This window comes from Schistocerca serialis, chromosome 10 (assembly GCF_023864345.2).
Source record: "Schistocerca serialis cubense isolate TAMUIC-IGC-003099 chromosome 10, iqSchSeri2.2, whole genome shotgun sequence".
NCBI lineage: Eukaryota > Metazoa > Arthropoda > Insecta > Orthoptera > Acrididae > Schistocerca > Schistocerca serialis.
Window position 1 is genome coordinate 72,021,418 of NC_064647.1, and position 144,179 is coordinate 72,165,596.

At 41.2% G+C, this 144,179-nt stretch overlaps 1 protein-coding gene and 1 pseudogene across 1 annotated transcript; one reads left to right on the plus strand and one right to left on the minus strand.

Annotated features, from left to right (window-relative positions):
* Positions 1 to 27,670: 27,670 nt before the first annotated feature.
* On the minus strand, positions 27,671 to 99,412 carry LOC126425085 (speckle-type POZ protein-like). The gene is made up of 4 exons (XM_050087999.1): positions 99,354 to 99,412; positions 82,479 to 82,630; positions 58,061 to 58,637; positions 27,671 to 28,236 (listed from the first exon to the last, which is right to left on the minus strand). The coding sequence occupies exons 2-4, from the start codon at positions 82,564 to 82,566 to the stop codon at positions 28,104 to 28,106; spliced, it is 798 nt and encodes a 265-aa protein (XP_049943956.1). The 5' UTR covers positions 82,567 to 82,630; positions 99,354 to 99,412; the 3' UTR covers positions 27,671 to 28,103.
* A 27,358-nt stretch (positions 99,413 to 126,770) lies between these two features.
* Positions 126,771 to 126,888, plus strand: LOC126425552 (5S ribosomal RNA; annotated as a pseudogene).
* Positions 126,889 to 144,179: the final 17,291 nt, after the last annotated feature.

Below are 144,179 nucleotides of genomic sequence, written 5' to 3' on the forward strand. Positions count from 1 at the left end.
AGGTGTTTTGACTAAATCAACAGAAGAAATCTAATCCTTTACATAAAAGTGGAATTTACCATTACCTACGTCAATCTGTGTTTTGTATGTTCTAAACATGTCCGTGCCAATATGACAACTATAAGCTTGTAAATTATAAGGAAGTTGCACTTGTATGTAAAATGTTCAATTTGTAATGGAATAAGTGCGTGATGTGTCAACAATTTAGTCTTACTGCCTGTAGCAGTTTGCACCTTGCAATTTTGGACAGGGTATGTTGGAAATTTGCCTCTCTTCTTCAATTCACAGAAAAATGATTTTGACATTAGGTTTGTATATGAAACTGTATCTAAAATTAACTGTGTGTCAATATTAAATATTTTCAGCTTAATAATTGCTCGTACTTGTTTTCCCTGTATATTATTCATTATATCTAACTCATGCTGATATAGAGCGTCCTTGACGTTGCCTTGTTTGTCAAATCTTATGAAACAAGTTTGTAGTTTTCCTTTGCCCTAACTCTCACAGTAGTCAATAGCCTGGTGCTTAATAACAACCTGTTGGGGTTTCCCGATAGCTTTGTGTGACTTAATTCATTACCTCGAGTGCCAATTTTTGTTGTTGGCTGCTCATGATGTTTCTTTGTGAGTGATTGTGTTGTTATTTGTAGAAACTGCTGTGCCGTTACTTAGCTGTCCAAAAGTTGGCTGTTATACGGCATAAGGAATGTCGTTTCTGTTTGTATGAAGTGTATGGCCTAGTGATGGAGAATTGCAATTTGATCATGTATTGAAATTACTCCCGTTTTCAAAATTTCTTTTAAATCTTATGTATTTTCCATTCCTGTACTCGTTACTTCTGGGTATGTAACTGTACTGTTGTGTGTACCATCACTGCTGTGTGTTTAGATCATGTTCCATGGCCCGATTTCTGTAACTATGCAGTTGTGCCCGATTTTCTGTTGCACTATTCAGAACAGGTCTTTCTTGAAATATTAAGTCGACAGAATCAAGCACTGACAGAAAATATGGAGTGTCATGCTCTGGCATTGTGACTAATTTTTCTCTAATGTGCCATGGTAGACAACTTTTCAAAATTTTTAATATGTCTACCTGTGATATTGGGTTCATCCAGTAGTGTGTCTTGCTCAGGTATTGTTCAAAGTATTCATGTAGACTATCTTATTTGCCAATGAATGATGCGGGGTTGAAAACCTCGTGTGTCTGAGTCTGTCTTGTACTGCCTCAGACCAGTATTTGTCAAGGAAAGCTCATTCAAATTGTATGCAAGTGCTGCAACCTTTGGCTGTTTCAGTTTCCCATGAAGGTACATAACCTCGTGTATACCTCACAACAAATCTGATTTTCTGTGCTTCTGTCCAGTTGCATGGAAATACAGAAAAAAAGCACTGATAAATACTACCTGATTCTTTCTTTTACGTTTGGTAGTGAATGTAGGAAACTGTCTATGTCTCAGCAAACCTTCATCAGCAAAAATTGTTGATAGACATGTGTCATTTTCAGTCATATTTATGTTGTTGTAGTTACCTGTAATTCCAGTCAGTAATTGCTCAGGTGTTGGATTGTGCTTAGGTTTACATTTTGCACTATACAACTGTCACTGGTACCTGCTATAGGACTTAATTTGTGGATAAATACCAACACGTTGTGGTGTGCTCCGTATCCTGTGCCTTATTTACATGCATATTGCGAGATCTGATAATATTTTCTTCTAAAAGATTGCTGATCCTACTTTCCATGGCTTATAGGCCAATGGTTAATGTTTACCTTGCTCACTGTTTCATTTTATTTTTTCTGAATAGCTTGTTCTACTACATCTATGTATTACTTACAGTCGGTTACTAACTACTGTGTATAAGTCGGTTAATTGGTAGTAACATTTTGTATGATGTGATTCTTCTGTGATTAGTAAATATAACAAGTCTATTGTTAACATTTGATACCTAAGTGTTTATACATGATACAATTAATAGAGAGACTAGAATTCACTCATGTGTTTCATGTATAAAAATCTAGGTAATCATTGAAATGTGTCATTTGTTTTAGAATGAGAGTTTTATTTGTTAATTAATCAAATAATCATTTTAAACAATGCCGAGGATTGTTTGGGATTGTTAAGAAAGTATAACTAGTTACAGACATGTTGGCCATGTAGGTCAGCCTTGTTTTGGTTTTTGAGCAATGAGCATGTAGCTCCTCCTTTTGTATTGTAAGTATTGTAGGCTAGTGCAGTAATACTATGATTCTGTTTTGAAAGTATAATAAAAATGATTAAACTTAACACAAGATTAAACCAAATTAAATCTCCAGTAGTTAATTTACAGTGACTATCAAGATACTCAGGATGTCTACTGCTGCAGATAATGAGTAACTATGAACAACACCATTATTACGAGTAGTTGAGAATGTTATAAGCTAGAGGTTCACCGTCATAGTTTGTTTATTTTGTTTAACAAAATGGGTAACTTTTTTACTGTGTAACACAACTCATTTTGTGTTCCTTCGATATTTGTCTTCACATCTGAGATTTTCTTCATCTGTTGCTCTTATAGTCATGATGGTCATTAAAAGAATCTACCCTCTGTTTCAACTCCGTAATGTTATTGTTAACTTCAGAAAGTACTTCAAGCTTTGCTTGTTTTTCATATCAATCAATATTTCATCAATTTCAGTGTGAAAATTCTTGGCTAAATCATTGAACATCTGTGGGACTGTGACTCGCAAATACTTGTTTTTGTTCTTGTTTCATTGTATTTAGATCTTATGTAAGACTTTTGTTGCTGGTTTACTGTGTTCATGTCTTGTGTCAAATTATCAATTTCAGTATTTGGATCTTGTTCCATATCACTGAAATTGGTGCGCACATTATCTAATTTCATGTTTACGTTAGGTAGTAACTGTCATAGCAGTCCATCAGTTATACTACTGTGGGTACTGTCAGCTTTGTAACATGTTGTCCAGATTCATATTTGTATTGTTCTGTTTCATTCGTAAGCAGTATGCCACTCTGGGAGCTGTGTGACATTGTCTTGTCAATTATAAAAATTGTGTTGTCAAAGTTATTCTGCTGTGGAGTGTCGCTATCATTTGTCACACCTGGGACACACATCTCTGACCTACTTAAACATTTTGTGGTAGACATACATAACACCTGAACTTCAATTGTTCATTTGCACAATTCTATACCACCTCAGCCGATTGCATTTTCTCTATTGCTACCAACAATGGACATATGTTTTTCTATGAGATATGAATATACAAAAATAAAAATTTCACAAAAAATGGTAAAGTTTCATATGCTAATTATTGCACTTAATTGTAATTTACATGATGTCAAAGCCTGTTTTACATCTATTATGATATGCAAGCTATTGTGTCGCAGTTTTTTGTGTTTTACTGACAACGTGTATCACACTGGAAAATTCCAGGTAATTTTCCACAATAAAATTCAAGGAAGGGAATAATAATGAAAAGCTATGTATCTACATCAAAAGAGGCGCTACCAAGCCTAAGCATATAAGCAACTTGCAAAGCCATCGTATCTTTGCTGCGCCAAACAAAACAGCTTACTCTGGAAAATTTCACATTATCTGGGTCCAGTTCTTATTTCTCTCCAAAATTTTGTTCCTTTTTGCTTTACTTGTTCCTCATTGTGATTCATGTAAACAGAAAATACAGATAATTAGTTTTTGTGACTAATAACAATGTCATAGAGATCTCTTTCTATAACAATAGTTAACAAACCCTACCTACAACTGGTAGCCTGAAGTAGTGGCCTTATCTCACCAGTTTTATTATAACAATAATAGAAATGGAAAAAATTAATTGATAGCACAATTGCATTATTGTAAATGATCTGTGTGTACGAAATTGTGCTAGTCTTTCTTCACTTTACCTTGTGTCCCTTTTTTATATTTTCTTATTTATTTTTTTATTTTAATTATGTCATGTTCTGAACGCTCTTATACTTCTGTTTATCTTACAAAATAGGATCGTCGACTCCCTCTCACATTTCATTTCAATTGTAGATGCAGGCAACTGACTCCAAGGACCCCAGTGCCTCTCAAGATGAAGGAAATCCTCCCATCTTCACTCCACTTCACTTCAATAAAAATAATTAATGCTGTTATTAAGTCTTCTCTTATACAGAATCATATATAATACAAAGCACTCGCTTCACATCTTACTTCAAGCAACTCATTGAAACAATCCTGAGTATGAGAGAGTGAAACTAAGAAAGCACAAAGAATAGTGAATGATGTTTTTGTTCATTTGTCTGCTTCTTACTTACCACTCATAATTAATGGCTTTGCTGATGTACATAGTCAGTCCTTGCTTCTGTTATAATCACTGTTTCAGTTTTTTTGTTCTTTAATAAATTCTATCTTTACAACATCCTGGCTGTCTTTCACAGTGTACCTTCACATTGTTATCCTGACAAACTTTTGAAGGCACGAGCTCAACTCATTAAAGCTTAAGATCTCCAATGCAATCAGTCAAATGGTATAAGAACAAATAGAAGAGAAACAAAGATGTATTCATCTTTATAGTTGTTGTATTTACGTATGAATGAATAAAGTCAAAACTAGAAAATTATTCACAACACAGTAATATAAGACAACCAATCATGCAAACTGATCCTTTCCACAATCTGCTCTCTTCACACTGCAGTTTGCTGCACTGATACTGAAAGTGTTTCAGTTCTGCAGCAATGCTCCTGGAATAGACATATTAAGAACGATTGTCACTTTTTAAAGTTTCCATCTTTCTCTTGTTGCTACCTTTTGACTGAATGCCGGGTGTATATTTTTTATTACTCCAGTAACAAATTTGTTGCAACACAGAATAATTTTCAGAATATTTTCAATCATTTGATTGTCACACAAATTAGGCTGCTATAAATTTGATGACAAATTACACAATATCAATCCCTCAGTGCTTGTGTTTGGTTGTACTCCTGAAATATGGGCTTTTAAGATGAAAGATGAACAAGTTTGAAAAATTGATATAGCTGTAGCCTACATGACAACCTTAATGACAAATGGCCTTAGGTCAAGTAGGTCGCTTGTATCTCAGTACCTTATATGCTTAACAAACTCCTCATAATTCATGACTTTGTGAAAAACTAGACTATTCTAGCACACATTGCACTTCAGTCTTCTTGCAGCCACTGAGGTACATGATCAATGGTAGGTAGCTGCTAATACCATTAGTGTCAAAATCTGATACACAGGGAGAAGCAGAACAGTGAGAAATTAGTGTGTATCCCTTCTATGGTTATGAAACATAGGAATAATTTACTTTGATTGGTCTACCTATCACAGATTTCTTTAAGATCTTCAAAAATGCAGAAAATCAGTTGTTTCTGTGCTTAAAGTATTTACCTGGTTGATGCATGCCAATGTGATCCAGCCAATTGTCTGCTATCCAAATTGGTCTTCAGGAAGATCAGTGTGAAATTTTCCAGGAGAAGTGGATTTCACATACACAATATTTGTAATCTCAAGACTGGAACATGTAGGCAACTTCAGAGCAGAGAATGTTTCTTTTGTAAAGACTGGCACGCCTCTTGCCAACCCCTACCACTTATCAAGATGAGCCAAAAAGTATTTTTGAGGTAATGAGCTGCTCATCTGTATTTAACAACGCAAAATCAAGGATGGTATATTGACAATTTTATGAAAAGGATGTTGCTACTCACCTTATTGTAGAGGTGAGTGGTGCAGTTAGGAGGTTAGATTGGGAGCAGGGGAGGGGGCAGCAGAAAAGGAGAAGAAAGAAGACTGTGTGCACTTGTGGAAGAGTGCTGCTTAGTGCTGTAGTGGGAACAGGAAAGGGGATAGGAGGGTGAGGATATTCTATGGTGACATGACAATCAACAAGCTGTCTGTATGAATGATCACCAACAAACTATGGCCGAGAAACAGCTGGACCACCCAGTTGTGAGCATGCTGCCAACACAACCTCCTTCATTTCAAGGACTGCTTCGCAGTCTCTGCTAAGTGGATTCTACCCACCAATACCAGATTTTCTGAATTGCACAGGTGGGAACTCTTCCTGCAACATCTCCTGTGTCTTTGAAACCCTCATAGCCTCAACCTGGGTCAGTCACCTAAAATGTTAACATCTGTCTTTGTGAAAGTTCTTTTAGTATTCACTGCAGTAACACTTTTGTTTATGAAGTTCATGCTTGCTAATCATTTGATCAACGTGTAATCATCATCAGTTTCAGTTTCAAAAGACTCGATATTTATTGGTCACAGCAATAATGAGCCATCCACATTGGCTACGTTGTCTCCTATCACAAGGAGTGTGTCCTTACAGCTGCACCTAGCTTCTTGATTGCAATAGAACTGGATTCTGTCAGCAAAATGATTTACTCAGACAGACAAAGATACGAATGCTGCTTTCAGGAGCATTTCTTCTCTTGGCAGACGCAGTAGCTTATTTTCTTTCTTTATTTTTTTTTCATTGGATCCATGCACAACATACATTTTATGGAACAAGTCAAATTTGTGTTGCAAGAGTTGAAGTAGTATAATATGCTTAATAACTAGCATTTAGCAAATTGTGACTGTATACATCAGTATTTGAGTACCATACCATACCTTTTAATTACAATTTGCTTACAACATCCAAAAGTTCTTTCAAACTGTTTCTTGGTACCTATCTTTGCAACCTGTTATAAACATAATGTATTCAGACCTTAGTAGCACTTGCCTCCAAAATTTGACTGTTTCCCTTTTCATGAAGGCATTGGTGCATTAGCCAGGAATGTGCAGTTTTCGCCAAAAATATGATTTTAGTACCACTACATTGTTGGAAAATTGCTCCATCACACGGTGCTAGATTGAGACCTTCCCATGTAACCAATTCCGAGTAGCACAGGGAATGGAGTTTTTGACACTGGATCTTTGGGACAAGAACCAGACGTGTCAATAGCTTGCACTGTCACTGCAACAAACAGTAGCCATTATGGCATGTGAAATACATTCAAGGAGTTCACTGTGGAGGTGTTACACAAGATCTAGTTTTACACTTCTCATCTCCCTCAAAACTGCTGTATCAGATTAACACTAAGATGGCTGATAATGAGAAGTTTACTTATCCAAAATAAAGGGTATGTAAGTACCCCATTGCAAATAAACATGAAGTTTGCTGTAGTGCATGACAACCTGTCAATCATGATTTCATCATTCAGGAAGCCTCAGCTACATTGAAATGCCTGAGAAGGAAATTTAGGAAGTGCCTCTGCTAGTTAAATCTGACAAACAGAAACAGATCATGAGGCTGGACGAGATCTTGCCAGCATCAGACATGGATTATATGATGAGGTCATCTGTGACAGAACAGTTACAGATGCCACTTACAGTTTGTCAGAAAGAGAAGGTTAATGAACTTGTGTACCATACATACTTATGATACCATTAGGGTACCAATTCTTTTTAAGTCACATACTGCTCATAATATTCAGTAAGCTTTCAATTGCCAATAGTTGTTTGTTTTAGTTACTTTAATTTTTGAACATTAAAAAGAACTTTTTGGTGCAAAATTGATACTAGTCTGATTTCTTCAGTTCAATAAATATGATAATTCTTTGGTTATATGGTAGTCAATTATAATTGTGTTGGTAGTCTAAATAAGGTTGGATGATGACAACACCAGTTAATGAAGTTCTTCTATTGCAGGAATTAGTGTTTTACATGGAAGTATGAAAAATTTAACTTATATGGATATTACACCAATGCATTCATCTGTCTGTGCATTTGTAGCAGAAACAGCAAAAGTGAAAAAAATGGACCTAGTATTACAGTACCTAAAATGTGAGTTGTTGCAGAGGGTATGAACAGTGTTATACTAAACTATATGTTGTTAACAAATTGCCCTTAAATAACTTGCAATTTCTTCCTACATGGGGTTGAAAGTGATTTCCAACACCTGCTTGAGTTTATGCATGACATATGCACATCCATCAAAATACTTCTCAGGAACTCTTCTTCTACTCTATACAGGTTTTCTCAATTCACCTGCCAGTTTCTGTTTTTATAATGAACAGTGCATTGGATATGGCATAAATGTAGACATCAAGCTATGTTACAAACAAGTTTGCAATTTATAACCACAATCATTACTTCCATATCAGATTTGTTGGCTGTGCAACAATTTTTTCACCTTTCAAACTTATCTATACCTGGGTCTGAACTATAGATTGGTCTGTCATGACAACCAGGAGAAAGGAGAAATTATTGAGCTTGCACAGTACTATTACACACTGAACCCCACATGTAGTTTCTGATAACCAAATTAATTTGGCTCTGGCATTTCAATAAACAAAGCTGATTTAGAGGAACACAACACACTGATAATCTTAATGATTATTGATGCAAGTGACTAATCATCAGTTTATCACTACTACAAGAGCAAATTCAATGTGAATCCAGGCATTTGGTCCAATTAATAGCTTTTCACAAGGTCAGCAGTCAGTGACTTTCAGGAGTGGCTCTAAACTAACAGAGGCTGGTAACACCATTTCTGAAGGTTCTACAGAATAAGATAACCATAATACACAGATCACTTTATACAGAAACTCTCAAAAAGAATACTTCAACTGTTTCACTTTATTATTGCAGGTGGCAGAATGAAAGCACCAGCAGGTGATCCATCACATCTTTACAGTTAACGGCAGCATCCATGCAGTACTGTAAATACATATTCCATCATGTTATGCAAGTATTCACTTAGGCAGATGAAAAACCATTTACACAGTCTGAAATCTCATTAACTTTATGAATGTGCAAGAAATAGCTTTTCGATCAATGTTACTGGAGAATGGTGAAAGTTTTATGAATAAATTTAACAGCTGGTGAGGTGGTACTGAATCTAGTTGAGGAGGACAATTTATGGCATCATCTGACTAAAAGATGAGATCAATTTATAGAACAACATTGCAGTACAGTGAGTAGACCCGCAATGATGATGAACAATGTATTACAGTGTTCACAATACACTTTTTTATGGGACTTCAGTGGATACTGACACTTGTCAACAGCAGTGAAGCCACTAGATTGGATTGGATTAGATTAACTTTCATTCCAATTGATCCTTAGTGAGGAGGTCCTCCAGGATGTAGAACATGTCAGAAAAACAACAATACATGACAAATATTTGCAACTCAAACAAATAAGCTAATGTACCATTGCACAGGTCCCAAGTGGCATGGTCATTATTTTTTAATGAACGCTATATGAAAGAATCATTTTACAGATACTAATGCATTGAATTTAAAATAAAAAAGTTTTTTATTTATTTATAAGGTAATAAACATGTAATGCACCTACTAAATATTTATTTACAATGAACACATTACTGCACTGAACTGGTGCAGAAGTTAGATTGTACTTACACACACACACACACACACACACACACACACACACACACACACACACACACACACACACACTTATTTACAATGAACACATTACTGCACTGAAATTGTGCAGACACACACACGCACAAATCAGTTGGTTCTTCTGAGAAATTCATTAATGGAGTAGAAGGCGTTGGCCACCAAAAAATTCTTTAGGCTTGTCTTAAACTTAATTTCACTGGTTGTTAAGGTTTTTATGGCTGCTGGCAAGTTATTTAAAATGTGTGTTCCTGAATAATGCCCACCTTTTTGTACAAGACTAAGAGACTTTAAATCCTTGTCAAGATTATTGGTTGCTTGGTTTTGGGGAAGGAGACCAGACAGCGTGGTCATCGGTCTCATCGGATTAGGGAAGGATGGGGAAGGAAGTCGGCCATGCCCTTTCAGAGGAACCATCCTGGCATTTGCCTGGAGTGATTTATGGAAATCATAGAAAACCTAAATCAGGATGGCCGGACGCGGGATTGAACCGTCGTCCTCCCGAATGCGAGTCCAGTGTCTAACCACTGCGCCACCTCGCTCGGTTAAGATTATTCTTATTTCTAGTATTGATTCCATGAATTGAGCTGTTGGTTTGAAAAAGTTATATATTTTTAATGACAAATTTCATTAAGGAATAAATATATTGGGAAGCAGTAGTTAGTGTCCCTAGTTCCCTAAACAGGCTTCTGCAAGATGTTCTTGACTTCACACCACATATAACTCTTGCTGCACCATTTTGTGCCTGGAAAATGTTAGCTTGGCTTCATGAATTGCCCCAAAAAATAATCCCATATAACATTATGGAATGAAAGTAAACGTAGTATGCCAGCTTTTTCATTTATATATCCCCTATATCTGACACAATTCACATTGAAAATAGCGATTTGTTAAGACACTTCAGCATTTCCATGGTGTGCTCCTCTCAGTTGAATTTATTATGAAGCTGTAATCCCAAGAATTTAACACTGCCCTCTTCTTCTATCTGCTTGTCATCGTATGTTAGGCATATACTCGTGGGACACCCCTTACAAGTTCTGAACTACATGTAGTGTGTTTTTTCAAAGTTTAGTGACAAAAAATTGGCTAGGCACCAGTGATTAATGTCCAAAAATATTTTGTTAGCTGAACTTTCTAAGACTACACTTGATTTGCGATTTATTGCAATGTTTGTATCATTGGCAAACAAAATGAACTTGGCTTCTGGGAATGTTACTGATGAAAGGTCACTGATATACACAAGAAAAAGTAAGGGCCCTAAAATGGAAACTTGTGGGACCCCACATGTAATTAGTTCCCAGTTGGATGATGCCTGAGAGCTTGATACTTGTCTCTTTCCTAATAACACCCTTTGTTTTCTGCCAGAGATATAAGATTTGAACCATTTGTCACCATTTCCTGTTACACTATAATATTCTAATTTACTTAAAAGGATATTGTGATTTACACAGTCAAATGCCTTTGACAGATCACAAAATATACCAGTTGCCTGAAATTTTTTGTCTAATGAATTAAGCACATTTTCACTGTAAATGTAGATAGCCTTCTCAATATCAGAACCCTTTAGAATTCTGTACTGTGAATTTGACAGTATGTTATTTGAGATAAGCTGATTGTACATTACTTTTTCTAAAATTTTTGAGAATGCTCACAAAAGTGAAATTGGATGGAAATTTGATGCCATTTCTTTATCTCCCTTCTTAAACAGAGGCATATTTCAACCATTCAGAAAATATTCCACTGATAAATGACTGGTTACACAGATAGCTTGATATGTTACTGAACTCAAAATCACATTCTTTAATTAACTTTGTTGATATTTCATCATACCCACTAGATGTTTTTGATTTTAATGATTTTATGGTGGATATTATTTCTGCTGGGGTTTTTTTTTTTTCTTTGGTCATCAGTCTACTGACTGGTTTGATGTGGCCCGCCGCGAATTCCTTTCCTGTGCTAACCTCTTAATCTCAGAGTAGCACTTGCAACCTGCGTCCTCAATTATTTGCTTGACGTATTCCAATCTCTGTCTTCCTCTACAGTTTTTGCCCTCTACAGCTCCCTCTACTACCATGGAAGTCATTCCCTCATGTCTTAGCAGAAGTCCTATCATCCTGTCCCTTCTCCTTATCAGTGTTTTCCACATATTCCTTTCCTCTCCGATTCTGCATATAACCTCCTCATTCCTTACCTTATCAGTCCACCTAATTTTCAACATTCGTCTATAGCACCACATCTCAAATGCTTCGATTCTCTTCTGTTCCGGTTTTCCCACAGTCCATGTTTCACTACCATACAATGCTGTACTCCAGACGTACATCCTCAGAAATTTCTTCCTTAAATTAAGGCCAGTATTTGATATTAGTAGAATTCTCTTGGCCAGAAATGCCTTTTTTGCCATAGTGAGTCTGCTTTTGATGTCCTTCTTGCTCCATCCGTCATTGGTTATTTTACTGCCTAGGTAGCAGAAGTCCTTAACTTCATTGACTTCGTGACCGTCAATCCTCATGTTAAGTTTCTCGCTGTTCTCATTTATACTACTTCTCATTACCTTCGTCTTTCTCCGATTTACTCTCAAACCATACTGTGTACTCATTAGACTGTTCATTCCGTTCAGCAGATCATTTAATTCTTCTTCACTTTCACTCAGTATAGCAATGTCATCAGCGAATCATATCATTGATATCTTTTCACCTTGTATTTTAATTCCGCTCCTGAACCTTTCTTTTATTTCCATCATTGCTTGCTCGATGTACAGATTGAAGAGTAGGGGTGAAAGGCTACAGCCTTGTCTTACACCCTTCTTAATACGAGCACTTCGTTCCTGATCGTCCACTCTTATTATTCCCTGTTGGTTGTTGTACATATTGTATATGGCCCGTCTCTCCCTATAGCTTACCCCTGCTTTTTTCAAAATCTCGAACAGCTTGCACCATTTTATATTGTCGAACACTTTTTCCAGGTCGACAAATCCTATGAAAGTGTCTTGATTTTTCTTTAGCCTTGCTTCCATTATTAGCCGTAACATCAGAATTGCCTCTCTCGTCCCTTTACTTTTCCTGAAGCCAAACTGATCGTCACCTAGTGCATTCTCAATTTTCTTTTCCATTCTTCTGTATATTATTCTTGTAAGCAGCTTCAATGCATGAGCTGTTAAGCTGATTGTGCGATAATTCTCGCACTTGTCAGCTCTTGCCGTCTTCGGAATTGTGTGGATGATGCTTTTCCGAAAGTCAGGTGGTATATCGCCAGACTCATATATTCTACACACTAACGTGAATTATCGTTTTGTTGCAACTTCCCCCAATGATTTTAGAAATTCTGATGGAATGTTATCTATCCCTTCTGCCTTATTTGAGCGTAAGTCCTCCAAAGCTCTTTTAAATTCCGATTCTAATACTGGATCCCCTATCTCTTCTAAATCGACTCCTGTTTCTTCTTCTATCACATCAGACAAATCTTCACCCTCATAGAGGCTTTCAATGTATTCTTTCCACCAATGTATTCTCTCCTCTGCATTTAACAGTGGAATTCCCATTGCACTCTTAATGTTACCACCGTTGCTTTTAATGTCACCAAAGGTTGTTTTGACTTTCCTGTATGCTGAGTCTGTCCTTCCGACAGTCATATCTTTTTCGATGTCTTCACATTTTTCCTGCAGCCATTTCGTCTTAGCTTCCCTGCACTTCCTATTTATTTCATTCCTCAGCGACCCGTATTTCTGTATTCCTGATTTTCCCGGAACATGTTTGTACTTCCTCCTTTCATCAATCAACGGAAGTATTTCTTCTGTTACCCATGGTTTCTTCGCAGTACCTTCTTTGTACCTGTTTTCCTTCCCAACTTTTGTGATGGCCTTTTTTAGAGATGTCCATTCCTCTTCAACAATACTGCCTGCTGCGCTATTCCTTATTGCTGTATCTATAGCGTTAGAGAACTTCATACGTATCTCGTCATTCCTTAATACTTCCGTATCCCACTTATTTGCGTATTGATTCTTCCTGAATAATGTCTTGAACTTCAGCCTACTCTTCATCACTACTATATTGTGATCTGAGTCTATATCTGCTCCTGGGTATGCCTTACAATCCAGTATCTGATTTCGGAATCTCTGTCTGAGCATGATATAATCTAATTGAAATCTAGCCCGTATCTCCCGGCCTTTTCCAAGTATACCTCCTCCTCTTGTAATTCTTGAACAGGGTATTCGCTATTACTAGCTGAAACTTGTTACAGAACTCAATTTAGTCTTCCTCCGCCCTCTTTGACAAGGCCGTTGGTAGAATGAGGCTGACTTCTTATGCCGGAAGTCTTCGGCCGCCAATGCACATTATTTATCAAAATTTAGGCAGTGGTGGGGATCAAACCTGGGACCGAAGATGTTTTGATTATGAATCAAAGACGCTACACCTAGACCACGGGTAGTGTTAGTGCTGGGGTAGTGAGGGTCAAATTCACAAGAAAATACTCAGCCCAGTTAATAATGAAAATTAGCTACATATTTCAGTTTAGGCTTGTTAGTTATACATAACAGGATAAAGATACATAATAGGACAAAGACAATATAAAAAAATATATAAAAACAATGGAAAATTTGGTACTAACCATACGGGAACTGTCTGAATTGTCAAGGCAACAAGATCTCATTAATGCTAGCCATAAAATTTGTAGGTCTGCACAACCAAATGTACAAAGTGTAAACAGTATGACTGTAACTAGAAATTTGAATGAACTGATCACTCAAAAAGACACAAGTGAATTAAACGCAAGAAAAGAAAGTGTTAATAGTGCATCTATGGATAAAAATATGAACAAACTATCCACACAAGAATATACAAGTGGATTAAATGGAGAAAAACACAAGGTAAATATTCGTAAAGAAAAAAAGTAAACAACCACGTTATGCATAAGCAAGGATACAAGCAACGGAAATATAGTTTTGCAGACAGTGATGGGAGAGGAGTTACGGAAATTATGAGGAGAAATCACCAAGACCTTAATGTAACAGGCATCATCAAACCAGGCGCGCCATTACGCGAAATTCTGAAAAACAGCTGCATCGTAATAGGAGGCGCAAATGATGTTTACTGTAATGAAACTTAGTGTGCAATGAGAATCCTAAAGGAAACAATCAAAAGGATGCCTCGAGTGCATTTCTACATTGTTAGTATCCCCAGGAGACACGATCTGATGGAAAACTCGTGCGTAAACATCAAGATTGTTACAGCAAACAGGCTATTTGAGAAAATATGTAGCAGTTTCCAGAATACAGCTTTCATAGAGATAAACAGTGTTCACAGAGAGCACTTCACAAGACATGGTCTCCACTTGAACATAAAAGGGAAAAAGATTATTAGTGCCAAAATACTTAAATTTATTAATGAGTCATCTGTAATGGAAGTGTCCACAAGCCCAATTCCGCCAAAACAAGAGTTATCTGTAACAATGGAGAACCATCATTATCTGCAGTAGAGCTACAACAAACACCAGTAGCAACAACAAAGGCTCAGATATTCTCAGCAGCAGTGTCAGATAAACCAATAGCAGCAGAATCACCACAATCATCAGCAGAGCTGTCATTATCAGCAACAGCATCCAGAACAGCAGACCCCATAATACTAACACAAGGCAATGAAAATGCATGTTAGGGACACATACAAGGGTCATTAGCTGCAGCAGCTAACAAAGAAGGGCAGTCACTAAGTCGGGGAGCACAGGAGCTACCAGCAACAGAAACCACACAGAAAAGGTACCTGAGGCCTTGGAGAACAACAGCAGAAGCAGCTTCCAATCAAGACAGATGCCTGAGAACTAGGAGACCTGCTACACTAAGTGAGGATTTTTTATGGTACCGAGTAAGCAGAAAGAGAACATGGAAAAAGATGTAAGTAAAACTGTCCATCTTAAATACCTGTGTGACAATAGTGAGAGGAATATAAACACCAGATAAAGATACGATCCGGGTTTAATGACACAAACTGAAAAAAATCACTGCATGGTACCAGAAGCAAAGGGAGCAAGTGAAGTGCTTAGTATATTACAGGAAGGGGAACTATTACATTTAAAGCCAACTGTAGAATACTTCACCAAAATGTTCAATACATAAACATTAAAACAGAGGAACTAGAGGTAATATTACAGGAGTATAGGCCAAAAATTCTAGTAGTTACAGAACATGGGCTAAAAGAAAATCACATAGGAGTGTACAACTTGAAGAATTATGTGAAAGTAGCCAGTTTTTGCAGAACTTCCTATAAAGGTGGTGGGGTTGCCATTTTTTCTAACTATAAATCAACTAAAGCCATAAATATAACAAAATATGCTATAGAATTGAGCTTTGAAGCTACAGCACTGGAAATTAAGTTGCTGGGAATTTATGTTGTGTATTAGGTTTGTATCGATCACCAAATGATATAATTAAAACCTTCTTTGAACAGCTGGAAGATATAATCCAACACCTCTCAAAAACATATGCTTATTTGATCATTACAGGAGATCTGAACATAGACACGAGTAAAAATACAAAGACCCTACTGGACTTATTGTGCATATACAATCTAAAATGGTCTTACTCTGGACACTCTTAAGAAATGCATACATAAAATTGCATCACCTTCATCAACAGTTTTCAATTCTTATATGGAAGATGGTCTATTTCCAGATGAGTTGAAAATTGCCTGAGTTGTGCCTATTTTCAAAAAAGGAAACAGGAATTTAGTAGAAAACTTTCGACCCATTTCTGTTCTTCCAAAAATATCCAAAATCTTTGAGAAAGTAATATACATAAGAATCTGGAACTTCCTGGTATGCAGAAAAGTGATTTCTAAGGGGAAGTATGGGTTTGTCAAGGGATCATCCACCATTACAGCAGCATCCAACTTAATCGAAAGTGTCACTCAAGCAATAGATAATAAAGAACATGTATGTGGCATCTTTCCAGACTTACAAGAAGCATTTGACTGTGTTGATACGACCATATTGCTGGACAAACTGTGGAACTATGGCATTTGAGCACAGCCCATAATCTGATGAGGTCCTACTTGACAAATAGGAAGCAGTTTGTGTCTATTAGCACTACAGAGGGAACGTACAAATCAAACACCACTGACATAAATTTTGGTATTCCACAGGGGTCAATATTAGGACCACTTCTTTTTATTGTCTATGTAAATGATATTCAGAACATAACAAACCATGCAACAGCTATCTTATATGCAGATGATACACCATTAATATGCAGCAATCCAAGCTATTCACAGCTCGAAGTGGAATCCAATAATGCAGCAGGCTTAATTCTGCAGTATTTTAATGAAAACAAACTAAAATTAAACACAAATAAATCTGTCTATATTGAATTTGATCTTGGGAGGCAAAAAACTCATGAAAACCAAATCTTAATGGGTGACGAATACAGTAAAAAACAATACTCGACCAAATTTCTTGGCCTAACACTAGATGCAGAGTTAAACTGTTCTGATCATGTGAATGATATTTGCAAAAAGCTATGTACTGCCATTTATGTCCTAAGAAAACTGACACCTTTTTGTAACATCACCACTCTGAGGCAAATATATTTTGCACTATATGAATCCCATCAAAGTTATGGGATAGAAGTATGGAGATCCAGCAGTAAAGGTAATATGAAAAGTGTACTTACCTTACAAAAGAATGCACTTAGAATTATGGGAAAGAAATGTGCCAGGGAGTCCTGCAGAAATTTGTTTAAAGAATTTAAAATACTAACTGTTCATAACCTGTATGTGCTGAAGATAATCATTATGGCAGTAAACAGTAACAAAAGACTTAATAAAGAAATACATGATCACAACACTAGAGGTAGAGAGAGACCCCACATCATCTCTCATAGAACAACACTTTATGAGAAAAGCCCTCACTATGCAGCATAAAACTACTGAATTGCTTCCATCCTAATATCTCCAAATTGCCCATTACAAAACTAAAAATGAAATTAAAATTGTGGCTTCTAAACAATCCTGTATATTCAATAGATGAGTTTCTAGATTTAGTACACTCGTATGATTGAAGACCATCTATGTAAAAATATATATGTAATCCCAGATCTTAGACTGTGTTACAAACTGTAAATATTTGAATGTCAGATATGAATACTGTTTTACAAACTGTATATTTCTTAATCTAAGTATGGCAATAACAATTTTTTTATGTATAGTCCATATATGTAACTCTGTTCTCTCAACTAAATTTAGAAAAAGTTGTGTAGATAAAAGTGCCAGCCAATAATATGTAACCCTAGTAAGTAAGGCTCTGACTTATCCAGAAGACTGGAACAAAAAAAGCCTTTTTTTGTAATAAGTCGATGTTGGATCAAAATAAAATGAAATAAATAAATAAATAAGTAAATAAAAATAAAAATAGATAAACCAACCAGAGTAACAAAGCATAGTGAAACCATAATTGATCATCTAATAACAAATATCCCTACTTGCTATTGTGACACACATGTAATAAACTCCGCATTAGCAGACCATTTTGCAATCATGATAGACATAAATATAAAGACTAGTGATTCAGTGCAGAAGACAGAACTACCCACATAACATAAATCTGCTAAAAAAGATGTTAGAGGCAGAAAACTGGGAAACAATATATGCAGCTAAAGATGCAAACACCAAATGGAACCAGTTTTTTTCTTTATTAAATTATTATTATGATGTTACATGTCCTGTTAGTAAAAGGCTTGTCAAACAGCAACAAAAAAAGAAAAGCTGGGTGACTGGAGAAGTAATCCATGCCAGAAATAATCTGAGAGTGTATTACGACCTCTCCAAACAAAAACATACTGAGGCCTACAATACACTGTATAAAATAAAAAAGAAAGAGTACTGTAGTTTTATAAGAGAAACTAAAGCATCATTCATCAGGATGTCTGAAGATAAGGGAAATAACTACTCAAAAGGTTTATGATTGTTTGTTAATGAAGAGAGAGGAAAAGTAACAAATCGGGCAGAGGACATCTGCCCACTGATGAGTGGGAAAAGTAATGCAAACCCTCTAGAAGTAGCCAATACTTTTAACAGATATATTACTGTAGCAGACGAATTAATAAGTCAAAATAAAACAAATGCAGTAAGTAAATTGTTAAACCCCCCACATACAAATCATACTATGGTTTTCATTCCTACAACAGATACAGAAGTGTCAAATCTAATAAAACAACTTAAAATTAAACATTCATCTGGCTTGGACGGTGTCACATCACATCTTATAAAGGAATGCAGAGAATGTATATTAAAACCATTGACACACATGCTGAATGCTGCGATAGAAGATGGTATATTTCCAGATTCACCGAAAGTAAGTAAAGTGAAGCGAATATTTAAGAAAGGGAACAGGGATGAATTAGGAAATTACAGGCCAATATCATTGATCTCAACACTTGCTAAAATCTATGAAATGATAATAAATAATAGAATTGTTAGTTTTATAACAAAGGACAGTATACTGCATTCATCACAACATGGTTTCAGAGAAGGGAAGTCAACAAAAACAGCATCCACAGATACAATTGATCACATTCTTAATTTACTTGACAGGCAACAAAAGACTTGTGGGATTTTTATGGACCTATCTGAGGCATTTGATTGTGTGAACCACTCAAAATTAATTATGAAATTATATCAGTATGGAATTAGAGGAAAATGCTATGACATACTTAAATCATACATTACAAATAGGAAACAATGCACAGAAATCAGACATACTAGTGGGGGAAATATAACAAACTACAGATCAGAATTGCAAACAGTTAAACACGGTGTGCCGCAAGGGTCTGTGCCTGGACCAATACTATTTATACTCTACGTAAATGCCTTCCCTAGCTATATAAATCAGAAACTTATAATGTATGCTGATGACACATCAATCATTTGCACAGCTGACACAAAGGAGGAGCTTGAGAAGGAAGCACTCCTGACTATTGAAAATGCAAATAAATATTCAACACAAAACAACCTGTTTATGAATCAGTCTAAAACAATGAATGTAGTATTTCAGACCAAGCATAGTGAAAATTATAATATAAATGTTAATATAAATGGAAAGACTATTAAAGAAGTAACCAGCACAAATTTTCTAGGAACTATAATAGACACACATTTGGCATGGGGGGAGCACATAGATGCACTGTGTAAAAAGATAAACAAACAGATCTTCATCATGCATAAAACAGCTAAGACTGTGGATGATAAAGTCCTCAGATCAATGTATTATGGACTTGTCTTCCCACATTTGTCTTATTCAGTTCATATATGTGGAAGTGCACAAGCTAGCTACCTAAAAGGAATATTCACAATTCAGAAAAGGGCAGTGAGATGCATTGCAAAAATACCACCAAGACAGACCTGTAGGCAAGCTTTTGTACACTATAATATTATGACAGGATATTCACTGTACATATACCAAAGCATAATGGTGGTAAGGTCAAGTGATACACACCTCCTAAATAAAGATGTACACAAACATGGTACAAGAGGAAATCAAAATTACTACATGATAAACAAAAATCTAAAACTGTCTATGACTGCCCCAGAAGAAGCAGGCAAAAGGATTTTTAATAAACTCCCCAAAATCATTAAAAAAGAAACAGACCTAAAATATTTTAAAAATAATTTGAACCTATATCTCACAGAGAAATGTATATACAGTTTGAGTGAATACTAAGATTGTGTTTAAATATGTTATATCATTACTGAAATGTACCTTTAAAAATTATCATTTCTGTATGTTGTTTGGATTTGTGTGTACATATAATGTGAAACATGTAATACCTTTGTATGATTATGGACTATTTCTGTTTAATTATTTGGATTCATTTCTATATAATGAAATCAAGTTTGATGTTAATAGCCTATTCTATGACACACCCAATACTCTCAACTGGATTTTCAGCTGGAGTCCATGGGCGAAGAATAAATAAATAAATAAATAAATGAAGATGAAGATAAACAAGTACACAAATTATTTACCTTGTTAACACCACTTGGATTTCCACATCACCATAGACGTACCAAGAATGATACATTACTCTATATTTTACATGGCGAGTTCCCCAGTAGGTCTATGAACCATGATAAGCACACAAACAAGAAAATATGTGTTTTGCAGATACAAGAAAATACCATGTATCAGCAAAATGTGTCACCAAATATGAATAAGAAGGGACAAAATTAAATATTTATGTAAGAAACTTAGCAAATGTTATGGCTACATTGAAAATCAAATACAAAGTAACTGGCATTAACAAGCTTGGTGTCCCTCTACAGGAAACACTAAAACATGTGAGGCATGGATGAAAAGGATTCAATGATCATTAATGGCGGAGAAAAAGGTGTCTATAAAAATACAAACAACAATGCAAACAGGGTTCTAAAAGGAACTTCAGAAAGAATCCCACATGCAGCAAGTGTTTTTTCCTGTAAGCACTCCATAGAGTCATGGTCTAAATGAAGCCTGATATGTAAATAAAGACTAACAGTACAAACAGAAAGTTCAAGAAGATTTGTAGCTATGTTCTTTCCTGGAGCTACAAGCTCAGAAAAGGAGCATTTGATGGAACATGTCCTGAACAGGAATGATTTGAAAAACCATTCTGTGCAATGAAATGCCAGATAGTATAAGCTGTCCAAGAAAAGAAACACAGATCAGTCCCACTGTCAACAGTGAAAGAAACGGTAATCAATATCCCAATGACAACCATCACTGACTTAAGAAAATGAAGGAGGAACATCATCAGCCCTGCAGAAGAAGGCGTCACTGATCCCATCAGAAAACGCACTGTCAACCACAGAGCTCATGGCAGGAAATTGGGGAAGGAGGAGAAAGAACCAAGAAACACAAAAATCTAAATGACTAGGTTTTCTACACCAGCCTCAGGAGGGGTGGGGGTAACCAAAATATAGATAGAAATACAAATGTTCTACTGTTGAAGTCTTACACTACAGTATACAGTATGCATGGAGTGAAATAGATGAAACAGAAGCAGCAGTAGCAGCAGAACTAACATATTTCACAATTATAGTACATGAATATTGTTTTCTAACAAAACAGAACTATAAAAAGGTGGCTGATTTCTGTAGACATGAATAGAAGTGTGGAGGAGCTTGTAATGGTACTTGAATTACGTAACCATTATGGTACCTCATCTGAACCTCTCGATACCAGTAATATTCTACTGTATTTCTGTTAACTACTTAACATATTTCTGAGACAACATTCAGATTTGATTTCACTTTTGATACATCGATATGTCTATATTGCAATGATATTATTCTTGTGTGTATTCTTTCATTTGTCACTATGATCTTTGACATACTTGTAACTCTGATTTTCGGGCACGTAAGGCCAGTAATACACCATCAAATTTCTTTGTCAAAGATTTGATCAAAGATGTGATCAAATATTCCGTCAAATATATTTGACAAAGATCTTTGATGTAGCGCTAGAATGGGTATTACACTGTCATCAAATTTTACGTCAAAGTTCAAGATGGCTGACAACAACTTGTTAACCACAGCAGTTGCATGTACCACAATTGCATTGTGTGCACATGCAGAAAAGAAGTAGGGGAAAAAATGAACCATACATATGAGGTTGACAGTCTTAAATTCCTGGGATTACAACTTGATAATGAATTCAGTTGGGAGGAGCACACCATGGAACTGCAGAAACGTCTTAACAAATCTGTATTTGCAATTCGAGTGTTAGCGGACATAGGCAACATAAAAATGAAAAAGCTTGCATACCTTCATTCCATAATGTCATATGGTATAATATTGTGGGGTAAATCTTCAAGTCAAACAAAAGTTTTAAGTCCAAAAGCGTGTAATACATATTATTTGTGGAGTAAATTCACGGACGTCCTGCAGAAACCTCTTCAAAGAACTGGGTATCTAACTACTGCCTCTCAGTATATTTACTCCTTAATGAAATTGGCCCTAAATAATATATCTCTTTTTCCAACAAACAACTCAGTTCATACATACAATGCCAGGAACAAAAATGATCTGCACAAGGACTTAAAAGCACTTACTTTAGTTCAAAAAGGGGTCCACTCCTAAGGAACACTCATCTTCAATAATTTGCCAGCAAACATAAAAAATTTAATTACAAATAAAGATCAGTTTAAAAGGAGCCTAAAAGACTTACTAGTGGCCAACTCCTACTCCATTGACGAAATTTTTAATAGAAACAAATGATGTACTGTATTTATTCATACTATTAGTATTGTAATTTCAGCCTAAAAAAAAATTGACATGTTCCACATCTACAAGTATCTCCTCAGCACAGATCTATGGAATGTAAAACTAATCTAATCTGGGAGGAGCTGTGGGTTTTACAATGATACGATAAAAGCATTCAACAAAACTTCTTACGTGAGCTTACAGTGGAAGACGTCAAGTCGTACATCAATTACTTAAGAATGGATGAGCATACATTTCTGTATGTGCTCAGATAAGTGTATCCTCATATCACAAAGCACAATATTCACTTAAGAACTGCTACATCTTCAGAAGACAGGCTCACTGTAACACTCCGATTCCTTGCTACAGGAGAGAGTTATGTTAGGTTAGGTTAGATCAGGCCAGGTCTCATCTCCAATCTTCTTAATCTATTTTTGTATTCAGGGTGCCACACATTGTAAGGTGCCACATCAGCTTCATACATGTCTATTAATTTTGCAGTGAACAGAAGACAAGTGACTTCTTTGATCAAATCTACAGCGAGGCCCTAGATTTGATCAAATATTGGACGACATTTGACAAAGTTCCCATTACACCATCAAATATCTTTGCCAAAGATTTTTGACAAAGATATTTGACAAAGAAATTTGATAGTGTAATATCGGTCTAAGCGATTGTTAGTTAGTTGTTAACTTGTTAGAGAGTCGGACCTTGAAAAGATCAAGTGTTGGACGTCATGTTTGAAAGACGCATAACATAGTCAGCTTATAAAATATGAACTTCAACAGTGACTGTGAGGAAGATGTTTTCAAGTATGTTTTGTATTGTGAAGTGATGTTTTGTGTTTATGTGATATTGCAATTAAAAGGAAGTGTAACTTAATTTTGGAGTGCTGATTATTTTTTTACATCACCATTGTCCAGCAAAAGTGTAATCTTCAGGGATGGTTTGTGAAGCGCATCTAAATAACTTTTGAATATAGCAGAATAAAATCTAGGCCTTTTTGCATCCGAGCTTGGAATCATAACCACCTAGATTTTCAACGATTGAGCCATGATTTTACAATGAGACCAGCGTGGGAAACACAAAAATATGAGTGCCTAGTTTTTTGATTATTACATGAAATGAGTTCATTAACTGTGCTCTAATGACACCTGCCACATAATATGACTGTTGCTGCCCAAAAATGCAGTATTTAGCAGCATGAGCAACACCACAATCGTTATTAAATGCTGACCTTTGTTGTGGTAGGGTTGTTAGAAGCTGCAGCACATTAAAGGAGGAATTGCATTCCATGATCAGTGGACAAGTGAGAAGAAATGTAATTTGAATTAGCAGCAATACTGACAATGCTGAAAAGAGAAAAGTGTTTGACATCAGGGCTAGGGTTTCTGAAGGAGCTAGAACTGTTTTCACACAGGACTGTCACTGAATTCTCTTGCATAATGGCAGCAGGTGATCTAAATATGAACTCATTGAAAGACAACTGTTATACTGAAACAGCTCTACAAGGTGCAGTGAAATTACAGAGACACGTATCATGTAATTATCACTTTACCACTTTACAGCCGAGTTACAGGTCTTAAATAGAGCCACTGTAGATTGTCATGGGGTATTTACTGAAGTACCAGACAGGACAGAAAGGCCACACAACAGCTTTAATGAATTGCAACAAAGTCAGCAAGCCTAGGCAAACTACAAAGATTATTTAATAGGAAACAGAGGATGACAATCAGTTTGCAGAACATTGGCTTACAACATAAATCTTGCATGTCCAGTAGTAAGCAGAAATAAATATGGAAAGTAAAGCACACACTAGAACACAACACACATAATAAGGAAGAAGGAATAACTAAAAACTACAGTTAACACTTGTCAGATGAAACAGACAAGTAAACTGTGATACCTATAGGGACAAGAAGAGATCATCCAATAAAGTGTTCAAAGAAACCAAATTAAATCGGAACAAGATGGGTTCCACTAATATCACAGAGACTGTTTAGTCCCACAAAGAAGATGGGTTCCACTAATATCACAGAGACTGTTTAGTCCCACAAAGAAAGAGTAGACACAAGGAACAATGGGAACATAGCTATCAAGAAAAATGGGAAGAAAATTGTGGACACTCAGTAAACCAATAACATCTTAAACTAACATTATAACCAAAAGTAGCCATATGTAAAAGTCTACTGTCACAAAATGCACACAAAGTACTCTTCATAAGACAATGTTTACTCATTATCTGACTCAGTAAAAGTAAAACACAGTTTAAAGACAATCTACTGAGGGACTAAACAATATGTCTGATCAGCTATTTAAATGCTGTCTGCAGTGGCTTAGCAAAGCCTACAGCTCTTCTTATCTTACTGTGGAAGAAAGAATATTCACATTACGTTTAAGAGGACAATGTTAAATGATATTTGTACTCACAGATGGCAGTCAGGAAGATACAGGAAATTACAGACCAATAACTATTACACCGACATTATCTAACATAACAAAATGTAACTAAAGCCAATAGTTAATTTTATAGGAGAAATATGCCCAGCATGGGTTTAGGAATTTTAGATCTACCAGAACAACAACAGCTATCTGTTTAATTTTTGTAACTAAGGCACTAGGTTAACAGAAGTTTGTGGCATATTCCTTGACTATTCAGTGGCCATTGTGTGTGACACAACATATACTACTAGAGACTCTCCTTGACTGTGTACTAGGGAAAGGGGCTGGTATAAAATTATCCATGGAAAATGAAGATGTGTGGAAAGAAAAGTGAACAGCTCTATTACAAGTATCTGTTCAAATTTTTAATTTACTTAAACAGCAGGAATTCTTGGTCAGAATACAAATATTATTATGGAAAGGATACATTGGTACTCACTGTGAAGACAAACCATTGAGATCCAGATAGACATGATGGAAAGACTGACATATCAGCTTTCAGCCACATCCTTCTTCAGGAAAGACACACACTCAAGTCCCTATTCCACAATTTGCTAAACCATAGACCTGTGCACCAGCATCCCAAGCGTCCATATCTGTAACTACCGGCAGGTTCACAAAGACCCATTACACCATCCACGTGGGATATACCTGGCATGCATATGCAGTAAGCATTGGTAATGCATTAAACATGAACAGAGCTGGCTTATCTCTTTAAGTCATTCATTCTACTACATGAATCAAAGGTGGACTGTGTGACATATTGGAATGTCATCTGTTTGAATTATTCATAATAAAATGAATATCATTATTTATTAAGTAACTGTTATTCTCTTATATAGGTTACTACTGTTCTGAATTAAAGACTCAACAGTTAGTTTTATATTACGACACTCGGTTGCAGAGGCATACGTATTTATACAACATTTTTCACATGGAGTACCCATCTGCATTTGGATCTATTGCCCTGGTGGTGACAGTAAGTCTTTGGATTAGGGCAGAACAACGACAAAAATAAAAAGCCAGACGTCATCAAGTTCGATCCTGGCAGAAAAGAAGGGACAAAGGCAGGGGATTATATTCACTGCTTATGAAAGAACTGAGAGTCTAAGATCCGCACGAACTGTGGGACTTAGTGAGGGTAGACATGGTCTGTTTTGAGAAGCTGCTGTCTATAATAGAAGATGGAATTAGGAAGTGTGACAGTCATGAGGAAGGCTGTCTCACATTCATGAAGATAAGAAATAAATCATATGTTTATACATTTTGTGATTATACCAGACTAAATCTTGAAGAAAATACCGGTAAATGCTTGTTCCTTGTCATGTCCCGATAGAATATCCTTACCCTCCTATTCCCTTTCCTGTTCCCACTACAGCACTAAACAGCATTCTTTCACAAGTGCGCACAGTCCTCTTTCTTCTCCTTTCCTACTGCCCCCGCCCCTGCCCCACCCTGCCCTGCTCACCATCTAACCTCCTGACTGTACAGCTCATCTCTACCATAAGGCGAGTAGCAACATCCTTTTCATAAAATTGTCAATATACCGTCCTGGATTTTGCATTGTTAAATACAGATGAGTAGCTCATTACCTCAAAAACACTTTCTGGCTCATCTTGATAAATGGTAGGGGTTGGCAAGAGGCGTGTCAGTCTTTACAAAAGAAACATTATCTTCTCTGAAGTTGTCTAAATGTTCCAGTCTTGAGGTTACAAATATTGTGTATGTGAAATCCACTTCTCCTGGAAAATTTCACACTGATCTTCCTGTAGACCAATTTGGATAGAAGACAAATTGGCTGGGTCACATTGGCATGTATCAATCAGGCAAATACTTTAAGTGGAAAAAACTGATTTTGTACATTTTTGACGATCTTAAAGAAATCTGTGATAGGTAGACCAATCAAAGTAAATTATTTCTATGTTTCTTAACCATAGAAGGGATATACAGTTTTCTTATTGTTCTGCCTCTCCCTGTGGACATTAGTTGTGTTAACAGCTACTTACCATTGATCATGTACCTCAGTGGCTGCAAGAAGACTGAAGTGCAATGTGTGCTAGAATAGTCTAGTTTTTTACAAAGTCATGAATTATGAGGAGTTTGTTATGCTTATAAAGTACTCAGATAAAAGTGACCTACTTGACCAAAGGTCATTTGTCATTAAGGTTGTCATGTAGGCTATAGCTATACCACTTTTTCAAACTTGTTCACCTTTAATCTGAAAAGCCCATATTGCAGGAGTATAATCAAACACAAGCACTGAGGGATTGATATTGTGTAATTTGTCATCAAATGTTTAGCAGCCTAATTTGTGTGACAATCAAATGATTGAAAACATTCTGAAAATTATTCTATGTCACAACAAATTTGTTACTGGTGTAATAAAAAACACACACCAGGCATTCAGTCAAAAGGTAGCAAGAAGGGAAAGCTGCAAACTTTAAAAAAGTTATAATCCTTTTTAATATGCCTATTCCAGGAGCTTTGCTACAGAACTGAAACACTTTCAGTATCAGTGCAGCATACTGTGATGTGAAGAGAGCAGATTGTGGAAAGGATCACTTTGCATGATTGGTTGTCTTATAGTACTGTGTTGTGAATAATTTTCTAGTTTTGACTTTATTTATTCGTACTTAAATACAACAACTATAAATATGAATACATCTTTCTTTTTCTTCTGTTTGTTCCTATACCATTCGACTGATTGCAGTGAAACTCATAAGCTTTAATGAGTTGAGCTCATCCCTTCAAAAGTTTGTCAGGATAACAATGTGAAGGTACATTGTGAAAGACCACTGGGATGTGGTACAGTTAGAATTTATTAAAGAACAAAAAAATGAAACAGCAATTATGACAGAAGCCAGGACTGTCTATGTACGTCAGCAAAGCCATTAAATATGAGTGGTCAGTAAGGAGCAGAAAAATGATCAAAAAACATCATTCACTTTTCTTTGTACATTTTTTTGTTTCACTCTCTCATATGCAGGATTGCTTCAATGTGTTGCTCGAAGTAAGATGTGTGAGTGCTTTGTATTATATGTGATTCTGAATAGGAGAAGACTTATTAACAGCATTAACTATTTTTATTGAAGTGAAGTGGAGTGAAGCTGGGAGGATTTCCTTCACCTTGAAAGGCACTGGTGTCCTTGGAGTCAGCTGCCTGCATCTACAATTGAAATGAAATGTCAGAGGAATCCACAGTCCTATTTCATAAGATAAACAGAAGTATAAAAGCTTTCAGAAGATGACATAATTAAAATACAAAAAAAAAGAAGGGACGCAAGGTAAAGTGAAGGAAGACTAGCACAATTTTGTACTCGCAGATCATTTACTAATAATGCAATTGTACTATCCATTAATTTTTTTCCATTTCTATTATTGTTATAATAAAAGTGGTGAGATAAGTGCCACTACTTCAGGCTAAGTAGGGTTTGTTAACTATGTTTATAGAAAGAGATTTCTATGACATTGTTATTAGTCATAAAAACTAATCATCTGTATCTTCTGTTTACATGAATCAGAATGTGGAGCAAGTAAACCAAAAAGGAAGAAAATTTTGGAGAGAAATAAGAACTGGACCCAGTTTACATGAAATTTTTCAGAGTAAGCCGTTTTGTTCGGCACAGCAAAGATAGGATGGCTTTGCAACTTGCTTATATGCTTAGGCTTGGTAGCACCTCTTTTGATGTAGATATATAGCTTTTCCTTATTATTCCCTTCCTTGAATTTTACTATGGAAAATTTACCGGAATTTTCCAGTATGATACACATTGTCAGTAAAACATAAAGAATTGTGACGCAATAGTTTGCATATCATAATAGATGTAAAACAGGCTTTGACATCTTGTAAATTACAATTAAGTGTAATAATTATCATATGAAATTTTATCATTTTTTTGTGAAATTTTTATTTTTGCATATTCATACATGGCAGAAAAATTGTTGATAGCAATAAAGAAAACGCAATCAGCTGAAGTGGTATAGAACTGTGCAAACGAACAATTGAAGTTCAGGTTCCATGCATGTCTACTGCAAAAAGTACAAGTAGGTCACAGATGAGTGTCCCAGGTCTGAAAAATGATAGCGACACTCCACAGCAGAATAACCTTGATGACACAATCTTTACAGTTGACAAGACAATGTCACACAGCTCCCAGAGTGTCATACTGCTTACGAATGAAACAGAACAATACAAATATGAATCTGGACAACATGTTACAAAGCTGACGGTACCCACAGTAGTACAACTGATGGACTGCTATGACAGTCATTACCTAACATAAACATGAAATTAGATAACGTGCACGCCAATTTCAGTGACATGGAGCAAGATCCGAATACTGAAATTGATAATTTGACACAAGATATGAACACAGTAAACCAGCAGCAAAAGTGTTACATAAGATCTAAATACAATGAAACAAGACAAAAACAAGTATTTGTGAGTCACAATTCCACAGAAGTTCGACGATTTAGCCAAGATTTTTCACATTGAAATTGACAAAATATTGAATGATATGAAAAGCAAGCAAACCTTGAAGTACTTTCTGAAGTTAACAATAACATTATGGAGTTGAAAAAGAAGGTAGATTCTTTTAATGACCATCATGACTAGTAGAGCAACAGATAAAGAAAATTGCAGATGTGAAGACAAATATCAAAGCAACACAAAATGAGTTGTGTTAGACAGTAAAAAAGTTACCCATGTTGTTAATCAAAATAAACACTCTATGAAGGTGTACCTCTAGCTTATAACATTCTTAACTACTTGCAATAATGGGGTTGTTCATAGTTACTCATGATCTGCCGCATTATACGTCCTGAGTACATTGACAGTCACTGTAAATTAACTACTGGAGAGGTGATTTGGTTTAATCTTGTGTTAAGTTTCATCATTTTTATTATACTTTCAAAACAAAATCAAAGTATTACTGCATTAGCCTACAATACTTACAATACCAAAGGAGCAGCTACATGCACATTGCTCAAAAACCAAAACAAGGCTGACCTACATTGCCAATATGTCTGTAACTATTTGTACTTTCTTAACAATCCCAAACAATCCTCGGCATTATTTAAAATGATTATTTGATTAATTAACAAATAAAACTCTCATCCTAAAACAAATGACACATTTTAATGATTACCTAGATTCTTATATATTAAACACATGAGTGAATTCTAGTCTCTTTGTTAATTGTATCGCGTATAAACACTTAGGTATCAAATGTTAACAATACACTTGTTATGTTTACTAATTACCGAAGATTCATATGATGTAAAATGTTGCTACCAATTAACGGACTTCTACACATTAGTGTAATTAAGATTCTATAATTATTTTATTTGTAACTTTTTTCACAACTACGTATTTCCATACACCTCTATGTTGGAAATTACTGTTTATGGTTAAAATTTATGTGTTTAAATTAGTTTCAGTTAGACTGTTACTGTACAATTAGACTACTGTTAATGTACAATTGGACTATTTGTCCACGTCAGAAAGTGGAAGAGGGTGAGTTTGTGCAGAAAAGTAAAAGAGAATGTGACTTGAAAAGGAAAGAATCACACCAGCTCGGAGTCTTGGGTTCACCACCCGCAAATTGCAAAAAGAGCTTGCAACCTCCTGAGGAAAGACAATTCTTGTGATGTTATATAAGTGATGAAGGCTGTTTCTATAATTTCAGCTGCGGAACATTCCTGAGTCCAAATAATTTTTTGGACTTAGAATATACAAGTCTATAAGCATTTGGGTGTGGGTTTTCAACGATTTCAAATGGTCCTATATAAATATCAAGAGATTTCTTTATTTCTCTATTTAGTGCTTTAGATTTGGTGTAACTTTTTGTCAAAACTAGATCCTCAACTTTGAATTCAGTGTTTTTTATCTGTTTGTCATGCCATTTCTTTCTTTTTTCATTAAATCTTTCATTGTTCTTCTAATTATCTCCTCTCTTTCAGCTGCTGTTGTACTTTCACTAGCTGGAAACTCTAAAAGTTCTTTGATTTGGTAAGGAGGTTTTTGGTTAAACATGATCTCATAAGGAGAGTATCCTGTGGTAGTATGTTGTAGGCTATTCATAATGTCTTCAAATTCATTAACATAACATAACCAATTTGTGTGATCTTTCTGACAGCAAGTTCTACATAATCTATAAATTCTGCTCAAGTACCACTCAGCTGGGTTGCATTTAGGTCAATAGGATGATATTGAGATATGTCTGGTGTTATGTTCTTCTACAAATTCCTTCCAAAATTTTGAAGTAAATTGGCTCCCATTGTCAGATAAAATGGCCTTAGGTGTACCCATGTTAGTGAAGTAGTCCTTTACAAATGTAGAAGCTATTTTCTTACTAGTTGCTCTCTTTAAAGGATAAAATTTCACATATTTAGAAAACAAATCTACAATGACGAAAATATTCTGAAATCCCCTTTAGCTCTTGGAAGTTGATCATACAAATCTATCCCTATCGAATCCAACTATTTATGTGGTACCACATTTTGTAAAAGTCCCTTGTTGGTTTCGTTACTAACTTTTGTTCTTTGACATCTATCACAGTAGGCGAGTAAGGTCCTAACTATCCTGAACATATTATGAAAATATATACACTCTTGTACAAAAATTGCAATGTGCAACAGTGTTCGAAGCTTTTATGTGTGTACTTTATCAAAGTATTTATGTCAGAATCTGGCCAGCAAACTTTCCAGGCATCACTATCTGTGCTGTATCTATAAAACAGAATACCTTTGAAGACCTGATAATGCACTTGTACTTTTTTGTGACCTTTCTTCCCTAAATAACTTCTAACAAGCTTCCACTGATAATCACCATTTTGATATCTTCTCAATTGATTACGCATTTTTCTAATTTCACTTTCCTCTTTGACATCTTTAAAATACATTATTTTAAACTTTCCCTCCTGACTATTGTAGTGCCCCCAGAATCTTACGAAAGTCTGGAGACATTTGTGTTCCAGCCGTTTTGAACACGCATTATTTTAAAGCAGGGCATAAGGATGAGCATGGGATACTGCACCCATTTATTGTTTATGCAGGTGAATCTGGAAGGGAGATAATCCATCGGGGATGGCATGTGTTCAGCGCGACCTACCAAGAATAACTAAATACGGCCTGGAAGCTCCATAGCCGGCTGCAAAGAGTAATGTAGCTCTGTATTGTTGAAAAATAAATGGAGTGACTCGAGATAGTGACTGTTCATTAGACGTTGAACTGCTGTTGAGAGTACATGGACTGCACATGGATAGTCAGCCACGGTAAAAGTTTATGTATTAATTGTGTTCACAAATTTGTAATTAACTGATCTTGGGTGCCTGGTAATGTGTGGGCTTACATCACAAAGTTTCAACAAGTAAGTCCACAAAAACACTTAAGCTGTATAGAGAGAGCTTAACAATACACCTGGTCACTGCACTATTGTTTCCATTATCATTTCCATTCCCCACTGGCATTCTTGACAGGGCATCCGCGATGACATTTTCCTTACCTTTTAGAAGATGAACTGCGTATTTAAACTGCTGTAAGAACATTGACCACTTGGTAATTCTCCCTTGATACAATTTACACTCTTGTAAGTAAGTTAATGCTTTATGATTTGTATAAACTTTTAGTTCATGCCCAAACAAATAATTTTTAAATTTTTTGAATCCCCATACCATTGCCAAAAGTTCCTTTTCAGTTATCATGCAATTTCTTTCATGTTTCTGTGAGGTTCTGCTTGTAAATGCTATAGAATGATGTTCAATTTTCCCATTAATTTCTTTCTCTTGGGATAAATGTACTCCCAGTCGATAATCACAACTGTCTGTCATCAAACAAAATGGTAAAGATAAATCAGGTCTATGGAGCATTTCACCTTCTGCCAGTTCTTTCTTAATTCTGTCAAAAGCTATCTGGCATTCATCAGACCAATCCCACACTGCATTTTTTTCTTAACAGGTTGTTCAAGTATGGTGCATTAAGTGCCTGTGTTTTCACATATTTTTGATAAAAGTTTACTAATCCAAAATAAGACTTTAAATCTTTTTTATTTCTAGGTTTTGGGAATTTTGCGATGGTCTCAATCTTTTCTCCATCAGGCAAAATCCCTTTTTCATTTATGCAGTGGCTAAGAATTTTTCTAATTTCAAAGTCACTCCTCCCCCCACCTGTCTCATTTTCTCACCAGTTTCCTTTAAAATTTGAATATGTTCCTCCCAGGTCTTACTTGATACCAAAATGTCATACACATAAATGATTAACTTTTCTAAGAGTTCTTTACCCAAAACAAAGTCCAATCCCCTAATAAATTCCGCCACAGATACATTCAAACTAAATGGTACAACACAACATTGAAAACATTTCCCATTAAACAAAAATGCAGTGTATTTTCTAGAATCTCTTTCTAATTCAATCTGATGAAATCCAGAAGTCAAGTCAATGCTAGTCATATATTTTACATTTTCAAACTTATTCAGTGGTTCATCTAGGCTTTCAGGGTGGTCAGTTTCTCTCTCCAAATATTTATTCATGTGTCTAGAGTCAAGCACTAAACAAGTTCCCCCATCTTGTTCAGAAACTATCACTAATGGGTTATTGCAAGATCTACAACTTCTTTATATTATTTTCCACCTTTCAGTTTTCTGAAATTCTCTTTCTACCTCCTTTCTCTTAGAGATGGGGATAGCATACGGTTTTATGACCAACGGGTCATGAGCTTTCAATTTTAGTCTACTCTCCCTGGTTTTATATAAAATATGTCATTATAATCCCACAAAAAATTTTCAAGCTCTCTTCTGTTCTCTGCATTAACGCTTTTAGCTACTAGTTTACTGTAATAATTAACACTACCCTCATCTATCCCAAATTCTTCCCCTTCCTCACAATAACCATCACCATTAATCTCTTGCATCCCTCTAATCAGACTACTTAGACCATGATCTTCCATTACAATACTCATTTCACCATGAATTCCACTTTTTGGTTCTACAGATGTTGTTTTCATGTCAACCCAGATAAAATTTACTTTAGCCTTAACAATCCAGTTCATACCTAGTATCAAGTTTTCATTCAAATCATAAATTACTACACATCATTGTATAAATTGTAAATCATTAATCTTAAATTCAATTAAGACTTGTCTACTAAGCAACTTACTACTTTTTTGTGTTGCCCCTTTTATCCTTACCCCTGTTACTGGAAATTCTGTGAAATTTTTATTATTTTTGATCCTGTCTCTTAGCTTTCTCGATATTCATGTAATTGGGCTACCTGTACCCAGCAGACTGATTCCCATCCAATCATTAATCTGTACTACAATATATGGGCTTCCAAATTCTTTACTCATTTCATTGACCTCATTTTCAAATAACAAATCCTCTTCTATTTCCTGAAAATTTGCCCCTTTATTTCAGTCACTACATTTTATTACAAATTCTACACATTTACTAATCATATTACCACCTGGAGACTGTTCCATATTTTTCATGGCAATTTTATCATCTGAGTACATACTTTGACAAATTTCACTTAAGACCTTACACTTTTGATCACCATACTGACATTTGTTACTATAGTCATTGACTACACTTAGTACTCTATCACTAACTAGATCTTCTTTTCCATTTTCACAAACACATTCAGACAAATCATCACTAACATCAACTGGTAACATTAATATATCAGGCACTGTTCTACTGGTTAATAACTCATTACTCGAACACACATCTGAATTTGCAGAATCATTCAGCATCAAATCATCAACTTTAACTTCTACATATACCATCCCATCTAATTCTGTAAGTAACATATCATCATCTGGAACATTCTCATCAGAAAAATTATCATTACACTTAATATTATTTTCAACATCAAACACATTTCACTATTCACACACTTCTTCAACAACCTCAACACTGTGACTACTCTGGTCTACCACATCCTCATTTTCCTTTCTATTACCTACTGCAATTTCATCTGGAATTACTCTGTCATTATCATTTCCATTACCAAACACATGAACATCAGCTTCCACACATACAGCACATTTCACAGTCACTCAACATTGTCACTAAACCAAACTCATCAGATCTGTTCTCATCACTATCAGCAATTACTACTGCATTACTACTGTTAAAGAAATTTGTCAAAGTGTTTTCTTCTAATTCAGATATTTTACCTTTTTGTTCATCTTTGTTTTCAGATAAAAAATTTTCCCAAAATTCCCTATCAAATTTAATTCTATTCACTTCAGGTTGTATTCTGGGTACAAAATTTTGGTATGTCATATTTGTTCTGCCCTTTCCCCTTCTGAAATTACTGCAATGTGCCTGATTGTACTTCCCATGTCTATTTGCCCCATTTCGCCAGGCTCCGAAAGGGGCAGGTCTTAGTTTACCAGATCATTTCTTCTCTTTTCAAAATTGTTGCTATTGTTTCCCTGATTTTGGCCCCACTGCCTATTTCTTGGTTTGAAATTCCTATTCTCAGGTCTCTGCATATCATTCCTCTCTCCATTTCTTCTGTCATCATTTCTGAATCTGCTATTGAAATGATCATTGAAAGCTCTGTTATTGTTATTTCTGCCATCATCATGTCTGTCATTACGTCTGTCTTTTCTCTCCCATGCTAAATCCAATTTAGCTATATATCTAAGAAATTGTTCAGTTGTATTATCAGGTCTGTAGACATGACTCCACTGTACCCTGCTCAGCAATCTACATTTTAATGCCTCTATTTGGATAATTTCATCGAGTGGTTTATCATGATGTACTAAAGTTCTTACCTGTTGTTCACAAAAGGTTGTCATGTGTCCACTACCCGGTTTGAAATTTGGCCCTATCAAAAATTTTGACTTAATTTTTTTTTTTTAGTTTCTGACCAGAATTTGTTAATGAAAGCTCATTCTACTCCATTAAACGACATTTCTGGTTTGATTACTTGGTTCGCCCATGACAAAGCCTCCCCATGTAAAAACTCTTTAAAAAATTTAATTTTCAAATTATCGCTTATTTTATCATTGAAATTGTCTTATATCAGGTACATGAAATCAACTGGATTTATATTGCACTCTCCTGCAAATGTTTTTATGTTAACATTGTTCCACAATGGACTGTAGCTACAGAAAGATTTCACGATAACGGAATCTTCGATTTCTTGAAATTTAGATTTGAAGTTCGAAATTTTCCCTACATCTTTTAACTCTGCGAAATTCTCATTTTCAATTTTGGTGAAATTTTGGTCAGTTTCTGTGAACTTCTTTACAAAATCTTTGTTGAGCTTTTCCAATTTTAACACTTCTACAGTAGCAACTTTTTCGAAATTTTCCATGGAATCTAACCTGTCTTCGAATTTTTGGTGTTCCTGTTTTAAGGTACAACATTTTTCTCTTCTATAGTCGATACATTTTTGGTATTCTCATCTACTTTTTCCCAACATCTGTCAACTCTCTTTTGTCTTGCGAATCTGGGTTCCATACTTGCCTAATTTTCTATCTATCGAATCAAACTTTTGATCAAGAGTGATTCTATGCTCGTCAATTGACCATTTTTGTTCATCAAAAGATTTTGCAATTGCCTTTTTCTGTTCTTCGATTGATCTTTTTTTTCTTCCATTAGTTGAACTAACCTATCCAAGGCTGATACATTAGGTTCTAATCCACGAAAGGGTGAACATCCACTGCCATGATCCAGGGCTGGTACAAGCCCAAGTGCTGCCCCCGTGCTAGCTGCTAAATTGCCACCCCCCCTTCCCCCCTCCCCACTATTTTTTTTTTTTTTTTACAAAACGTTTTGTGGGATTTTATTTAAAGAAATCTGTAGGAAATGTCAGCAATCAATAACAATTTTTGTATTTACTTTTCAGATCTACCTGGCCAGTCTTAAAGCTTTCAGTACATGCTTACATATAAACCGTCATATTGACAATTATGTTCAGCATGACGGTATAGATGCACTCAAGAGTATCTTTAAGTATTCTTAAATGGACATAATTAATCAAGAATAATCTAATTTGAAATGAAGCATTCTGTATCCACTTACAATTTCTTTACAAAACACAGAGAACATTCCAAATCATTTGACAACATCCTAAAACATTTGAGAAAAATCCAAAATATTCATAAATAACATTTGAGGATGGAAATTCTGTTTGTTTGTCACCAGTTAAATACACTGAAATGTGGTGCTACAGAAGAATATTGAAGATTAGATGGCTAGAGCACATAACTAATGAGCAGGTATGGAACAGAATTGGGGAGAAGGGAAATTTGTGGTACAACCTGTCCAAAAGAAGGTATTGGTTGGTAGGGGACATTCTCTGAGTCAATGGATCTCCAATTTGGTACTGTAAGAAAGGGTGTGAGTTGAAAGTCGTAGAGGGAGATGAAGAGATTGTTACAGTTAGCAGACTGAGGGATGTAGGTTGCACTAGTTACCTAGAGATGAAGAAGCTTGTGCAAGGTAGAGTAGCATGGAGAGCTGCATCAAACCAATTTTTGCACTGAAGTCAACAGCAACAACAACATCCATTCTCACTCGTACCTCTTCCTTACAACAGCCCTATCCTCCTCTCCCCTCCCTGTCTGCTGCATTTCCCATGCCCTCCCTTGAGGAACCACTTCCCCTCCCCTACTGAAGAAGTGGACCCATTCTTTGATACCTGCCAGTGATTGCACTCCCCCCCCCCCCCCTCCCTGTGGCCCCTCTCCACAGTGTCTCTTGGGCTGGAAACCAACTACTGTACCTCAGCCAAGAGACACACCTTCTGTCTGTGCATACTCCGAGATTTCTTGCTCTCTTTCGGTTCTGGATCTTTCAGAAGCCTGTACTCCCTCCTTGCCCTACCCTCCTCCACCTCAGAAAGAGAAGAAAGAGAGACGTAAGTCCCAGGACAAACACCCCCCTCCCCCTCCTGGTGCCCCCAGAATAGCAGTCTCCCTCTTTGAAACCTGAGTTTGATGACTTGCGACAAATTTGTTATTAAAAACTGCTGTAATAAAAAATACACACCAGGCATGCAGTTCAAAGGTAGCAAGGAGACAAAGGTGGAAACTTTAAAAAACAGTGACAATCCTTTTTAATATGCCTCTTCTTGGAGCATTGCTTCAGAACAGACTACTTTAGTATCAGTGCCGTAAACATTGATGTGAAGAGAGCAGATTGTGTGAAGAATCAGTTTGCATGGTTAGTTGTCTTGTATTACAGTGCTGTGAGTAATTTTCTATTTTTGACATTATTCAATCAGAAATATAACATCTCTAAAAATGAGTATCTGTTTGTCTTCTAATTGTTTTCATACTATTCAACTGATTACAATGAAGCTGTAATGAATTGTGCTCAGCCTGTGAGGATAACAACAACCAGCCACCCACAGAGATAGGAGCGAAGAGCAGGTGATACAGAAGCTTAGCTCGGGACAATTTTGAGCAATTTCACTCAAATTTGGTATATTTATGACTCATGATGTGTATAAAAATACTGTCAAGGTAACATACCTGAATCACCCTTAGGAAAGGCATTGGGAGTGTGAAGATGTGACATAAAAAAATTGATAGTTATCAGTTACACATTAACTAGCAGAAAGAGCCACTGCGAGCTGCTACTGTAAATTATACTCATAAAAAACGATGGTAGGTGAGAAGTATTATCTCTGGAAAAAGCCTCTGTGCTTCTTCTAAGATTATCTGTCTGCTGTTAGTATCTACTGATTCAAGCTAACCATCTCTGTAATATCATGCACAGCCAGCACTTGCTTCAAGAGGTCAAATGTTTAGCATTGTGAATAGAAACACACAAAAGTAGAAATGATGACACTGTTCTTGCTTTAGGAACAAGTAGTTCAATCCCTGGGGAGGAGAGGAGGATAGACTGAAGAAAGTTAGAAAGGAAAGGCAGACCTAGTGTGAGACACCCATGTGTGGTTATAGTTAGGGTAGGCATATGTGAAGGGTAGCCACCTGAGAGTGTATGAGAACAACAAAAATTGATGGTTAGTGATAAGGGGGTCTAGTGAAGAAAAAAAGCAGGATGGGAATTTGCTAATGTATATTATGTCAGGGAGGTTGTTGAGATGTGAGCATGTCATGTCGTGAGATCCTGTCTCCTGGAGTTTAGGAAAGCTGGTCTATCTCAGCCACTCGCCAACCTGCCATATATCAACAGCCAGTGGGTGGCCATGTTGTCTATCACAGCTAGCACAAATACCTTCTAGCTAAACCCAGCCTGCACTCACCTTGTATCTTAGTACACATTCCAGACAATGACCACAGAGGCCGATTTGTTGTCTACAGAATCTGAGGCAACCACCAGGAGAGGCATCTGGCTCACTGCCAGTGGAGTGTGGATGCTTGACCATGGTGCTGCAATCACAGGTCCTATTTTCATGATGCAAGGTCACGTGGTCAGCGTTAGGTCCTACCTTGACCACATTACACAACAATATTTATACCAGTGCACAACCACAGAATGGCAGTTCAGCTGCAGCCACCAAAACAGCTCGTATGGTGAGCTCCCTGGGCAATTATGCTGATAACTGCCACATTTCCTCAGTGTCTCTGTGCGAAATGTCCTAGACAGACCTGCAACCAGCATGCCTCTGGCACAGCCATATATGAAGCAGCTTGGAGATGCCAGCCTTCTCATCATTGCTACACATCACTAACCTCCATGATTTAGCATTCCACACACAGTATCATGGCCAGATAATGTATTTCGACTCGAAGACATTCTTTAGTGTAGTCCTTTGGATTAAAACTTTGTTACTTTTCCATGAACTAGTGGTTCATCTTGAGAGACTGTTTAGAAGATTACTTTTTGTATTCAAACATTAGAATTTCTTGGGAGCTGTAGTGCGGTTTTTTTTACTGTATAGGCCTAATAGATGAAACAGATAATGTTTGCTTGGTCTAATTTCATTTGTTTCCTGAAAACATTCAAGATCACTCAAAAACCTTCAAGAACATAGTAAAAATAAAAATTCAAATATCATAAAAATGTTAGTATTTCACACCCAAGTATACTCTTGAATGCTCAAAACTATTTCTAAGTACTGTTAAATCCACTTAATTAAATTACAGTAACCTAATTTGAAATGAAGTATTTATTTATTTATTTTATCCATCTTTCTGCACTAACATGCAATCGATGTCGTCAGAAGAGTTACAGCTATTTGTACATTATGTTTTACAAACCAAAATATTACATAGTAAAAATATAGCAATGTTGTAAACTATTAGCTTACAACAGCCTCTACACCTAGATCCACACATAACAGTAAGCCATAATTTATCAGCATTAACATGCAATCAATGTTGTCAGAAGTATTATAGCTATTTGTACATTATGTTTCATATAACAAAACTATTACATGGAGAAAAAAAAGACAGTGTTGTACCCTATTAGCTTATAGGTAGCTGCCTCTACATCCATAGCTATACATAACAGTAAGCCTTAGTTTATCAATAAATTAGATCATTTTTACAACTATTCTGAAATTCTTCTACACTGTAGAAAGTATTTTTCTTCATCCACACTTTGGTTTTAGTTTTGAAAATATCCATTGAAACCAATTGAGCCTGTACGGGTAAAGTGTTGAATAATTTTATGCCTATGTATTCATAGCTAGATTGGGTTTTCTTAAGCCTGGTTGTGGGTATATCAATCATATTTGTTTGTCAAGTATTGTGTTGATGAACTGATTTCCTTATAGTGTAGTGGTTTAAGTTTTCTTTTATGTTTAATAGGCAACAATATATGTAAAGAGATGGGACTGTGAGAATCTTTAAGTCTCTAAAATAAGGTCTACATGAGGTCTTGTTGTCAGTGATTCCGTAAAAACGTCTAATTGCTTTCTTCTGCCTAGTGAAAATTTTTTGTCTCCTCGAGAGTTACCCCATAAAAGAATGCCATATTGCAGATGGCAATGAAAGAAGGCATAGTATGACTGAAGCAATAGATCTTGTGTAACACATGTGTGTAGTTTGGCTAGTAGGTAGATAACTCGTGATAGCTTTCAACATACATAATCTGTATGTGTGTCCCAAGTTAATTTTGAGTCAATGTGTATTCCTAGTAGTTTAACAGATGATAACTCCATGTTACTGTTTGATAAACTGAAGATTATCTTGACAGTCTTTTCATGGTTCATAGATAAGTCATTAGCTTTGAACCGGATATTAGATATTTTGAGACACTCTTCACTTTCCTCCTTCAATATGTTTATATCCTTTCCAGAATTAACTAATGTCGTGTCATCAGCATAGAGGATAGATTTACAGGATAAGTTATTCAGAAAGTCATTTACAAACAATATAAATAGTAGAGGGCCAAGCACTGAGCCCTATTCTGTATGCTGCTACTAGTTAGCATGACTACGACGAGATTATGTCACTGTGCATGTGTGGTTGAATTGGCCGCCAACTGTATCAGCCCAGTCCAGCCCCTGGAGCCCCCCTGTGGGAGGTGTGGGCGCCATGCAGTCTCCAGTAAGCCATCTGCCAGGGACTTGTGCATATAAATGCGCAGAGCAACACTGAGTGAGCCTCTCTGTTCTTTTAGTGGATTGAGAGGCTTATTTCTGTTATTGTTTGGAGGTTATGAATAAAACGATATTTGTGTTAATTGAATTGTTTTTGTGTATTACTTGGTTATTACACATTTCTTTACAGAACAGCAAGAATATTGCAGAATGTTTTAGATCATCCTAAAACATTCAGGAACATTGCAAAATGTTCATACATGAAATGTAAAAATGGGAAATAGAGCAGTGGAATTTCCATTTGCTCACTGCCAATAAAATATACTTGCAAAAATGTATAACATTTGTTTGGCAATGGTATGATCTCACTCCATGACACTTCCCCATTAATTGAAAACAGAGCGATGAATTGAAGTTCTTCACTGATCATGTAAGTAGTACAAAATAATGCTATGTCAAAGGAAGTATTGCAAGCTCTCAAATTTTGTAGAAAATGTTCTGACTTGGGATTTTCCCCAGACATCTTATAAATCATGGAGAGACACCTTCTGTGGTATTAATTGATATTTTCTCCCCGAGGAACACATTCCTGGTGTTTCACTAAAGTATTTCTTGGTGTCACAGACCCAAAGCACTTGATCCATTTTGCAAGTGATGACGTGTTTGTGTTTGTAGTCTTAAGTGGTATCATAATGGAATGATCCATCTGCCAAACTCTAATCTCCACATCTCCTTTTCATTTCTCATACACTAATAGTCTGCTCCTGTGCTTGTGATCGATGTTTTTCATGAACTTAACTCATTGTAACTATACGTATTCTGTTTTGTAATGTTGTTTCTTCAGCAGTTTCTCTGTGTCAGCTTGCTGAGTGTCTCACTTGATCCTCTTTCCTAATTTCATTTTGTTCATCTGTTTTCTCTCAATCTGTTCATTCTCTTAGGTTGTGAAGCTAAACACACTTCTTACTCCTGATTTGTTCATTTCTTCACTGCTCTGTTTCTTTCTTGTCAGTTCACCACAGACAGTATCTTCTCCACTGTTACATAACAGCATCCGGATAAATGTTAATCTTGCATAACACACTAAAATGCCACTTACTACACATCCCACTATCTTAAACAATCCACTTCCACTTAACATTATTTCATTTTCACTTTCCCTTGATTGGCCATAATAGACTTCAAAAAATACAGTAACACAGTGAGAGGATACAAGATTTTCTATGGTGTTATCAGTAATAATCCTGAGTAAAATTACTGGACCAATCAGAAAGTCCGTTCCCATCATAGATCATAGAATATAAAAGAACCATGACAAACTTCATTTTTGTGAGAAGAGGGGTATCATCGTGGTCTCGAGAAATAAAATTACTTCTATTTGAAATGATGGTTTCTTTGGATTATAACCTGTTGTTCTGTTTATCTGTGGTATTCCTTTCGAGCTTTGTGCAGCACTCAGTATAGTTGAGCTACATCTGGCATCACCACAATTGCACCACATCGTAGACTGCTGAAAGGAATATCGATGACACAAACATCCAGTGGAAAGTAATGTCATCTGCAGTGATGGTATTTTGTATGATGTTTATTTTGATCACTAATGTGTTATTCAGTACAAGTCAGTTGCTGTATGATGCAGAAAAGAAGGTGAAAATGTGCTTTTATCCTCAAGTTGACAGAATACTCTGTTGGTAAGGCTGTTAACTATTGTAATGAATACATAATGAGTGTCTGTTCAGAGTCCATAACCTTTAATGAATCCAGAAGCATTTGACAGATGGGTACTCATGCAGCAGTTGTCTCACCATTGCCTACATATACACTTCTGAGACCCCCAAACCTCCAGATGTCAGTCTCTCAGATTGGTACTAAATATCATGTGTTGATAGAGTATCAACCAAAACACTGATTTAGTTTGTGATGTATGCTGTCATCCAATAGAAGATGCATGAACAGTAATTAATAGTAAAATCAGAAGTACAGAGTATAGACAAAACATACCTGTGTAAGGGATAGGGAAAGGACATTTCTGAGTTTGTAGCAATGACCTTTTGACAATCTGCTTTCGCTTCATTAGTTCAAACTACCAAACCTATAGTGTGTATTTGTGAAGATAACCACACCTATTTATACAGATGTACACTGTAGGTTTGCTACTTTCAACTAACGAAGCAAAAGCAGGCTACCCAAAGAACACTGCTACATACTCTGAAAAATCCTTTTACATAGCAGAAAAATGTTCTCCCATATAACAATTTTACACGTCATCTGTTAAAATAAATTGGCCGCAGAGGGTTTTGAACTCATGACCTTTAGCAGAATGATCTGACACTTTACCAACTTACCTACCAGAGATATTCAGATTTAGAGCTTATAGATACTGTTTGCCTAGACTGTTCACCCATCTTCTGCTGGACGGCAGCACACAGCACAAACTAAGTCAGTTGTTTGGTTGATATTCTATTGACACACAATGTTTGGTACTGATCTGAGAGTCTGACATCTGGAGCTTTGGGTGTGATCTGGAGATAACCACCAACACAAAGCAGGATAATGAAATGTTTGATAATGCTCTACAATGTACTGAAACATTCTGGAAGATTTTCAAACCTTCTGGAAGTCTTTACCACATTCCAGAATGCTGTAAGCCATTGTGCAACGCTCTGGCCAGTCACAGAAACTTCAGCACTCGATTCCCAGCTGCTTCGCACAATTCTGTAATAAGCACATTGATATGAAGCTCTCATATGGCATCTATATCTTTGAAATCTATTCATGCAGTTCCAAAACAAAACCACTTTCATGGATGTGGGTGGTTGAAGTGCTACTATACCATATAATCCATACGGTGCTACACGAATAGGGTGACCAGCTATAGCGAAATATGGGGACATGCCACTTTTCCTTTTATTACATGTGTTGATTGATTATCAGCTTTCATGGATTTTAAATTTTTTTCAGAATTTTGAAAGGTTTTTTGTGAATTTGCAGGTAATCTCTGTGTGTTAGCCTATTTGAATCACATTCACTTGTTATTGTTGTGGTAGTAGATTTAGAAAGCTATCCGATGGTTCTGATAAAGTACAGTAACTCTGTTGCACATAATTCTATTTGATCAGCTCATACAAGAGGGATAGAAAAAAATAATGTGGTTCAACTATATGATACCACATATTTTGCATGTCACAAGGGATTTTCCCCTTGTTTGTCAAGTGGTATTTTGTATGTGTCCACTCTATTTGCATGTGCCACCATATATGTTACAGCTGGAAAAGACTTAGCCACACTCAAGTACCAAAGTTAAAATCAACTTGGAGCATTCAGTACACAGTTAGTTATGAAGACACTGTTAGTATTCTCTTCCCTTGTGTAGTAAAGATGACAATAATCATGCTTCTAATGAACTTGTGATTGTTTTCCAAATTGTGTAATACTGTAATAAAGAATTCCCATCAAACAAGAAAACTACCATCCAGTATCCTTGACATCGATTTATTGTAGAATCTTTGAATATATTTGAAGCTGAAACGTAATGAGATATCTTGAACAGGATGATCCCCTCAATGTAACCAGCATGTATTCCTGAAACATTGATCATCTGAGACCCTACTCACACTTTCTCCAATGACATACTGAAAGCTTTCTATCAAGGCAATCAGGTAATGCAGTGTTTGTTGACTTCTGAAAAGCATTTCACTCGGTACCACATCTATACCTATTGCCAAAAGTATCAAGTGAAATTTGTGACTGGATTGAGGACTTTTTGGTAGGGAGGAAGCAGCGAACTGGTATGGGTGAGAGTCATCGTCAGATGTAGAAGTAACTTTGGCTGTTACTCAGGGACATATGATGGGAACCTTGCTGTTCATTTTCAATGTTAGTGATCTTGCAGACAATATTAATAGTAAACTCAGGCTTTTTGCAGAAGATACATTTGTCTGTAATGAAGTTCTATGTGAAAGAGGATCCTGATATGATTTCAAAGTGGTGCAAAGATTGGAAACTTGCTTTAAATGTCCAGAAATGTAAAATTTTGCACTTCATAAAAAGAAAAAAAAGTAGTAACCTATGACCATAATGTCAATTATTCACTGCTGGAATCTCCCTACTCATACAAATGCCTGGGTGTAACACTTTGTAGGAATATGAAATGGAATGATCACATAGGTTCTGTCATGGATAAAGCAGTGGAGACTTCAGTTTATGGTAGAATACTGGGCAAGTGCAATCAATCTACAAAGGAGATTGCTTACAAATCACTCATGTGACTGGTTAAGGAATATTGCTCAAGTGTGTGGGACCCATCCCAGAAACAACACATACACGGAAGTGCAGCATGAATGGTCACAGTTTTCTTTAATCTGTGGGAGAGTCTGGCAGAGGTACTGAAGGAATTCAACTGGAAGACTCTTGAAGACAGATGTAAGCTATCCTGAGAAAGTCTGCTAATAAAGTTTCAAAAACTGGCGTTAAATGATTATAGTAGATGTAGGTGTAATGTACTGTTACAATATGAAATTATACTGTGATGATAAGGGCTTTGAATATTCATTTACCTGGTGTGCAAGATATACAAGACAGGCTTCAAGAAGACTTCTATAATTTCAATTCTAAAGAATTCAGATGCTGACAAGTGTTAATATTACTGAACTAAGAGTTTAATGAGTAATTGTTGCAAAATATTGATGTGGGTTATTTACAGAAGAATAGAAAAACCAATGGAAACCAACCTTCAGCAAGATCAGTGTGGGTTTTGGAGAAGCGTAGGAACCATGTGAGACCATAACAACTCTACAAATTACCTAAAAAGACAGGTTAGAGAAAGGAAAACATACATTTATAGCATTTGTGGAGTTTGGGAAAGCTTTTGACAATGTTGACTTGAATACACTCTTCGGTATTTTGAATGTAACAGAGATAACATACAGAAAGTGAAAAGTTATTTATAACTTGTACAGAAACCTGACTGTAGCTATGAGTCATAGAACATGAAAGAGCAGCAGTGGTTGAGAGGGGGGTGAGACAGCATTGTATCCTATCCTGTATGTTGTTCAGGTTGTACTTTGAGCAAGGGGCATAGGGAAGCAAGAAGAAATTTGCAGATGGAATTGCAGTATTGAACTTTCCATGCAGATCCTATGAACTATGAGGGTTGATCCTGAAGTAACATTCCCAAAGATCTCAAGCTGCACTGGAAGGTGCTATGAAAAACTGTCAACACTGCTGTGTGCAGTTGTATTGGCTCAGGAGCTGTCAGCAAAGGAGGTGCCCACCATAGATTCCTGCAAGTGTGATATTCATTCATAATTCGCTTTTACACATGTAAGGGGCCATGCATGGATATTCATCGTCAGTTGACACAAGTGTATGGTGACAAGTGTATTTCCATTCAATGCATTTGAAAGTAGTGCATGGAGTTTAGTGCCCGTCAGAAGGAGATCCACAATGAAGAACAAAGTGAAAGAGTTTCAGCTTCTGAGGCAGTTATCAAAATGGTCTATCGAAAAATGCTTCAAAGCAGGAGGTTCGCCATCCATGAACAATTTGCTCGGATTCCTGGGAGTTCTTACAGTACAGTTGAAAGAGTTTTAATGGAAAAATTGGGGTATCACAATTGTTGCCCTCAATGGGAACCATGTATTCTGACAGCAGAACTCAAGGATATATGACTTTGCCGTGCTGGCCAGTTTCTTCAACAGTTTCCAGAAGATAAGGATGAATTGTTGGACCCCATAGTCATGGAACACGAAATGTGGGTGCTTATTTCACTCCCAAAGCGAAAGAAAAATATAAACAGTGGTGTAACTCAGGGTCAACAGTCACAAAGAAGTTTAAACAAACTCCTTCTGCTGGCAAATTCATGATGACTCTCTTTTGGGATTGTAAGGGGATACTGGTAATGGATTTCAAGGAACCTGGGACAACAATCACTCATACAGTTATATTGAAACAGTAGGGAAACTCAGGCAAGCTATGCAGAACCACCAGAGAGGACAACTGGCAGAGGGTGTAATGCTGCTTTACGATACAGCCCGACCTCATGTCTCCCACCAAACTCAGGAACTTTCGACAAACTTTGGTTGGACTTTCATGCCCCTCCCATTTTACAGTGCAGACCATGTGCCTTGCGATTAACACTTATTCCCCAAGTTAAAGGATCATGAGGATGGCCACTGCTTCTGGAAGAGGTGAAATGCCTCAGCGGGTTGGTGGCGGAGTTCTACGACAAGGGGAATCAGAAATTGCAGCACCATCTACAAAAATGCGTGGAACAAGTGGCAATTATGTGGAAAAATAGTGCTAAAAAGTTTCTTCTTTGTAACAGTGTAAATTTCTATGAAAATAATCAGTGTTGTCTGTTTGTAAAAATGAAGGGAACCTTACATCGCGATCAACCGTCATACTTCAAGGGAGTGATTTTTAAGTACATTGCCTCTCTGGCTATCTTGTATTAATGGACTACTTTCTTTGTTATTGAAGTCATCACACTGCTTAACTGATTTCTCCTTCAGCTATAGCTCATATAGATCTAATTTTACTATCTCAGGTGTTGATTTCAGTCAGTACACAGAGATTTTTGATCACTTTCTTAAGTACAGTACAGTGTTTCTCGCAATACAAAGTCAGTCCTACTTTATCATTTCAAACAGTTTCTTTTTTTGCTAATCTTTTGATTCTTTTTGTAATCCATGGCTTTTTTATGTCTTATTTGAACCACACTCTGTCATTTCATTGGGAAAGCAGCTGCTAGAGCTTGATGGAAACCAGTACATAAATACATTCACCTCACTGGAATTTATGTCTTTCACATTATATACATCCTTCTAATCAATCTTTTGTAACGCTGCATTGAAAGTTTCTGTTGTTTGTTCATTTATTCAAATGTTTTGTATGATACAATTCAGTATGTCTAGTTGTGCATGATTTTCGGCTGTTTGCATTTTTCATTATCCTCACAGTCTTTATTTGTTTCCGGAATGTTGTTATGCTATGATGAGAATTTCCCCAGAATATGATGCCATGTCTCAATAGGGAGTGTATGCAAGTGTAATACACCACTCTAACTGTTTCAGGTCTTGTGTTATTCCATATAATCCTCATCACATAAGTCATTTTCGATAGTTTAGAATTAAATGATGTGTGTGTTTAACTGATTAATGATGAAATATTAATGATAAAACCAATACAGTCACATCCACAACAAATTCCCTGGAAGCTGGTCGTATTTTCAAGTATCTAAGAAATCGTAACAGTGGGCTTTTTATTTGAGTCAAAGATTTTACACAAGTGCCGAGCGCTACAGTCAAATATTATCGCCGCGCGTAATTATTACTCGGGAGTTTCTTGTCAAGAATTTGATAGAATTTTAAATCACAAATGCACGACTTGGCACGAGAGGATGTTTTATTGCACAATATCAGTCACTTCCTAACCGAGCCTTGAGAAGAAAACTTTCCCAGGTGTTGGGGGGATTTAAATTATATGCTTCGGACCTATCACTGAAGTTCCATAAACCACTGGTTATTATGAATGAAAATTGTCTATCAGTGTTCGTTGCCTAAATCACTGTCTAAGTACTGTTCAATTATCTAGTTAAAAGTTCACTTTATTGTAGTGGATAAAAGACCTCCGTTCGAATTCTAATGTCGTGATATTTGAAGTCAGATGATCGTATTACTGCGTCATAAGAGATCGCAATTATTCAATTTCAAAAACATCCTAAGCGCGCCTACATGTACGAGCATTCAGATATATGACCCGCTTCGGCTAACTCTCGTAACGTAGTGACAATGCATTGAATTATACTTAGTCATTACTCACGATTCCCAAAGAGCACTCACACGGAGCATTCTTTGGGATCGTTGGTTCTACTTTGCGAATGTTAATTTATGCTAATTCTGCGATTTATTATGATTTTGATTTTAATTTTGCTGAAATTTAATCTTTCTTTCGTAGATTGCTAAATTGTCAAGTCTTTGATTCCTGATTTAATTACTTGTTATTGTCCTAATCATAGTGATAAATGGAACTTCGTTCGCTTATTCACTTTTCTGGGAATTTGGGACTTGGGGGGAAATCTTTGGGGTATTGAGAGCTAATTTTTGATTTTTTATTTCTCGTCCGAGGAAGTGGCATTACAGTCACACACAAACTGTGATTTATGGCTGTACCCAACAGCACCCCCACACCATAAGGCCTCGAGTCGGCCGTGAAAGTCTCGTGCCAATGCAGTCACTGTGATGCCGCTCCCCCTCTCTGGATCGAACCGAAACGCGGCCATTACTTTCAGACAAACAGAAACTAGATTCGTCAGAAAACACTATCGGATGCCATTCCTGTCACTAGCGACGTCGGTCCATGCATCATTCACGTCTACAACCTTTCTGCACATTCGGCAAAGACAGGCAGAAAAGTGGACGACGCGCACGTAACTCATGCTGTAATAAACAATGACGGTCACCTCTGGTAGTGTACGATTTGTTACACTTTTCCACTGTTGATGTGGAGCCGAGAAGGATGCAGGTCTGTCGTGCATTGCCAAACGAACAGAAATTTCCCGCATTGATGCATCACATTCTCTCACACCAATAATGCGCCCTCTTTCGAACTCACTGATTTGACGGTACGGATCGCTCATACGTCTGCGAGGCGTCCAGCACGTCTGATCATGTTACACTGATCCTTAACGTTCATTTTATAGCGACAACGAGAGCGGCAGGCATACTTTACCGGTAGCTGGTGTTGCGACGCGATATTGATGTTGGTCTTGAACCTGCTGGCCGACATGGTTCAAATGCTAATCGTGTCTGCAGAACATAGTAACATACATATCCTGTGAATATGAACGTCCTACTTGTAGTCGCTCAGGTTGTTCTTTTTTCTCTCAAAGTGAGTGTACATATTCCAGGTGGCTCTGCTATATTTGGTTTAACGTATGTAGGAACACTAATACGAGATGTGTGTATCTTAGGATTTAATCAGAAAAAGTACCAAGAACACGACATAAAAAATTGATGATACTCTGGGAACAATTTTTTTTTCATTTATAAAGTATGGCTCACATTTTCCTCTCTACGTTACTGTAGAATATTATACAGTCGTTGCTGTCATAATTATAGGCATCAACATGTATCTAACACTAAGATATCATTCAGTTGTGGTGGGAAGTGCCGAGAAACGGTACCTTACACAAGCAGTAATGTAACTGATTTTAATACGTTGAAAACAGACGAATAAGTCTTTCGCGATGGAACCAGTAAAGGTGCACTCAAATTAAATGACGCCAGTGCAAACCGCTCATAAACGTTGCATAAATGTTTCATTTCAACAACATTAACCTTGCCTGCCAACTTTTCTATGTCTCAGTAGTTTCTGTACTGTGGTAGCTGCGACACTGCCGGACTTATCGTTTGCTATCATATCATTCTGTTTACTTGACTGCTTCTTTTAATTAATGGCACTCCAGTTAATTTCCTCTTTTCAAAATGTATTTTTCCATTACCACTAAAGAGCACCTTCAAAATAGATAAAACTTTCCTTTTTGGAAATAATAACTCGACAGCACACATACAATTTACAAACTTGGCAGTTTCAAAAATGCTTCTTGGCCGGAAAGCCAATGCTCGTGCATGTTTGGAAATCAGATAAATCGCTCCCTTTCTGTACTGTGGTAGCGACTGTACTGTTTCCTCGTTCATTCAACACGTTTCATTTGCCCTCCACAGCTTACGCCGCCGCCTGGCGTGTACGAGGGGTGTTGCACGTTGACGTCGAAAATAGGCGATTTCCTTTTAGTTGTGTTGTCGCCTCTATGGGTTGTCTACAGACGTACATTTCTGCAGCTTCGAGTTCCACGTTGAAGGTCAGCATTTCACCCCTGTTGTTTGAATGTGGCTATTGTTAGGGAATATATAAATTAGTTTATGCACATTGTGTTCTCAGTCACGTGACTTCTGCAGGTTTGTCAGTAGACCACATATATAAATTAAAGCTACTAATGCGTTGAGGTAAGACGTTACGAAGTATGGGACTGGCAGTTATTCTCTCAGTGCAGTGCAAAAGCTATGCTAAGTAAGCCACTCGACGGAAGTTTGTATGTAATGTTTTGACAAGCAGAAACAACTGTGAGAGGAATGTGGATGATAGTATAATTAAACATATACTTCATGAATGAGCAAATAATGAAGCAGTCATAGTCATGGCAAAAGAAAATAAACAGTTAAAAGTTGTGTGATTCATTCCATATACTATAGAAGCAATATTTAATGACACTAACCATTAGAGACGTTCGCATATCATATTGAAGGTGTGGGACGTTGCTGTGCTACGAATTTACGATTGACTCAACATGAAGACTATCACATAGATCCTGAAGATGGGAACAGAAGATGGATGAGAAATTGTTTTTACAATAAGCTGGCCATTCAAAAATTTGTGAAGCCTGAGGCAATGAAGAAGATGACGATCAGGAATTACTGAAGGGACTCTATTTAAGTTAGCTAGTGTATTTTCTCCCCCCATGAACCATGGATGTTGGCGTTGGTGGGGATCCTTGCGTGCCTCAGCAATACAGATATCCATACCATAGGTGCAACCACAACTGAGCGGTATCTGTTGAGAGGTCAGATAAACGTGTGGCTCCTGAAGAGGGGCAGCAGCCTCTTCAGTAGTTGCAGGGGCAATAATCTGGATTACTGACTGATCTAGCCTTGTTAAAACCACCAATATGGCCTTGCTGTGCTGGTACTGCGAATAGCTGAAAGAAAAGGGAAACTACAGCTGTAATTTTTCCTGAGGGCATGTAGCTCTACTGAGTGGTTAAATGATGATGGCATCCTCTTAGGTAAAATGTTCCGGAGGTAAAATGAACCCCCATTCGGATCTCTTGTGGGGGGAGGGGGGGGGGCGGGAGGGGCTATCCAGGAGGACGTCGCTATCAGGAGAAACAAAACTGGCGTTCTATTCATCACAGCATGGAATGCCAGATCCTTTAATTGGCCAGGTAGGTTAGAAAATTTGAAAAGGGAAATCGATGGGTTAAAGTTAGATACAGTGGGAATTAGTGAAGTTCTGAGGCAGGAATAACAAGACATCTGGTCAGGCGAATACAGTGTTACAAATACAAAATCAAATTGGTAGTAATTCAGGAGTACATTTGATAATGAATAAGGAATGCAGGTAAGCTACTATGAACAGCACGGTGAATGCATTATTGTAGCCAAGATAGACACATAGCCCACACTCACCACAGTAGCACAACTTTATATGACAACTAGCTCCGCAGATGAGGAGGAGATTGAGGAAACGTACGATTAGATAAAAGAAATTATTCAGATAGTTAAGAGAGACGAAAATTTAAGGGTGCTAGGGGACTGGAATTAGTAGTAGGTGAATATGGACTGAGGGAAAGGAATAAATAAGTATATATGTCGTGTGACTAGGGCCTCCTGTCAGGTAGACCGTTCGCCGGGTGCAAGTCTTTCGATTTGACGCCTCTTCGGCGACTTGCGCGTTGATGGGGATGAATTGATGATGATTAGTACAACACAACACCCAGTGCCTGAGCGAAGAAAATCTCCGACCCAACTGGGAATCGGACCCGTGCTCTTAGGATTGACATTCTGTCACGCTGACCACTCAGCTACTGGGGGTGGACGGAGAGAACAATTAAGAGAGAGCCAACTGGTAGAATTTGCACAGAGTATACTTTAATCCTAACTTGGTTTAAGAATCATGAAAGAAGGTTGTATACGTGGAAGAGACCTGAAGACATTGGAAGGTTTCAGATTCATTTTATAATGGTAAGACAGAGATTTTGGAATAGGATTTCTAATTGTAAGACATTTCCTGGGGAGATATCGACAAGGAAAGCGTTTCTGAAGCAGAGAAATTTGTTAACATCGAGTATAGATTTAAGTATCAGGAAGTCGTTTCTGAAAGTATTTGCATGGAGCGTAGCCATGTATGGAAGTGAAACATGGGCGATAAATAGTTTAGACAAGAAGAGAATAGAAGCTTTCGAAATGTGGTGCTACAGAAGAATGCTGAACATTAGATGGGTAGGTCACATAACTAATGAGGAGGTATTGAATAGAATTGGGGAGGAGTTTGTGACACAACTTGACTAGAAGAAGGGATCAGTTGGTAGGACATGTTCTGAGGCATCAAGGTATCACCAATTTAGTACTGGAGGGCAGCGTGGAGGGTAAAAATCGTAGAGGGAGACCAAGAGATGAATACACTAATCAGATTCAGAAGGATGTAGGCGTCAGTAGGTACTGGGAGATGAAGAAGCTTACACAGGATAGAGTAGCATGGAGAGCTGCATCAAACCAGTCTCAGGACTGAAGACAAGAACAACAACAAACAACAACAGCTACTCTGACCACAATTTACTGGTTATGACCTGCAGATTGAAGATTAAGAAGGCAGGGTTTTATGGAGATGGGTCCTGAATAAACTGAAAGAACCAGAGGTGGCAAAGAGTTTCAGATTCAGTAGTAGGGAACGACTGACAAGAATAGGGGAAAGGAATACTATAGAAGAAGAATGGGTATCTTTGAGAGATGAAATAGTGAAGGCAGCAGACCCCCTGAGTAGACAACATTCCATTAGAGCTACTGATCGCCTTGGGAAAGCCACCATGACAAAACTTTTCCATCCGGTGAGCAAGATGTATGAAACACGTGAGAATATAATAGGCCCAAAGAAAGCAGTTGCTGACAGATGTGAAAATTACCTCACTATCATTGTAATAATTCAAGGTTGCAAAATACTAACACGAATTCTTTACAGAAAAGACTGGTACAAGCTGACCTCAGAGGAAGATCAATTTGGATTCAGGGTATATGTAGGAACATTCGAGGCAATAGTGACCCCACGCCTTCTCATAGAAGATTGGTTAAGGAAAGGCAAACCTACGTTTATAGCATTTGTAGAATTAGAGAAAGCTTTTGACAATGTTGACTGGAATGCTCTCTTTGAAACTGTAAAGGTGACACGAATAAAATAAAGGGAGCGAAAGGCTAGTTACAATTTGTACAGAAATCAGATAACAGTTATAAGAGTCGAGTGGCAGAAAAGGAAAGCAGTGGTGGGGAAGAGAGTGAAACAGAGTTGTCGCCTATCCCTGATGTTACGCAATCTGTATATTGAGGAAGCAGTAAAGGAAACAAAAGAAAAATATGGAGTAGGAATTAAAGTCAAGGGAGAAGAAATAAAAGCTTTGAGGTTGGCTGATGCCACTGTAATTCTGTCAGAGACAGCAAAGGAATTGGAAGAGCCGTCTAATGGAATGGACACTGTCTTGAAAAGAGGATATCAGATGAAAATCAGCAAAAGCAAGACGAAGATAATGGGATGTAGTCTAATTAAATCAAGAGATTATGAGCGAATTAGATTAGGAAACGAGACATTTCAAGTAGTAGATGAGTTTTGCTATTTGGAAGCAAAATAACTGATGATGGTTGAGGTAGGGAGGATATAAAATGTAGACTGGCAATGGCAAGATAAGCGATTTTGAAGAAGACACATTTGTTAACATCGACTACAGATTTAAGTGTTAGGAAGTCCTTTCTAAAAGTATTCTGTGTGGAGTGTAGTCATGTACGGAGGTGAAACATGGACAATAAACAGTTTAGACAAAAAGAGAATAGAAGCCTTTGAATGCAGTGCTGCGGAAGAATGCTCAAGATAAGATGGTTAGATCATGTAACTTATGTGTCAGTACTGAACAGAATTGTGAAGAGAAATTTGTGGCACAACCTGACTACAAGAGAGGATAGATTGGTAGGACACAATCTGAAGCATCAAGGGAGCATCAGTGTAGTACGGGACGGAAGGGTGGGGGTAAAAAAGTAGGGGCAGGCCAGGAGATGGAAGCAGTAAGCAGATTCAAAAGGATGGAGGTTGTAGTAGTTACTCGGAGATGAAGAGGCATGCACAGGATAGAGTAGCGTGGGGAGCTGCATCCAACCAGTGTTTGGAGTGAAGAGCACGACAACAACAGAGTATTTTCTAGCTATACTCAGGAATGAGGCAGAAGGAATTACATTTAAAGTTATGGTGTTAGTAATAGGATATCTGGAATAGACATCTACTGTGAAATTTGATTTCTTTAAAATTATAGTTTTCATATATATTTATGGAAATACAGTTCTACCTTGGAGTAACTAAATAAGAAATACGTCAGTAGGCAGTGTTGTCAGGCAAACAGATCATTAAATGCAGTATATATAATGAATCATACATGAAAAATAAAGGAAGTTTCTGCCAATTAGAAAGCACTAGGCTTGTAGGGGGTGTGTTTACTGTGGATACAGAGAGTAACAAATGATAGTTCGATCCGTTGGCTTCATCAACATCGACACTGTTCGAGATGAACCAGTGACTGCAATAGATGTGAGAGGGTGGGTGCTAGTAGAAGGAGACACCGTGAAACACACGGGACCCCCTTAAGTAACGCAACAGAAGACATCAAATACGACAGCTGGACAGAGTTTAATGTCTGCTGTTCCAAGAAGCAGGAACAGCGTTTCGACCTATAAAACACTCTCTTTGTGTGTGTTGTAGAAGGTAGTGTACCGAAGTATGGCCCATATCCAGAGGACCAACTGAACACAAAAGGAGAGAAAAAGAAGGAAAGTAGCTGAGTTTTGTTGTTGTGAGGACTGGTTTGCTGTCTTCTGAGGTAGTCACAGAATGTGAGGGGAGTAAACAACTACACCCTCATGCACATGTTCTTGCATCACATTTTTTGGTTGGATGTATTCCTTACATGCTCAGATTAAGAACTACATCCTTCTTTCTGTAGTGTGGTGTACTTCTTAGAAGTTATATCTACCTGGAGAGAATAGGCGTATTTTCATAAGTAAGTTGTAGGTGTACAGCACACATGTATCTCCAAAGTGAAAGAGAACTACACAAGAAGTTAACTGTAGTACTAAAGTGGGAATAGTCTTCACGTAAGTCTCCCAAGGGTCAATATTTATAGAATGACAAAATCAGAAATGGGAAATTTTAAATACATTGCGCCCTCTGTAAACTACTGCAGCGTGCCAAAGCATTTGTCGAGCTCGTATTGGGTGACAGACTTGCTTCTCGTCACCGTCTTTCCTTCAGTCAGCATATCACGTCACCATTTAAAGGTATCTCGTTGTCAGCTGAAAGAGAAACAGCTTACAAGAATAAACGTTACTTTATGTAATCAGACGTAGAGTGACCTGTGCAGCACACAGAATAAGGACTGAATGCTCGCTTGCCCCGACTGTGGACTATACGCATCACTGTGTCTGGTTTCTTTCTATTCTGAGCGGGACATCGTAGTGTCCACAGCTAGAATGGCTGCTGCCATATGTCGATGTACTTTCTCTTCAGATGCTTTACGCCACAAACATAAATAACACCTTGTGGCACATATACAATTTAAGGCAACTGGTGACTGCAAATAAAATCAAAACAGAATGAGATTTTCACTCTGCAGCGGAGTGTGCGCTGATATGAAACTTCCTGGCAGATTGAAACTGTGTGCCGGACTGAGACTCGAACTCGGGAGCTTTGCATTTCGTGGGCAAGTGCTCTACCAACTGAGCTACCCAGGCACGACTCACGCCGCGTCCTCACAGCTTTGCTTCTGCCAGTACCTCGTCTCCTACCTTCCAAACCTTACAGAAGATCTATTGCGAACCTTTCAGAACTAAGGCAAAGGTCCCGAGTTCGAGTCTCGGTCTGGCACACAGTTTTAAGCTGCCAGGAAGTTTCATATAAGCGCACACTCCGCTGCAGAGTGAAAATCTCATTCTGGAAACATCCCCTAGGCTGTGGCTAAGCTATGTCTTCGCAATATCCTTTCTTTCAGGGGTGCTAGTTATGCAAGGTTTGCAGGAGAGTTTTTGTAAAGTTTGGAAGGTAGGAGACGAGGTACTGGGAGAAGTAAAATTGTAAGGACAGGGCATGAGTCGTGCTTGGGTAGCTCAGTTGGTAGAGCACTTGTCCGCGAAAGGCAAAGGTCCCGAGTTCGGGTCTCGGTCCAGCACTCAGTTTTAATCTGCCAGGAAGTTTCAAGATCAAAACAGTTGATAAATTATTTGTTGGCAAACACAGCTCAGTTCAACATTTGATGAACTTATTACGACATATCAGTGGCGATGTTTGGTTTGTAGGGTCCTCAACTACACACTCCCAATTTTTGCACAGTCCAATTTTTACCCAATCCAATCTAGTCGCTGTCACGAATGATGACAGTGATGATTAAATGATGAGGACAACACAAACACCCAGTCCCTGGGCAGAGAAAATCGGCAATCTGGCCAGGAATCGAACCCGGGACCCTCCGATCTGGAGGCAGCGATGCTAGCCACTAGACCACGAACTGTGGACTGAAATGTCGATAAAACCGTAATGATCTATGGCGGTGTATTTTAGAGCACTGGCTCATCTGGGGAAACTTAGTAGCAAAAACTGTAGGTATGGAAATGCACACATCTGTAAAAATGCAGAAGGGTGGCTCGTCGGATGCTTACTTGGTCTCGTTTGATGGACGAGACATCAGCCGAATCACTTCGAGCAAGTCCTCGGGGTGGGTTTGCATCGCCTCTGTCCAACCCCGGGTGGCCACCACGTGCAGCAGGTGGGCCTTTACGAAGGCCACGACGGCCTGCCTGTGGCTGTCAGAGCCGTGCCTGACTGCGACCACAGCTGCGGCCGCCGCAGTCTCCGCGGACAGCTGTGTGGCCACCTGCTGCTCGCAGGCAGACTTGAGAGCTGGCAAGCCGAACTTGTCAGCGGCGGCCAGCAGCTGGTGGGCGGTGCCGCGCAGCTGGGGGGCCCGGAGAGTGTAGCAGTAGGCCACGAGGTGACGCAGCGCCGGGCCCTCCACGTCCGCGACGCTGACCTGGCCGCCGCTGGCCTTCGGCGCGTCTTGGGCAAAAATGGCGGCTAACACGGGGCACCTGACGGCGAGGACAGCCCTGTGCGCCACCAGGCGCGTCTCGCCCGCCACCAGAGTCACCACAGCGCCGCTACTCGCGTCCAGCAGGGCAGCCAGATCCGCGGCCGCCGTCTCCCCGTCCTCACCGACTGCTGACACGGTGGACGAGTCTGAAACACGGCGTCACTGATCAGCTCTCTTCCCTTAAGGTCGGGACACACATGTCTGGACCGTGTCCGTACCGAGACACGTCCGAGTATCGGCCGTCACCCGGACAACAACGAAATACATCATTAAAACTAATGTAGCGTAGCGGGCCCCACTTGACCGGGCCGTGCACGGGGAACGTCAACGGGCCGGAGCCGGGCGGGGCCGGGCGGGATTCGCCGTGTTTAACTTTTCAGTGACGGACACGGCCTGACGGTAGAATTGTCTTGTGAGCTGTGCAACTGCGCAAGACTGTTCTGTGTACAAAACATGGATGTGGAACGACTAATAGAAGAAGTTCGTAAGTTTCCTGTTCTTTTACGATCAGGGAAGTGAAAACTACAGGAATATCGAGTACAAAGACAGAGTTTGGAAGACAATTGCAACAGATCTACAAGCCAAAGGTAAGAAAAAAACTATACAAGTTTTAATACCCGAAAGATATTTATTTACTTTTTATTTTACAAACAGATGTTTGGTTTATGTCATCGTTATATCGCCAAGGTGACATGTTCTTCCCATTCCACAGTCCCTTGTAGATAATTCAGGAACTTTTTGAGTTGTTCTCGTACAGCAAATGCAGTGTCTGTTGATCTCCCACGAATTCGAGGTAGGTTTCGAAGATTTGATGATCTTCCGGATCCCTAAGCAGTTTCCTTTTGATCCATCATCTGTTTGGGCACCCTATAACCTCCATTTTTCGAATAAAGTTGTACAGTACACACGCAGCCGCCACAATCATTGTAAGGTTATTAGGATCTCCCTGAAGGATTCTTCTAAATATTCGAAATTTCTGTTGCAATATACCGAATGCATTTTCGGATATTCTTCTTGCCCGACTCAAACGATAAATTAAAAATAGCCTTATCATTTGTTAAGTTCCTGCTGAGATATGGTCCCATTAAGTATGTTTTGAGAGGAAAAGCTTCATTGGCTACAATTACCATTGGAAGTTCAACATCAGTTCCGGGTAAAGTTTTACTCTTTGGGACACTAAGCATATTGTTTTCCAATGACTTTCCAAGGTTTGAATTTACTAGAATGCCTCCATCAGAGTCTATTGCACGTCTATTGCAATCAAATTATAACATGGGTCAACCAGAGCAAGAAGCACAATGGAATATGTTTTTTTGTAATTCCAATAGAGACTTCCTGAGTTGTTTGGAGCCTGTATTGTTACGTGCTTTCCATCTAGTCCTAATTCACTATTACAAAAATTAGTTAACATGTTTTACAGATTTCACAAACAGAAACACAGATCACCGCGTCCGAGTCACTACAAGGAACAACAAAGACACGGACGTGCCCTGGTCATGTGTGGCCCCTGCGGGAACGGACCAGAGCACGTCTGTCACTCGTCCGACGCTCAGCCCTGACACGGCCCGGACGTGTGTGTCCCGACCTTTACACAGTGCCGTCTGCACCTGCTCGAGCCACAGGCAGATCAACATCTAGCAAAAGTTGCTCTGTGCTGTGTGATATCTTTTCTATGTCTTAAACAGGTGGCACAGGCGAACAGCTGCAAAATCTTAAACTAAACCGTTTATTATATTTACTGCTTGTTTGCTCGAAAAGCCCTAGGTTTCCAGAATGAGATTTTCACTCTGCAGCGGAGTCTGCTCTGATATGAATCTTCCTGGCAGATTAAAACTGTGTGCCGGACCGAGACTCGAACTCGAGACCATTGCCTCTTGTGGGCAAGTGCTCAACCAACTGAGCTACCCGAGCACGACTCACGCCCCGTCCTCACAGCCGTACTTCTGCCAGTACCTCGTCTCCTACCTTCCAAACTTTACAGAAGCTCTCACGGTTGAGCGCTTGCCCGTGAAGGGCAAGATTCCGTCGCAACGAAAAACGCCTTTGTTTTAATGATGTCCAGCCCAAATCCTGTATCATTTCAGTGATACTCTCTCCCATATTTCGCAATAATACAAAACGTGCTGCCTTCTTTTGAACTTTTTCGATGTACTCCATCAACCCTATCTGGTAAGGATCCCACACCACACAGCTGCTTTCTAAAAGAGGAAGTACAAGCGTAGTGTAGGCAGTCTCCTTAGTAAATCTCTTACATTTTCCAAGTGTCCTGCCAATAAAACGCAGTTTTTAGTTAGACTTCCCCACAACATTTTCTATGTGTTCCTTCCAACTTAAGTTGTTCGTAATTGTAATACCTAGGTATTTAGTTGAATCTGCGGCCTTTAGATTTGACTGATTTATCATGTAACCAAAGTTTACTGGATTCCTTTTAGCACTCATGTGGTTGACCTCACACTTTTGTTATTTGGGGTGAAGTGCCAATTTTCGCACCATTCACAGGCATCCCAAGATGCCTAGCCACGGTTCACACGGGGTCTCCCCATCAGAGGTTCGAGTCCTTCCTCGGGGATGGGTGTGTGTTGTCCTTAGTGTAAGTTAAATTAAGAAGTGTGTAATGCTAGGGACCAATGATCTCAGCCGGCCGCGGTGGCCGAGCGGTCCTAGGCGCTTTAGTTTGGAACCGCGTGACTGCTATGGTCGCAGGTTCGAATCCTGCCTCCGGCATGGATGTGTGTGATGTCCTTAGGTTAGTTAGGTTTAATAAGTTCTACGTTCTAGGGGACTGATGACCTCAGAAGTTAAGTCCCATAGTGCTCAGAGCCATTTTAACCATTTTTTGAACCAATGATCTCAGCACTTTGGCCCCATAGGAACATGCCACACATTTCCAAAAACATTTTCAGTTCTCAGTTATATGGTGTAATTCTTCCTCCAGTTCACACTCAACATCTAAAATGTCGCGGTTATTGTTTAAATAAGAGTTTAAATCACTGTTCTCTTATTGTACTTACTTTATATCAAACAACACCAGTAGTTGGAATACTCATCTCAATAGATTAATCTCAAGTAATTCCGTAAAACCTGAGGAACCATAAGCGTCCATCCACAAAAATTCGAACATCTTAAAACGCGAAAATTACAGAACGCTCGGTCTAGTTGTGAATGCATCCTAAAACAATAATTTCGATTGTCCTCAAAAAGTGAAAGCCATCATGCATTCCGAAAATAAGTTTGGCTTCTGGTAAAACAAAGGAACCAGGGGAGGAATACGTTCTTTAACATTAGGAATAGAGAAATGTGAAATCTGGTTTCGCAGGATAGAGCAGATCAGGTTATGGTTGTGCAGCGGACTGTTATCAGTTTCAAAGAGATGTCACAGCAGTTGAGGTTTCATAACAGGTTAACTGATCGCTCAACTGCAGTGTCCAGGTTCAGTGGGCAATGATCTTTGCAGCTCTCGCAGCTAGCGCCTGACAATCCGACGCGCGTGCACGCCGCCAGTGGCCCCGGCCTGACCCCGCACCGTGGAGACTTACTTGCTGCTCTGTCCTAAATGACCGACTCAATCCAGCACACAGACAGCATTAAAATGACTGCTCAGGCAAAGTGTTGCGCGAAAACACTACCACAAACAACTCGAAGAATTAGTACGGTATATTGATAATTTTTACGTATGGACCGTCTTAAAACAAACATGTGATAAATGAATAAACACACATCAGCACAGGCTCCCTACTACACTTAATAAAGGAAATGATAACATAAAACAAAAAAACTCTTCCCCACACCATCTGGACACACACACACACACACACACACACACACACACACACACACACACACACAAATATATCACACCAAAACACACACACACACACACATACACAAACGGACACACAAATGCATACACGAACAGACCACAGATACTTTAATAGTCACACTCATAAGTTTGGCAATAACATTCGATCTTTGGCAAAAACATTTAACAGTCGGCAACAGAAACCAAAACATTGCATTAAAACAAGCGTTCAGTGCGTAGTGCTGTGGAATGTGGAAAAAACCGCAAATTGGCGTTCATAAGAAGAAGAACAACACCAAAAATGCAACAGGAGCGTAATATGTAAGAAATTGTCCACGCAGCCTGTAAGTACAGTTCAAAAAATTACTACTTAATAGGAAATACCAACCACCAGAACTGTTTATAACCTATAGGCACAGTGACAAAAATGTAAATTAAATAGCTAACACATGTACATATTCCAGGCCAGTGATTATGCCTTGCAGAAAATAAAGGCGAAACGCGTATGGCACTAAAATTGTGTTTTATTCAGTTGCTGTCAGACGGTCCATAAGTAAAAATTATCAATATACCGTAATATTACACGCAACTGAGGAAGACAGGACTACAAAAGTTGAAGAACTCGAAGAATACTAAAACAGTCACTGTGGAACAACAAGGGCGAATCACAAGTCGATACACTTAGAGAACCCAGAAGCGGTCGGCGACCAAATACATGTCGTCCGATGAGACGACCGACCGAACGACCAACCGAGGTCGTCCCCACTCAGGTCACGTGTCAGCAACGGTCGGGCAAGACATGGCTGTCCGGACCGCACTGCTGCTCCGTCCCGACGGAACGCGCCAAACACGACAACCCGGAAATACTAGCGGTCGCTCCAAAGACAGTACGACAGTGTCCTTATCGATAAGCCCTAATACTAATGTATTGAAGACGTAGACACTCATTTCGAACCAGCTCTGGCGAAATTTTGTTGGAAGGGTCGCACTTTTTATCAGTCAGAGTTCAACTGGAAACACACGATCGACGTCTAATCGTTGGTATGGACGAAACGTATTTTTTTACGGTAACCTAAATATCTCTGTTATTAGTAATTATCAGTAATAATATCTGGAGATCTTTCAAAATACTTTGCCTCAGCGAAGTCAGATTCTTGATTTGTACTTTTTTCTTTTTGGTCATCAGTCTACTGACTGGTTTGATGCGGCCCGCCACGAATTCCTTTCCTGTGCTAACCTCATCATCTCAGAGTAGCACTTACAACCTACGTCCTCAATTATTTGCTTGACGTAATCCAATCTCTGTCTTCATCTACAGTTTTTGCCCTCTACAGCTCCCTCTAGTACCATGGAAGTCATTCCCTCATGTCGTAGCACATGTCCTATCATCCTCTCCTTTCTCCTTATCAGTGTTTTCCACATATTCCTTTCCTCTCCGATTCTGCGTAGAACCTCCTCATTCCTTACCTTATCAGTCCAACTAATTTTCAACATTCGTCTATAGCACCACATCTCAAATGCTTCGATTCTCCTCTGTTCCGGTTTTCCCACAGTCCATGTTTCACTACCACACAATGCTGTACTCCAGACGTACATCCTCAGAAATTTCTTCCTCAAATTAAGGCCGGCATTTTATATTAGTAGACTTCTCTTGGCCAGAAATGCCTTTTTTGCCATAGCGAGTCTGCTTTTGATGTCCTCCTTGTTCCGTCCGTCATTGGTTATTTTACTGCGTAGGTAGCAGAATTCCTTAACTTCATTGACTTCGTGACCATCAATCCTGATGTTAATTTTCTCGCTGTTCTCATTTCTACTACTTCTCATTACCTTCGTCTTTCTCCGATCTACTCTCAAACAATACTGTGTACTCATTAGACTGTTCATTCCGTTCAGCAGATCATTAAATTCTTCTTCACTTTCACTCAGGATAGCAATGTCATCAGCGAATCGTATCATTGATATCCTTTCACCTTGTATTTTAATTCCACTCCTGAACCTTTCTTTTATTTCCATCATTGCTTCCTCGATGTACAGATTGAAGAGTAGGGGCGAAAGGCTACAGCCTTGTCTTACACCCTTCTTAATACGAACACTTCGTTCTTGATCGTCCACACGTATTATTCCCTCTTGGTTGTTGTACATATTGTGTATGACCCGTCTCTCCCTATAGCTTACCCCTACTTTTTTCAGAATCTCGAACAACTTGCACCATTTTATATTGTCGAACGCTTTTTCCAGGTCGACAAATCCTATGAAAGTGTCTTGATTTTTCTTTAGCCTTGCTTCCATTATTAGCCGTAACGTTAGAATTGCCTCTCTCGTCCCTTTACATTTCCTAAAGCCAAAGTGATCGTCACCTAGCGCATTCTCAATTTTCTTTTCCATTCTTCTGTATATTATTCTTGTAAGCAGCTTCGATGCATGAGCTGTTAAGCTGATTGTGCGATAATTATCGCACTTGTCAGCTCTTGCCGTCTTCGGAATTGTGTGGATGATGCTTTTCCGAAAGTCGGATGGTATGTCGCCAGACTCATATATTCTACACACCAAAAAGAATAGTCGTTTTGTTGCCACTTCCCCAATGATTTTAGAAATTCTGATGGAATGTTATGTATCCTTTCTGCCTTATTTGACCGTAAGTCCTCCAAAGCTCTTTTAAATTCCGATTCTAATACTGGATCCCTTATCTCTTCTAAATCGACTCCTGTTTCTTCTTCTATCACATCAGACAAATCTTCACCCTCATAGAGGCTTTCAATGTATTCTTTCCACCTATCTGCTCTCTCCTCTGCATTTAACAGTGGAATTCCCGTTGCACTCTTAATGTTACCACCGTTGCTTTTAATGTCACCAAAGGTTGTTTTGACTTTCCTGTTCCACCCTGATCAAAAATACGCGTATAACCTCACACATACTGTTTCCATTTAACTTTATTATGCTTGTAAGCTCACCCCGCAAAATATTAGTCACCTCTTTATAGAAAGGGAACACTGTCTATGCTGAAGCGGTCCGCATGCTGCAGAACTGGTAGTACGTGGTTGTAACAGAAGACTGTGTCGTCCTACAGATTCAGACAGATGCGGTACGATCGCCATCTACTGTGAACCTCAACATCCCAGCGCGTTTTGCGCTCTGGCAGAGCAGGGCCCGGGACTGCAGGGGAATAGTGGCGGCAGTAGCTCAGCGGTGCCAGGTTCGTGAAACCCGTACCCAGCCGCCAAAGAGTAACGGCATGCGGATGCGGGAGGCAGTGGTAACCACTGCATTAAAGTCACGTAACGTGTAAGTCACAAATATGTCATCGTGATGAAGTTTCCATTGGGAAAAGATATCTGATTAGTTCTCCATACCTTTCTCTGGTAGAGGACTGACAATCACACGGTGACAATGAGAAAAACATCGAATACCATACTCAACGAAAAGGTTATTCGCCGGAGCGTAGAATGTAAGAAATGTTAATGCGGTAGCGAAGCTAGAAAATCTGAAAAGGGAAATGCAAGGGCGCCATCTACAAGGGTCGTTCAATAAATAATGAACCACATTTATCTCAGAACACATTTATTGGTAAGGGTCAGAATTTGGTGACCATATACATCAATATGTTTCGTCCATTTCCTATTTTTCTACGTACTCTACATCACGTTTTATGGCCGTACGCCAACTCTGTGGAAGAGCATGTATTCTCTGGTGGTAAAAACTCTTGTCCTGTAGGCGTAGCCATGTTTTACTGCGTGACTGACACATTCGAATCTTCAAAGTGTATTCCTCGTACAGAATCTTTAAGCGGCGGGAAGATGGAAGTCCAAGGATGCCAGGACTGGACTGTAGCGTGGATGAGGCAGTGATGTCCAACCCAATTTGGCGATGTGTTCCCGGGTTCTCAGACTTGTGTGTGGGCGTGCATTATCGTGTCTGAGCAAGATTTCTGCTGGGTTCTTGTCCGATCGAATACGTCCGAAACTGTTCTTGAGTTTATTCAGAGTCCTCACGTATGCCTCTGAATTGATGGTTGACCCTCTTGGCATCACATGCACGAGAATGTCATCACAATGTCACCATGACTTTTTTGGCAGAGGGGGTTGTCTTGAATTTTCTTCTTTTGTGGTGAATGAAGATGATGCCACTCATGAGCTACCTTCTTGTTTCCGGTGCAAAGTGATGCACCCAGCTTTCGTCCCCCGAAACGATCCGTGACAGAAAAGCTTCTCTGTCGGTCTCAAAACGCTCCATCAATGCAGATTAAATGGCCTTTCTGTGAATCCTGTAGTCCGCTGTGAGCATTCGTGGAACGCATCGTGAGCACCTCTTTGAATATCCGAGAGTCTCGATCATTTCAGACGCACTTCCAATGATGGCCGACAACTGTAGAGGAAATTGTCGAGATGCGCCGGTTGGCACGAATAATGGCATCCGCACGATTCAGCATGTCTGGAGCAGTAGCTGTGACAGGACGTCCCGAGCGTGGCTGATCTGTTTCTTCATTTCCTGAGACTGTAACTTTCTTTACCTGTCGCCCAACTGTACTCAAGATGTTCAAATGTATGTGAATTCCTAAGCGACCAAGCTGCTGAGCTCATCGATTCCTAGACTTACACACTACTGAAACTAACTTAAACTAATTTATGCTAAGAACAACACATACACCTGTGGTGTCACCGCCAGACACCACACTTGCTAGGTGGTAGCTTTAAATCGGCCGCGGTCCATTAGTACATGTCGGACCCGCGTGTCGCCACTGTTAGTGATCGCAGACCGAGCGCCACCACACGGCAGGTCTCGAGAGACGGACTAGCACTCGCCCCAGTTGTACGGACGACGTAGCTAGCGATGCACACTGACGAAGCCTCGCTCATTTGCAGAGCAGATAGTTAGAATAGCCTTCAGCTAAGTCAATGGCTACGACCTAGCAAGGCGCCATTAGTAGTTTATTGCCTGAATCTACAGAGTCTCACTTGTATCGTCAATAGCGATGTACAACAAGGATGGATTAAAGTTAAGTATTCCAGCAGCTACGTACTTTTCTTTATAGCATTCATTACGTATCCTGTTTCATACCTATATCTAGCCTGCGTGAGTTAACGCGCGCCTTTCGGCTACTTCCGAGTGGCGTGGCTGTTAACCTACGCCACAACAGTTGGTGACGAGGCTTAAAAGAGGATTTCGCTTTCGTATTGCACTAATTTACTTGTCATAGCTTCGCCACAATCTCCAGATGTACTGTCCAAATTTTATCGCTTGCAGAATCAGCAGACGCAGGCGTTATTGGATGCCCTTGGACAGCTCGTCCAGGGCCAACGTGCAATGCAAAACGATGCGGCGGCCGCCGCTTCACCACTACCGCAGCCACAACATGCAGTTGCACCCCCATTTCGTCCCTATGATGCGGCTCTGGAAACATGGACGGAGTGGTCACGCCAGTTTGGATTTCATCTCGCCGCCTACAGAATTCAAGGTAACGAGCGGCAGCCTCACTTATTGTCGTGTGTAGGGGTGCAAACGTACTGTGTGATAGTGAAATTGTTTCCCCGACACGACGTAGCAACTCTGTCCTACGAAGAAATTTTGTCTGCTTTAGATGCCTATTTCACGGAAACAGTTAATGTAGTTGCAAAAAGGTATACGTTCTTTCGTACAAAACGTACAGCCGGTCAAACTAATTGGGAGTGGCTTGCAACTTTGCAAGGCCTTACTAGGGATTGTGCTTTTGAGTGTGAATGTGGACTCCCTTATTCAGATACTATGGTGCGTGATGCAATTGCACAGAACGTTTCTGATGTTCGTATACGGGAGCAAATTTTGAAACTAGTCAATCCCTCCCTTCAACAAGTGATCGACATATTGGATAGGCAAGACACACTTGACTTTGCTCAGTAAGCATTTGCAACTTCGCCAGCTGTGTGTCACATTCACCGGCCCGCCGGGCGAGCTGCACGGAACTGTAAACAGCCCTAGCGCACGTCCGCGCAGATGCCGCTACGTTCTAGACCAGGTGTGCCACGCAAGCATGCAAATGCAGTGAAATCATGTCCGTGGTGTGCAACTAGACATTCGCATGACAATTGCCCGTCACGCCAAGCTATTTGCTTTTTCTGTAATAAAAAAGGTCATGTTCAGAGTGTTTGCCAGAAAAAGCTCAGATCGGACACTCACAACGATTCCAGGCCCTTTGATTCGCGCCGGAATCGAACCAAGAATACTCAGGCTCGTGAACCTTCACCCATGGACATTCATGTAGTTAATTCCACTCCGTCCAGTGCCACTTTCTCTAACAGTGCCTGTGTTCGTCCCACAACTAGTGTGCGTCGACGTCGCCGGAAATCCCGTCAAGTCGCGAGTGCTTCTGTATCAGTATCAGTTCCCATTGCACGAGACAGTCGCTCTTGTCGTCAGCAGGACAATAAACTTTTTGTAGATTTGGACTTTAATGGCAAGGTCATACCATTCCAGCTCGATACCGGAGCTGTGGTTTCATTGATCAATCACGACACGTACAAACAACTGGGCAAACCTCTGTTGCATGCCGCAACTGTTCAGCTCACTAGTTATTCAGGACAGCATATTCCTGTGTTAGGACAGTGCAGCCTTCTTGCAACATACAAGGGACAAACAAAACTTGTGTCTTTTTACGTTCTTCGTTCTTCTACTGCAGTGAACTTGTTTGGTTTAGATTTATTTCAGTTGTTTAACTTGTCAATAGTCAATCAGGTCCTATCAGTGAACCAGACTGTGCCTTCCGCCAGTGTTTCTCGTCTATGTGAAGAATTTGCAGACATTTTTGCACCGGGCCTTGGTTGTGCTAAGAACTATGAAGCACATTTGGAACTGAAAGTAAACGCGCAACCGAAATTTTTCAGAGCGCGCAATGTTCCACACGCATTGCGTGATGAGGTCGCGAGAACCTTACATGATTTGGAATCACAAGGTGTGAGTGAATGTGCGCAATGCCTCTTCCATTTCAGCTCCGCTTCATCGCTTACGCTGTACAGGTGTTCCGTTCGTCTGGACGACGGAATGCGAACGCGCCTTTCGCCAGTTGAAATCGGCGTTGCTTTCAAATACTTGCCTTACGCCATTCGATCCCCAGAAACCCCTTTTGTTGATGGTAGATGCATCGGATTTCGGGATCGGTGCTGTGCTTGCGCACAAAGATGGGTCGCATGATCGCCCTATTGCCTTTGCGTCAAAATTGCTCTCGTCAGCGCAAAGCATTTTTCACAAATCGAGAAAGAAGCTTTGGCTCTCGTATTTGGTGTTACTAAGTTTCATGATTTCTTGTATGGTCGTCACTTTACCATCATCACAGACCACAAACCTTTGACATCGCTTTTTCATCCGAACAAGCCTGTACTTCCACATACAGCGCAGAAATTCATTCGCTGGTCTATTTTCCTCTCGCAGTACCGCTACGATATCTTGTATCGGTCCACTGCTAAGCACGGAAACGCCGATGCGTTGTCCCGTTGGCTGTTGCTTAGGATAGAGCATTCGATTCTTCCGCACTTGCTTGCATGTTCATTGATGCGGAAACCGATGACGTGGTAGAATCGTTTCCGATTGATTTTCGTCGTGTAGCTACAGCCACAGCTGCTGACCCTGTCCTTGCTACCGTTTTGCGTTTTGTTGCTACGCAATGGCCTTTGTCAAAGTCTCGGATTGAGGATCCGCTGGTTCGCCGATTTTTTGCTCACAAGGAGAGACCTTTTGTATGATGTGGTGTTTTGTTGTTGCGTTCTGATAATGATCAATCCAGAGTCGTGCTCCCACGTTCGTTACAGTCCTCTGTCTTACGGCTTCTTCACAAAGGACATTGGGGTATAGTGCGAACGAAACAACTTGCTCGTCAGCACTGTACTTGGTTCGGAATCGATGCTGCGATTACGAATATGTGCTCTTCTTGCATGGCGTGTGCCGAACAACAATCCGCACCGCCGCGGAAATTCTTTGCATGGCCAAAAGCCACTTCCCCTTGGCAACGCTTGCACATCGATTTTGCTGGTCCATTCTGGAATGCTAGATGGTTGGTTGTGGTAGATGCCTTCAGTAATTTTCCTTTTGTTGTCCGGATGTCTTCCACGACGTCATCTGCCACCATCCAAGCGTTGTCTGCTATCTTTTGCATTGAAGGTCTTCCGCGGACTATTGTTTCCGACAATGGCCCACAATTCATGTCTGCAGAATTTCTGTCATTCTGCAAGGCCAATGGTATTCAATATCTGACATCCGCGCCGTTTTCGCCTCAGTCAAACGGTGCTGCTGAACGATTGGTCCGGACTTTCAATTCACAGATGTTGAAGTTGAAAGAGTCGCATTCTCGGGAGGACGCGTTGTTGCTCTTTTTGTCATCGTATCGCTCTCAGCCCCGAGATGGTCACTCGCCGGCTGAGTTGCTCCACGGTCGTCCTCATCGAACCTTGATGTCTTTGCTGCATCCGCCGCATCAGGTTCCTGTGCAGTGGCAGACTCCTGCTTTTGCTGCAGGCGACGTTGTATTCTATCGCAACTATCGAGGTTCACGGCGTTGGCTCGCAGGGCGCATTCTTCGCTGCCTCGGCCGCGCGATGTATTTGGTTTTGGGGGTCTCTGGTGAGGTGCGTCGGCATCTCATGATCAGCTGCGCCTCTGTCATCGCCCGGGTTCTGCCGCTCCCCGTCTGCTTTCAGCGACGGTGCCGTCCGGTCAGCGCCTTGGGGACCCATCTACTGGCTCGCCTCATCCCCAGGTGTTACCGACGCTGCCTTCCATTTTGCCCCATGGCGACGCGCGGCCGCCGCCGCCCCCTGTTCTCCCGCCTGCGACGCCCGCAGTAGACGCGTCGCTGCAACCGCCTGGCGCCTCCCTGGGTCCCGCGCCGCCGATCGCTTGCCGTGACCAGCCGTCCTCCGCCATGGAACTCTTGCCCGCTCCAGACCACATGGCTTCTTCGCGCGTCGGGTACCCCGACGCAATGGAGGTCGACCCTTCGGCCCCTCCTGTCTCTCTACGGGCGCATACACCGCCTGTTGACGTGCACCCTGGACTAGGTTTTCAGACGTTTCCTAGCTCCCTTCGGACCGAATGGCAGGGTGCGGGTGGCTCAGCCTCGCCTGTTGTTAGGCTCCCCACCTCATCGCATACGTCAACATGGGGTTCTCCCCACGGCGGGCAGAAGCCTTATAACACGACCGTTCGCCGATTTGCGGGGGAGGAATGTGGTGTCACCGCCAGACACCACACTTGCTAGGTGGTAGCTTAAATCGGCCGCGGTCCATTAGTGCATGTCGGACCCGCGTGTCGCCACTGTTAGTGATCGCAGACCGAGCACCACCACACGGCAGGTCTCGAGAGACGGACTAGCACTCGCCCCAGTTGTACGGACGTCGTAGCTAGCGATGCACACTGACGAAGCCTCGCTCATTTGGAGAGCAGATAGTTAGAATAGCCTTCAGCTAAGTCAATGGCTACGACCTAGCAAGGCGCCATTAGTAGTTTATTGCCTGAATCTACAGAGTCTCACTTTTATCGTCAATAGCGATGTACAACAAGGATGGATTAAAGTTAAGTATTCCAGCAGCTACGTACTTTTCTTTATAGCATTCATTACGTATCCTGTTTCAGACCTATCTCTAGCCTGCGTGAGTTAACGCGTGCCTTTCGGCTACTTCCGAGTGGCGTGGCTGTTAACCTACGCCACAACAACACCCACGCCCGAGGGAGGGCGGGAGGGGCCGCGCAATGCGTGAAACCGCGCTTCATACTGCGCGGCAACTGTACTCCTATCAACTGCAGCACCGTCATATACTGCACACAAATGTTTTTGGATTTTCACTATAGTTTTACTTTCCTATACACAAGAATTCAATAACAGCACGCTGCATGTAACGTGAGTCGTATGTAGACGCCACTTTGACGCTGTAGTACGGCTCTACCACCTGCCACAACGGTGCGAAATTTCACAGGCGCACAGAACAAACATCAAATGTGAAGAACCAACAAGGACGTTGGTCTATGTTTTTTTTTGTTATGAATTTGGCCAGCTATGGACCGCATACAACTTAAGACTTATGGTGTTTCTTTTTCTTCCGTTCTTCCCAGTACTTCTTCATTTTCTCGCCAACTGCTCGTCTCTGCTCATCTGTCCACACTCTCTTGGGTCGAGGTTTTGGCGCATCTTCTTCATAGTTTGCGTTTTCTGTATGTAGCCTAAAGTTATTCCTGTCACATATTATTTCTTCTGTAACACCTATTTTGTTGGCGTCTTTCTTTACTGCTTCTATCCATCCTACAGTTTTTTTCAGCTTACTAACGTAATTAAAAATTTTCTTTGTAATCTGTGTTTCTTCCATTCTTTTTAAATGTCAATAAAATTTTAGCCGTCTCTTCCTAATTGTATCTGTGATCTTTTCTGTTTTTTGTATAGGTCTTCATTTCTCCTTTTAATCCACCTATTTTCCTTGTTTTTCTCAGAACCTAGAATTTTTCTTAATATTTTTCTCTCTCTTTTTTTCTAGTTCTCTTAATTCGCCTTTCTTATTCAATGTTAGGCACTCTGATCCATATGTTGCTTGTGTCCTAATAACTGAATTATAATGATTAATCTTTGCTTGTATGGATATTGATTTCTTATTGTAGTAGTTTTGTGTTAATTTATATGCAAATTCCAACTTTTTTATTCTTTCTTTATTTGTTGTGTTATCCAGTCCATTGGCTTGGATCCACTCCCCCAGATATTTGAATCTATCAACTATTTTAATTTTTCCATACTTTCTTTTCATAAACTTTTCTGTATTATGTTTGTGTTCTATGTACTCGGTTTTTTCGTAGGATATTTTTAGCCCAGTCTTTTCAGCAATGTCGTGTAACATATCAAGCATAACTGTTGCGTCTGATCGGTTTTCAGTTATCAATGCCACATCATCCGCAAAGGCTAAACATTTTACTTCAAATTTGTTCTTTCCTTGGCCCATGCTTATACTCTTTGTGCCTCTGTTTTTAATGTGTTTTCCCATGTTTTTACTACTTTATCTAAAACCAAGTTAAAGAGAATTGGGGACAGTCCGTCACCTTGTCGAACTCCTGTTTTGATTTTGAGTGGTTCAGAAATTTCGCCTTGAAACTTAATTCTTGATGTTGTATCTGTGAGCGATTGTTCAACAAGTCTTCTGGTGTTTTCATATATCCCTGATTCATAAAGTATCTGGAATAGTGTTTGTCTGTCAACTGAGTCGTAGGCTTTCTTGAAGTCTACGAAAGTAACTACTGTATTTTTATTTTGTATAGCTCTCACTCTCAAAATTGTTTTTAAATTAAGAATCTGTTCTGCACATGATCTACCTTTTCTAAATCCTGCTTGATAATCTCCTATATTAGGTCCTGCTTGCTCCTCTATTCTATTTAAAAGTACTTTAGAAAGTATTTTGTATGTCACTGGTAACAAGGATATGCCCCTGTAGTTGTTCGTGTCTGTTTTATCTCCTTTTTTATGGAGAGGGTGGATCAATGCTTGTTTCCAGTCACTGGGTATGATTCCTTTTGTACAAATGTCTTTAACTAATATTGATCTATGTTTATTAATAGCTTTTTTAAAAAAATGTGGGGCATTACTTATTGAACAACCTTCGTAGCTATAGCGGGGCTCAGTAAAGGACAATGAAAGGAAAGATTTCTGCTCAGATGAATGTAGGATACGTCAACTGCAGTAGAAAATGGTGTAGCTGTAGCAGGACTCACTATAAACAAGAAGTTAGGGCAGAGAGTGAGCTGCTGTGAGCAGTTGAGAGACAGGAGTTTCATCAGAGTCGACAGTGATCTGGGGACGCTAACAACAATAGTTCAGCTATACATGTCGACATCACTGGCAGAAGATGAAGACGTGGAGAGAGTCTAAGAGGATACTGAACGGGTAACTGCGTGGCTGAAGGACCATGAAACATTTATAACAGAGCGGGATTAGAGCGAAGTACTACGAGTATATGAAGGAACGGGAGACAGACTTACACAAGGATACGGGTTTGTTGGCAGAAATGAGAGCAGAGTAAGACCAACTGAGTTCTGCAATAAAATTCAATCAGTAACTGTAAGTACAGAAGACAGACGTGTATACTGGGGGAGGCCCTCGAGGCACGGGCAGACACCAGCCGGATTACGTCACTGTGGGGCAGTAATTTCGAATCACTTATTGGCCTGTAAGGCATAGTCAGGAGCAGATGGACTCAGACCACAACTTAGTAATCGTGAAGAGTAGGCTGAAGTTTAACAGAAACATCAGCAACACTCAATGCGTGAAGAAGTGATATCCCGACACATCATAATCAGCGTTTGAACCTCACTGAGGCGATAAACGCAGTGTTACTCCTGAGTACCTCTCGGGTTTCGCAAGACGACCACACGAAAAGTACAACACCTATGTGGACATCCGATTACCGACTCGTCTCGATTCTTAATATCTTTTCAAAATTAATTGAATGACTAATTCATACGAGAAGAATGTTTTGTAATAATTAACGAAAAAGACAGTTTGGCTTTCCTAAGGATGTTCGTCTTTACAGCTGTGAATGATACCTCAGAGAGCCTGACCAGAGATTGGTTGGCAGTAGGTACATGGTGTGATTTGACTGGCGCTCTCTGTTGGTCACGAACTGCTACTAGCAAACGCTCAACACTATAGCGTCAGTGGCTCATCAGCTACACTTCTGACATCTCGTCTCGCTGAAACCGACGCTATGTGGCTTCAGACAAGGGAGTTATGTATTTTTGTGTTCCGTCGTGTCTTCCCTTTTGTTTCCAATTTCTAGTAGCAACCCGCTCACAGCAACGTTATGAAACTGTGAATTCAATTATTTCCTTACAGATGAGACCAATATGGTGATTAAAAATGTGTCAGATGCGTACACCAGTAACTTCCTTTCCCTGTTTTCCATCATGTTAACTGTAAGCTCCCTTTCAACCGACATACGTCACATCAACGACATTCAGTTTCCCCCTGGCAAGAAAAATCTAGAAGAACTTACGTACGGTAAGGTCATCGCAAAAAGTTCATCAGGTTAAAAACAAAACAGGAAACAAATCATACTTCACATTCTGAACAAGATAGATGATGGATTTTGGTTTTTCATTGATTTTATATCGTTAGTGATCAGGGAGTTATAAAGTGTGCATTTCACTGTGTGGTGTTTAAATAATTTTTAAGGAAAAACTTTTCTTTTTCAAATAATCTTCATTATGTAGAAAATAGTAGAATAATTTGTAAAATAAGCCCAAGGACCACTTGGTGCGAATCGTGTAGACAGTTGAGAATTAATAAATGAAAAGCAGCAGTTTGCTTTTGTTCTATAAAAGAACAGATAAACAAAAGAGCAAACTGGTGCTTTTCATTTATTATAATGTAGTTCTACCAAGAATCGACGGAAGATTCTGTTAACAGTTGAGAATTCTTCACATTGTTTCACAATTTATCAGGATTGTTGTCACGAACTCTGATGTATATGAAAGCAAAAGTCCACGTGAGCCACAGTAACGGCACATACTACAGACACGAAAATCTGCCGCTGGTGAATGAAGACTTTAGATGTAATGGTAACACAATTCTGTACCGACTGGACTCAAATGTGTCAGAAACAGAGAAGGCATTACCTAAATGCAACTCTTTCTGTATGATAGCTTCTTGTACTCCATTCGTGAATTTGTCAACACGAGTGCAAAATACCCGCCCCCCCCCTCCCAATGAACCATATCCCGTGCCGTTGGTGGGGAGGCTTGCGTGCCTCAGCGATACAGATAGCCGTATCATAGGTGCAACCACAGCGGAGGGGTATCTGTTGAGAGGCCAGACAAACGTGTGGTTCCTGAAGCGGGGCAGCGGCTTTTACAGTAGTTGCAATGGCAACAGTCTGGATGATTGACTGATATGATCTTGTAACACTAACCAAAACGGCCTTGTTGTGCTGGTACTGCGAACCCCTGAAAGCAAGGGAAAACTACAGCCGTAATTTTTTCCCAAGGGCATCCAGCTTTATTGTATGGTTAAATGATGGTGGCGTCCTCTTGGGTAAAATATTCCGGAGGTAAAATAGTCCGACATTCGTATCTCCGGGCGGGGACTACTCAAGAGGACGTCGTTATCAGGAGAAAGAAAACAGGCGTTCTATGGATCTGAGCGTGGAATGTCAGATCACTTAATCGGACAGGTAGGTTAGAAAATTTAAAAAAGGAAATGGATAGGTTAAAGTTAGATATAGTGGGAGTTAGTAGAGTTCGGTAGCAGGAGGAAAAAGACTTTTGGTCAGGTGAATACAAGGTCATAAATGCAAAATCAAATACGGGTATGCAGGAGTAGGTTTAATAATGAATTTAAAAAATAGGAGTGCGTGTAAGCTACTACAAACAGCATAATGAACGCATTATTGTGGGCAAGATAGACACGAAGCCCACGCCTACTACAGTAGTACAAGTTTATATGCCAACTAGCTCTGCCGATGACAAAGAAATTGATGAAATGTATGAGGTAAAAGAAATTATTCAGATAGTGAAGGGAGACGAAAATTTAATAGTCGTGGGTGACTGGAATTCGATAGTAGGAAAAGGAAGAGAAGAAAACGTAGTAGGTGAATATGGATTGGAGGCAAGAAATGAAAGAGGAAGCCGCCTGGTAGAATTTTGCACAGAGCATAACTTAATCATAGCTAACACTTGGTTCAAGAATCATGAAAGAAGGTTGTATACATGGAAGAAGCCTGGAGATTCTAGAAGGTATCAGATAGATTATATAATAGTAAGACAGAGATTTACGAACCAGGTTTTAAATTGAAAGACATTTCCAGGGGCCGATGTGGACTCTGACCACAATCTATTGGTTATGAATTGTAGATAAAAACAGAAGAAACTGCAAATAGGTGTGAATTTGAGGAGATGGGACCTGGATAAACTGAAAGAACCAGAGGTTGTAGAGAGTTTCAGGGAGAGCATAATGGAACAATTGACAGGAATGGGTGAAAGAAATACAGTAGAAGAAGTATGGGTACTTTGAGGGGTGAAGTAGTGAAGGCAGCAGAGGATAAAGTAGGTAAAAAGACGAGGGCTAGTAGAAATCCTTGGGTAACAGAAGAAATAATGAATTTAATTGATGAAAGGAGAATATATAAAAATGCAGTAAATGAAGCAGGAAGTGCAAAATGGCTAAGCAGGGATGGCTAGAGGACAAATGTAAGGATGTAGAGGCTTATCTCACTAGGAGTAAGATAGATATTGCCTACAGAAAAATTAAAGAGACCTTGGAGAAAAAGAGAAACACTTCCATGAATATAAAGAGCTCAGATGGAAACCCAGTTCTAAGCAAAGAAGGGAAAGCAGAAAGGTGGAAGGAGTACATAGAGTGTCTATTCAAGGGCGATGTACATCAGGGCAATATTATGGAAATGGAAGAGGATGTAGATGAAGATGAAAAGGGAGATATGATACTGCGTGAAGAATTTGACAGAGCACTGAAAGACCTAAGTCGGAACAAGGCCCCAAGAGTAGACAACATTCCATTAGAACTACTGACATTCTTGGGAGAGCCAGTCCTGACAAAACTATACCATCTGGTGAACAAAATATGTGAGACTGGTGAAATACCCTCAGACTTCAAGAAGAATATAATAATTACAATCCCAAAGAAAGCAGGTGTTGACAGATGTGAAAATTACCGAACTATCCGTTTAATAAGTCACAGCTGCAAAATACTAAAGCGAATTCTTTACAGACGAATGGAAAAACTGGTAGAAGCCGACCTCGGTGAGGATCAGTTTGGATTCCGCAGAAATGTTGGAACACGTCAGGCAATAGATGAAGGAAAGGCAAACCTACGTATCTAGCATTTGTAGACTTAGAGAAAGCTTTTGACAATGTTGACTGGAATACTCTCTTTCAAATTCTGAAGGTGGCAGGGGTAAAATACGGTGAGCGAAAATCTATTTACAATTTGTACAGAAACCAGATGGCAGTTATAAGAGTCGAGGAGCATGAGAGGGAAGCAGTGGTTGGGAAGGGAGTGGGACAGGGTTGTAGCCTGTCCCCAATGTTGTTCAATCTGAATATTGAGCAAGCAGTAAAAGAAACAAAAGGAAAATTCGGAGTAGGTATTAAAATCCATGGAGAAGAAATAAAAACTTTGAGGTACGCCGATGACATTGTAATTCTGTCAGAGACAGCACTGGACTTGGAAGAGCAGTTGAACGGAATGAACAATGTCTTGAAAGGAGGATATAAGATGAACATCAACAAAAGCAAAACTAGGATAATGGAATGTAGTCGAATAAGTCGGGTGATGCTGAGGGAATTAGATTAGGAAATGAGACGCTTAAAATAGTAATGGAGTTTTGCTATTTGGGGAGCAAAATAAATGATGATGGTCGAAGTAGAGAGGATAGACTGGCAATGGCAAGGAAAGCATTTCTGAAGAAGAGAAATTTGTTAACATCGAGTGTAGGTTTAAGTGCCAGGAAGTCGCGACTGAAAGTATTTGTATGGAGTGTAGCCATGTATGGAAGTGAAACATGGACGATAAATAGTTTGGACAAGAAGAGAGTAGAAGCTTTCGAAATGTGGTGCTACAGCAGAATGTTGAAGATTAGATGGGTAGATCACATAACTAATGAGGAGGTATTGAATAGAATTGGGCAAAAGAGGAGTTTGTGGGACAGTTTGACTAAAAGAAGGGCTCGGTTGGTAGGACATGTTCTGAGCCATCAAGGTATCACCAATTTAGTATTGGAGTGCAGCGTGGAGGGTAAAAATCGTACAGGGAGACCAAGAGATGAATACACTAAGCAGATTCAGAAGGATGTAGGTTGCGGTAGGTACTGGGAGATGAAGAAGCTTGCACAGGATAGAGTAGCATGGAGAGCAGCATCAAACCAGTATCAGGACTGAGGACCACAAAACAACAACAACAGTACAAAATAAATTATTGCCGTTATCAGCTTTGTATTTTCAATTTGGCTGTGTAATTATTGTGTACTTAAGGTGCTTATTATGGAGTCACTGCATCGGTTATACATGTGCAACCGTAATGTTGGAAGAGTTCGCAATGCATGAATGTTAGCACTGCGTTCGTAAGACAGTAGCGTCTTCAGTGTTACTGTTTGCTGGCGTTCTATACTGACATCGGTTGCACACGTAATTCTCAGTGACGAGTTCGCTGTAATGATCTATGGAAATTGTATACAACAAGTAAGTAAATGTCATTCCAACTAGTGTAGTGTACAGCATCAAAAGCAGTGATATACTGAAAGTGAATGATGTTCTACAGTTCGTTCACATTTACAATGTTATTAGACTGTAGGCAAAGAAGTTGTTAAATCAAGAGGTAAGACTAACCTAATGAGATAAGTCCGCATCAAATGAATATCTTGAACCATAAAATGTCTCTAAGAAAAATGGAGAGTAAATACTTCTCAGGATTGTCGATTCTTAAACTATTGACTGTGACCGCATGATCAGATCCTAAAAAAATTCATATAAATCTCAATGAGAAAATATTGGACCTGTATTATATCACTTACTGCTGTCGTTGTTGTGGTCTTCAGTCCAAAGACTGGTTTGATGCAGCTCTCCATGATACTCTATCCTGTGCAAGTCTCTTCAGCTTCGAGTAACTACTGCAACCTACATCCTTCAGAATCTGCTTACTGTAGTAGTCAGCTATTGTTCTCCCTCTATTACCCGCCTCCCCCCCGTCCCCTTGCTTTCCACTGGTACCAAACTGGTGATGCCTTGATGCCTCAGAATGTATCATTTCAACCGATCCCTTCTTGTAGTCAAGTTGTGCCACAAGTTTCTCTTATCCCCAGCTCTATTCAGTACCTCCTCATCAGTTGTGTGATCTACCCGTCTAATCTACAGCATTCTTCTGTAGCACCACATTTCAAAAGCTTCGTTCTCTTCTTGTCTAAACCATTTATTGTCCATGTTTCACTTCCATAGATTGCTACACTCCTTTCAAAATACTTTCAGAAAGGACTTCCTGACACTTAAATCTATACTCGATGTTAACAAATGCCTGTTCTTCAGAAATGCTTTTCTTGCCATTGCCAGTCTGCATTTTTTATCCTTCGTAGCTTAATTATCATGAGTTATTTTTCTTCCTACATAGCAGAATCCGTCTTCTGCTTGAAGTGTCTCGTTTCTTAATCTAATTCCCTCAGCATCACTTGACTTAATACGACTACATTCCATTATCCTCGTTATGCTTTTGTTGATGTTCATCTTATATCCTGTTCGACCCCGGTAGCTGAGTGGTCAGCGTGACAGAATGTCAATCCTAAGGTCCCAGGTTCGATTCCCGGCTGGGTCGGAGATTTTCTCCGCTCAGGGGCTGGGTGTTGTGTTGTTCTAATCATCATCATTTCATCCCCATCGACGCGCAGGTCGCCAAAGTGGCGTCAAATCGAAAGACCTGCACCAGGCGAACGGTCTACCCGACGGGAGGTCCTAGCCACACGACATTTCATTTCATCTTATATCCTCCTCTGAAGGCACTGTCTATTCCGTTCATCCGATTACAATGCCATCGGCAAACCTCCAAGTTTTTACTTCTTCTCCATGAATTTTAAGTCCTACTCCAGATTTTTCTTTTGTTTCCTTTACCGCTTGGTCAACATACAGGTTGCATAACATCAGTGATAGGTTACCACCCTGTGTCAGTCGCTTCCCCACCACTGCTTCCTTTTCGTGCCACTCGAATCTTATAACTGCTATCTGGTTTCTGTACAAATTGTAAATAGCCTTTCGCAGCCTGTATTTTACCCCTGCCCCCTTTAGAATTTCAAAGAGAGCATTCAGTCAACATTGTCAAAAGCTTCCTCTGATTATATAAATGCTTTAAACATATGTTCGCCTTTCCTTAACGTATCTACTATGAGAAGATGTAGGGTTCCTGCATTTGTCCTGAATCCAAGCTGAGCTTCATTTACTATAAATCTATTAATCATTATCATACCGGGATATATCCTGAAGAGCCAAAGAAACTGCTACTGATATTGTAGATAGCCTCTGTGAGAACGCAGAATTCTGAAGCAAGATTCTTACGTACGTGTCACTTGTCAGAATCGCATCTAGACTCCACTAACGTCGGAAGTAGTCCTGCAGGGGTGTCCATAAATCCGTAAGAGTACGAGGGATTGGAGATCTCTTCCGAACAGCGCGTCACAAGGCATCCCACATATGCCCAAAATGTTCATGTCTGTGGAGTTTGGTAGCAGCGGAAGTGTTTAAACTCAGAAGTGCGTTTCTGGAGCCACTCTGTAGCAATTCAGGACGTCTAGGGTGCCGCATTGTGCTGCTGGAATTGCCCAAATCCGTGGGAATGCACAATGGAAATGAATGGATGCAAATGATGACAGGATGCTTACGTACGTGTCACTTGTCAGAGTCGCATCTAGACGTATCAGGGGTCCCAATCACTCCAACTGCACACGCTCTACACCATTGCAGAGCCTCCAACAGCTTGAACAGACCCCTGCAGACATGCAGGATCCATGAACTCATAAGCTTGTCTGCATTCCCGTGCACGTCCATCCACTCGATATAATTTGAAACGAGACTTGTCCGACTAGTCAACATGTTTACAGTCATCAACAGTCCAATGTCGGTGTTGAAGGGCCCAGGCGAGGCGTAAGGCTTTGTGTCGTGCAGTCATCAAGGGTACACGAGTGGGCCTTCGGCTCCGAAAGCCCATATCGACGATGTGTAGTTAAATGGTTCGCACGCTGGCACTTGTTGGTGGTGCAGGACTGAAAACTGCAGCAATTTGTGAAAGAGTTGCACTTTTCTCACTTTGAACGATTTTCTTCAGTCGTCGTTGGTCCCGTTCCTGTAGGATCTTTTGCCTGGCCCATCGATGTCGGAGATTTGAAGCTTTACTGCATTCCTTATATTCACTGTACACTCTCTAAATGGTCGTACGGGAAAATTCCCAAGTCATCGCTACCTCGGAGATGCTGCGTCCCATCGCTTATGCGCCGTCTATAACGCGACGTTCAAACTCACTTAAATCTTGCCATCATAACAGCAGTAGCCGATCTAACATCTGCACCAGACATTTGTCTTATACAGGCGTTGCCGGTCGCAGTGCCGTATTCTGCCCGTTTACATATCTGTGTATTTCAATACGCATGCGTATAGCAGTTTCTTTGGCGCTTCAGTGTGTATCAATTGAAAAAAGGAAATTATTTACCTGCCGTGGACTTCGAGCCACTGTAGTCAGCTGCTATGGCTACTGCCATAAAGACGCAGATGAGGCAACTAGTGCTTCTGCAAGACATGATGGAGGAGAAGAAGTGTCTTCTCCGTCGAAATGTCTTCGGCCCGTGCACGCTGTTGAGTATCCTGTAATTTTATAACCACATACAATTACATGGTTCAAATGATTCTGAGCACTATGGGACTTAACTTCTGAGGTCATCAGTCCCCTAGAACTTAGAACTACTTAAACCTAACTAACCTAAGGACATCACACACATCCATGCCCGAGACAGGATTCGAACCTGCGACCGTAGCGGTCGTGCGGTTCCAGACTGTAGCGCCTAGAACCGCTCGGCCACCCCGGCCGGCTACAATTACATGACTCATTTTATTTCAATAAGCTATAAAGGAAAGTGGCTAGTGTAAATTAATCTATCCAGCTAAAGTGGATAAGATCTGTTTCAAAAATGAATTTTTACTTCGTTCTGCCCAATACATAGTTTCTGCCTCAGCTAAGCCGTTTACCTCAAGTATTTCGGAAATGAAATGACATCGAATGAAATTGTCTTAAATGAAATTACGAGCTGATGAGGGGATGCTGGTGTGTTTTACTTAAAGCAGCAGCGAGCCCTGAGCAGGCAAGAATAGCGCAAAGTGGTGGGGGAAACTACGGCCTGAGGCATATACTGGCAGCTACAGAGAGCTGATTCTAGTACTACTGTTGCCGCCCTCTAAATACACAGAAACAGAAACAAAGACACGACGGAAATTGTGTCGACGATACGAGCTTGTTTTGCAATAAATATGAGAAGAGTCACCAATATTTGTGATTATGGATATTGTGACAGGCAATAGAAAATTAATGGCTACTATTTTAACTGCCATAGAATATGGGGTATCACATGAAAGCTGAGAGTGTCAGTAAAAACTATAGAAGTCACATTTCTTTTATATTAGTTAATCTAAAAGTACAGCCGATTTTATAACAGTATCATAGAGGAAATGTGTCATTATTCTGAATTTGCCACTGCTGAATGTAATAGAAAGGCAGTATGAGTTATCCAGTTCCGTTCCTAGCTATTCCAGATGATGAATATTGAAAGTTTAATGGTATCTAATCATTAGTTCATTGTTTATGCAAATGGGGATTGCTAAAATTGTTAAATAAAAATCAAATGCTACACGCTCTGTGAAATCTAAAAGCACAAATGAGTGGAGGGCGGAGGGATGCTCTTTCTAAGCTTGCCACATGTATTCGTATGTCTTTATTTGTATATTGAGCAAGAAGCAAAAGGAACAAAAGAAAAATTTGGAGTAGGAATTAAATTCCATGGAGAAGAAATAAAAACTTTGAGGTTTGCCGATGACATTTTGATTCTATCAGAGACATAAAAGGACCTGGAAGGGGAGTTGAACGGAATAGACAGTGTCTTGGAAAGAGGATATAAGATGAATATCGGCAAAAGCAAAACGAGGATAATAGAATGTAGTCGAATTAAATCAGGTGATGCTGAGAGAATTAGATTAGAAAATGAGACACTTGAAGTAGAAGATGAGTTTTGCTACTTGGGGAGCAACAGAACTGATGATCGTCGAAGTAGAGAGGATATAAAGTGTAGACTGGCAATGGCAAGGAAAGCTTGTCTGGAGAAGAGAAATTTGCTACATCGAGTATAGATTTACGGTAAGCGTCAGGGAGTCTTTCCTGAAAGTATTTGTAGGGAGTGTAGCCATGTATGGAAGTGAAACAGTTTAGACAAGAAGAGAATAGAAGCTTTCGAAATGTGGTGCTACAGAAGAATGCCTAAAATTAGATGGGTAGGTCACGTACCTAATGAGGAGGTAGTGAATAGAATTGGGGAGATGAGGAATTTGCGGCACAACTTATAGAAGTAGGGATCGGTTGGTAAGACATGTTCTGAGGCATCAAGGGATCACCAATTTAGTACTGGAGAGCAGCGTGGAGGGTAAAAATCGTAGAGGGAGACCAAGATTCAAATGGTTCAAATGGCTCTGATCACTATGGGACTTAACATCTGAGGTCATCTGTCCCCTAGAACTTAGAACTACTTAAACCTAACTAACCTAAGGACATCACACATATCCATGCCCGAGGTAGGATTCGAACCTGCGAGCGTAGCGGTTGCGCGGTTCCAAACTGAAGCGCCTAGAACCGCTCGGCCACAACGGCCGACCGGGAGACCAAGAAATGAATACACTAAGCAGAATCAGAAACATGCAGGTTGCAGTAGATACTTGGGGATGAAGAAGTTACATAGGATAGAGTAGCATGGAGAGCGGCATCAAACCAGTCTCTGGTCTGAAGACCACAACAACAACAACAACAACAACAACTTTACTTAGCGCACTTTCTGTGTGCTAAAAACCGAATGTGAGCACGATTTTCGTTCATATCTTACGTAGTACTGTGTAGTTAACGTCTAGAGAGGCCACAAAATGACAGTGATGAATGTAAAGTTATTGTAATGTGAAGTATACTTGAGGAAAGCTTTAATTCTGAGTGTTTCTCTCGGACTCAAACTGGGACGCAGCGGTGTGAGACGTGACGGAGGGCAGCGACAGCCGCAGACCGCCGTCCTCTCGGCTTTCCGTGTCTTCCCGGCATTCGGGTTTCGACAGGGGTGTCTCCTGGCGGCGAGTCATTCCGGGGAGCTGGTGCGCGGTAATCCTGCAGGCAGTGTCTGGGCCGCGAGTTGACAGCAGCGCTTCCCGTGTGCGAAGCGTCGAACTTGGCGTAATTAACTGAGCTCAGCCTCACACCGTCGCTTTCAGCAGGATTAGAAATACTCTCAACGCAGCCTCAGTGAGTGAGTTTGAGCAGTTATTTGAAATTCAAACTTGCAATTGTGAGAAGCGACGCAGCAATTGACGTAGACAGTTTTGCTACAACTGTTTGCCTCAGTGAGCGGTTTTGAGCAGTTATTTTTTTTTTTTTTTGGTCATCAGTCTACTGACTGGTTTGATGCGGCCCGCCACGAATTCCTTTCTTGTGCTAACCTCTTCATCTCAGAGTAGCACTTGCAACCTACGTCCTCAATTATTTGCTTGACGTATTCCAATCTCTGTCTTCCTCTACAGCTTTTGCCCTCTACAGCTCCCTCTAGTACCATGGAAGTCATTCCCTCATGTCTTAGCAGATATCCTATCATCCTGTCCCTTCTCCTTATCAGTGTTTTCCACATATTCCTTTAGTCTCCGATTCTGCGTAGAACCTCCTTATTCCTTACCTTATCAGTCCACCTAATTTTCAACATTCGTCTGTAGCACCACATCTCAAATGCTTCGATTCTCTTCTGTTCCGGTTTTCCCACAGTCCACGTTTCACTACCATACAATGCTGTACTCCAGACGTACATCATCAGAAATTTCTTCCTTAAATTAAGGCCGGTATTTGATATTAGTAGACTTCTCTCGGCCAGAAATGCCTTTTTTGCCATAGCGAGTCTGCTTTTGATGTCCTCCTTGCTCCGTCCGTCATTGGTTATTTTACTGCGTAGGTAGCAGAATTCCTTAACTTCATTGACTTCGTGACCATCAATCCTGATGTTAATTTTCTCGCTGTTCTCATTTCTACTACTTCTCATTACCTTCGTCTTTCTCCGATTTACTCTCAAACCATACTGTGTACTCATTAGACTGTTCATTCCGTTCAGCAGATCATTTAATTCCTCTTCACTTTCACTCAGGATAGCAATGTCACCAGCGAATCGTATCATTGATATCCTTTCACCTTGTATTTTAATTCCACTCCTGAACCTTTCTTTTATTTCCATCATTGCTTCCTCGATGTGCAGATTGAAGAATAGCGGCGAAAGGCTACAGCCTTGTCTTACACCCTTCGTAATACGAGCACTTCGTTCTTGATCGTCCACACTTATTATTCCCTCTTGGTTGTTGTACATATTGTATATGACCCGTCTCTCCATATAGCTTACCCCTACTTGTTTCAGAATCTCGAACAGCTTGCACCATTTTATATTGTCGAACGCTTTTTCCAGGTCGACAAATCCTATGAAAGTGTCTTGATCTTTCTTTAGCCTTGCTTCCATTATTAGCCGTAACGTCAGAATTGCCTCTCTCATTCCTTTACTTTTCCTAGAGCCAGACTGATCGTCACCTAGCGCATTCTCAATTTTCTTTTCCATTCTTCTGTATATTATTCTTGTAAGCAGCTTCGATGCATGAGCTGTTAAGTTGATTGTGCGATAATCCTCGCACTTGTCAGCTCTTGCCGTCTTCGGAATTGTGTGGATGATGCTTTTCCGAAAGTCAGATGGTATATCACCAGACTCATATATTCTACACACCAACGTGAATAGTCGTTTTGTTGCCACTTCCCCCAATGATTTTAGAAATTCTGATGGAATGTTATCTATCCCTTCTGCCTTATTTGACCGTAAGTCCTCCAAAGCTCTTTTAAATTCCGATTCTAACACTGGATCCCCTATCTCTTCTAAATCGACTCCTGTTTCTTCTTCTATCACATCAGACAAATCTTCACCCTCATAGAGGCTTTCAATGTATTCTTTCCACCTATCTGCTCTCTCCTCTGCATTTAACAGTGGAATTCCCGTTGCACTCTTAATGTTACCACCGTTGCTTTTAATGTCACCAAAGGTTGTTTTGACTTTTCTGTATGCTGAATCTGTCCTTCCGACAGTCATATCTTTTTCGATGTCTTCACATTTTTCCTGCAGCCATTTCGTCTTAGCTTCCCTGCACTTCCTATTTATTTCATTCCTCAGAGACTTGTATTTCTGTATTCCTGATTTTCCCAGAACATGTTTGTACTTCCTCCTTTCATCAACCAATTGAAGTATTTCTTCTGTTACCCATGGTTTCTTCGCAGCTACCTTCTTTGTACCTATGTTTTCCTTCCTAACTTATATGAAATTTAAATTTGCAATTGTGAGACGCGACGCAGCAATGGACGTAGGCAGTTTTGCTACAACTGTTTGTGATTGATCGCGCCAAATATCTTCAGCATTTGCACACTCTTGAGCAATCTGTAATTTTGTGAATAAATACAACTCATTTTCTCTCAACAAGATGTAAAGGAAAGTAGCTAGTGTAAATTATGTCTCAGTCTCCGGCGTCGTGTTAAATGCAGGAACAGTGCTGCTTGACAGAATGAGATTTTCACTGTGCAGCGGAGTGTGCGCTGATATGAAACTTGGTGGCAGATTAAAACTGTGTGCCGGACCGATACTCGAACTCGGGACCTTTGCCTTTCGCGGGCAAGTGCTCTACCAACTGAGCTACCCAAGCACCACTCACGTCCCGTCCTCACAGCTTTACTTCTGCCAGCGCCTCGTCTCCTACCTTCCAAACTTAACAGAAGCTCTCCTGCGAACCTTGCAGAACTAGCACTCCTGAAAGAAAGGATATTGCGGAGACATGTCTTAGCCACAGCCTGGGGGATGTTTCCAGAATAAGATTTTCACTCTGCAGCGGAGTGTGCACTGATATGAAGCTTCCTGGCAGATTAAAACTGTTTGCCGGACCGAGACTCGAACTCGGGAGTCTCGGTCTCGGTCTGGCAAACAGTTTTAATCTGCCAGGAAGTTTCAGTGCTTCTTGAGTCTGGATGTTTTCAAGTGCACTTTCGTTGTGATATTTGCAGAATATCAATAAACATTTACTACATTCGAATTACAATAGTACTGCATTAGTAAACATAGCTATTCCTATTGGATGTATTAACTCAACTAATTTTTTAAATAATTCACTAACCAGCCTATAAATTGCTATGGTGAATGATCATTTCGTATATGTAAACAAGTGCTTCATCAAAAATCAACGAAATACGTAGTTTTCTACTCTGACAACATGAAGAAAATGTATGTTTCAATAATTAAACAAATTCGAAAGAGAAAGGTCTCCCTACGGTAATGACAGAAGCTGAAGAAATGAACCGAAATTTTTACCACGGCCGGCACGCGAACCCAAATCTTCTTGTTTACTAAGGCAGAGATGCTAACCATTACCCCACCACAGCGCTATGGCCAGCAGTTCTACACGAACTACTCAAGTCCACTGCCCTCTCCAACACAAACTTCAGTTCATACCTTCATCTTAATTTCCCCGTACACTGCCACTATTGCCAGGGCTCTCCATAATTGGAATAGCACCCCGACATTGGACGTAATGGGAAAATCGTATACCGTAGCTGATCTTATAGAGATTTTCCCCGAGATATTTAAGTCTCATCTTTATCTACGATAATGATGGACTTCTGTCGTTCGTCAGCAACACTGACCGTAGTGCCGCGGTGGTGTAATGTTTGGCATTTCTGTCTAATAAGCACAGTTCCGCTTCGAGTGCCGGGCACGAAGGTTCTTGTTTATTTCACTTGCCGCAGCGTCGCTTGTGTGTTCTCGTTAGTATTGTTCTGTCTGCCGAGTGAGTCCTAGCGCTTCCAATCCGCCACACTGTCTCTTTGTGTTAAAAAAAAATATTAAAAAAATGTGTGAAATCTTATGGGACTTAACTGCTAAGGTCATCAGTCCCTAAGCTTGCACACTACTTAACCTAAATTAACCTAAAGACAAACACACACACACCCATGCCTGAGGGAGGACTCGAACCTCCGCCGTGACCAGCCGCACAGTCCATGACTGTAGCACCTTAAACCGCTCGGCTAATCCTGCGCGGCAAACTCCTTTATTGTACGCTGCCACGGCGTCAGTTTTTCTCAGTTCCTCTTTGATGGGTTTTGTGATGTCGGGTCATAGTACCACTGGATGTACCCCCACCCCCCTCCCCCACCCCCAATAATATGGCTGCTCTACCACAGCACGAACAGCTGTATCTTTGCCAGATCAGTTCTCTGTAGTACGCGCTCTTTGCTTGACGCATTGCGCATACGCTGTGAGAATAAAAGTATTCATAGTAAGTGACAGAAGTGCGAGTGATGGTTTATCGTCGTAGTTACCACGCCCGGCCCCACTATCTACAGTGATATCTAAATACACGCTAGGTATGAAAAATCGCAAATTTTCTTGTACTGTTTCTACAAATAGTGAATTTTCGCGGACAAGTGGCTGACCTTTACGAAATTAACGCTTTTGTTGTTTGTTGGTTGTCAGTAGTGTTGCCCTTTTCGTGGTGTCAGCTGCGCCTCACAAGTGGTACAGATCTCGCAGAGTACCGCGACCGGCAGATGTGCAGTGGGCAGGGCACGCGTGGGGCTGCGGCAGCCGCCGTAGGGGAAGTGCCGCTCTAAACTCTAGCCTGAGCTCACATTTTCTGTGAATGTTAAGGCGGGGGAGGGGGGGGGGGCGGGGCTCCATGCCCACAGCTGCAAGGTGACCATTCCAAGGAATCTACTACACTACTGGTCATTAAAATTGCTACACCAAGAAGAAATGCAGATGATAAACGGGTATTCATTGGACAAATATATTATACTGGACCTGACATGTGGTTACATTTTCACGCAATTTGGGTGCATAGATCCTGAGAAATCAGCACCCAGAACAACCACCTCTGGCCGTAATAACGGCCTTCATACGCCTGTGCATTGAGTCAAACAAAGCTTGGATGGCGTGTACAGGTACAGCTGCCCAAGCAGTGTCAACACGATAAAACAGTTCATCAAGAGTAGTGACTGGCGTATTGTGACGGGTCAGTTGCTCGGCCACCATTGACGTTTTCAATTGGTGAGAGATCTGGAGAACGTGATGGCCAGGGCAGCAGTCGAACATTTTCTGTATCCAGAAAGGCCCGTACAGGACCTGCAACATGCGGTCGTGCATTATCCTGCTGAAATGTAGGGTTTCGCAGGGATCGAATGAAGCGTAGAGCCAAGGGTCGTAACACATCCGAAATGTAACGTCCACTGTTCAAAGTGCCGTCAATGCGAACAAGAGGCGACCGAGACGTGTAACCAATGGCACCCCATACCTTGACGCCGGGTGATACGCCATTATGGCGATGACGAATACACGCTTCCAATGTGCGTTCACGGCGATGTCGGATGCGACCATCGTGATGCTGTAAACAGAACCTGGATTCATCCGAAAAAATGACGTTTTGTCATTCGTGCACCCAGGTTCGTCGTTGAGTACACCATCGCAGGCGCTCCTGTCTGTGATGCAGCGTCAAGGGTAACCGCAGCCATGGTCTCCGAGCTGATAGTCCATGCTGCTGCTAACGTCGTCAAACTGTCCGTGGAGATGGTTGTTGTCTTGCAAACGTCCCCATCTATTCACTCAGGGATCGAGACGTGGCTGCACGATCCGTTACAGCCATGCGGATAAGATGTCTGTCATCTCGACTGCTAGTGATACGAGGCCGTTGGGATCCAGCACGGCGTTCCTTATTACCCTCCTGAACCCACCGTTTCCATATTCTGCTAACAGTCATTGGATGTCGACCAATGCGAGCAGCAATGTCGCGATACGATAAACCGCAATCACCATAGGCTACAATCCGACCTTAATCAAAGTCGGAAACGTGATGGTACGCATTTCTCCTCCTTACACGAGGCATCACAACAACGGTTCTCCAGGCAACGCCCGGTCAACTGCTGTTTGTGTATGAGAAATCAGTTGGAAACTTCCCTCATGTCAGCACGTTGTAGGTGTCGCCACAGGCGCCAGCCTTTCGTGAATGCTCTGAAAAGCTAATGATTTGCATATCACAGTATCTTCTTCCTGTCGATTGAATTTCGCGTCTGTAGCACGACATCATCGTAGTGTAGCAATTTTAATGGCCAGTAGTGCATTATGTCTGCTTCTAAAAAGAATTCCCCTGAAAACACAGCGATTTATTTTCACTTGGCTTGTTAATCATTTGTACCTTTCACAGAAGCGAATTTTGACTAAAACTTGACACGTTTCTCTGGTTGCCATGTTAGAATTTGCTTCTTTTGCCACAGCACAGCATAGTATACACAGTGTCACCTCTCCAACATGTACAGAGGCAACTGTGAGAGAATTCTAAAACAGTGACTTATTAAGTTTAAGTGTGGAACTGAGGAAAAGTAACGTCAATATTTTATCGAAAAAGCACGTCCTCGAAAAAAATATACGTATAGAGACTTATTTTGCTCCAAAACCCATAGCATTTCTCGTTTCAACAGCTATTGATGGCCCCTAAACATTACATTCTATCATCGAGTAAGTCTGTAGTTGGTGGAATAACATGGCAGAGAATGAACTTTTGCACAATAACCGAATGGAAAAAATACCTTCCTCTTTCTGTGCTATCATTTGCCAAAATCTCATTTCGATATCTCAAACCGTTTATGTCCGGCCTATGTGGCCGAGCGGTTCTAGGCGCCTCAGTCCGGAATCGCGCTGCTGTTACGGTAGCAGGTTGGAATCCTGCCTCGGGCATGGAGGTTAGTTAGGTTTAAGTAGTTTTAAGTCTAGGGGACTGATGACCACAGATGTTAAGTCCCACAGAGCTTAGAGCCGTTTGAAGCATTTGAAACCGTTTATGAAATATGAAGAATGTTGTGGATATTTCATTCTGGATTCATCGCAGACGTGGTGCGATCGCAAATGACTGTGCTACATTAGATCAACTTTCTAGAGGTTCGTGACAGATAGAGACCTCCACCCAAGTTTTAAGCAGAATTCGATATGTTAGCGAAATTTCATACGCAGCAATATATTATGTAATTTTTACAAGACGCAAAACCATAGCGACCCCCATTTTGCATTGCAAACTTTTTCGAATTTCGCGCAGTGTGTTACTTCCATGTAAGTATCACAATAACTATGACCGTTAACGAAATGATGGTCGCATCATCATGATCGTTGCATATAAAGCTATGAGTGAAACTGTGGTGTCACCGCCAGACACCACACTTGCTAGGTGGTAGCCTTTAAATCGGCCGCGGTCCGTTAGTATACGTCGGACCCGCGTGTCGCCACTGTCAGTGATTGCAGATCGAGCACCACCACACGGCAGGTCTAGAGAGACGTCCTAGCACTCGCCCCAGTTGTACAGACGACTTTGCTAGCGATGCTATACTGACAAATACGCTCTCATTTGCCGAGACGATAGTTAGCATAGCCTTCAGCTACGTCATTTGCTACGACCTAGCAAGGCGCCATTACCAGTTAATATTGAGATTGTAAAACATGCACCGTCAAGAGCGATGTACACCAATTATGGATTAAAGTTAAGTATTCCAGCAGCAACGTACCTTATTGGCTATATTAATTACATTGTCCTGTTCCAGACCTCACGCCAGTTTGCGTGAGCTTAAACACGTGCATTTCGGCTTCCTCTAGCAACACGGTGTTGGCTCTTCTGCCAACACATCAGAAAAAAAAACTTTTTTTTACTATATAGTTTCTGTAAAATCGTTTGAGAAATACTGCAGTGCGTGCGTCTCGATTCTGTGATCGACGACCAGCCAAAAGGTGGAAAATATTTTATTTATAAATGAAAAAATCTGCTAGATTGGTGCCGCGAATCTTGACGCTGGAACAAAAACGCATGAGAATGGACACATCGGAACAATGTTTGGCCCGTTTTAGGGGAAACGAACAAAATTTTTTACACCGGTTTGTGACCACAGATGAAACGCCAGAGACAAAATAACAGTCAAAGCAGTGGAAACATGTTGATTCTCCGCCACCAAAGAAAACATAGGCAATTCCTTCGGCGGGAAAGGTCGTGGCATCATTGCTCTGGAATGCGAAGGGGGTTCTGTTTCTAAATTATCTCCCCACTGGCCAAACAGTTACTGGAGAATACTATGCTAACTCCTGGACAAATTGCAACAAAAGGTACGGGAAAAAAAACCACGTTTAGCAAGGAAGAAAGTCATGTTCCATCAAGACAATGCGCGCCCGCACACATGTGCCGTCGCAATGGAAAAATTACACGAACTAAGGTATGAATTGTTGCCACACCTACCTTATTCACCTTATATGGTTCCGTCAGACTTTCATCTCTTCCTAAAACTGAAATTTTTCTTGGTGGTCGAAGACTCACTTCAGACGAAGAACTGATAGCCGGAGTTGACAACTATGTTGCAGGCCTGGAGGAAACACATTTTCCAGATGGGATCAAGGCACTCGAACATCGTTGGACCAAGTGCATTTATCTACAAGCAGACTACATTAAAATACAGAAGAAGTTCCAGTGATCTAAGTACTTTCTTTCTATTCTGTTGCGAGAACTTTTGAAACTACTCTCGTACGCCAGCATAAAACACGTTCCAAATTCTACAGCTGACCGACGTCACAGATATAGGCCTATAGTTTTGTGTGTCTTCTTGACGACACTTCCTGAAAATGGGAGTCACCTATCCTTTTTTTCCAATCGTCAGAACCACTTCGCTGCTCCAAAGACCTACGGCAGAGTGCTGCTAGAAGAGGGATGGATTCATTTGCATACTCTACGTAGATACGTATTGGTATCCCGTCAATGCAGTGGCCTTCCCTCTGTTGAGCGATTTCCGTTACTTTATCTATACAACGGTAACTTGTGGACCACTATTTGAATGACTTTTGCAACTACAGACACACACAAGTGTTTACACTAGTCAAAGATCCCTCAAATGTAGTGTTAAGGAAAACAGTTTCCGTCAATAGCTAACATACAGACAGTAGCTTGGCATCGTACAATGTAAGCACTAGGGCAGTATACAAACATTATGATATAGATTTAGCAACGACTAATACATAGAGATATCATATGACATGATTACAGATATAAATGTGAGTAGGAACAGCGCTTTATAAAACTGCAAGTAAGGAAAATATCTTTAATTGCAGACTTATTTAACTCCTCCTATGAGAAAGTAGCTGTGACAGAATACTAACCGATTTAAATGACCAAAAGTTCTTAAATGCCTCACAGTTTGGCTTTCGTGAACATTTCTCTACAGAGAAATCAGTACAGCACTTCACAAATTAAGCGGCTGCAGAGCCAAGCAAGATAAATTAGACTATTCGTATATTATGTGACCTTTACAGAGTCTTTGATTGTGTGGATCACATTATACCACTTGGCAAACTAATGAGTTCTGGCATTAATGCACCCCCTTCTCCACAGATGGAGCCTCAACTTCAAAACAGAAATCACAGGATGTTACAGGCACGAAACTAACATCAGTATGGCTTGAAACTAACGTATGAAGCCCCACAACGATATGTACTGGGCACTGATTCACATTACGTGATTTCAAACACGCAAAGAAAAGTGTGCAGGCGCTCCACCAAGTCGCCATTATGAAAACTTCCTGGAACGTCAAAATTGTTCAGTAAGCAGTACATTATCTTTTCTGAACTTGAGGAGCGCATATGTCGATTGTCTGTGTGGCTCCTGACTATCGAAAGCTTTCCCTGTGACAGGATTGCTTCAAATACCTTAAATTCCTACCCCCAAGCTTGTCTTTTAAGACCTGTATCAACTTTGTGCGCAATCTTGAGAGTCACCATGTACACTGTAATACTATCAATGTCAAACTTTCTTCCACATTTTTACTTATTTAGCGAAAACAATGATGAACGCTTTGTACGAGGTGTTCTGCGAATTGGCAAATACAGCTCATATATGTGGCTCCTTTACGAAGCGGTCCCGACAACTCGACTGTTTCTACTGTTACAGTAAGAGACACATTCGTTCAGGAACCTGTTTCAAAAACGCGCAAGATGTAACAATATTAAGAATGTAGGAGCAGTCATATTACTTTAATTAAGCTGCCAGACGCAGTAGGCTGACACAGGGCACACCAGACCACCCCCAGGACGATACAGGGATGCCTCGGAGGAGCTGCTGCTCCACAGGTCACGGACAATACACTGACGGGGGCAAAAATCGCAGCACCAAGAAGGAGACTCACAATAAAAAAGAAACTAGGTAGGCGTGTTTCTACAGGGTGGCGCACGAAATGTGTTACCATTTTATTTTTGAATGTAAACTTTATTGTCAATACAATCTGAAAGGAACATATATTACAATGAAGAGCCGTCTATGGAGCTTTGTTCTAACTCAGCACATGCTCAATATGTCCACCATTTCGTTTCCTACCTTCCTTCAAACGAACACTGAAGTTAGTGATTACCCTAATTACCGTAATTTCACTGCAAGCTTGAAGAATAAGTCTTCTGAGCTCCATTAAATCACGTGGACGTTTCGGGAAAATTTTTTCCTTTAGGTACCCCCCAAAAAAAAAGTCACATGGATTGAGGTCTGGACTATTGGGGGGTGGGGGGGGGGGGGGGGTGGGGGGGGCAATTTTGTCCGTCATTGAAGCGACCTGGAAACCTGATGAAATGATTCGTGTGTCGAAATGCTCGTGTAAAAACTCCAACACAGTGTTTGCAGTATGTGGCCCTGCGTGTCGAAGGGCAATGCAGTAGCAAGAAGCTGTGGAATGAAGCTATTGCGAAGCGTGTTCAAATAACGCTCACTGTTCACAGTTTCTTCAAAGAAAAAGGGACCAATAAGTCAGTAACTGGAAATTGCTGCCCACGCTGTAATCCTCGGAGCGTAATGTTATCGTTCATGAAGCACTTGTGGGTCTTCAGTGGCCCAAAAGCGTACATTTTGTTTGTTAACCACACCGTCTAAATGAATATGCGCCTCGTCTGAAAACCAAACGTTGTTGAGAGTTTCTTCCCTATCCTCCACCCACTGAGCAAACAGTAGTCTCTGCTGCTTGTGTTCTTCAGTGAGCTTCTGTGCACAAGTCATCTTGTATGGGTACATATGGAGGTCACTTTTAAGAATGCGTTGATTGGAGGGTCTGGATATTCCCAGTTGCAGTGCTGCCTTTCTACACGATTTCCCGGGACTTCTCTGTACAGCAACTCGTACCGCTTCAATATTCTTCGGCGAACAAACAGGCTTAAGCCGAGGTCGCTGCGCTTCCAATACTGTTCCTTCCTGTACAAATTTATCGTACAACCTGTGGATGGTCTTCTTGCGAGGGACCCATCGTGTGTTAAACTATTGTCGAAAACTCCTCTGAGTCACAACAAGGCTTTTAGTTTCATGAAAAAGTAACACAATTGCCAATCGTTGCTGTGTCGTCAGTCTTCCATTGTCAGCCATTGCTGAACACTAGTCTCCTAGCGGCAGTATCGTGAATTAAACGTCATTTCGTAACCCATTTGCTTTTCCAAGTTCTGCTAATGTGCGTCGTAAATTCGGAAAGAAACAATTGGTAACACATTTCGTGCGCCACCCTGTACATCTGGTAGATGACGCCTGTTCATATTTCGTGCCATTCACGTAGCAGTGGCGCTAGGAGCGTCGCTATGAGGATGCAAATAACGTCTGCTTTAAATACACGCCTTAACTGTCATGAGCTTTTGTCACCTTACAGACTGGACGTGGTGAAATGATATTAGTCAAGAATGCCTGTAAGGTGACAAAGATAACATCATCAACGCCTCACTGACTTTGTACGAGGTATTGTAATTGGACCTTCGTTCTGTGATATTGTAGAAAGACGTGGCGGGAATGTAGCCACTGCACATCATTCGCTGGCAGGGATGATAATGGGAATGTACGGTAAGGGGCAAGATCAGTTTGGATTCCGTAGGAATGTTGGAACACGTAAGGCAATACTGACCCTACGACTTATCTTAGAAGAAAGATTAAGGAAAGGCAAACTTACGTTTCTAGCATTAGTAGACTTAGAGAAAGCTTTTGACAATGTTGACTGGAATACTCTCATTCAAGTTCCGAAGGTGGCAGGGGTAAAATACAGGGAGCGAAAGGCTAGTTACAATTTGTACAGAAACCAGATGGCAGTTATAAGAGTCGAGGGACATGAATGGGAAGCAGTGGTTGGGAAGGGAGTGGGACAGGGTTGTAGCCTCTCCCCAATGTTGTTCAATCTGAATATTGAGCAAGCAGTAAAGGAAACAAAAGGAAAATTCGGAGTAGGTATTAAAACCCATGGAGAAGAAATAACAACTTAGAGGTTCGCCGATGACATTGTAATTATGTGAGAGACAGCACTGGACTTGGAAGAGCAGTTGAACGGAATGAACAGTGTCTTGAAAGAAGGATATAAGATGAACATCATCAAAAGCAAAACGAGGATAATGGAATGTAGTCGAATTAAGTCGGGTGATGCTGAGGGAATTAGATTAGGAAATGAGACGCTTAAAATAGTAAAGGAGTTTTGCTATTTGGGGAGCAAAATAATTGATGATGGTCGAAGTAGAGAAGATATAAAATGTAGACTGGCATTGGCAAGGAAAGCGTTTCTGAAGAAGAGAAATTTGTTAACATCGAGCATTGATTTAAGTGTCAGGAAGTCGTTTCTCAAAGTATTTGTATGGAGTGTAGCCATGTATGGAAGTGAAACATGGACGATAAATAGTTTAGACAAGAAGAGAACAGAAGCTTTCGAAATGCGATGCTACAGAAGAATGTTGAAGATTAGATGGGTAGATCACATAACTAATGAGGAGTTATTGAATAGAATTGGGGAGAAGAGGAGTTTGTGGCAGAACTTGACTAGAAGAAGGGATCGGTTGGTAGAACATGTTCTGAGGCATCAAGGGATCAGAAATTTAGTACTGGAGGGCAGCGTGGAGGGTAAAAATCGTATAGGGAGACCAAGAGATGAATACACTAAGCAGATTCAGAAGGATATAGGTTTCAGTAGGTACTGGGAGATGAAGAAGCTTGCATAGGATACAGTAGCATGGAGAGCGGCATCAAACCAGTCTCAGGATTGACGACCACAACAACAACAACACGGTAAGACGAAAACTGGGCTCCGGACGGCCACATGGCAGTGCAGAGACGGAGGACGGTCGTGTTCGGCGTATGGCCCTCGTCGAGTCGTGATGCATCTGCAGCAGCAATTTGTGCACCAGAGTGACACAAGGAACTGCTATATTTCACTTCAAGGACAGCTCCGAACCAGTGTGCATTCCACTGACCCCGAACCACTACCTTTTGCGACTGCAGTGGTGTCAAGCGACAACTCGTTGGAGTACAGGGTGGAGGTCTGTTGTGTTCTCTGATGCAAACTGGTTGTGCCTCGGTGTGAGTGGTGGTCGTGAGCTGAGGGTCTGCAACCAACCTGTCTGCGTGTTACACACCTTGGACCTACACCTGGATTTACACCGAGCGAGGTGTCGCAGTGGTCAGCACAATGGACTCGCATTCGGGAGGACGACGGTTCAAACCCATGTCCGGCCATCCTGATTCACGTTTTCCGTTATTTCCCTAAATCGCTTCAGGAAAATGCCGGGATAGTTTCTCTGAAAGGGCATGGTCGACTTCCTTCTCATCCTTCCATAATCCGATGAGACCGGTGACTTCGATGTTTGGTCCCTTCTCCCAAATCAATCAACCAGCCTGGAGCTATGGTCTGGGAAGCGATTTCGTATGACAGCACGAGCACTATCGGGGTTATCCCACTCACACTGACTGCAAATTCGTACGTCAGACTGTCGATTCGACGAGTTGTGCCTCCATTCACGAACAGCTTTCTGCAGAGCGTTGTCCAACGGGCTAACGCTCGCCCACATAGCACTGTTGTAACCCAATATGCTGTACAGCGTTGACATGCTGCCTCGGCCTACACCGTCACCAGACCTGTCTCCAATCGACCACATGTGAGACACCATCGAACGAAACTCCAGCGTTAACCAACACCAGCGTTAACCGTTCCCTTATCGATCGATCGAGTGCAAGAGACACGGACGAAACTAACATCCAGCACTGGTACGACAAAATGGACGCATGTTTTTCATTAATCTGCGTTAACTATTTCTCGATGTTGCGATCTTTCTTCAAAGACAAAGAGAGAGGAATAAAACTTGGTCCTTTGCATCGTCGTGACAACCACCGCTGTCAAGATACGGTAACAGTGACAAGAGGAAGGTCACGCAGAGACTGCACTCACCAGAAACGTCCCTCGCCGCGGCCGCCCGTGCACTGCTGGTGCTTGGGCTGGCGCTGGTGCCTATGAGCCCCGAGTGCCGCCCCCCACGTGCTCCGCCCTCCACCCCTCGGTCCCCACCGCCACCGCCGCCGCCTCTCCAAGCGGCTGACGTGCCAACTACTCCTGCTCGACGCCTCACAAGGCGGACGCCGGGGTCACGTGACCGTGACGGAGCGTAATGACTTCGCCGATAAAATCTGCCCGAAAGTCCAAACAAGTTTTGCTCTTAAATACACTCCTGGTCATTAAAATTGCTACACCACGAAGATGACGTGCTACAGACGTGAAATTTAACCGACAGGAAGAAGATGCCGCGATGTGCAAATGATTAGCTTTACAGATCATTCACACAAGTTTCGCGCCGGTGGCGACACCTACAACGTGCTGACATGAGGAAAGTTTCCAAGCGATTTCTCATACACAAACAGCAGGTGACCGGCGTTGCCTGGTGAAACGTTGTTGTGATGCCTCGTGTAAGGAGGAGAAATGCATACCATCACGTTTCGGACTCTGATAAAGGTTGGGTTGTAGCCAATCGCGATAGCGGTTTATCGTATCGCGACATTACTGCTCGCGTTCGTCGAGATCCAATGATTGTTAGCATAATATGGAATCGGTGGGTTCAGGAGGATAATACAGAACGCCGTGTTGGATCCCAATGGCCTCGTATCACTAGCAATCGAGATTACAGGCATCTTACCTTCATGGCTGTAACGGATCGTGCAGTCACGTCTCGATCCCCGAGTCAACAGATGGGGACGTTTCCAAGACAACAACCATCTGCACGAACAGTTCGACGACGTTTGCAGCAGCATGGGCAATCAGCTCGAAGACCGTGGCTGTGGTTACCCTTGACGCTGCATCACAGACAGGAGCGCCTGCGATGGTGTACTCAACGACTAACCTGGGTGCACGATTGGCAAAACGTCATTTTTTCGGATAAATCCAGGTTCTGTTTACAGCATCATGATGGTCGCATCCGTGTTTGGCGACACCGCGGTGAACGCACATTGTAAGCGTGTATTCGTCATTCCCATACTGGCGTATCACCCGGCATGATGGTTGGGGTGCCATTGGTTACACGTCTCTGTCACCTCTAGTTCGCATTGACGGCACTGAACAGTGGACGGTGCATTCCCGATGTTTTATGGCCCGTGGCTCTAACCTTCATTCGATCCCTGCAAAACCCTACATTTCAGCAGGATAATGCACGACCGCATGTTGCAGGTCCTGTACAGGCCTTTCTGGATACAGAAAATGGTCGGCTGCTGCCCTGGCCAGCACATTCTCCAGATCTCTCACCAATTCAAAACGTCTGGTCCATGGTGGACGATCAACTGGCTCGTCACAATGTGCCAGTCACTACTCTTAATGAACTGTGGTATTGTGTTGAAGCTGCATGGGCAGCTGTACCTGTGCACGCCATCCAAGCTCTGTTTGACTCAATACCCAGGCGTATCAAGGTCGTTATTACGGGCAGAGGTGGTTGTTCTGGGTACTGATTTCTCAGGATGTATGCACCCAAACTGGGAGAAAATGTAATCACATGTCAGTTCTAGTATTATATTTGTCCAATGAATACCCGTTTATCATCTGCATTTCTTCTTGGTGTAGCAATTTTAAAGGCCAGTAGTGTAAAAACCGTAAGCGAACTGAACAGTCCAGTCAGTGACGTAGTCACGTAGTCACCGTGCTGAAGATTGCACATACAAGGCCGAAATACTGAATTCGGTCTTCCAGAACTGTTCCACCACGGAAGGCGGTAAAACAGTTCCTTCTTTCAATCACTACATCAACGAGGAAGTGGCAGATATTGTGATACGTGATCGTGGAACGGAAGAACAGCTACAATCGATAGGTGGTCGAAACGCATCTGTCCGACACGACACCTACGAGTTATACAGAGATTATGTGAAAGAACGTCCTCCCCTTGTAGCAGCAGCGTATCGTGGGTCGCTGGAGCACTGAAGGGCACACGGTGACTGGAAGAAATCGCGGGGCATTCCGCTATACGAGAAGGGTCGTAGGACCGATGCACGTAATTATAGGCCTATACAGCTGACGCAGATCTGTTGCAGCACAAGCTGCGACGTAGTCGCGAATTGAACAGCGACCCGAAATTAGAATAAATTTCCATGCATTCACGTCTACGGTCATAAATTTTTTGTCACCAGACTGTCGGTTTCGTTCTATAATGACCATCTTCAGATCTGTTTTATTGAAACATTTGCTAATATACTGGAGCCATAACAGCAAAGTCAAATGCTAAACACAAAATCAGCGCCAGCGTCATCAAACGTGTATAAATAACAGTATATACAAGAGCCATCTCGTCAGCAGCACTATTGTTCAAAGCGAACTGCCCAGATTGCTTTGAACAGAAGTGCTTTTGATTACTCTTGTATATACTGTTATTTATATACCACTGGGCAGTTTGGTTTGAAACAGTGGGGCTGCTGACGAGATGGTTCTTGTATATATCATTATTTATACGCATTTGACGATGCTGCCGCTGCGTTTGTGTTTAGCATTTGACGATGTATATTAGGACGTGTTTTTATAAAATAGACCTGAAGATGGTCATTACAGACCGAAACCGATAGTGTGATGACAAAAAATTTGCGACCAGAGACGTGAATAAATTTAGATCTCTTGTAGAGTTATGGAACGTGTTCCAGGCTCAAGTATTACGTTGTTTTCGAAGAACAGATATCTCCTCTATAAAATTCAACGCCGTCTTGCGAAATTCAGTTCGCTGTGTACTTCTGTGAGAGCCACACGGCTGTACACACCAGCGTTCAAGTTGACGCCGTCCCACACTGCCCTTTAGCGGGAAATGAGTTCACCGAGTATCTGACCAGATTTCCAGATTTGTGACTGGATTCAATACTTCCTCGCAGACAGAACTCAGTGTGTCGCCCTCAACGGAATAAAATCGAAAGATGTAAAGGTAAATTCCAGAATTGCCCAAGAAAGTGTAATAGGACCGTTACTGTTTACATTGTATATAAATGTTCTAGTAAGAAACATCAGAAGCTCTATAAGACTGTTCGCACACGATCCGGTTGTCTATAAGAAAGCAGCAGCGCCAAAACACAATATCACTTTCCGGAATAGCCTACAGAACATTCATGAATGGTGCAGGCTCTGGCAGTGACCTTGAACGTATATAAGTGTACCGTACTGCGTATACACAGGGAAAGAAATCCATTACTGTACGACAACACTGATGACAAGTTGTTGGAAACAGTGTCAACCGTAAGATACCTAGGAGTAAGAGAGCCACCTTAAGTGAAATGATCGCGTAAAACAAATAGTACGAAAAGCTGATGGCAGACTGAGATTCACAGCGTGAATCTTAAGGAAATGTAACTCGTTCACGCTTTTTTGTACACTGCTTGTCAATGTGCGACTCTTACGCGGTAGGAATGATAGAAGAGTTGGAGAAGATCCAACGGAGAGCGGCGCGTTTCGCCACGGTATCTTCTGGTCGGCGCGGGGCGCCTAGCGAACTCCGCTGGCAGACGCTGAAAGAGGTGCGTTGTGCACACGGATATACTGTATTACTGCGGTCGAAATTCCGAGAGAGTGCGTACCAGGAAGTCTAGGAGAACATGCTACGTCCTCCCAAAAGCATCTTGCGAAATGACCACAGCGAGAAAACCCGGGGAATTAGAGCTAGTACTTAATTTTACCGACATTCAGTCTTCCAAAGCGCCGTTCGCAAATGGAAAATGGAAAGAAGAATGTCCTGATAAATTAATGATGAGTGACAGGGGATGGGGAGCATTCCACGATAACGACTTTTCTTTTCCTCTCGGCTGAGGTACATTAGCAATAAACAATTTTTAAATACTGATAGTTTATACGGAATAATATTCACGTAAATAAGATTCTTTCAAATATTAAACATTTTAAAATTTGTGATTCAGATAAAACGTAATGCCCTGAGAATTACATGCTTTCCAGAACAATCGCACCCCGCAGAAGTACCCTCCGCTAGACACTGTCAGGTTACTTGCAGAGTGGAGACGTACATGTGGATGTAGAGGTAGATCGCACTACGTGAAACACTTACTAGTCGAGCGTAAGGCGCGTAAAAAGCGTCCCACAGTTTCCTGGTGGAGAGGCAGGAGGTGACCCTGAGTGTATTTGGCAGCGTCGACCCCGAGATAACCTCTTGCTTGAACAGTGTTTTCCTCGAAGCGATTGTGCGTCGTATTGGCTGAACGACTGCTTCCCGTTTTCTATTCTGCTTGCGCCACGGTAATTTAGATTTCCTGCTACTTCTGATTCCTACTGTCGATGACATTGGTAATCACAATTTTGTGACACGTTCCTAGGTACACACGCAAAATAATGAAAGATCAGTATCATAATAATTCCGATTTGAATCTGTACTGATGCAAAATTTCTCCCAGACGACGAATTAAATATAACTCAAACACCTCCAATCTACCCGAGACTACAAGGCTTGCGGTTGAGCCGTCACAGAGAAACAAAATTTAGAGTCAATTACTTTTGCAAAACAACTGTATCGTAGAACCACTAGAACCCGCAGAAACGAGATTTATTCGCAGACGACTAATTCGGTGAAGCGAATCTGATAGATTTTGAAAAAAGAACGTACTTCGTAGCACATGAAGAAAGAAAATGAAGAGCTTACGAAAACTTTAAGACAGCCAGAGAGCCACTTACTGTGAACAGTGGAGTGATATGGTCATTCTGAACAAAATCGGCAGCAAAACAACTCTAACGACAACATTTCAAATACATATGGCAACGTCACAAGTAAAAGATGAAGATGTGACTTCTGAAATTTTCCCGGCGTATTTCTTCTTCCAATAATTTCCGGGTATGCAGCCGGATCCCGTCGACACTCTGCCACGATATTTCGGCCCAGAGACGTCCGGCCATCATCAGGGGAGTACACAACTACTGAAGAGCCCAGGTGCAGTCGCCGTATTTATGCCGAATCTCGAGCATACTTCGCTCCTACACCTACCTCACTGCCTTTAACGGATTTCATCAGTTCCATTGAGGAAGCCATTAGACGTCTCCCTCTGGATTCTGCAGACGAAATTCGACGTGAATCTTGCCGAACGTTGTTGAAATGTGCGCCACAACGGAGTAACATCTCGCCAGCTGAAAGAGCTGCTCTCCGCAGCCTGAGAGAAGATACTAGCACAGTCGTACTGCCTGCGGATAAGGGTAACGCCACAGTTCTTCTGACAAGAGAAGCCTACAACGAGAAGATATATTGTCAGCTAAATGATTCTACGTACCGTAGAATTGAAAAGGACCCAACAAGCCGAATATCAAGGAAAACTACTACCCTTTTGAACGACTGTTCTCTACCTGAACAAGTTATCAAGAGACTGAGACCACACAATGCAGTACCACCAAGACTCTACGGTCTTCCGAAGATACACAAGGATGGTGCCCCACTACGATTAATAGTGAGTAATCTTGGTGCTGCGACCTATTCTACAGCAAAATATCTGGCCTCATTACTAAAGCCGTATGTGGGTAAGTGTTGCCACCATATACGTAATTCCGAGGATTTTGTCAGTCGCTTGAAGGAAGTTAAGCTTAGCAGCTCGGATTTATTAGTCAGCTTTGATGTTGTCTCACTTTTTACCAAAGTGCCTTTAATGGAATCATTACATCTTATTGGTAACTTATTCAGTGCAGAAATGACGGCCTTGTTTGAACATATACTCTCCTCAACGTACTTTTTATTCAATGACGAATTCTTTGAACAAACAGACGGCGTCGCCATGGGGAGCCCTTTGTCGCCTGTGGTAGCTAATCTCTTTATGGAGGACTTTGAGGAGAAAGCTCTTGAGTCTGCTGTTTTAAAGCCTACGGTCTTCTGGCGGTACGTAGATGATACTTTTGCTGTATGGCCTCATGGCAGACAGGAACTGGAGAAATTCCATCATCACTTAAACTCATTACATGCGAACATCAAATTTACGATGGAGATTGAAAAAGAGGGCACTTTACCATTTCTAGACGTGCTAGTACGCCGTAAAATTGATGGGTCAGGAAACCGACTCACACAGATCTGTATCTCCAGGCGTCAAGCTGCCATCACCCAGCACAAACAGCCGGTGTTCTCAGTACCTTAATACATCGAGTGCATATAATATCGGATGATGAAAACCGCCACGCAGAATTAGAGCTCTTGGAGAAGGTTTTCAAAGAGAATGGCTACACTTCTCGCCAAATAAGGAAGGCCATGCGCAACTATCATAACAAGAAGCAACGCACTGAGGACGCAGATGACGACTATAAATCAACTGCGTTCCTTCCATACGCCAGGAATGTGTCTTCGAAAATAGGCCGATTACAGAAGAAAAATAAAATCAAGGTTATCTTCCGTCCACCAGCAAAGAACCGGGCCCTGGTTGGATCCGTTAAAGACGATTTACAACTGAAGAAAGCAGGCGTCTACAAAATTCCCTGTGAATGTGGCTCTGCATATATTGGCCAGACGACAAGAACTGTCCATGAACGATGTATAGAACATGAAAGATACACCCGTCTGCGGCAACCGTCAAAATCGGCAGTAGCAGAGCACTGTATTTCATTGGGACATTCAATGGAATACAATGGAACAAACAACGACCTCTCGGAACCGTCTGCTTGCATCAGGACTAACAACACGTGTCAATCTGGCCAGGCTACCACTGACTAGACGAATAGTCACGGCTCCTGTGATGTCGTGAGAGAGCTGACTGGAGAATGTAACGGCGCTCTGCTGTCTCCAGTGATGAGGGTAGGTTCTGTCTGTACGCATGTGAGGGACGAGCACTGTATGGTGTAGAGCTGTGAGCAGCCTGTTCAGAGCATTCGCCCACGACACAGAGGTCGGACCCCAGGCTACACGGTGTAGAGGCCAGTCAGTTCCACCTCGCGGTCATATTCCTATTCCTACAGAGTAGCCGCTGTACTGCGCAGAAAGTAGTCCCCGTGATACTGCCATTTATTCGACAGGAAACTGAAATGCATTTCTGCGTGACAATTCAATTCCATGTAAGTCACAGCTGCAAAATACTGACGCGAATTCCTTACAGACGGATGGAAAAACTGGTGGAAACCGACCTCGGGGAAGATCAGTTTGGATTCCGTAGAAATGTTGGAACACGTGAGGCAATACTGACCCTACGACTTATCTTAGAAAAAAGATTAACGAAAGGCAAAAATTACGTTTCTAGCATTTGTAGACTTAGAGAAGCTTTTGGCAATGTTGACTGGAATACTCTCTTTAAAATTCTGAAGGTAGTAAGGGTAAACTACAGGGAGCGAAAGGCTATTTACAATTTGTATAGAAACCAGATGGGAGTTATAAGAATCGAGAGATATGAAAGGGAAGCAGTGGTTCTGAAGGGAGTGAGACAGGGTTGAAACCTCTCCCAGATGCTATTCAATCTATGTATTGAGCAAGCAGTAAAGGAAACAAAAGAAAAGTTGGGAGTAGGCACTAAAATACATGGAGAAGAAATAAAAACTTTGAGGTTTGCCGATGACATTGTAATTCTGTCAGAGACAGCAAAAGACTTCGAAGAGCAGTTTAACGGAATGGACAGTGTCTTGAAAGGAGTGTATAAGATGAACATCAACAAAAGCAAATCGAGGATAATGGAATGTGGTCGAATTAAGTCGGGTGATGCTGAGGGAATTAGATTAGGAAATGAGACACTTAAAGTAGTAAAGGAGTTTTGCTATTTGGGGAGCAAAATAATTGATGATGGTCGAAGTAGAGAGGATATGGCAATGGCAAGGAAAGCGTTTCTGAAGAAGAGATACTTGTTAACATCGAGCATTGATTTAAGTGTCAGGAAGTCGTTTCTGAAAGTATGGAGTGTAGCCATGTATGGAAGCGAAACATCGACGATAAATAGTTTAGACAAGAAGAGAATAGAAGCTTTCGAAATGTGGTGCTACAGAAGAATGCTGAAGATTAGATGGGTAGATCAAATAGATGTACTGAATAGAATTGGGAAGAAGAGGAGTTTGTGGCACAACTTGACTAGAAGAAGGGATTGGTTGGTAGGACATTTTCTAAGGCATCAAGGAATCACCAATTTAGTACTGGAGGGCAGCGTGGAGGGTAAAAATCGTAGAGGGAGACCAAGAAATGAATACACTAAACAGATTCAGAAGGATGTAGGCTGCAGTAGGTACTGCGGGATGGAGAAACTTGCACAGGTTAGAGAGGCATGGAGAGCTGCATCAAATCAGTCTCAGGACTGAAGACCACAACAACAACAACATAAGGCTGTAGCAAAGAAACTTGTTCTTCGGCTGGTCTAGCCAGCAAGATCACCAGGTGTCTCCAACTGAACGCATACGGGACACGATGCAGCGGGAAATGAAGTCGCTCTCCAGGGCCTGCAGGAAGCACTGCCGAAGCGCAAGACGCTTGGGGCAGTCTGTCACAGGATGTCATTCGGCACCTTTGTGATCGTCTGTATGCTGCAATACATGCCTGAGTTGCCAACAGTGATTGGGGACGGGGGTACAGTGTGAAAAGGAGATGCTGCTTGGGCAGCCTTTTGCGTGACACGTGTGTTTCTTTTGGTCCGGATTTGATATCACGTACTCCTACAGTGATGAACAATCTGTCATCTCACTTGTTAATAGAATGAACTTATCCTTGAGGGTGTTTGTTTTCCGGTATTTTATTTATTATAATTTGGTTCTTATCTCGTTCATTGGAATGTAACATGTTATAAATGTCTTCTCCCTCGAAAAATAGCCATTTTTTTTTTTTGAAAGTTCTGCAAGTCCTTTTGCGGAAAAGGGTGACTAAATCGGACCGCTTAGCATGAAATGAATAGTCACTGGCCGTACGAATCAGATTTTCGGATGAAAAGAAAGCATAGAAAATGATTGCACTAACTAGTAAAGCAAATCAGGACCGTTACACGACTAATTTCGTTTATTTTATAAGGTACGCAGGCAGACCGATTAAAGAACAAAAATTTCCAAGCTGATGCCCAGTGTATAATGGTTTACATATTCTCTAATCTTTAACAGCCGCAACCTACACTTTCTTCTTTTAGCAGCAAGAAACCTACTCACGTTTTTCTTGGCATATATCCTCATCTACATACCTACATCTATACTGTGTGATCAAAATTATCCGGACACACCCAAAAACAAACGTTTTTCATATTATGTGCATTGTGTTGCCAGGTACTCCACGTCAGCGACCTCAGTGGTCATTAAACAACCTGAAAGAGCAGAATGGGGCGCTCCGTGGAACTCATGGACTTCGAATGTGGTCAGGTGATTGGGTGTCGCTTGTGTCATACGTCTGTACATGAGATTTCCTGTGCGGCTAGTCCCGGCGGAGGTTCGAGTCCTCCCTCGGGCATGGGTGTGTGTGTTTGTCCTTTGGATAATTTAGGCTAAGTAGTGTGTAAGCTTAGGGACTGATGACCTTGCAGTTAAGTCCCATAAGATTTCACACACATTTGAACACACACACACACACACACACACACACACACACACACATATATATATATAGATTTCCACACGCCTAAACATCCCTGCGTCCACTGTTTCCGATGTGATAGCGAAATGGAAACGTCAAGGGACACGAGCAGCACAAAATCGTACAGGCCGAGTTCGCCTGTTGACTGACAGAGACTGCCGACAGTTAAAGAGGGTCGTTATGTGTAATAGGCAGACATGGATTTATACAGACCACACATCAATTCAAACCGCATCACGATCCACTGCAAGTACTATGACAGGCGGGAGGTGAGAAAACTTGGATTTCATGGTCGAGCGTTTGCTCATAAGCCACACATCACGCCGGTAAATGCCAAATGACGCCTCACTTGGTGTAAGGAGAGTAAACATTGAACGATTGAACAGTGGAAAAACGTTGTGTTGAGTGACGAATCGCCCTACACAATGTGTGGGTATGGCGAACGCCTGGTGAACGTCATCTACCAGTGTGTGTAGTGCCGACAGTAAAATTAGGACACGGTTATGTTATGGTGTGGTCGTGTTTCTCATGGAGGGGGATTGCACCCCTTGTTGTTTTTCGTGGCACTACCACAGCACAGATCTATATTGATGTTCTAAGCACCTTCTTGCTTCCCACTGTTGAAGAACAATTCGGGGATGGCGACTGCATCTTTCAACACAATCGGGCAGCACTTCATAATGCACGACAATAACATCCCTGTGATGGAATGGCCTGCACAGAGTCCTGACCTGAATCCTATAGAACACCTATGGGATGTTTTGGAACGCCGACTTTTTGCCAGGCCTCACCGACCGACATCGATACCTCTCCTCAGTTTAGCACTCCGTGAAGAATGGGCTGCCATTCCCCAAGAAACATTCCAGCACTTGAATGAACGTATGTCTGCGAGAGTGGAAGCTGTCATCAAGGCTAAGGGTGGGCCAACACCATATTGAATTCGAGCATTACCGATGGAGGGCGCCACGAACTTGTAAGTCATTTCGAGCCAGGTGTACATCTGGATCTGTAATCTGCATTTCAGTTTCCGGTGTATTGCGGACGGTATTTCTGGTACCAATATCAGGTCCCCTTACCCTGTTCCATTCGCGAATGGCGCGTGGGAAAAATGATTGTCGGCAAACCTGACTTGTAATTTCCCGGATTTTCTTAAAAAATTGTTCAAATATGTGTGAAATCTTATGGGACTTAACTGCTAAGTCATCAGTCCCTAAGCTTACACTCTACTTAACCAAAATTATTCTAAGGACAAACGCACACACCCATGCCCGAGGGAGGGCTCGGACCTCCGCCATGACCAGCGGCACAGTCCATGACTGCAGCGCCCCAGACCGCTGGGCTAATCCCGCGCGGCGGATTTTCTCGTTGTTGTCATTTCGCGAGACATGTCTTTGGAGGAAGTAATATGTTGGCCAAGTCTCCCCGGAACGTGCTCTCTCGCAGTTTTAACGTAAAACATCTCCGTGATGCACAACTCCTTTCTTGTGGCGTCTGCCGTTCTGCTTTGTCGAGCATTTCCGAAAATCCCTCACACGGACTAAACAATCCCATGACGAAACGCATCGGTCTTTGTTGGGTCTTCTCTCACTGTCTTTCTTTCGCTCTCTCTTTTACTAATCCAACCTAGCTCAACATGTACCTGAAACCACAGTAACTGCATTGCACGACGTGGGGGATTAAGTTCACATGCCAACGGCTCTAATCAATGTGATTGTTTTTCAGGTCATAAAAGTGTTCTTAAGTCTTGGTACCGCACTTCCACACGTTATTGGACAGCTCTAGTAACAATACAAAGTCTCACCCACGAAAGACTTACAGCTCTGAGTTGTGCTACACATCCGAGCTGCGACTCACAGAGATGCACAGTGGCGCCTCACACAGAGCATTCCCAGTTGCCCTGTGAGTTAAAACACCAAGAATCGCTTCTCACTTTTTGGCAAGATCAGTGCGTAATTCGTTTTTTTGTTGGGTGGGGGGGGGGGGGGAAATCATCAACAAGTCTTAGTTGTTGTTGTTGTGGTCTTCAGTCCTGAGACTGGTTTGATGCAGCTCTCCATGCTACTCTATCCTGTGCAAGCTGCTTCATCTCCCAGTAACAACTGCAACCTAAATCCTTCTGAATCTGCTTAGTGTATTCATCTCTTGGTCTCCCTCTACGATTTTTACCCTCCATGCTGCCCTCCAATACTAAGTTGGTGATCCCTTGATGCCTCATAACATGTCCTACCAACCGATCCCTTCTTCTAGTCAAGTCTTAGTTATAATAATATATTTTGCCATGATAAGGGATGACTTACCATGATTATTCCTCGCTGTGGAGGTTTTGGGAGTATGTATGCCTTGTTGGTGATTTGACTGTATATTATCATAAATGAAGAACTCTGATCCCTCCCCCCCGCCCCACGCAAAAGAAACTACACATCGGTCTTGCCAAAAGCCGAGAAGTTTGTTGGTGTTGTAGATCTCAGGAGCACCCACGAATGCTCTCTGTGTGAGGCGACCTGCGCATCTCTCTAAGTCGCAGCTCGATTGTGTATCGCAACTCAAAGCTGTACGTTTCCTGTGGTGTGCGACTTAGAATTTTTATTACTGGGGTCAAGGAAAAATAAAGTGAAGGTGAAAGGCATTTGTTCCTGGCTGTCCTTGCGTTCTTATAGTTGGTATTTTGAATTTTGCACTTTTTAATAACGATAAACTTAGCCATGATAATGGATGACTCGCCATGATTATTCCTTGCTGTGGAGGTATTGAGAGTATTGGCGGTGTGGGACTTAGGATTTTCGTGCCTCAGCAGCCCTAGCTTTGCTGCCGGTCGGCGGTGATTTGAGGCTGAAGCCGGACGTGAAATCAGCAGATAAGGGGTCAGTTTTCAGGCCACTCATTTTCAATGAAACACTTTAGCTTTCAACAGCTATCTCAATTATTGTTGTAATGGGCAAGAAACCACAGATTACCAGGGCTGAGCCGGCCGCGGTTCTAGGCGCTACAGTCTGGAACCGCGCGACCGCTACTGTCGCAGGTTCGAATTCTGCCTCGGGCATGGATGTGTGTGATGTCCATAGGTTAGTTAGGTTTAAGTAGTTCCAGGGGACTGATGACCTCAGAAGTTAAGTCCCATAGTGCTTAGAGCCATTTGAAACATTTGAACCAGCGCTGGCACTGTTTTCCACTTACAAAAAATTGGTTCTAATGGCTCTGAGCACTATGCAACTTATGAGGTCTTCAGCCGCCTAGAACTTAGAACTAATTAAACCTAACTAACCTAAGGACATCACACACATCCATGCCCGAGGCAGGATTCGAACCTGCGACCGTAGCGGTCACGCGGTGTGGTGTGCGTACTGTAAGACCTTCAGTACACACACCATCATATTATTTGACTTGTCGCTCTAAAAAAGTAGGCGAGTGTCAGCAATATGTCTCGTGGTCATATCGTGGCGTGTTTATCTTCTGCCGTTAGGTCAGACGATAGAAATGCCACTTGCACGCTTAGAATAGCAGATTGACAGTGACCAACTTTAAACAGAACTTGATTAATTTTCACACACATTTATTAAAATAACAAAAAACATAGATATTACGTAACTTGATTCTGGACGCTGTTTACAATTGACAATCTGAAGTTCCTTTGGTCTTGGTACGTTAATCTTATTCTCACATATCTCTGATACTTGACAAAGTGTCTATACATTTCTCTTCATGGCTATGTACAGGAATATGATAATCTCATTAGGCGCAGACTGAAACTTGACTACAAACTAATGCAGACTGACTAATCGGAGGTCTGTGCACTCGTTATAATACCTCGCGCGTTCCTGATCACTGCCCGAGTGTGATCCGCGAGGAGAAAAGTTTCTGTGTTAGCAGCAATCTCATTGGCTGCGTTACATATTAATACGCGGACCGGCGGAAGCAGAATTTGGTCCGTCTCTATCAACGAGTTAAGTCTCTATGACAGCGCCATCTTGTAGTGCGGAGACGGACGAGCGCTGCGCCTGCGCTGTTGTGCTTAGCGGGGCGCGCTCTACTGGGAAAGTTGTGTACGCGCTGACTACGCGGAACCATGTACACAACACGCGGTTCCCGACTGAAGCGCCTAGAACCGCACGGCCACACCGGCCGCTTTCCACTTACATTGGCAGTATTGCAGCATCTGGCAACAATCTGAGAGGCAGAAAATAATGCCTGCATGTAAGGCGAACAGTGCAGCACGCAGCAGTTACAGTCCCCTGTGGAACCAGTAGTGTCACGTGGTGCCAGGGGCTGGCGCCATATTTGTAACTGCTGCTCTCACTGCCCTACAAGCGTAAAAAATCTGTCTTTTTATATGCAGAGTGGGAGATGCTGCAGTTGCGTTTGTATAAGGGGAAAAGTGGCAGAGAAGATTTTATACAGGCACATTGCCATTAGAAACTCAAAGGACAAAGAAATTAATGTGTTTTGTTAGCTATTTTGGAAACAGACTTGCTTTGTGGTGTAAAAGAAAGAATGCAATCTTGTGTGGGATACAAAGTACTGGTAATGAAAGAGGTTTGAGCGAGAGTATTTTATGTACAAGAAATTTATTGGATCAACTATTTCAGTTTTTATTACAAATGCTCCTCAATCACAAGTGTCAGAAATTGCCAAATAAAAATTTAGTTAGTGTACTCATAATGAATGTAGAGTTTATCATGATGACTTAAAATTCAGCTAACTACTTAAACTGAAAGTTATGAAGCTTGACAGAGGTTGTTTGAATGCTGGTAAAGTAATAAGTAAGAAAATTGTAAAACACGTATTTTATTCATATTGTTAGACTCACTAAGGAATAATTTCTTATGAGTAATTGTTCATTCAGGTATAAAGTTTTCAGGGAGTATTCAGGCAAAATATTGCACTTCACAGATCTTTATGTAATATATTTTGGATAATTTCTGTATTTATTTTTTTTCGTGACTTTATACGGATACTGAAGTTATACATTTAAAAAAAAAATTGACAAAGCCAATACGAAAAGTTTGAGCATATTTCGAGAAATTTTTGTACATCAACTACCATAAGCTAGTACTTTCTTATGTCTTTTTTCTTGACTGCAAAAAATTCATGACACAACCGGGGGTGGGGGGTTGGATGTAAGTAATACTAGTGGCTTCACACATGAATCATAGTTATGTTGTTGCCTTTTCTAACTTTGCACTTGTGATACATTACAAGTCTGGTGCTATGTGTTGTGTTACTCTAGTAACCAACACATAACATAGAAAATACTAGAATAACATACAATAATTCAACTGTAAATTACCACATTAAAAATTTTATTTGATGTCTCTATAAATAAACTTTTTTTGTCAGGAGAATGTACAAACATCTTTTAGAATAGCACCTGTTCTGGTAAGTGGTCAATCAGGCATTGTTGTGCTTTCAAATTACTTTTTGATCCAGTGTGAGGCAAGGACAAGCACACCACGCCCCAAGGCCGTTCCCCACTACCCTGGATTGAGAGGGAACATGTCATTGAGCACTGGACATTCACTACGGAGTAACATCAAAAGGTTAACTTGTACCTGGAAGATGCTCATATCAATCATGTAAAATGTTCACACATTTTGTATGTATATTTTGCTGAAAATAACTTTATATACTTCAGTTTCTTGTTTTGTAATGCATAACAATGACAATACACGCAAAAACCATTCAAGTTAACAGTTAATTGTAAATAACAGTTAACTTATCAAATGAAGAAGTGAGTTGCTGTGCTGCTGTACATTAGAATTTTGATAAACATGTGGTACCAACGGCTTGTGATATTCATTCTATTTAAAGCAAATAGATTGGACACTTATGACTCAGTTGCTCTGCATCTGAAGTCCAAAAATCAGATAGTTTAGTATAACATTTATTTTCCTTATGTGAGATGCAAGTAAGAGCTATTCTTGGAAAAATCTTTACAAAAAAGTTACATAGTACTTCAAGACGTGAAATGAGCTCTTCCACCTCTCTAGATGTGAGATTCCATGGGAGCCTTAATACAATGTTTGGTCTTTAACCTGGTATGACATATGTCACCGCCAAAAGGGCATTATCTCAAGTGTGGGAGCAAGTGTCGCATCAGGCTTGTATCTTTCTTGAGTATGTATTGCGGCAGACATCATATCCAGAGGCCGCGTCTGCTTTTGAATCTCTTCTGACACATCACAACTGTACAGGCGTTCGCCAGTGGTGTGACTTGCCAAGAGTTGCCTGAGGCAGTCACTTCTCGTAAATCTTGTCTCACACAAATCACAACTATATGGGCGTTCCCCTGTGTGAACACGATATAGACTCTTCACACCGCTTTTGCTTGAAAATTTCTTATGACTAAGTCTGTAAATGTAGGGTTCTTCCCCTGTGTACATTCTCAAGTGAGCCTTCAGGGCAGAACTTCGTGTGAATGTCTTGTGGCAGGCTCACAGACATATGGGCTTTCACCAGTGTGCACACGGAAATGGATCTTCAAACTAGAGCTATACCAGAACTGCTAGTGACATTGGTGCAAGAAAAGGGCATTTTCCCTGTGTGCTGTTGTAAATGAGCATTGAGATGGCTTCTCTGTGTGAATGTCTCGGGACACACACAAAAAGCGTATGGAGTGTATGAGCCTGTGGGCACTTGTACGTGAATCTCCAGAACATTATGGCTCATGAACACCTTGTGACACAGTCCACATCTGTAGGAATGTTTATTTCTGTGCACATATGAATGCTTCTTCAAGTCAACACTACTCGTGAATGTTCTGTGACACACACTGCATGAATGCAGAAAATCATGACCCTCCACATGTTTGTGTTCCTTCAACTCTTGCAAATGTATTTTTGCAGTTATTGCACTTGTACTCAAAATATTGTGAACTGCTGTTGATCTCGCAAGATGCTTCCTGCTTGATGGTGCCTTGTATGGTGTTGCCCATTTATGCAGGGAGGCTGACTCTGGTATCCAGACTGCCACTGCCTCCAGTTTTATCGTCGTCCTCTGTGCCATTGGTGAGAATAGTGTAGAACTACAGAAAAAACTGCATTATAAAGCTTTGTCACAGCAGTGCAATATCTCACGATAGGAAATATACAGCGTGATTCAGCTAAGCTGTTCATGTCAAATATTTCTGAACCTGTTTTAAGATATTGTGATTCTGTTTTCATCCAAATGAACTGTGTAAAAGTCCTCACTAAACTAAAGAGATCCTTAAATCAGTTTCAGATTTTCAACTGTAACTACATTACTAATTTCTGCTACTAATACTGTGGTTCTAATGGAAATCAATTCAATTCCATTTCCATCTTTGAAACACACGTAGCAGTTAAAGAGAAGTTGGAATATTTGAAACTTACAAATCATCTGTTTTGAGCATTTAAGCAACTGCTGTCTTTCACAGCGATTCATGATTCTGTCATAATAAGGAACTGTCAACTCAAGCTGACTGGGTGCTCCAGATTTATTCATCTGACCAGACATTACTGGACAATCCGCCAAGAATGGCAGAAGTATAGACCAACAGCCACCTGGCGGTAGACAGGATGGAACAAAGGGAAATACCAGAGACATTGTCCCCGTGTGGAAATAGAGAGCAGTTCCAAACACCCATGAATTCGTACATACATGCTAGACACATAACATGTGCAAGTGCAGAAGGGTGAACACTGAATATGCTCTGTGCTTTTCACTGTTTGTGGTCTACTGTTATTGTTGACATCTGTTTCCTGCACAAACTACAGGTTTTATGATGTCTGTCCAAAAAATTCTGCAACTTTGGCCACAAAATTTTTCTAGACTTACCTTTCACTTATTGTGCATGGTCTCCTTGGAAATACTCTCCTCCTCAATCACCGCTCCCAGTGCTGTTCCCACTTCTGGTAGCAGTCTCGGTACGCCTCTTGCTGGATCACGTGAAGCATCGTCTGCAAATTTTCTTTTATCTTGTCTATCGCAAATCTCCATTCATTTAACGAGGTTTTCAACTTTGGAAATAAAAAAAGTCCACAGGAGCCAGATTTGGAGAGTACAGAGGATAAGGCAGCACAGTGATTTCGATTTCTGTGCAATAGTCAAGCACCAACAGGGATGAATGTAAGGGTGCATTATTGTGATGCAAGAGGCATGAATTGTCTCGCCACATTTCAGGCCATTTCCTTCTCACATTTTTTTTCTGGCGCCACTCAAGTCCCGATAGTACTATCGATTAATAGTTGGTCCTTGTGGCATGAATTCATGATGAACTAATCCTTCAAAGTTAAAGAAAACTATCAGCACAGCTTTGACATTTGACCTCACATGATGAACTTTTTATGGTCTGACAGAACCTTTCCCAACCTATTGTAGGCCAACGTCTCATCACTAGTTGCAATTCTCTTAAGGAACATCTTGTGCTCATTTGGACAATCCAAAAGCTCTTCACTGATTGACTCATTAGCCGAGGGATTACCTTGGCACCAACATGATGCATTCCAAAATGCTGTGTCAGGAGTTCATGACATGATCGAGACTGAAATACTACATTTTTCTGCAATCTCTCAGTCAGTCAGTCTTGGGAATGCAAAACTTAGTTGACATTTATGACATGAGTGTAGTCAGTAAATGTCGAAGGACATCCTGAATGATAGTCATTTTTTACCTTTGTCAGGCCATTTTTAAACCGTGTAAAGCATTCACAGCACCGAGTACGGCTTGAGCACTCACCACCGTAGGCTTACTGTGTTATTTTGTGTGCTTCTGTAAAGGTTTTCTTGAGTTACACGCAACATTTAATGCAGATGTGTTGCTCCTCTAACTCTGCTATCTCAAAATTCGCAAATTGTGTCACACAACGTTCTACTCAATACAGCAGCGAACAATAAGTAACAGACAAAAACAATGAAACTTCCAGCAGTGACACATTAAACACAGGCACGTGCACGGATGTCAACCACTTTTCTCTCCAGCACACCACCGGCGCAAAATTACGAATGTTCCAGAATTTTTAGAACAGACCTCGAATATTGAATATTTCATGCAATCTTCCCTGGGTAAATTTTCATACATGCAGTAATCAAAGAAAATAAATATTTTTTGCCAGCATATGTCTTGTACACAAGCTGTTTTCAAAAAGCATTTTTTGTACCGACTGCTACGTATTCTAGAAATGGAATGCACTACACAAGCATCAAGCATCCTAATACAGGTGTCTAGTGAGGAAAGGCACCTCTGTAATCCTCATTACCTGCTGTGTTGGGAGTCATTTACTTCTGAGTAAACATACATGAACCATGCACGGCACGTATGTATTCCATTTATTGTTTCTCATCTTTTATTACGGTACTGCCGCGTCGTTTTCTTATTCCATTTACTGGCGTTACTGACTCCCTGCCCTACTTGCCCGTGAGTGACAGCAACAGTGCATATCGGTAAGTGCACTGTCATATCATCTCTGGAGCGACTGATAGTATGTCTGGGTCGTCGTGTGTCTGGCACTCAGTTGGAGACGGACCAGCAGTGCAGCCGGGATGCAGCAGCAGAGAAGTCGGGGGACACAGCACCAGTGAGGCGCCGACATCAAATGCTCGCCGACCGCTGGTGACACACATGAACTGTCCGACGGAGGGAGACTGGAGCAGGAAGACCGTTGGTTGGTCGTTCGGTTGGTCATCTCATCGGCCGACGTGTACTTGGTCCTTTCACCATTTCCCGGCCTGGGCAGTCGGTCAGTTGGCGTGGAGCAGCGAGGAATTCTCCATGGGATGTAGTTTGGCTGGGGCCGCTGGCATTCTCTACATGGTGTCGGAGCGTGTGGGGCTGTTCCCATTCCTACGAGGTCCGTGGGTCACCGACCTCGGACACAAAGGTTGAGTTTGATTTAATCTACTGGTAAGTCAAGACCGTTCACATTATGTCGTTTGGAGTTCGTTGTCGGCTGTTGGGATATTCCCAGGAGCAACAGTGTGGTTTTCAAGTTAGAAAATTCTAGCCCCCCCCCCCTTCCCCCCCCCCCCCCCCCGGTGAAGTTTTACTGTATTTGGTTATTTGAAGTGCACCAGCGCAATCTTCTGCCTTGTGACCGTTAACGTTCCGGTTACCTACCCTGGCCGATGACGTAAATTTCAGGCAGTGTAGTTTCCTCATCGTGTTGTTGCTGTCCAGCATGGTGTATAGTTTGACAGTTCCATGTATTATTGGCTGTAGGCGCCAATATCTTCTACGTTGTTCCGCTGACCTCCCTGTTGTGCCTTTGTCGGGTGAAGTGGAAGTTATCTTGTTGGTGGGTCTGTTGACTGTTGGTCGGTTCGGTTGTCGTCGGATCGTGAATGATTGGCCTGACTGCCTGTCTCACCCAAGCAAGTGATAGTGTTTGACTTCCAGGCCGACCCTCGAACATCTAAGCACCCTTGGATGTACTACCTTTTTCTTTATTTATTATTGTATGTCTTCTAGCCGATTTTTTTAATTAAATTTGTTTTGCCCTTAAGGTATAAGATTCTTTTGGCCTTCAGCCTAATTTAAATAACTGTTTCACGTAAGACCTTTGGAATTTTAGAGATTTTAAACTTGTTGAATTTTAAGTGTTGGGCCTTCAGCCGATTTTGAGTTTGAGTTATTTTGCTCTTTAGGCCTTCAGCCTCATTTAAAGAACTGCCTCACGTAAGGCCTTTGGCATTTTAAAAATTTTAATGTTGTTGAATTTTAGGTGTTAGGCCTTCAGCTGATTTGAATTTAACTTCTTTGCTTTTGAAGTGTCTGAGTCTTTGGGCCTTTAGCCTAACTAAAGAACTGTCTTAAGATAAGGCTTTGCCTTTTAAATTCCTGTTTTGGTTGAGTTTTCCCTAATTAAGAACTGTTTTATGTAAGGCCTTTTTTTTAAAAAATTAATGTTGTTTAGCCTTGAGTGTTGGGCTTTCAGCCGGTTTTGAATTCAAATTGTTTGGTCTGAAAAGCTCAGATTCTTCGGGCCTTCAGCCTAAATAAAGAACTGTTTTAAGATAAGGCTTGCCTTCTAAATTTCTGATTATGCTTCCGTTTTAAGTTATTGGCCTTCAGCCGTTTTCAATTTAAAGTGGCTTTCAGCTGGTAATTAAGTCCCAAAGATTAAATCTGTGTGTTAAAAAATTTTTTTTTGGGCTTTTGTAATGTTTGATCAAATAATAAAATTGTATGTTCGAGTGTAACTGACAACCCCTTATTTTGGCCCTTTTCCACAATTTAAACTACCTGTCCTGTCCTGCATGTTTAGCAGGGCGTCTCAATACACGTAACTTTTCATATGCGATTTTCGATTTGTACATGTAAAGTCTCAATTAACGAATGTTCATGTTTGATATCACTACATCTTTTACTTTATTTCAACATAGCAAGAACGAGAAACTGGCAATAATCAGTGAAACAGTCAGTTCACAAAATGAATAACCAAATGGTGTAATTCTTATTTTCAATTCGGTAAAATTCTCTCCTACAATCGTGGCTACATATCACGTGAATTTCGTCCTCCCAGTTTGTCAAAACAAGTTACGAAGAGCTGCAAGTCCCACAGATGTCTTCAACCTTTCTTCCCAACCAGGCTCAAACTCAGCATTGACTTTCCATTGTTCTGCTCTCCTAATCCTAAGGGTAGCATTGACTTTCCATTGTTCTGCTCTCCTAATCCTAAGGGTAGACACTGCCAGGGCAATAGCTCCAAAAATAACTGCATCATCTATACATGTAAGTTTGGATGAACATATGCTATTGTAAACATAATATAACATAAACAAATGAGCCTTTAGTTCAGAACAGTAACATCATAATTCTGTGATAGCCACATAAGAGAGCAACAGTTACTTAATAAAAAAAAATAATAATACCAATAAATGAAATAATTAATTAATAAATAGGAATCTTGAGCTATTAGAAATTTTTAATTTGAATCAATGCCTTTATAAGAAATAAGTCAGTTCCCTCCAAGTTTTGTGCATTATTGACACACAGTGTACACGCGCGGATTTTTGTGAGAAATATCACATGTGTATCTTGTAAATCACATGACATGAGCCAGTCTGCAGCTCTAATCATGAACACTTGGGGTGCTACTGCATAGATAATTCATGTAGCACAGGCTTAAGTGAGTGTACCTATAAGTGTAAAAAGGTTTAATTTGAAACTGCTGCTAATCACAACTGACTAATGGTGGCTGTACCGGCACAACTACTGGAAAGCAAAGCACAAGGTAGCTAAGGATGGTTCACCGTTTAATAAAAATTGTATAACAGGATAACATCATTAAATTGATCAGTGACCCTGCCATGAGGTACCAAAAAAACACACACAAAACTTATGAAATGCTCAAAATTACCTCCATGGAAGTTCAAGATGGCGCAAAAGATTCCCAAAGCACCGCACCTAAATAGTTTACCATAAATACAGAAAAACAACTGTTTAATTAACTGAAAATGCACTATCTTACCACCTAGCTACACACACTCACTCACTCACTCACACACACACATACACGCACACACACACACACGCACACACACGCACACGCACACACACATACACACACACGCACACACACACACACACACACACACACACACACATACACACACACACACACACACACACACACACACTGCTACTACTACTACTACTACTACTGCTACTACTACATAAATTGTACACGTACATTAACAACTGGAGCCTACAAAACACGAACTAACTGATAGAAATTCCACAGACAATAGAGTCAGCCACTGGCACACATACACTCAAATTTCAGATTCATGCTGCACAGTCTTAACAGAACTCCACTGGACAAACTCAGCTATGCATGGAAAATACACATAATATAATAGACGGCAAGAGAGAAGGAGTAGAAAACACAAATAAACAAACTGTACAACAAAAAAAAGAAGGAAATTGAAAAAGAACAAACAAATATATATTACCAGTCACAAGAAAGGACTAGCAACACTAACACATGACACACACAGAGATCACAGGGAACTGAGAAGACCTTACCAAGAACACAATATGTCATATAGTAACATACAGCAGTGAAAACGTTAGACGTGGGGAATTTTTTTTAGATCAACAAATTATTATACTGTGGTCACAAGTTAAATGTTAACTGTGTTTGCTCTGCTGACTTTAATTGTCCGGGTAACTCGTTCTCTTGACTTGCACAAAATTGACATTAAATACAATTCTGGTGTCAGAATAAAACCTAGTCCAGATGTACAATTTTTGCTTCATTTATTTAATATTTATTTGTGCTTCTCAATCAATTTGTTGATTTTTTTAGGTCGTTTAAAATTATTTAAAGGAATATTTACTGGCACATGCACCACTGCACAATCAGACACCTATGTTGGCTGAGAACATACTAAATTTACTATACAGATGTGTGCTTGCCCAACGGTTTGTAGTCAGCAGCAAACAATCTCCTGACGATTAACTTCACTTTATTTCATTGCTACAAAGCGAATGGTACACTGAAATTGGTTAGCTTTCATCAGAAAATAAAGCACCAATAGTATACGTGATGAAATTGGATTGGCTTATCCAGGATAGTGCTGTAATTTGCATTCCATTCCATGATTTATTTAGAGGTCTCGTGTTCCAGTAAATGTTAATGGCTTTGAACAGTTAAAGTGGAGGCTCAGGCATTGCAAGAGCAGGAGGAGCGTTTGTAGCAGTGCAATCGTCACGTGTGGGAGCACATGTAGTGTAGCAGTAGGCTACGGCACACACGAAATCGGAGCGCGTTTTGTACCACTGCACTCTGCCACAGTCTCTGCACAGAGTTTCTGGCCACCACGCATTTACGCAAGTGTTCACTGGGTCGCGAGGATAGTGTTGCTGCCATCCGAACCGCTGCGCGCGACTGCTCCAGATTTTCATCGGATCGCCACATTCACACGGCACTGACAGCCCGGGCCACATCCCAACCGTGTGGCAGCTGTCGCACCTGCCCGCACCGACACCGCACTGTCTGCACACTGGCCAGTCGCAGCCGTCGTGACTCGATCCAGCTGCTGCCACTGTTGCAATGTCTACGCGCAGATGCCACAGCACCTCCACACCGTCACACAATTGCCACAGCGTCTCTTCGGGACAGCCTTCCGAGCCGGCGCCACCTCTGTCTGCAGCGACGTGCACACTTGCCGCTGTAGCCACCACCGTCTGTGCTGCCGTCACCACATCATCGTATGGTCTCTGCAGTGTTTCCGTCGTGTCTCTTCACCGCAGACAATATTCGCAGGTGTCACCTTCCGCAATGTGTATATCTGTAGGTGTTCAAGAGACTGTGACAGCAGTTGCCCATTTCTCGTTTGTATTTTCGTATGTCAGTCGTAGCTGATGTAACAGACTGTGGGTCAGAGGGCGTTGGGACATAAGTATTCCTACCATCCGAACAAGAGAAACAGACGTTTTGCCAAGAAATGAACTTAGCTGTAAATGATAATTTGTTAGGGGATCCTATGGGGATATGCTAGAGCTTTTAATGCAGAGGACAGGTATCATACAACGGATTTGTTGGCTGTATGCAAGGAAACTTTTATAGGTGGCATTATACATGTTGCTAAAATTAAATTTGTAAGGAGGCAGTTAAAAAGGGGCAGTTCAAATTTGAACTAGTAAAAATGACGAACTGTTTTGTAAATTAGGACACTGGAGAGGCACAAAGCAGTTAAGACTAGAAAATGAAACGATGGAAACTCCAGGTACGAATGTCAACAATGTAGGAAAAGACAGTGCTACTTACTGTAAAGAAGATGCATTATGTTGCAGGTAGGTACAACTAAAAGACACTTAAATAAAGCTTTTGGCCACAGCCTTCATGACTAAAAGAGAAACACACACCATTCAAACACACAAGTAAGCACACATCATGCACACATGGCCACCAACTCTAGCATCTCGGGCTGGAATGCAACAGTCGCGTTGGATGCAAGCAGCAGCAATGTGGAGGGGGCGGGGAAGGGGAGAGAGACGAACGCTGTCTGGTGAAGTGTGCAGGGACTAGAAAGCAAACAGGGCCAGCGTTAGGATTTTGTGGAGCAGGGAGGTGGGGAAAAAAGGAGAGGAGCTGGGAAAGACAGGTGGATGCATTGACAGAATATGGCAAATAAACAGCATTGGAGATGAGAATGAGGAGGGGGTGGAAACTGTTGGGTGGATGGTGTGGGGACAGTGTTGAGCCGTGGTAAACCTTGCTGTTTTGAAGAGCGCGCCACAGTGCGCAGTGTGAAGCAGTCGCCCTCCGTTTCTGGCGGTGGCGCCGCTGTGGCAATCGCAGCTTTGGTGTCTCCCTCTGGTGGGAAAGGAGAAAGGTTGCCTGTTCACGTGCATTTAAGGGGCGCTATGAGCCCGCCAGTCGGTCAGTCTGGTTCAGTCTCTTGTCCCCAGCTTGCTAGTCAGTCTCTCGTCCGCATTTGTTAGGCAGTTAGTGTCTGTCTATCGTTCGGAGTGCTAGTATGTCGGTCGTTCGGATCAACCTTTAAAGCCGACAAAATGAGAGTCTTTCCACTCCGCCAGGAAGAGAACTCAGCGAGTGGTCGCCTGGTCGGAGCTTAGTTCCTGCATCTGTGTCTGCGCGTTAGGCCGCCAGTCTGCTCGAGTTTGCTCAGGCAATGGTCATTGGCAGTTGGATCGATCGGTTGGTCGGTCGCGCACTGAGACACAAGATGACTTGTCCGTCTTGAACGTCGGCGCATGTGAGGTCGCCACGTGAGTCCAATGGGCCGCGGCGAATAGCGAGGGGTAGTGAGTGACTTCGCGGTCGACACGAGAGCAACAGGAGTCAACCCTCGACATCAGTCTGGCCGGTGCGAGCTGCGACGCCGTGAGACGGGAGACCGGCGCTCCTTCCTGCGTCCGTTGAAGCGGCTGGCAGCGGACGATTCGGGAGAGCGATTTGGGAGTGCTGCGCCAGGTCTTCTCGAGAAATCGCGGTTTATTAGAAGTGATTGGTGATATCTTGTTTGATTTACTCTTGTTAAATTCTACTTGTTTTCTTGGTGAGGTCACCAGCCGTTTTGCTTTGGGGTCGTCCCACCATTCTTCTCCGTTTGCCCACCGCGAGAAGGTGGTTGTTTATAAATTGGGTGGTCCGTTTTTCCCTTGTGGAGCAGGGGCGGGTTAGAGCAACGTGCGATTCGGGTTGTTCGGTAATCTTCCTATCAATCTATCGTACGTTAGTAGCTGCCTCTGTCACGTTTGTCGGATTTAGAGTGTTAACGAATTTATTGCTTGGAGCCTAACGGCCTAATACCTTAAATATGTTTTGATCTTAGGAAACTTTGATATTATTGCCTATGATCTTGAGAGGCGGTATCTATGTACTGCAGAGTATCTTAACTATTGTTTGGCCAACCTTGTAGAATTTTATATAAGATTGAATTTCATGGGCTTTTATATAAATGATCATTTTAGTATATGAAGTTGCCACCGTTTCACTGTAAGACTTTTCTTAGAAGGTAAAATCAAGTTGCACCTTCGGTGGCAAGGTTAATATTTTAATGGTTAGTGTTTTGGGGACGAGAGACTGATTCAGACTGCAAATAGCTTGACGCTGGGATACTTACAGGAGTTGAGAATGTGTTGTAACGATAACTCCCATCTGCATAGTTCAGGAAGGCTGGTGGCGGAGAGATGGATCCAGATGGGTTGGGTAGTGAAGCAGCCATTGAAATCATGTTTGTTATGTTCAGCTGTATGCTGTGCTACAGGATAGAATTTTTTGCTCTTTTTCGGCGGTGGCCATTCACCTCGGTGGACAGCTGGTTGGTAGTCATACCGCGTCGTTGCTTTGATAACGAACAAGGTGAAAACAGAACATAACACTTCTCAGTATGCTTACATGTATTAAGTTAGTAGACGTTTAATAAAGATGCATGTCTTTGTTGCTTATTACTTTATGTCTGTGTTGTGTTTGTGACCAGGAAATTTGATATTTTATTCCTTTTTTCTTGATAGCTGTACCGCTTCCCCCCATCCCGGCACCCCTGCTCCGTTCTCCGCTAAACTGAAAGACAGAATTTGAAACGTTTAGTATAGCTTACAACTAACTGCAGTCAAATTATGCAGTGTATTATTTTGGAGGCACGATTACTCATTAAGACATTAAGCAGTGAAAAGATTACTTTTTGTTAGAGTGTAAAGTCAAGCGCTGGCACCCCAGTCGGGAACGATAGAGAGGAGACGGCTGTGAGAAGAGGTCAGTCAACCACACGCTGACCGGACCTCCCCCCAGGACGACAACGCGACAGCAGCGGCCCCTATGTGAAGAGGACATAAGTGCCTCCATCGACTGGGGGTGGCCAGTTGAACAGTAGCTTCGAGACTACATAGCCAGTTCTACAGCAGCGTCAACGCTCGTTACTTCACTTGGACACTCTATGTAGCACAGACTTGGAATTGTTTATACTGAAGACGCTTGATTACTCTGTATGTCGCCCTTTGCTTGCGACACATCTGTGTAATTGCAAACTGAAGTATTGTCATTTACTTTTTGATATGAACTTATTAATACGATTGTTTGATCTGTGTGTCTAGCGAAACGAGTACGCAGGCTTCCTAGACACCACAATTTTTATTTCTTTCTCTGTCGCTCTGCAGAGGGCCAACCACTTATCGGTCCTCTGCTGGTGTCATGTGGATAGCTGCTTTTGTGTTTCAGACGAGAGTGGAACATGTAGTACGAGCTGGTCGCACAACGAAAAAATCGAAACTATATTTCAGTCACAGACAAACACAGGAAAACAACTGGGCTGTTTTAAAATCTAATGACTGACGTGCAGTGCCTTATGTGAACAGATGGCGCATAAAATCATGGACACTAGAGTAAATTCATTTGCTTTTCTTCGCGACAGAATTGTTATTAGCTGTTTTTACTTTTACATTCGGCCAACGGCCTTGCCCCAGTGGTAACACCAGTTCCCGTCAGATCACCGAAGTTAAGCGTTGTCGGTCTGGGCTAGAACTTGGATGGGTGACCATCCGTTGTGCCGAGCGTTGTTGGCAAGTGGGATGCACTCAGCATACAGAGGAGCTACTTGATTGAGAAGTAGTGGCTCCAGATTCGGAAACTGACGGCCGGGAGAGCGGTGTGCTGGCCACATGCCCCTCCGTGTCTGCATCCGGTGACGCCTGTGGGCTGAGGATGGCTCGGCGGCCGATGTGTACCGCTGGGTCCGCCAGGGCCTGTCGATGGAGTTTAAGTTTTTACTTTTTCAGTCAATGGCATTTTTGTGTGACACAAAATTGGTCTTTAACGATACCTGCGAAGTGCAATGATTGCTCGAATACTACGACACTTTCCGGTGTGCCGTAATTATTCATTGCATTGTTTTGCTGTAATAGTTCCGACAGCGCAGCGAACGCGAACGTGGCTGTAAGTGAAGTGAATCGTCGGCTGGCGGTTGAGCACTGGCGGCTGGCCCTGCTGTACAGTGACTGAATGCACAACGGGATTAATGCGAAGACGTCGACACAGTGATACAGGAACGATGTTTGTATTTTTGCCAAACATTTCCTAGTGGAATGTTCTTTCTATTGCAAGGACTGCAAGGAAACGGCGTACCATGAGTGGGGTTGAGAGAAAAATTGACTTGTGTTCTACAAAAGGGACTTTTATTCGAAGGAAAAGTCTTCAATCTCACTGGACACATCGTGCATCAAGAAAAACAGTTAACGCAGTCCCCTAGGGTGTACAAGTCATTAATACCGACAATATTTATACAGTATTTAACATCGACAGGTGAAACGAACAAGCAGAAATAGAGAGTATGTAAGTAGTAGGACGCCACTCTGCATTCTTGCCAATTTTATTCAAGATGGCGGCGATGACGTCATCCAAGATGGTGGCGTGTAGACTTGGCAACAGCGGATGACGTCATCCAAGATGGTGGATTTTGGCGGGAAGGTAGCCAATTGGGCTACCTCCACTAACCTAACCCTCCAGAAAAAATTTGCGCCAAATTCAAATTCCAACACGATAATGCCTTCAAAAACCATACTCATCTTTATCATTATTCATTATTATTCATTATCATTTGTTGTCATTTATTATTATTATTATTTATTTTTATTATTGGCCTACCTCCACTAGAAAATTGCGCCAAATTCAAATTCCAACACGATAATGTCTCGAAAACTGTACTTCTATTTATTATTATTATCATTTATTATTTATTCAAGATGTCTGATTTCGGTGGGAAGAAAGCCATTTGCAAGACATCCATAGTAAAAAATCTGTCACAGATTCAAATTCCAACACCGTAATCGATCATACGTACGAAATAGTCCACGTCCTACGAACTTTGACTGTCACTTATCTTTTTTCACTGATAACCTATCAAAATCGCGTCAAATAATGAACCGCACTTGTACTAACTTAATTCAAATCCTCTGATTTTGCAAGGAAAAAGGACTGAAGTCTTTATTTCAAGCAGTACAGTCATCACTTGTTCTCCATCATACTTAGTACACATCTGAGAGATCGCAGTCCAGCCGCCACGAGGTCCCCAGTCCAACTGAATTATTTCATATGGTCGCTGCCGACCCGCGCTAGCCTGTGCGCCACCAGCAAGTGAGCACTCGCTCACATCACAGCCCACTGGCACCAACTCGCTTCGCAGGCCCACGCTGGTCCGACGACATAAACATGTTTTCATGGGCAGTGGAGTCTGACCCCACCGTCCAGCTGGCGCCAAAGCTGTTTGCTGGACACGTTCAAACCTGTCGATGCTGACCATTCGCCATCCACCAGATGTCTTTGTGCGACCGAGAATGCCGTGCTACACTTTTGCCGCCAAAGTTTGCTTGAGAGTGGGACCCGTCATGACTGTACAACAGCACGTTTGGTCGCCACGAGACCCCTCACTACGTTAATTGACTCTCTCTCATGCATGCGTGTGTTATAAGTGGACACGTGCCATGCTGCTGAACCATGGATGTGACATAGTCTTCTGTAAATATGATAACACCCACATCGCGCATCTAACCTATCAATTACCCAAGTACTTAATTCCATTTCAATTTTAATCACATTAAATAATTTCATTTACAATTTCATATACATATGCAAAGGTGTTCAACTACCTACTTTCAATTACTTTTTGAGTACCAGACCCCCACCTCTCCCTAGGAACCCTCACCGAGTTTGAATTGTGTTAGTACAAGGTGCATTCAAGTTCTAAGGCCTCCGATTTTTTTTCTCCGGACTGGAATGAGATAGAAACATGCGCATTGTTTTAAAATGAGGCCGCGTTCATTGTCAATACATCTCAGAGATGGCAGCACCGTACGGCAGATGGAATTTTACCGCCAGCGGCGAGAATGAGAACTGTTTTAAATACTTAAAATGGAAACGTTTTCCTTACTTGAACAGCGTGCAATCATTCGTTTTCTGAATTTGCATGGTGTGAAACCAATTGAAATTCATTGACAGTTGAAGGAGACATGTTGTGATGGAGTTATGGATGTGTTGAAAGTGCGTTCGTGAGTGCGACAGTTTAATGAAGGCAGAACATCGTGTGACAACAAACCGAAACCACCTCGGGCTCGCACAAGCCGGTCTGACGACATGATCGAGAAAGTGGAGAGAATTGTTTTGGGGGATCGCCAAATGACTGTTGAACAGATCGCCTCCAGAGTTGGCATTTCTGTGGGTTCTGTGCACACAATCCTGCATGACGACCTCAAAATGCGAAAAGTGTCATCCAGGTGGGTGCCACGAATGCTGACGGACGACCACATGGTTGCCCGTGTGGCATGTTGTCAAGCAATGTTGACGCGCAACGACAGCATGAATGGGACTTTCTTTTCGTCGGTTGTGACAATGGATGAGACGTGGATGCCATTTTTCAATCCAGAAACAAAGCGCCAGTCAGCTCAATGGAAGCACACAGATTTACCGCCACCAAAAAAATTTCGGGTAACCGCCAGTGCTGAAAAAATGATGGTGTCCATGCAGGGCGAGGGCGTAATCCTTACCCATTGCGTTCAAAAGGGCACTACGGTAACAGGTGCACCCTACGAAAATGTTTTGAAGAACAAAGTCCTTCCTGCACTGCAACAAAAACGTTCGGGAAGGGCTGCGCGTGTGCTGTTTTACCAAGACAGCGCACCTGCACATCGAGCTAACGTTACGCAACAGTTTCTTCGTGATAACAACTTTGAAGTGATTCCTCATGCTCCCTACTTACCTGACCTGGCTCCTAGTGACTTTTGGCTTTTTCCAACAATGAAAGACACTCTCCGTGGCCGCACATTCACCAGCCGTGCTGCTATTGCCTCAGCGATTTTCCAGTGGTCAAAACAGACTCTTAAAGAAGCCTTCGCCGCTGCCATGGAATCATGGCGTCAGCGTTGTGAAAAATGTGTACGTCTGCAGGGCGATTACGTCGAGAAGTAACGCCAGTTTCATCGATTTCGGGTGAGTAGTTGATTATAAAAAAAAACGGAGGCGTTAGAACTTGAATGCACCTCGTAAAGAAAGGTCACTTGTGCTTTCGCTACCAACCTAAGAAAATTGCGGGTAAAGAAAGGACACTTGTACTAACCTCATCCACCCAACCACCACTTCATCCTAGGATCAGGCGCCAAGTGTGAAATCTGCCAGTAAACAAAGCTCACTTGCGTATTCACTACCAACGTAAGAAAGTTGCTGAAAATGAAGCGTACCACTGCCTAGGGGATGGGTGGTAAAACGACTCACCCTGCACTAGTCTGATTTAGGGGGGAAGGAGTGTGCCTTATTTAGGGATGGAGTATATGTATCGTAGAACACACGCACCGACATGTCCCACACCATACACATCTGCAAACCACTCCTACATAACTCTTTATAATGCTCTAGACACACGCTTGCTAATTGTAAACAGTTAAATATAACCCATAGTACAGCCTACAGCCATTCGAACCGCTCGTAAACAATGCAAAACATTTACGTCCAAATAGCCAAACAACTCCTAATTTTCGGAAATAATTTCAGTGCAGACCTGCAAAATGGTCCTAAATAATACAGAACAATGATGTGTAGACACGCTAAGTACTCGTAAACAATTCAAATAGCGCATATGAAGGTCAACCGACCTGATACCGAAATAATGCAATCAACGCGCGCAAGCACAGTCCATTGAGTACACAGGAGGCAGCAATAAGTGACGTATACCTCAGATGTCGAACCGCGCACAGCCCCTGCTCGCCTTCCGCAAACATGAGGTGGCGGCACCTCCCTCATAAGTAACACCTGTGAAATTCCTATCCAAATACGCGCTCGCCTACACACACGTGCTGATGTGATCGGGCGGGAGTGCAACCCCGAGCTTCAGCCGAATGCAGACCAAAGTTGGATGTAGGCGCCCTTAATAACCAAGCATTTATTTACACACACAACGCGCGTTCGGCCTTCCTCAATCTAACTGCGGTCCGGTGAAGACGCTTCAGAATTCCATTCCACAATAGCAGAGCCTGCTTTCCCCTCTTAGTGATTCTAACGGACCATAAGTGATGATTGACTGATGCTTCACCGCGCGCGCCACAACCCCCACGAAGTGTGGCAGCCACAGCTTGCACCCGCCAGTCGCTGCCACCGAACACCGGTGAAAGTTGCATTCCAAGCAGCGCTCACACCAATCTCATATTCGAGGCATTTCCAGGTGCCGCTCGTCTCTGCTCTCGAATGCAAGGCGTGTTGACACACACACACACACACACACACACGGTCATCCTCTCTACTCATCCTATAACATAAGCAATAGTAACTTTACAATCCAATATATTACAATATATTACTGTATCCCGCTACTGCAGAATAATACCTCAACAATAAAACATAAATGAGAGAAAAAAGCGAAAATAACTTAAATTGCGAAGGAAATGAACCATATACAACAACAACACACAGTGTTCATGCAAGTGTCTGCCAACAGCGAAATATGTCAAAGGCTTTAGGAAGACTATACAGTGATTCATAACAAAAAGTTGCTTCCAATGAGCGTGAAGACACAGTTGTTTACATTAGATTCGTTTTAGCAGTTACGAGCGGGCTAATGCGCTTGCACAGTTGAGTCGCGTTTGAGTAGTAGATTCTCCCGCTTCTGGCTACAGGAATGTGGCTGTTTGTGGCTGTTGGCTGTGTAAGCAGTCTCAGAAAGCAGCTAGGTGCTACCGGGAAAAGGGGGAGCCAAATTCAAATTCTTGAGGAAAAAAACTTGTCTCACAAAGCGCCTAGCATCAAGCGCACTTTGGCCTATCGATTATTCATATGATTTTGAAACGCATCCATGTTGGTTTTTGAACATTTTCAACACATTTTAAGTTGATTTCTGAATGAATCATAAGTTGATTTTGGAATGCGTACATAGCGTACGTGATGTATCTGTCAGGAGTATCCTCGTCACATCTAGAAATAAACTTTCCGCAGACAAAAGAAGACGGGACTATACGAGCTGAGCCTAGTAAAGCTGAACGGATGATTGCCAATCACTGTTTGATTTTGACAATGGCAGGAACAGCTACAGAACTGGTGATTACAAGGTTGTTTGTTAGAATGAGGAAGGAGAATAAGCGGGAACATCACACAAATTATGGAAGAATAAGACGATTCCAAATTTATATAAAAATTTTGTAGTACCAGATTTCGATCTCATGTTTGGGAAACTGGTGTGTATGAATGAAATGTGATACTATTTCCGAACATAAAGCTTTTGCATGTAGTAGGCCTAATATGCAAGTGACATTGGTACTTTGTGAATTATATTATGTCGTGTTATAAAAATGACCATTTGTGCCAAAACAGTCTCGTTTATTTGGTCTGTGTTACAAAACTGCTGCAATATTAGAAAGGCCTATTTTGTTTTATCTAGCAGTCAGTGACAAAATAGATGTAATCAGATCGAGAAACCACACCAGTCTTGGCTATTATTTGTATTAACAGCTTTTTCAGTATTAGATAACATTTCGATTTTTCATGTAGCACAACGTTCCACGAACTTTGATAAGGTAACAGATTTTTTCGCAGAAAGGAAAGCATGCCATGTAAAGCTGTAGCAAGATTGAGAAAAAAATGCTAGGAGCTAAGGTTTGAAGAAATGTGTACTTTCTTGCTTCTCTCTTGTCTTTATTGGTTTTATGTATCCTATATTTAATTTTATGTTACACAAAACCATTACAAAATATTACATGGTTGAGTACCACAGAACGACATACAGTGACGTGCGATAGAAGAATGCTGTATGAAGAGGTGTGGCACTGCACTTTGGCACACTTAAGACCGAATAACATGTCTTACATTTTCTCGAACACGTAAGTTTTATGTTTCAGTCTTTTCAGAAGGATGTTCGCTACAAGATGAACATATTTTTGAAAATTCGATTTTTTTTTTAGTATTGACCCGGTTAGCAAATATCGTAGATCCAGGGCTGATGTGCAGAGCACCCTGAGTTATAGTGGGTAGTCTCCACGTGACCCGTGTTTACATTTAGTGATTTTGCTGTTTCCCCTTAGTTTACTCTCACGTCAAATGAAAACAAAAGAGATGTCTGTGGCCGGGAGCTATCAAGTGAATTAAAATACAGTCATATAATTACGGAAGGCTAAAATATGTTATTAGTTTCAAATTTTAGTTTATTTCCATCTTTCTGACAGTCAAGTATTAATCGCCTTGCAGGAGAATGAAGTTATTTTTTGTCTGTTTACTAAAGAAATTTCACTTTTATTGATCTTTTCCTCAGAGGCAGTCGTTTAATTCCGCAGTACTGGCTAGTTTCAACTGTGTTCGCTGCGTTGCAAGTGCACGTTTTCATCTTCTAGCACGTATGGAATTATGCCATAATAAAGAACAAAACATGACGTAATACAGAACTGGTGCTCCAAGAAAATTTACATCCCGAAAACCACACTGAAAAGTTTAATATCAGGTCGAGGTCTACTTCGTTGTGAATCTGGACATACGAATGTGCACTTTAAGTATGCACTTTATATGTGCACATTTTAGTATGGTTCATGAAATTCCGATGCTCTTGGAGTATCCTCGGATGTCGTGTTTATTTTATGACATAATGTATGATCTTTCAATGATTTACATGTATGTACATACGGGCTTTCTACGTCATGGCTGGCAACTGTGACCGAGCGGTTCTATGCGCTCCAGTCCGGAACCGCGCGGCTGCTGCGGTCGCAGGTTCGAATCCTGCCTCGGGCATGGATGTGTGTGATGTCCTTAGGTTAGTTAGGTTTAAGTAGTGCTGTCGGCACGAAAAGCGTTCTCGTAGTGCGGTGTGTACTCTATCCCATCCCGTCTTCTTCCCTGCTCCTCCTGGCGGCTCGTCCGCGGTGGACGGGCGGAATGGGCTGCAGTCTCCCAGCGTCGTCGGCTCACCCGGTTGTGACGGCAGATGCACAGGGCCTAGGCCCCACACGAACTCTGCCGCGATGTCTGCTAATCCTGGGTTGATGACAGCGGCAGCAGAGAGGACCTGAGCTGGCACTGTCCCGTCACGTCTGCTGCTGGATGGGCCGCCCTTACTGCAACATCTTTTTAATAAGGATTAACATGTCAATCACCGGGCTGAGCGCTACGCAGCGTCCCAGTACACATCTAACTGCAAGTCTAACTGCGAGTACCTTGTTGCTGTCAAAGCAGGCGTATTTAAAGGAAGCACGAGCGACGTCCTGATGTCATGTTCGTTTGTAATGACCGCATTCGTTCCACTTATACTGCCGATTCATCTGTCGTACTCGCCCCTTAGGTGTTCTTGTGACAGAGTTACGTGTTGTTACGGCAACCTTACACGAAGTTATGAAATGCAGTACAGCTGACGCTACACCTCTGTCTTACACTCTACGAAAGTCTCCGTCTAACAAAAACCCGAGTGCTATGCAATTCTCTCTCGCCTGTTGTGTGTAACCAGGCCACTGCCCCTGCGTGACGATACATTCCGATACATGTGCCTCTTGGCTAACCTACGGCCTCTGGCTCTCGGCAGAGGCAACGAAACTTTGACAATATTCCACGTTTCCAACTCTTTACTATTCCACGACACAACAGAGCTATGACTATCTTACAGATGTACATCGTAATATCGGTTTCAATGATTCGGAAAGTAACATGCGGTGTTTGGTGGAATTCCAATGCATACTTTCGCAATAAGAAAATACGCAGTGTGTATGTTGCTGCACATCAAATATATTTCCAAAACGTGCCTTTTTCCCTCAGTTTCGTTTTCTAAAGTGCCAGGAAATTCTATGCCCGTGTATAAAACCACAAAGGATTGATAAGTTTTGCAGTTTGGAGGGAAAATATCCTGTCAATTAGCACGGAAAAAGAGTGTTTTCACCCCGGAGAAAATGTATTTTTAAACATGAAATCCGGGAAAAATACGGGAATTTCTTTCCGTGTCCGCGTATACACCTTGTACACACCATGTAGTGGAGATGCTGAATCGCAAATAGGCACAGCAAAGAGAATGTCACAAATATAGCTTTCAGCCAGTAAGGCCTTGCCGAAATTAGACAACACACACACACACACACACACACACACACACAAGACTGCAGTCTCAGGCAACTGAGGCTACACTCAGTTGGCTCCAGCACGACGGGAGTGGTTGTCTACTCGATGGCTCCTTCCTGCACTATACGCTCCACATTTGAGGCAGTGGCTGGGGCTGGCTCCACTTCTGCCTCTGCTGCCGGCCAATTCGTGAGAGCGGCGTGCAACTAACGCAGTTTGCGGCACGCCTCCTCGGTCTCCACTGTGAGGACGGTCACGGAAGCCAGCTCTCTCGAAGGCTACAGTCACCTGCTCGGTAGCAGCCGTGAGCAAGGCACGCGTGCCTGCTGCAGGCAGCATCCGTTGCTCCTCTGCTAGTGGCCGGGCCTCCACAGCTCTGACCCTGGTGAGATGTTCCGGCCTATCGTGGTCGGCAGTTGGCTGCTCGCCTCTCAGTCGTGTTGTCGCCGTCTACCAGCATCTTTCCTTCAGTGGGATTTCTTCTTTGTTGGGGTCTCCCTTTGTCCGTGGCTCGGCTGTGACCAGAGAAGGCCGGGCAGCCACTTGGTGACATGTGAGTCAGCGTAGCGAGCACTTGTCTGAGTGTCTTCTCTTCATCTGTCACAGGTGCTCTTGTGCCCACGAGAGCACTTGATGCGTCTCGGGGTGTGGCGGTAAAATTTAGCCCCGTTATCATCATCCTGGCACCTGAAGCACTGGGGCTAAGTGTCCACACCTGGAGGGAGGACTCCTACCTGAATCGGGAAGCCTAGGAGCTTGCTTCTTCAGCATGAAGACGTCGCCTGCTGTTTGCACAGCTATGACCGTCAGTGGCAGCTACTTAATGTTTGTCTGGTTTTGCAGCTTGACTGCCACATCTGTGAAACCAGCATGCAAAGGGCCTTCCTCGGTGTCGCAAAGCAACATCAATCACTTGATGAAGGGAAGGTTTCTGGTACAGATTGTATACCAGTCAGGTTCATCTCAGAGTATTCTGATACAATAGCTCCATATTTAGCAATTATATACAACCGCTCGCTCACAGAAAGATCTGTACCTAAAGACTGGAAAATTGCCCAAGTCACACCAATACCCAGAAAGGGAAGTAGGAGTAATCCGTTGAATTACAGGCACAAATCACTAACGTCGATTTGCAGTAGGGTTTTGGAACATATACTCTACTCGAGCATTATGAAGTACCTCGAAGAAAACGATTTATTGACACATAGCCAGCTCGGATTCAGAAAATATCGTTCTTGTGAAACACAACTAGCTCTTTATAAACATGAAGTAATGAGTCCTATCGACAGGGGATGTCAAATTGATTCTATATTTTGATATTTCCAGAAGGCTTTCGACACCGTTGCTCAGAAGTGTCTTCTAACCAAACTGTGCGCGAATGTAATATTGCCTCAGTTCTGCAACTGGATTAGTGATTTCCTGTCAGAAAAATCATAGTTCATAATAATAGACGGAAAGTCATCGAGTAAAACAGAAGTAATATACGGCGTTCCCCAAGGATGTGTTTTAGGCCCTCTATTGTTCCTGAGCTGTATTAACGACTTATTAGACAATTTCAGTAGCCTTCATAGATTGTTTGCAGATGATGCTGTCATTTACCGTCTTGTAAAGCCATCAGATGACCAAAACGAGTTGCAGAATGATTCACATAAGATATCTGTATGGTGTGAAAAGTGGCTCTTGACCCTCAATGAGGAAAAGTGTGAAGTTATTCACATGAGTACTAACATAAATGCACTAAATTTCGATTACGCGATAAGTCACACAAATCTAAAGACTGTAAAGTCAACTAAATATTTAGGGATTACAATTACAAATACCCTAAATTGATCACACAGATAATGTTGTGGGTAGTGCAAAACAGAGACTGCGATTCATCGGCAGAAAACTTAGAAGGTTGAACAGGTCGATGAAAGAGACTGCTTACACCACGCTTGTCCTCGCGTATCCTAGAGTATTTAGAGTATTGCTGTGCAGTGTGAAATCCGCACCAGGTGAGACTGATGGATGACAACGAAAAAGTTCAAAGAAGGGCAGCTCGTTTTGTATTACCATGAAATAGGGAAGATAGTGCCACAGACACGATATGTGAATTGGAGTGGCAATCATTAAAACAAAGGCGTTATTCGCTGTGACGGAATCTCGTGAAATTTCAATCATCAGTTTTTCCTCCGATTGCGAAAACATTCAGCTGGCACCCACCTACATAGGGAGAAATGATCATCACGATAAAATAAGAGAAATCAGGGCTCGCACAGAAAAATTTAAGTGCCCGTTTTTCCTGCGCCGTTCGAGTGTGGAACGGTAGAGAGACTGTTGAAGGTGGTTCATTGAACCCTCTCGAAGGTGGTTCATTGAACCCTCTGCCCGGCACTTTATTGTGAGTAGCAGAGTAATCACATAGATGTAGATGTTCTTTGAGTGTCTCTTCCCTACAGGTGCACGGCAGGCCACAGAGCAGTGCCTCAGTCGACTTACTGCGCTGTCATTGGCATCTTCTTCCTCTCAGGTGCTCTTTAGTGCCCTCAAGTCGGCCACACTCACTGTTTGCAGCTCAAACGTAGCATCATATTTGACAGTCGTGATACCGATCTTATGCTTGCAGCAGCTGGCTCTGTCGTCGTACGTCTCTGTCCGACCTGTACCTCTGCAGCCGGTGTACAGATGAGCGACAGGTGTACAGTCGTCTTTGGTCTTCTGCCAATTGGCATGCTCGCAGAGTTGCATGACAGAAGGCCTCTTTGTAGCCTCAGCTCTCTCTGCTTCTTTCTGCCTGGTTCTTTTGCCCATGCTGCAGCTCAAAACGTGACAAACTGCTTCTGAGCAAACGCCACAGCAGGACCACACCACTGGAGCTCTCCTTCAGACCCAGTAGCACAGCTAACGTCAGCAGCTATACGCATACCTCTCTCGCTCAGCGTGAACTCGTGATTTTTTATATGTTTGTCTCTATGCTGTGAGGATTGGCTATGCACACATGTGCGATAATTTGATCCTTGTGGTCTGATGACCAAATGTTACTATCTTTCTGTAAAGGACACATACTTTGTGCAACCCTCACATCGTCAATCAGACCTATACTGTTTATCACGGACAGGAATGAGTACAGATCCTCAACAGGCATGTAAATTAATTTGACTAATTTGCTTTCAGAACACCATCTTTCATGATGGCCTTAGTGGTAAGTAACATTGTTACTGAGCCAGTTTCTCTGTCAGTGTTGCATCCGCTCGGGAGGACATGTACATTCATTGACCAACCTATTGTTCTGTTAATAGATTTGTGGGTCCAGATGGTCGATTTATGACCCCCTGGGAATAATCCCACCTTCAGAGAACCCCCACCCCCAAACCACCATCTGGGAAATCACCATCCCCTCCCTCTGCTCTTCACCAATAGAAGCGCCATTTTAATATGAAATTAATTGATTAATTAATTAAATTTACCAATTAATTAACCCCTCCCCCTCTCGGAAATTCCCAAGCCCTCCCCACCCACACTTTCCACTACAGCTCTTCTTTCTGAAAATTTTTGGGAAAAGGGCTCAGTCTGTGCTGGAGAGGAAGGAGCTCATGACATAAAGTTCAGATCAGTGACAACAATAATGATATATTGATGCTTATTCTTCATTTAATCTGTTTGTGGGAGCCAGAGTTCCCCGACATGGGTAGAGCTCACATAACAACAAATGAGCCACATATGGTGGATGGGGTCTGCATGAGGACACTATAGAGAGATCCATTATGTGTATCTCAATGAATTCCTCTTCACTCACATCACACATTCAATTATGACAACTGCGAGCAATGAGCACAACATACTGTGCACAAGACACAATCAGTTTGCTAAGGGAGAAGAGATGATGTAATTGAACTCACTATCATGTAATGCTTCTCACTATGAAGTGACAAGTGAAGGGACACTATTATCTGCTTAAGGTTCCTTAAATTTAATAACATTATTGAAAGACTGGACATTTATTAGCTAACAATCTCGTATACAGTTAGAACAAACAAGAACAGTGGTGACCAAATCTTAGACTAGGACAATTTGAATATAGAGAAGGGTGTGGTCATAAACAATATGAACACCTAAGTGAGTTAATGTACACCGATGCATGACAAGAAGAAGACAGGAGAAACTTTGTGCTGAGATGAAACTCTTAAGTTTGACCAACAATTGTGGAAAATCAATTCTACATTGCAAACGAAAATAGCTTCATACCAGTGAACTGTAACTCCTTAATATTAGTTGTTATCTCACGTGATGAGCAAATTGAAAAAACTCAAATTGGTAATAAATTTGTGTGTTATATTTTTCTTACAGGGACTGAGTAATGAACTTCATATGTATTACTTTTGAATGCATTACGGGAACAGCAGTGATCAATATCTTATAAATAATTACTATTAAAAACAGTCTTGATCACGATTTATTTAACAAGGTGACCGCTTTCGACCACTACTGTGGTCATCTTCAGACCATTGAGCAGGAACCTCTTTCTGTTGGAGAATCAATTCCAACAGAAAGAGGTTCCTACTCAATGGTCTGAAAATGACCACAGTAGTGGTCGAAACCGGTCACCTTGTTAAATAAATCGTGATCAAGACTGTTTTTAATAGTAATAACTTCATATGTGCTGCATGTTTTGGTTCTCAGGTACTGGACTGAAGGTGTTAATAATGAACCAAAAGTATGAACCCGACACAAAGGAACTATCAGTCTTATGACGAATTAATAGTCAATGCAATAATCATTGCATATTTGTGATAAAATCTGACATGAATCAATAATATCATTAAATCTTGAGAACCACGTGGAAGAAATAAACATTGCACAATAATTTGGTATAATGCTCATATTATACGTAGACATTATCCAAAAGTGTGAATGATAGTGAATATTTAATTGTATAAAATATGAGTTTCGGTGATTTTAAGCATTTTGTGTTCAATAAGGAATATGTCCAAAGTAGTTCATAAGCAATTAGTGAGCGAGTGCTAATATTGAGGCATTGAAATTTTTATAAAGCAAATGAGTGTGAATGGGGAATTTAAGTAGACAATAATTGTAAAATTGATATAAAACGATGAATGAAAATGTGTGACAGGGGGGCAGGGTTCAGCCATCATTAGAGGAGGCTGCAGTCCTCTAGAAATGATGACACCACCACTGTCAAATGGGGATGAGGAGACAGGAATAAATATGGAACCAATACACGACACGAGTGCCAAGCTTCACTGGCGAGTTGTCACCTACTTTGTATCCTAAATGACAGTACGGTAATACCCTGTTTTCAATGTGGGAAGTCTGCCGGTGGCAAGGAGATGCACGGCGAGCACACAATGATAGGGAGCACAGTACTGAAGTGCCCTGCACTCTGCAGAAAATGGGAAATGCCGGACGTGGGGCAGTGCAAAGATAAGATCTTTGGCGTGGAGCAAGAGGAGAGGTCACCTGAATCTTCTGCGTTTGAGAACACGGCACCGACAGCTGTCAGACTGGTGCTAAGTTAACTGCCTTGTTGTTGAGAAACCATAAGAGCAGCTACCATTGGGTAAGGTTGAGATGAAGACTAGGGCAGATGGTGGGGATCAGAAGCTGCACGTTCTGAACTGTAGCAAAAAACCTACTGGTTAATTATGATTACACTCAGTACGGAAGCACGATTGTTGCATTATTAGAATGGACCTTACTTGTCAGTAATGGGAAGAAACGCTGTCATTTGTACTCAAAATTATGCACGAGGGTCACACACAAAAATGCTTCTTTTTGCTGGGAGAGCAACATGGAACTACTTCCATTCGACATTCGCCAGGGGATACTTCGGCTGAGAGAGAGGCTTCAATTCTGGCCCTGAGGGAGAGCAGCCATCAGTCAAGCCAGATCACTTTGAATTGTCTGCCACCACTCGTAGAGAACGGCAATGCTAAGTACGGTGAGCAAATGCAGAGTTCACAAATTGATTGATGGGATGAACACGAAGTTTACAGATTGACATTAGCACTTTAACATTTCTGATTTAATTACATTTATTACCAGCCTCAAACTCAAAATGTGCTCCATGCAGATAATGGGTGCGTACATGATTCTTTCTATAGTTCTTCCTGTTCTCCCTGAGTAATGTTACACAATCACTATGACATTTTTGTGAATTAAACCGTCACCCTAATGTATTCAAACCACGTACTAATGTTTTCAAATCAACTTCAACCTAATTTATGATTAAGGTTTAATAAATGTAATGATTTCATGTCTTTGTGTACTTATGTTTAAACTGAAGTCTACAATAAATTGGAAGAAGTGGGGTCTAATATTGACCATTGTTTCATTCAGTAGTTTCATGAAACTTCCCATTTTTATTATTTTGTGAGCTACAACATTCATATTTAATGTACACTAAAGCTACCACAGTTTAAGAAATAAAATTCAGTAAGATAATCCATTGCATGACATGTGTAATTAAATTCAGTGGGGAGCAAACTCATTAGCAGTAAGGTCTCCAGGTATAAATAAGTTTGATATCCACAGAGGCTTGTCAGTGGCTCAGCCATTGCCTCACACATGCTCATTTTGTGGAGACACTGTGGAGTTTCAAATCTTGATCAGGCAAAGAATTCATGGAACTGCCTCATCGCTAAGTCCTGCAAGTTCAAAGACAATGTCTGAGTCCAGATCGAACACACTCAACATCTCAAGCTCAAATAAAAGATGATGTAAGAGTCCTGAATCATTACATGACCTTTAACTAAAATAAAATTACAAGTGTAAGTAAAGTAACTGGTGCAGAGTTCCTACATCTTGCCACTTGCACCCGTGTTGTGGCTCCAACAAACGCCTGGTCAGTGACTAAGGGGCATCACGTATACTTAAATCTGGAACAGTGGTGCAATGTTACATTTTTGTTGCAGGAGGCAAATATGACCTGTTTGTGCCAATGAATAGCCACTGCTGATGAGGGAATCGAACCCAGATACTACGTATACAAACCTACCGTCGACACATCGGACCACCAAAACCCACATGTTGTCTGGTAACAAAGTTTTCATAATGGAATTACGTCACACTGGATGAGGATTCTCCGTCACTCCTTTCAGTGGATTAGCACCTCTTCAATACATTCATTTCCTTATTTGACCAAATCACAATTACCCAGCTGTCATAGCTACCCAATGTGTAAACCTCACTTGATTTTGTAATTACTGAAATAAAATCACATAATGGTCAGCTACACTATCGGGTGACACAGTAGGATGAGGAAATTTTCACAGATTCTATTGCCTTCCACTCGAGCCACTCTGCCAAACTATCTGCTCGTGGTAAATGTCGCACACTACAAAAGGCAAGCTGTGTTACTAACCCATTTTTTTGTAATTTAGTAAACAAAACCTTGTCTGTCAGCAAACAGTAACAATCTGTTGGAAGATCAGATACAATTTACTTAATTTTCTAACCTGCCAGTAACAGTAAAACCTTGGAAAAGAGAAACAGCTCGTTGCTGCCTGCCCTTATCAGAACAGTTTCTGCTCCACTGGCCTACGACTGCCGGACACCAATATATACTTCTACATAACTGCGTGTCACTTCAAAGTGTACCTACTCCCACAGTGTTGTCACGCACATTCTACTTTGTTGCCAAGTCCCAATACTTCCAAACTGACAGAAGCCTATAATACCACAGGTGTAAGGAAATGTGTATAAGCTGCACTAAAACAAATTAAAAGCACGGAAAACTAATTGGATACTCCTCCTCATCATAGCAGTGATTGTTTCATTTTTGTTTTAGTTTCTACATTATCAGCCTATTCATATGAGAATTATCAAGGAGTAATTGCTACAACAGACTGATAAGTTAGGCATAAACAAGAAAGTAACTAATCATACTGATGCAAGACTCAATGACGCAAGTCCTTATATAAAACAGGTTTCGACCCCTCAACATGAAACCCCAAGTTACCTCATTTTTATTATTCCAACACAAACTTAAAATGTTGAGTATACTCAGGCAACTTAAGAACAGACATCAGGGAAACTAAAACCCCACTTACATCCATTTCAGCACTGATAGTACGAGTTTGGCCACTAGCGACCATCTGGTCCTACATTCGTAACCTGACTGTGGTGTTTCGGTTCAGGTAGGTGCCACTATATATTTTCTTTAATGTGCGCTTCCCATCCGCTTCCCATCTCTCCCTCCTGCATTTTCGTTTAGGCAATACTTTCAAAAAACTTTATTTTTATTTTAATAATCAGCAGCCTCAGTTGCACCATTTACCTAGAATTTACATTGGTTTCAGTAGGGATAACCCAACCTTCTTCAAAATAACAGTAACTACCATTTGTACATAGTAGACATCGTCAAGCTAAAACTACAAATCTATAAATTATCGTTAGATTATAAAACTTATGTGGAACTGCCTCGCCCCCACTTCGCGACCACGATTCTGCAGCCACGGATGCTGTACAGTTCCAGTTCCAGTACAGCACAGCGGAACTAAGTCAGCCACTGAAGCATCATCTCCTAATACCAGGGGTACCAAGTCGGGCAGTTTGAGAGTCTGCCGTAGCGTCGCAAGGTTGCGACAATTGAGCAAAATGTGGACCACTGGCAAATGGGAACCACAACAAAGTGGTGGGTCCTGGTGATGGAGTAGATGACCACGAGTCAGCCGAGAATGGTCTATGAAGAGCTGGCAGAGGACAGTAGCTTCCTTATGTGAGGCTGCACAAAGGACTGCCACGGATTCGTAGTCTCCGTTATGGTCCGTGCGTAGTTTGGTGAAGTCAGATTGAG

Excerpts from the sequence above, each read along its gene's own strand:
- LOC126425085 (XM_050087999.1), bottom strand. The coding sequence starts at position 82,566 with ATGTCTTGCAGAAGCACTAGTTGCCTCATCTGCGTCTTTATGGCAGTA. Across the intron at positions 58,638-82,478 it reads TGGCTCGAAGTCCACGGCAG|ACTCGTCCACCGTGTCAGCA; the intron begins GTAAATAATTTC and ends GCCGTGTTTCAG. Across the intron at positions 28,237-58,060 it reads CGTCCATCAAACGAGACCAA|ATGCAGGCAGCTGACTCCAA; the intron begins GTAAGCATCCGA and ends TTTCAATTGTAG.